Raw genomic sequence first — 144,179 nt, 5'->3', positions numbered from 1 at the left:
GGTAAGGTTGCGGACCTTATCTTGCCATCGCAGAGGAAGCAGAGGATGAAACATCTTCGGGAGGCCTTGCAGAAAGGTCTGTGCAACGCGTTCCCAGAGACTGGGAGGTTACAAACTCCTGTTTCTGGACAACGTGTTGCTGAGGCTTCGGTCAGTCAAAGAAGGAGCGGTGGAGAAGGTGGCCGTCTGACCGATGCGTTCAGACAATTTTTTGGTCCGCAGCCCCAAGGTATGATCGGTTCCAGCAACCATCGCCAGCGTCTGTTTTACATGGTGCAGGAATACCTAGGGGCAAGATCAGACTTGGACACCTTTCCCACCGAAAATCCTCTGGGTTACTGGGTCTTGAGGATGGATCACTGGCCAGAGCTTGCACAGTATGCAATTGAGCTACTGGCCTGTCCTGCATCCAGCGTTCTTTCGGAACGCACATTCAGTGCTGCTGGAGGCGTGGTAACCGATCACAGGGTGCGTCTGTCCACCGACTCGGTCGATCGGCTGACCTTCATAAAAATGAATGAGTCTTGGATCACCACCAGCTACCAAGCACCTGATGCTGATGTAACCGAATAATTTTTTTGGAAATCTCAGATCCCTTCAAAGACTGCCTATGCTGATGCTGAGTGACTATCCCTGAGTAATTATCCTCTTCCTCCTCAATCATCACGCTGATAGCTTGTAAGAACATTTTTGGTTCTGGGCGCCACCACCAGTGCCTAAGGCACAATTTTTCAGCCCCTGTTTAACAGGGGCGTGTAATTACAATTTTTGATGTAATACTTTGCAGCAGGGCTCGTTCCTGCATTCCAACTAGAGTGTCTGTGAGGGGTTGCAGTGTTGTGGCACCAGCACCAGTGCCTAAGGCCCAATTTTTCTGCCCCTGTCTAACAGGGGCGTGTAATTACAATTTTTGATGCAATACTTTGCAGCAGGGCTCGTTCCTGCGTTCCAACTAGAGTGTCTGTGAGGGGTTGCAGTGTTGTGGCACCAGCACCAGTGCCTAAGGCCCAATTTTTCTGCCCCTGTCTAACAGGGGCGTGTAATTACAATTTTTGATGCAATACTTTGCAGCAGGGCTCGTTCCTGCGTTCCAACTAGAGTGTCTGTGAGGGGTTGCAGTGTTGTGGCACCAGCACCAGTGCCTAAGGCCCAATTTTTCTGCCCCTGTCTAACAGGGGCGTGTAATTACAATTTTTGAAGCAATACTTTGCAGCAGGGCTCGTTCCTGCGTTCCAACTAGAGTGTCTGTGAGGGGTTGCAGTGTTGTGGCACCAGCACCAGTGCCTAAGGCCTAATTTTTCAGCTCCTGTTCAACAGGGGCATGTAATTACAATTCTTGATCTAATATTTCACAGCAGGGCCCTGTGAGGGCTTACAGTGTTGTGGCCACAGCAACACCTAAGGCCCAAATTTCTGCTGAGTATATAGGGCAGGACCCTACTTTCAAACATCTAACTTACAAACGACTCCTACTTGCAAACGGAAGGAGACAACAGGAAGTGAGATGAAATCTACCCCTAGGAAGGGAAATTCTCTCCTGTAAGAGTTAATATGGGAAAACAATTTCTCCTTTCCACTGATGCTTTCCAATCCTTGTTCCACAAAAAAACCCAAATTTTCAAAAAACATTTTTCATTGGGACAAAAAAGTGAGGTGAAATCTTCTGAAGAGGAGGAAAGACAGCAAAACAAATGTCACAGGGGTGATAACCCTTCCCTATGTTTTCCAAAAAGCTTAGAAAAGATTTTTTGGCTGGAGCTAAACACGTTAAAAATGTTCAAAATTACAAACAGATTCTACTTAACAACAAACCTACAGTCCCTGTCTTGTTTGCACCGCCTGTATACTGCTGTTCAGAGTATATAGGGCCTGGTGGCCCCACACCTTTCCTTATTTTAATTTGGGTGCGGGGTTCCCCTTAATATCCATACAAGACCCAAAGGGCCTGGTAATGGACTGGGGGGTACCCATGCCGTTTGTCTCACTGATTTTCATCCATATTGCCATGACCCGACATGACATTAAACCCGCAAGCAGTTTTAAATTAGATTTTTTCCTTTAAAAATGACATTTGGTGCAGGGACTGTTCTAAACATGGGAAACACGCGTCACTTTACAGGCATACTATAGACACCCCCCAGGTACGATATTTAAAGGAATATTTCACTTTTTTTTTTTTTTTACTTTAAGCATCATTAAAATCACTGCTCCCGAAAAAACGGCCGTTTTTAAAAAATTTTTTTGCATTGATACATGTCCCCTGGGGTAGGACCCGGGTCCCCAAACCCTTTTTAGGACAATACCATGCAAATTAGCCTTTAAAATGAGCACTTTTGATTTCGAACGTTCGAGTCCCATAGACGTCAATGGGGTTCTAACGTTCGTGCGAACTTTCGGTCCGTTCGCGGGTTCTGGTGCGAACCGAACCGGGGGGTGTTCGGCTCATCCCTACATACGAGTTACAAGTTCAGACCTTGAATTTAAATAATTCTTATAGAATGGGCAGCCTTGTATGTATACAGTTTGTGGGACAACATGTTTTCTGCAGTGTCAGTAATTTATCTTCATAGTTCCTGGTTATTTACTGTATATATGAATCAGGTTTTTGTCATTCAATGACCTATATTTATAGACACATATTTGCCCTGAAGTTGTCTAGTTTCATACATCACTTTTTATTGTTTGGTGTCTTGACAGCTGTCTAAATTTAACTACCATTATTTACCATCATTTACAATAATATATACAAATCACCTATATTATTCACATTCTATTCCTTGCTAATTTGTTACAGGTGCAGTTAATTAAAACTGCTTTTACATTAATGTGTCTAGTGCTGTAGAACATATACATTACAGTTAGTTAAACTGCTATTGTTATTTTATTTTAACCAGTTGATGACCCCCTAGGGCAGTGATGGCGAACCTTGGCACCCCAGATGTTTTGGAACTACGTTTCCCATGATGCTCTTGCACTCTCCAGTGTGGGTGAGCTTAATGGGAAATGTAGTTCTAAAACATCTGGAGTGCCAAGGTTCGCCATTACTGCCTTAGGGCATTTGGTGCATGCTCTAAACAAGTAGCTTGGGTGTACACCATACACCATAATCATGCACACTGTATGCACTTGATGGTTTTTTTCTCCTACAGGAGTTTAGCAGAAGCAAAAAATGCAGTAAAAAGCCACATTTTCCATGGACGTTAATGCATATTCACAGATCTGGCATTAATACATTCTATTGGCGAGTGGCTTCCCCGCTGACAGCAGAATGTAAACAAAACAGCCCAAATTAGCTGGTTGTTAAAGGAGTAAACCCTAATGGTTTTTCACCTTAATGCATTCTATGCATTAAGGTGAAAAACCTTCTGCTCTGCAGCTGCCCCCCAGAGCCCCTGTTTTTCTTACTTGAACCCAATCATTCCAGCGACAGGGATGAGCACAGCAGCTCCAGCCACTGTTCTCATTGGATAGATTGATAGCAGCAGGAGCCATGGACTCCCACTGCTGTCAAATCCAGTGACACAGGAGGCGGGAGGTGGGTAAGAGTCCTGCTGTCTGTGTCAATGAACGCAGCAGCAGGACTAGGGAGCACGCCTGCACGACTGCTCCCATGGAAAGCGACTCTCCGTGGGGGCACTCAATGAAGAGGAGGAGCTAGAAAAGGAGAATCGGGGCCGCTCTGTGCAAAACCCTTGCACACAGCAGGTAAGTATAACATGTTTGTTATTTTTTTTAAAAAAAGAAAACAAACCTTTACAAATCACTTTAAGAAGCGGGCGGCCAACTCGTCCTTAAAAACGATGACTCACCTGCTGTCAGCGGGGTTCTCCACTGACAGCAGAATGTAAATAAAAGAGCTGGATCCTGCCCCCCCCCCCCCCAATATTTTGTGGCTAACCCTGGAGCAGTAGCTTCTTTAACCACTTGTCTACCAGGAAAACTATTACATTTTTTGCAAACGTGTAAAGATCAGCTTTTTTCACTAGAAATTACTGCAAAGCAGAGATCCCGGAGAATGAAATGTTGGTAGTTGCAATTTTTTTTTATATAGCATGATATTTGTGCAGTTATTTATCAAGCACATTTTCAGGAAAAAATACATTAATATGAATTTTAGTGCAAACAACATTTTTTTGGGTAAAATATAATAGATGGGGTTGCATCAAGTACTGCAAATAGATACATGTCACGTCTTAAAATTGCACACACCTGTGGAACCACAAAAAACGATGGTACCCACAATTCTCCATAGGTGATTCTTGAAAAGCCTTTACAGGACATCAGTTTAGAGTTAACCATGAATTATGTCCCCTAGAATTATTGCTTTAACTCCAACATATGCAATTATACCTTATATGTGTGGTGCAATTGTGCAATTGATGTTTACATACATGTGCTCGCCCTACACTGCGCTTTTTATATAGGGTGGGTGTAGGGTTGACAGGGGTGCTTAATTTTTTTATTATTTTTATTTATTGTTTAGATTTTTTTAAATTTATTGTACTCACAAGGTGGATAGAAACCTCCAATGTGATAGCATGGGCAGGGGACAGGTACTCTTTAGGGAGACATTGGGGGTCTTTGAGACCCTCCAATGCAACTACATTGTATTTCAGCACAGATTGTGCTGGAATAGCTGCATCTTTGGCTTCACTAGCTGAGGAATGACAGCTATAAGTGAAGTGAAGTAATACATACTCTTAGAGCTTGTTCACACCATTAAAACTTAGTCCGGGTGCCAGGGGCGTAAATAGAATCTTCAGGGTCCCAGTGCAAGAAACCATGATGGGCCCCCCTGACCCCCCCCTCTCCATCCATCCGACCCCCAGGCTTTCAATTTTGGGAGGGTGTCCATGGATATCCTCCCAGAACTCTGCCTCCCATATGCCCCCTGGGACATGCATCTAGCGCAATCATGGCGGCCCTTTACCATGTGATTAGCTAGTTACATGTAAACAGAGTTGCTGGGTATAGGCAGCCCTTTCCTCCCATGCTGTGTCTGTGTAAGGAAAGGAGAGGCGTTACCTGCCATGAATGTCAGTAAATTGTTTACACTGATAATCAGTGCTGCATTTCAGTGCTGCCTATCGGTGCTCATCAATGCCGCCTATCAGTGATCATCAGTACCGCCTATCAGTGCTCATCAATACTGCCTATCAGTGCTGCATTTCAGTGCCCTCTATCAGTGCCCATCCATTCTGCCTATCAGTACCAGCTATCAGTGCCCATCAATGATGCCTACCAGTGCCTACCAGTGCCCAGTGCCGCCTATAAGTGCCCATCAATGCCGCCTATCAGCGTCCATCAGTGCCACCTATGGATGCTGCACAAAGAAGGTTTCTTTCTACTCTTCTACTTGGTGATAGTAAATGTAAAGTGTAAATTTACCCCAGTATAAATACATCTGTTCTGTGAGGCCCTCAGAGGTTTGTTAGAGAACCTTAGTGAACAAACAGCATCATGAAGGCTAAGGAACACACCAGAGAAGTCAGGGATAAAGTTGTGGAGAAGTTTAAAGCAGGGTTAGATTATAAAAAAATATTGCAAGCTTTAAACATCTCACGGAGCACTGTTCAATCCATCATCCCAAAATGGAAAGAGTATGGCACAACTGCAAACCTACCAAGACACGGCCGTCCACCTAAACTGACAGGCTGGGCAAGGAGAGCATTAATCAAATAAGCAGCCAAGAGGCCCATGGTAACTCTGGAGCTGCAGAGATCCACAGCTCAGGTGGGAGAATCTGTCCACAGGACAACTATTAGTCGTGCAATACACAAATCTAGCCTTTATGAAAGTCTGGCAAGAAGAAAGCCATTGCTGAAAGAAAGCCATAAGAAGTACCGTTTGCAGTTTGCGAGAAGCCATTTGGGGGACACAGCAAGTGTGGAAGAAGATGCTCTTTTCAGATGAGGTCAAAATGGAACTTTTTGGCCTAAAAGCAAAACGCTATGTGTGATAGAAAACGAACACTGCATATCATCCTGAACACACCATCCCCACCGTGAAACATGGCGGTGGCAGCATTATGTTGTGGAGATGCTTTTCTTCAGAAGGGACAGGGAAGCTGGTCAGAGTTGATGGGAAGATGGATGGAGCCAAATACAGGGCAATTTTAGAAGTAAACGTGTTAAAATCTGAAAAACACTTGAGACAGGGGTGGAGGTTCACCTTCAAGTAGGACAACGACCCTAAACATACATTCAGAGCTACAATGGAATGGTTTAGATGAAATCATATTCATGTGTTAGAATGGCCCAGTCAAAGTTCAGACCTAAATCCAATTGAGAATCTGTGGCAAGACTTGAAAATTGCTGTTCACAGATGCTCTCCTTCCAATCTGACAGAGCTTGAGCTATTTTGCAAAGAAGAATGGGCAAAAATGTCACTCTCTAGATGTGCAAAGCTGGTAGAGTCATACCCAAAAAGACTTGCAGCTGTAATTTCAGCAAAAGGTGGTTCTACAAAATATTGACCTGATTTGTAAAAAAAAATGAAAACCATTTATCATATTCCTTCTACTTCACAATTATGTGCCACCTTGTGTTGGTCTATCACATAAAATCCCAATAAAATACATTTACATTTTTGGTTGCAACATGACAATTCCAGGGGGTATGAATACCTTTTCAAGGTACCGTAGTTGTAGTTAAAGAGGAGCTCCAGGGGCGTGGCCAAGATGGCGCTGTGAGCGGCAGCTTCTTCTGAGAGCTCCGCTTTTCTACATCCAAATCCGGATCCATCACTACTAAAATACCCTGGAAACAACACCGGGCTGCTCAGGGGGCTGTGGAGATCTTCCGACTGCTGCGGGGAGACGAAGATTTCCACCCCGGGCCGCGATCGGCATTCCTCAGCCTACCTCGGCCGACTAGGCCGCAGCCGCGGCCTTTCCTGACGGGCCCGGCCGTGAGCCGGAGGACCCTAGGCGCGGTCGGCCATACAGTCCGAGTTTCCCAGATCGTCAAGAGCCGCAGACGGAGGCCAGAACATTAGGCCAAGCTGAAATACAGGCCGATCCCGGACCAATCTCTCCTCCACCGAGATACTAGGCCGCAGCCGCGGCCTTTCCTGACGGCCTGCGGACTTTGGACCGGCCTGGAGTGGACAGGGAGCCCTAGCCCTGGGACAGGGAGGCCTGAGTGGATGGGTGAGTGTCTTCTGGGAGGGCCTGAGGCTTCCCCCACCCTAGACACCCTGAGTGAGACAGGCTGGGGACAGACTGTAAACCCCTGTAGACCCCTGGAAGCCTGGAGACAGCTCTTGTGATCAGTGGGCCGCAGCTAGGGGATCTGTTTTGAGGGACACCTGCTATACTGCACCGTTTGACTATCCCTGTACCCCAACTGTTAGACTACCGCAGATACATACTGATTATTGCACAGAGCAAGAACCCGGGCAGCTGAATGAGGCGCAGGAACTCTAGCGCAAAGTATAGTAAAGGGGGCAAAAAACTGACCTTTCCGCCACAGTCGGATTCCCCTCCCTGTCCAGCAGCTCATTCCACCCGCAGCACCCATAGAGCCTCACAGACGAGCCTCATGGAGTCGGACGACTCCCGACCCCCCTGGCTGGCGGACGTAATGGCGGCCATCGCCACTTGCCAATCAATGCTCACAACAAAAATTGAGGCTGTTCAGTTGGATATGGGACTAATCAGCCAAGATATAGACAAACTCGGGTCGCGAGCCACTGAGTCGGAGCAAAGACTGAGCACCACTGAAGACACTATGGCGGAGCATGGAGTAGCTCTACGCACACTTCAAACCAAAGTAAAGGCCCTAGAATACAGAGACGAAGACGCGGAGAACAGAAATCGGCGCAACAACCTCCGTATTATTGGCTTACCAGAGGGGGCGGAGGGGAACAATCCTACCTCCTTTATAGAGGGTATGTTGCGTGACCTTCTACCCGAGGCCCGTTGGACCCCCCATTACACGGTTGAGAGGGCACACTGCATCCCGCCTAAGCCAGGGCCTCCTGGATCCCCTCCCCGAACCCTCATTCTCCGTCTCCTCAACTTCAGAGACAGAGACGAAGTCCTCCGCGCCTCCAGAAATTTTGGTGACCTCAGATACCAAAATTCTAAGTTGATGATCTTCCCTGACTATTCGGTGGAGACCCAGAAGCTCAGGAAATCTTTCAATCAAGTCAAGGCGGCATTGAGATCACGCAGCATTCGCTACAGTGTACTCTTCCCAAGACGGCGAGACAACTCGATTCTTTAGTACACCAAGAGAGGCCTCTACCTGGCTGGACTCGTTACCACAGATCCGTTGATTAGCTAACCGGTATGTGCCGCTTGACCTCCTTTCATTGCTTACTTACGGTGACCGGGGCTCAGGTCTGAGTTTCCACAAGAATTAACCCATGGATGCCTAGTTCTTTTGCTCTTATTATGCCCAGTTTAAACCCATGGTGTGTGCGGACTTGATGGGGTAACTAATTATCCCTATCAGAAACATCTAAGTTTGTGCCCCTGCCGGAGGATATGGGCAGGAGACTGTTGAAATATGAAGCTCCTTTGTTCTTACTTGCTCCCTTTCGCGGAGCACTGGGGCTCATGCTATGTGTCCTCCTTTTGATGGATCGACTTTACTGTGGGGATGCAACATGGTTTACTTTTCTCTGGTTGACTCTTACATCCTCACAGCCTGTTATATTACAACAGCGGAGATCTTACACTTGGAAAGCTGCTGCAACTGCTGCTTGCCCCCCCGTAGGAATCTAGGGGGGTGGGGCTCGCCTCTTCCACGGACCCCCTGTTGCAGCCGGTGAGCTGAATCGGTTTGGGATTGAAACCCGCCTCAATTTGGAGGGGTTGGGTGGGGAGGGGGGTGGGGTAAGTTCCCCTTACGGGACCAGCTCAATTTATTGTAGATATTGGGCTCTTATGTTTGTTTTTAGTTTGGTTTTGTTTTTGTTCTATATTTGCACTAAAATAATTGATTTATCAGCATTGCATTGTTTCCAGGTGTGTCCATTTTGGGTTCGGGGGTCCAATTCAGGAGCCGTGACCCATACTGATCCTAAGATTCTTATCATCTCTAGTAACCATGTCCTCCCTTAATATCATTTCCTGGAACACCAGGGGATTGAACTCCCCGGTTAAGCGCTCCCTGGTGCTCCAATTCATTAAAGATTATAACCCACATATATGTGTGCTCCAGGAAACGCACCTAATTGGAAGTAGGGTTCTGGCCCTTAAAAAACCATGGGTGGGCTACCACTACCACTCCACACACTCCAGTTTCTCCAGGGGTGTTACTATCCTGATACTGAAGTCCCTTCCTTTCCGGCTCTTGGATTTGGCCCTGGACCCTGATGGACGGTATGTTATTATTCATGCTAAAATTTACTCTCTAACGTGGACCATTGTGGGCTTATATCTGCCCCCGCCAGCTTCCTTGTTGGTGCTCAATCAGATCACCAGCAAAATGGCCGACTTTGCATCTGACAATAATATCATACTGGGCGACTTTAATTTGGTCCCTGACCCGGTTCTTGACAGATTGACGACTGCGGGACATCATTGCTCTGAGTTGGCTGAGTGGATGGATACCTATGGCCTGACAGATGTTTGGAGGTGGAGACACTCCCAGGCCAGGGCGTTTACATGCCATTCGGCCTCTCATAGAACCTTTTCCTGTATAGACCTAGTCTTTGCTGGGAGCCCGGTCCTCCCACGCGTCACAGACATACAAATATTGCCTAGGGGAATTTCCGATCACGCACCCTTGCTGCTGTCATTGGACCTCTCCCTGGGCTCAGTAGAAAGATATGGAGGCTCTCTAGATTCTGTATTTCAGACACTGCTGTGGACTCCCAATTCAGAACTGAATTGATTGACTTTTGGGTGGTTAACGTAGGCTCAGCTGACCCCACAGTTGTGTGGGATGCCTTTAAGGCCACGACGAGGGGACATTACCAGACCATCATTGCCAGAGTTCGCAAGGAGCGTAAGGCGGACTTGATAAAGGCTGAGAAAGAGGCGAGTAGTGCTGAGGTTCTTTTTGTTCGTACCCGAGACCCTATACACTATTCACAGTTACAACTTATGACGAAGGAGGTTATTCGTCTCCGTACCTCTCTTACCCAGAAGAAAATGCTGGCTCAATCCCAACGGATCTTTGAGCAGGGAGAGCGGTCAGGCCGTTTGTTGGCCTGGCTCTCTATCCAGGCACTTAAATCAATGCAAGCAGGGAAAACTCCGGGACCCGATGGCATCCCTGTGGAGTTTTACAAACAATATGCTATAGAACTAGTTGATAAACTTCAGGGCCTCTTCTCTGCATCAACGCACCTCGAGAAACTCCCGGACACAATGAGTGACGCGAATTATAGTGGTGATCCCCAAGCCAGGGAAAGATCCCACATTATGCTCCTCATATCGCTCCATATCCCTTCTGAATGTGGATGCAAAAGTACTGGCAAAAGTTTTGGCCAATAGGCTTAATTTGGTTATTACTGCCCTGATCCACAGGAACCAAACAGGCTTCATGCCCGGAAGAGGCACTGGCATCAATATCAGACGCCTTTATACACACATAGACAGGTCAGACGAGAAGACTAAAGGAACGGTGGCCTCACTCGACGCGGAGAAGGCTTTTGACTCCGTCGAGTGGGGCTACCTATGGGAGGTGCTCTCACGATTTGGGTTTGGCCCGGGTTTCACGAACTGGCTCCGTATGCTATACCATAGTCCTTCAGCTAGAATTCGTACTGCCTATCAGGGAAGTTCCAATTATCTCGGGGTACGAGACAGGGTTGTCCCCTCTCCCCGGGCTTATTTGCCTTGGCAATGGAGCCCCTGGCTACATTGGTGAGGGTGGATCCTGGTGTAAGGGGTCTCCAGGTAGGTTTAATCGAGGAAAAGATATCGCTGTATGCGGACGACGCTCTGCTTTATTTGGCGGACGCGTCGTCCTCTTTACAGACTGCACTGGAACTAATTAATCGATTCGGCGGGTACTCAGGGATTCGCATCAATTGGGACAAGTCGGTTCTTTTCCCGCTCCATCCCTCAACCCCTAGGGTGCCACATCTGCAGCTCAAATGGGTAGATGACTTCAAATACCTAGGGATTAAAATTAGTGGTAAAGTACAGGACTATTTGGAAAACAATCTGCAACCACTCATGACACATCTAACGGCTAGGTGTGCTGCATGGCGTTTCCTTCTATTGACCCCCGTCGACAGAGTTAATCTGCTAAAAATTATCTACCTTCCCAAATATCTATATTTCTTCCGCAATACCCCCATTCACATCCCCAAGGCTTTTTTCCGGAGGTTGTAGAGTCTGCTGATACACTTTGTCTGGGCGGGGAGGCAGCCTAGAGTGGCCAAACAGATCCTCTATCTCCCACTTTCGGGGGGTGGATTGGCACTGCCAAACTTTCAAATTTACTATTGGGCGGCTGTCCTGGTCACGATTCGGTGGTGGTTCTCCCAGCCCTCATAGAACCCAGCGGTCACTCTGGAAGCAGCCATTCTGGGATCCTTCGCTGCCCTGAGCAATCTCCCGTTTCGTGGACTTAGGGCCAGTTCGTCCATGACAACTCTAATACGAACCACCGTGAGGGTCTGGCAGGAGGCTAGGAAGAAATACGCAAAAACTAATCACATTTCACCACACATGCCCCTTTGGGGTAACCCTATGCTTCCTCACTTTTATAGTATACCGGACCCCTCTCTGTGGGCAAGGAAGGGAATCCTTACCTTAAAACACATAGTTCAGGACGGTAGGCTTATGACTTTTCAGGCTTTGAGGCAGTCATTTGCTATCCCGTCCTCCTTTCAATTCAGGTACTGGCAGCTGAAGCACGCCTTTGAAGCCCAGTTCCCTGCCCCCCTCACTTTGGAACCTGACTCCATTGAAAGAGTCCTGATTTCCAGTGTGATGGGGAAACCTCTCTCAACACTATATCTATACCTTACAGTGGAGTATGACACCAAATTGACTAAAACCTGGGAAAAGTGGAGGATGGATATTCCTTCTTTGGACGAGGAAGAGTGGAAGGAGTGTTTGATTTCCTACATTCCTTCCATGATCGCTGCAAAAGATAGATTCGTACAATTTAAGTTCCTACACAGAGCGTATTTCACCCCACAGAGATTGGCCCGCATTTACCATCAAAGAGATCCCAACTGCCAAAGATGCAGGCAGGAGGTGGGCACCTTCTGGCACATGGTCTGGTCCTGTCCCAAACTCCGACCCTTCTGGACTGAAGAGGCCTCCACACTGGGCAATGTCACGGGTTTAAATGTACCGGTTGATCCTCAAATATTATTACTCAGCCATTTGGAAGATGTTGAGGGAGATAGGTATAGTAAATTGTGTCTTACCTTCTTATTATATTATGCTAGACGTGAAATTTTACGTAGACCAGAAACTGGTAGAGCCTCCTACTCTGGCCTCATGGAAAAGGTCGGTTAACTTGGTACTCCCTCTATACAGAATGACATATGAAAGTAGCAATGCCCAGGGAAATTTGATAAAATCTAGTCCTCTTGGGTAGATGCTTCCGGGGACCCTGAACCCCCTACCCCTTAATTATGACGCAAAACACCTTGGAGCACATTTTCTATCCCATGTTTATTCTCCTTCTGTCCTGGTCCCCCCCCTCATCCCCTTCTGTCCCCTCCCCTCTCCTCTCCCCCCCCCCACTCCTTCCCGACCCCCCCCCACGCCCATGTTTAATCAAATACTGATTACTTACACAATGTTACCTAAGATTTTATAATACTTTAATGCATTAAGCTATGCTGTTGGGTGATACTTCTCACATCTGCACAGTTGGAATGTTTGATAAATAGTGGCTACCGGATGATGGTAGAGATCTTATTGTTCTTATTATTTTTTTACTGAATGCACTAATTCAATTTGTATTGTAATGCTGATTTGTTCAATAAAAAAGTTTCTGTTAAAAAAAAAAAAAGGAGCTCCAGCCCCCCCACCAAAAAAATTAAAAGTCAGCAGCTACAAATACTGTAGCTGCTGACTTTTAATATTAGGACATTCACCTGTCCAGGGATCCTGCGATGTCGGCACCCCAGCCAATTTTTCAATCGGCTCTTGGGTGCTGCCGCCACCATTCGCTGTGAGGGAAACCAGCAGTTTCCTACTGCACATGCTCACTGCTTGTTGAATGGCCCCATGGTGGGGGAAGGAGGAGGCAGGCCGAACTTCTGAGGGACCTTGCAGCAGCAAGGTCTCCCAAAAATGGGGATGGGTATCTGTCTAAAACAGGTACCCGCTCCCCCCTCCCTCCCGAAAGGTGCCAAATGTGGCAGCGAAGGGAAGGGGGGAGCAAACAAGTGAAGCTTCCCCTTTTGGGTGAAGCTCTGCTTTCAATTCTGGCCATTTCTAGTGCTAACAGGCAAACTACAGTAAAAAAAAAGGCAAGACAGCAGGGCACTGTAATGAGAAACATGTAGCCACATGCAGAAATACATACCAATGAAAAATTAAACAAATAGTATACAGCAGGAAGAGAGTCTTTAGTGCCGGTTCACACTGGGGCAACCTGTCAGGCGACATGGCCGCCTGACAAGTCGCGCTCCATGCAGTGCAATGGAACCGTTCTAATGGAAACGACTCGAGTTGCTCCGACTTAGAAAAAGGTATCTGTACTACTTGGGGGTGATTTCGGAGTGGCTTGTATTGACTTCTATTAAAGAAGTCATTTGCAAACCGCGCTGAGGTTGCGCTGTGTGGGGCATCTTCAGAGTCGGACAACTTTGAAGCCTCCCCAGTGTGAACCGGCACTTAATGAGCTGTTAATGTCAGAATGGAAAAAACACGAATCCTTTAAATAACATGCATAGGCGAAACCTTAAAAGCCCTATGTGGTATTACGAAACAGCATGACTCTGATGGACATTTTCAGCAACAGCCAACACTATCAGCACATACAGTGTTTAACTGTTGAATCATTTTTTGTATTTACAATTAGCTTGGCTAACATACAGCAGCATCCCAATCTGATTTATTTCAGTTTTTAAAAAAAAGCTTCTTTTTTTCCCCAAGTAGTTTTAGTAGTGACAACTTCTTGAAATAAATGGTAATACACCTGCTTTGAGTGGTGGATGAAAATTGGCAAGTAGTTCACTGTGACTGTTCCTGTTCTCACTGATGCAAAACTCTTCTTCCACTGGCCAATTTCTCTCAAGTTCTCATTAAAAATTCACAATGGTTACAGGATCAGGCAGAACTTTCTGTCCCCCCGGGCAAAATGTCCAGGTAATGGAACACTGGGGCTGGAAGGAAAGGAATTAAAGTTGAGTATCAGACAAAATTTTTTTTTTTTTAATTTCGATAGAACAGGATTAGAAGGCTTGTAAGATTGATATTGCTATCTGCGCCTCATTATATAGATTTCCCCTTACTCCATGTTTTGACAACAGCTGCTTCCAGAAAAGCAAATGAGGTGGATCCTACCCAATCAGAATGCAGACAAAAAACACAACCAGAAAACAAACAGATACATTGGAAAAAAGGGTTAGCTGGAGTCAGCGGCATAACTATAGCCAAAGAAGCTTAAATGGCTGTTAGGATACTTGGAAATGTCCCCACTAAGGAGGTTTTAAGGTAAATTCTGTGACGATAACACAGATCTTATACTGTATGTAGCGGTACCCCCATGAGGGCTGCTGATTGACTCTATATCCCACTGACTACCCCGATCCTCTCTTACCTCTGACACCTTGGGTTCCATTCTGCAATGTGACGTTAGCAATGAGAAACTCACACAATATCAATGAACCACTCAGAAAAGTTTACTGAGATAAGAAATAGAACACAATAAAGGACATGAATAACACAAGTTATGATTGACAACTGTTATTACTTAATGCACATATACAGAACTTATAACCTTTTAATCACTTTAAGGAGTATATGTGAACAGGTGCACAGAGAGATAAGTACTTAATATCCTCAAAACATATATTAAATACCTTCCCAATGAGGCATCAACGCACAGACCAAAATGCAGTATATAATCTTTACATTCAAGAACACAGTGTAAAGCTTAACATATACTCATGGGCTCCACCTAGGCTATAATTCAGAGTTCAACTTATGAGTAGAGCAGCAATACTAGTAAAAGAAGAAGATGGTGAAAGTTCCTTTAACTCCAGATATATTCAGCTAGCCTGGTGTTTAAACTGCAGTATGTTGTTGTAATTTGTAATCCACAAAAACAAAGGGAAAGAAATGACTGTAGAACAAAAGATGTGCTGAAGATGACTTAACTGAAGAATTATCACCACTTGTAGATTCCTCTGTACATGTCAGTGCAATACAGTACTGACAATACAGCGCAGTGGAAAAAAGACAAGACTCCAAAGTTCAGCTGTATGATGCCTGTAAAGAAGTAGATTCACCTCCATGGAACTACAAGTCTCACCAGCAGTCTGTAGAAAGAACTCACTCAGCAATACTGCACTCTCTACTGGAATGGGCAGGTGCCCTCTCACCACAATAGACCCCAATGGCTGTGAAGCTCTGTCCGGAATCCCCTCCTGGTGTCTACGTCTGGTGAAAATGGCGCAGCCGTGCAGTGCTGCAACTCCTGATGGACTGAAGTGCAGGAGCTTCCAGTTGCTCTGAAGCGCAGGCCGGTCCGCTTGCTAGGATAGCAGGCTGTCCTCCAAGATCCCCCAGAGGCGGGCGATCTGGCTCTCCGCTGTATAGCTCTGCAGTGCTCACTCCTGGTCACACACAGACCTCCTGCTGGCAGGTGTTGAATGGCATCCAGAGAGGCTGAAAGCAGGATGCGCCTGTCGTTTTATCACTCCTCCCAGCAGGCAGTGCTGCGCGCTTTGCATTGTCTGTCCTGTAGTTCAGGGCTGATCCAGCTAACAGAGTCACTTCCTCCTCCAAACTACATCTCCCACAATACTTTGCTGCATTCCTTCTCAAGGAGTAAGGGAATAACCCTAACAGAGTCCAGCAGCCACTAGAGCAGGGGTCTCAAACTGGCGGCCCTCTAGCTGCTGCAAAACTACAAGTCCCATGAGGCATTGCAAGGCTGACAGTGACAAGCATGACTCCCACAGGCAGAGGCCTGATGGGACTTGTAGTTTTGCAACAGCTGGAGGGCCGCCAGTTTGAGACCTCTGCACTAGAGGGAGCCAAACTCATTTGCAAACAACTATAAACTGTTCAACAATAATGACTATAGTAGCAAACCCTTGGCTACACACTCCCCCCACTTAAACTCTTTGGTCCCCAAAGACACGAAGAGAACCCACTTCAGCTTGCTAAGAACAACATTGGGGCATTTTGAGGAACGATAAGATCCTTGGGCCAATTCTTCCAGAAAGACCCAAGGTGATTTATCGAGGAGTACCTTCATTTAAATATAAGATCGCTCCAACTATCATCAATCCCTCGACTAGGCCAACATTTTTTCATAATTGGATTGGGTATTGTCCCTGTAACAAATGTTCTGTTTGCCAATATAATACCTGTGGGCGAAAATCTACTAAGGAATTTAGATCTGCGGTGACCAATCATGTTTACCCAATCAAACAATTTTGCACATGCGACCAATGTTGTTTATTTACTGACTTGTCCAGGTGGCAAGCAGTATGTTGGCTGAACCATACGGTCATTCACAGCTAGGGTAACTGAACATATTAATAAAATTAAGTTTGGGAGTATCAAGCATACAGTCCCCCGACATTATAGACAATATCATGCTTGTGATCCTACAGGGATTCAGTTCTTGATTATAGATAGATACATTGCCCCGTGGAGGGGTGGAGCCAATACCAGAGGAGTATCCAGATTGGAAACTTTCTAGATATACGAATTACAGACCCACCACCCACAAGGGATGAATGTAGAGTGGGATATTAACTCTTTCATAAATAGATCATAATAATACAATTTTTTATAAATTCATATGTGATCTCTAATATAAGGAACGATTTTATTGATTTTCATCGACTTTTTTGATTTTTTATTGTTTTTTTTATCATTTTTAGTTTATACCGTATTATAATCCAGTCTATCGTCATAGTGTAGACATATTGATATATGTGTTACTTTTATAGACCTGTGTTATTTTTACTTAAACTAAGTTTATATATTCAGTTTATTTTAAAACTGAAGTAATTATTAAGTTTGTTACTGATGACCCTAATTTTGAGTTGACGCTTTACATTATGCATATTTAGTTGAATAACATTTGGTGCCACTGTGCTGGCCTTTATTGGCCGTCATAGTGTGACGTTTGGTCCTCAATTCCGTTGCTGGTAAAGAAGGGGGTGATACGCCTCATCCATGTGGTGACGCGGAACGTAAGCGGAAGTGACGTCATCTGGCCATACCTCTATAGCGAGGCTTGGCTTTCATTCCCACAACCATACGCCGTCTGGAGATTGACGCACAGATGGAAGTGACGTTACCAAGCCTCGTTTTTATAACGAGGCTTGGAAGGTGAAATTTTTGGTTGTGTACTGCCCATTGTGATTGCGACTTGGATTATGACCACAGTAGATGTGGTACAAGTTTATATGTGGCATCTCCTTAATATGCAAGCACCATTTACATAATATCTATGGTTTATAGCTAGTAGAATTGTCCCGATGGGTTCGCTTCCGGTTTCAGACAGGAAGTGATGTCACACTGGGTTGTCTTCTGGCTGGTCATTCAATTTGGGGTCACCAGATTTATTTAAGCGATGCAAAAGTAGAGGGGTCCATACTCTAGATGATGACTGGTTAGTCGAAACGCATCGGTTGGACCTACCTACAAGCATCGCTCATGTACCTGTACTTATGACAAGCCTGTCTATGATTATCTAATTGTGAGTGTTTACTTTTAACATTTATTAAATACTACTTTTAAACGGTATCACGCTATGCAAGCTTTTTTTATTACATTATGCATGTTACGTGGTACCGAGCCTCTGCCTTCCACATGAAGTCATGGTTTATCCCCTATGCCTTCTATTGATGTTTTGACCATTGATGTTGATCAATCACCTTGGATCTGGGAGCAGCTGGCAGAGTTGAAGAGGTCAGGAGTCATTCAGGAGTCTTGGAGTCCCTATGCATCCCCCCATTGTGGTAGTAGGGAAGAAAAATGGGTCGTTACGCATGTGTATCGACTACAGGACCTTGAATCGGTGCACCATCCTGGACCAGTACACGACACCCCTTATCGAAGATGCTTTACAGTGCCTTACTGGAGCCAAGTGCTTGACTTGAAAAGTGGGTATTATCAGATTCCCATGCACCTGGAAGATCAGGAGAAGACGGCATTCATATGCCCGTTAGGATTCTACGAGTTCAGTCAGATGCCTCAGGGCCTGTCAGGGGCTCCTACAACCTTCCAACATTTGATGGAAACGACAGTAGGAGACATGAATCTCGTAGAGATACTGGTGTATTTGGATGACAACACTGGAAGAGCACGAAACTCGACTAGAAAATGTTTTCTCCCACCTCCACGAGGAAGGACTGAAGTTGTCACTGGAAAAATGCCAGTTCTACAGAACCTCTGTCACCTATTTGGGCCATGTTGTCTCTGCAGGAGGAGTCGCCACAGATCCACAAAAGCTGGGGCTGTCATCACCTAGCCCAGACCAAGAAATGTAACTGAGTTGAGATCTTTCCTGGGATTCTGCTCCTATTATCGATGATTTGTGGCCAACTTCGCCAAGATTGCTTGGCCCCTTAATGAGCTGTTGCAAGTGGTCACGGGAGAAGGAGAAGATGGAGTCAGAGCCAAGAAGAGTGGTGCTCGCAAAAAAGGAGAGTCCGTAGCAAAGCCAATGGACCTCTCCATGTGAGCCAAGTGACCTCTCCATTTTGGCAGTTGAAGAAGAGTCTTACAGAGGCCCCAGTTTTGGCCTACGCTGACCCTGGCCTGCCCTATGAGTTGCATGTGGACGCTAGTAGAGAAGGATTGCGAGGAGTACTGTATCAGGAACAAAATGGAGGATTGAGACCTGTGGCCTATGTGAGTAAGAGCCTTACCCCATCAGAGAAGAATTACCTCATCCACAAATTGGACTGTGGTGGCTACGTTGAGAGACTATTGTATGGAGCCGAGTTCATTGTCAAGACTGACAACAATCCCTTAACTTACATCTTGACCTCAGCAAAACTGGATGCCACGGGACACAGGTGGTTAGCAACTTTGGCAGGGTTCTGGTTCAGTCTGAAGTATCGGCCCGGAGTTGGGAACCAAGATGCGGATGCCTTGTCCCGCAGGCCTCATAGGAAGGAGGAAGGTCCAGAGAGATGGACTTATGTAACTGAAGGAGTGCGAGTCTTGTGTCAGGGCCTGGACCAGAATATGAAAGGAGGAGTGGCTGCTGAATACATTGAGGTCCACCCCTCTGGAATACCAAGACGAGGTCTCACCACAATAGACCCCAATGGCTGTGAGGCTCCGTCCAGAATCCCCTCCTGGTGTCTCCATCTGGTGAAAATGGCACCACCGCACCGTGCTGCAACTCCTGATGGACTGAAGCACAGGAGCTTCCAGTTGCTCTGAAGCGCAGACCGGTCCGCTTGCTAGGATAGTAGGCTGTCCTCCAAAATCCCTTAGAGGCGGGCGATCTGGCTCTCCGCTGTATAGGCCGCAGTCTCTCACTCCTGGTCACACACAGACCTCCTGCTGGCAGGTGTTGAATGGCGTCCAGAGAGGCTGAAAGCAGGCCGCGCCTGTCCTTTTATCACTCCTCCCAGCAGGCAGTGCTGCACGCTTTGCATTGTCTGTCCTGTAGTCCAGGGCTGATCCAGCTAACAGAATCACTTCCTCCTCCAAACTACATCTCCCACAATACTTTGCTGCATTCCTTCTCAAGGAGTAAGGGAATAATCCTAACAGAGTCCAGCAGCCACTAGAGAGAGCCAAACTCATTTGCAAACAACAATAAACTTCAACAATAATGACTATAGTAGCAAACCCCTGGCTACATGTATAATTAAGAGTTGGAGAGGTTGCAGTTGATGACAGTTTTTGTCCACAGTGAATAAAGGACCAAGAATTGTAGAGCACATAAAACACGCCTGCATGACTTAAAGAGAGTCCATCAGTTTATTCGGTCTGTAATGTGCTAATCCTGCAGCTCCTCACAACGATCCGGGAAGATCAGGAGCTTCTGTTCTGCTTGACCCTAACGAAGTCTCCGGCCTAGAAGAGCTTGTGGGTGGGCTTTTTAAAAAAAAAGCACCAATTTATTTTTTTAAACCCTGCAAGGTAAAGGTATATAATGTGCTAGTATGCATTGCATACTAGCACTTTATGAAATACTTACCTTAGAACGAAGCCCTCCATCGCCGTGCTGTCACTGCTGACAGTCGTTTCCATCTTCACCAAGTCTTCCTTCCGGGTCCGTCTGATTGGCCGTGCAACGATTACATCACTCCCGCACATGCGCACAGGAGCCACGGACCATGGCTCGGAGCTCTGAAGGGACTTCGCGGGTATACCGTTCCTTCAGAGCGCATGTGCCGGTGACATCACTGCCTGCATACAGTGTGAATATCTCCTAAACCATGTAGGTTTAGTAGATATTTACTGTACCTACAGATAAGCCTTATTATAGGCTTACCTGTAGGTACACCTTATTATAGGCTTACCTGTAGGTACAAGTGCCAAAAAAGGGTTTACTTCCACTTTAATCCGCCCAATGGGTACACTGCAAAGCACACTCACTAATGTCTGTACTCACAGGTGGAGACCACGTTCATGTGAAATCAGCATTAAGGCGGCACAGGTTAGAAGCAAGCATGTTCTCCATTGCACAATTGACTCCTTATGTACAACGCACAGCCCAGTAAATCACACTTTAACTGTACATCAACTACTTCCACTTGATGCAGCAGGGGATACCGCAGAGCCTGTTTTCCGCTCCTCCAGCACAACCACCAGGTCACCTCATTGCCGATGACCACTTGAGACTTCTCACTGGTATAAAGCAATGAAATCTGCACATGCTTGTGAGCTTCTGTATACCTGAGGATCCTATTCTTTTTCTCTCGTGACCTCCAGGCTAAATACACAGGGGCTCTGTGCCGTTACATTGGTCCCATGTATGGGGCACCGATCGCTAGGGAGGGGCTTAAGCTCAGAAACCCCTCCCTCTCCATCATTCCTGCTAAGTCACACTGTTCTTCCGCCAGATGGCAGCTATAGACCCAACACTTCTCTGGTTATGGCGATGTAGCCTATTACTTTTCAAACGTTACCACTTGTTATCCCTTGTTAGTGTCCTCTCCTGACCTCCTCTTCATCTCCTGTTACAAGCCCTTTTCTTTTGTATGCCTTGCATGCATCCTTTTCTAAAGAACTTCAGACCAATCACTTTTGAAACTTGTAGAACATTTACTGAAGAATTCTTGCATATACAGACTTAATGTAAAACAGTCTTTCCCAGCTCTTTATACACAGTTCTAACACATCCTAGCTCAGGCTGCCCAGTTCGCACCTTCCCTTACAAGCCCATAGTTGTCTTCAGTATCCTGACTGGGTACCCACCAAAGTAGAGCTACATGTGGCTGCAGTACTCCTTGTACTTTCCAATCCAAGACCCAAGGACCCTGCTAGGTTGCCTCCCCTTGTATTTATTACCCACCACAAGGGGGCAGAGCCATGAACACCTGGGAGTTCATGGCCCTAACCCCTTCCTAACTTCTGGGCAGCCTGCTAGCACACAGACATGTTACACATCTTTAACCCATATCAAACCATATTACAACAAACAGTGAAGGTATCTCATACCCAAGTAGGCTCTGAGGAAGAGGGGATCTCCCTTTGAAACACGTCGGTCATCTGGAAGATCCTCTGGCTTGCTGGGAACAGTCTTGGTGACCTGGTTGCTTTGTGTTTACTATGGACCCTGATATGCTTTTATCATTTTTTGTTTGTGAGTGTACTTCTTTTCACTCATTATTAAAGATACCATTTGGGTGGTGCACCCTCTTTTCTTTGTTTTACAGTATACCCCATTAGGCACCTGCCTACAAGCTGAAGTCAGATTTATACCTACTACATTAATTGTATGCTATGTTGAGATTGTATGATTTCTCTGTAAATGTATTCTATTAATTATTTTTGGACTTTTCTGGATGGGTTAACAGCTTTTTTTTTTTTTTTTTTTTTTTTTTATGTGAGACTTGTTATTTATTTAGATTGTATTTTATTATTACATTTTAAGGCTTTTTCATTTTAGAGCAGGAAAAGTTGAAATTCTCATTTGCTTTCCCTTCTCCCCATCTATGATTATTTTTTTTGCTTCCAGAGCTTCTGATCATTCCAGCCAGTACTGTAATGACTCTCCATGCCCATAAGTCTTCCTGGGCTGTAAAAGAAAAATCTTAGAATGTCTTCTTAGCTAAAAACAGATAAGACCGCTGTGGTTTGTAATTCTGCAAAAAACACATAATATAATAAACGTGTTTGTATTAAGGTTGAAGAGTATCTACTGTGTATGTGTGTGTATATAAGTGACAATAAACTCTTGAAGTATGTATTCTTAACTCAAAACTCCCAAAAGTTCCTTCCATTGCCATCAGCCTCCATACGATCTCGTGTTAAAGGGCAGCAAAATTCATTCTCCATAGTCCCGCTGTATGTAGCCATCCTCCCTTGCTCCCTCTTGAGATTGACTTGGGATCATGGGATTTGCAGTGTGCATAGAGCTCGTTCCAAACAAACAGAAGTAAGGGGGAAAGGAATTGGTTCAGGAGCTTATAGAGGATGTTAGCCGGCAAAAAAACACAGTAAGAAATTATCTAATGAAAAAACAGGGCCATTAAAGGGCCATTAAAGGGGGTTGTAAACCCTTGTGTTTTTTCACCTTAATGCATCCTAAAAAACACCTGGCAGTGACCTGCCCCCCCCCCCCCCCCCCCGCTTTACTTACTTGAGCCCTGGAATTTCTCACGGTGGAGACGTGCTCTACCTCTGACCGGGGTTCTCGGCTCTTGATTGGATAGATTGATAGCAGCGCAGCCATTGGCTCCCGCTGCTGATAAACCAAATCCAATGATGTGGGCTCCGGGGACCGGGCTGAGTCCATCTTCTATGGATGCCGAGGGACCCCAGAAGTCGAGGATCAAGGCCACTCTGTGCAAAACAAACTGCACAGTGGAGGTAAGTATGACATGTTTTTTATTTATTTATTTTTTTTAAACTCAAAGCTTTACAATCACTTTAAATTGTGACTTAATTGTGTGTATAGATTATTTTTTTGGCGAATAAGTATATTGTGTAGTGTTACTTTAGGTAATAATTTAAAATATAATCATGATTTTTATCATTATAAATGAAAGATATGATCTTGCTTGCTGGAGTGCTTGAAGTAGTGGGTGGTCTTAGATTAACAATCTTCAAAAAAAAGATCTGTTAATGCTAAAAAGGCTAGCAAGCTACTTAGGACAAAGCAGTCATTTGGTGACTTCAGGATAAAAGTTAATTTTCAACACTGCTGCCCCTTTTTCCCGGCACCCTCTATCCACAGCACTTTTGCCAAGTAGTCTACCGACTATGATTACAGTTCTCTAGCTACCTGCTCTTAATTTAGACATACTTTATAAGCTAAACAACACTATTGTTCCAATTAAAGCAGTATTATAGTGATAATAAAAGGCAAAATAAAAAAAAATAACAAACATGTCATACTCACCTGCTCTGTGTAGGCACAGAGTAGACCTGATCCTCCTCTTCCCGTGTCCCCCGCCTGACAAGTGCACCCACAGCAAGTAGCTTGCAATGAGGGCACCCGAACAGTCATGCTCCTGAGCCGCTGTTCTGTGTCTCCATTCAGACATGGAGCTGTGGCTTAGTCCTGCCCCCTCTCTCTCCTCATTGGCTCACCGGCTGTGATCAGCCAATGAGGAGGGAGAATCCCTGGGGAGCTGGTGCTCTTGTGCACATTGCTGGATCGGTAGGGAGCTCAGGTAAGGATTCGGTGGGCTGGGGGGACTGCTGCACACAGAAATCCTTATACCTTCATGCATAGAAGAAAACCTTTAGCCTTTACAATCACTTTAAACCCCAAACCAAAAATCTTATATATTGCAGCTTACCAATCATTAGATGTGGTGGCTGCATTCATTTCATTTCTTTTTTAGGCTTTTATCCCTCTGTTCTCACCTGGTGATCTGACCAGTAACACACCTCCTGTGCCCCCACTCTGAATGAAGGAGCACATTTGGACAGCAGCATTGTAAGTCGGGGGGGAGGGTAATGTTACATGTGCTAACAAATTTAGAAACACTAAGCCAAACTCCAACTCACACTTTATAATCAGTTACAGCAACAGTTTTTTTTTCATTTGGGATGAAGGTTTCACATGGAATAATTAGCAGCTGGTCATTAAAGCACCCCTGTCAGTGGTAAATGGTTTGCCTCAACCATCTAACTGCTGCATTTCCAGTACAGCTTGTTCTTACTGGCTGGATCACCAGGTAAAAATAAAGGAAAGAAAGCCTAAAAAGGAAAACAAATGCAGACACCACATCTGAGAATTGGTAAGCTGCTGGATATAAAATGTTTGCTTGTGGGTTTAATGCCGCTTTAACACTGCCAAGTGCCACAGAGAGACAAGCTCCTGGCCGACCCCTCATCATACTGCACCCATGTGCCTCAGCCCTATATTACTATCCCTTTATGCGACAAGCACGCCAAAGTAGCTCCTGCACCTTTCTTGGCAGTGAGCAATGCATGTTTTAGTGTTTTTTATGTATTTTGTTGAGTGACAAATCGCACAACTGTTGCCTGCGTTTAGGGTGCCATTAAGAAATAATGCGCTATATTAATATTTTAAAAAATTGTGAAAAAATATATTTTGTTTAATTAAGAAATAATGGCACCACAAGCATGATGCACGTTTTGGTGTGTTGCATACATTCCCAGAATGCGAAGGTATTATTAAATTAAAGTAAGATAAATTTACAGAAAAAAATAGCACAGCTATTTATTATTAGAATTTAAATAATAAACAGCTGCTTCCCGCCCTGCCTATAGACAAAGGATGGCCAGGCCTGGATGGACATCATACTGGACACAGCTGATGAAAGATCAGTGTATCAGCCTGCTGCCGATACTATGTGTTCGCTGTGACCAATCACAGCAGAACACGTGACAATTGTACACAATGGATGGCTTCCATTCATGCCATTTATTCTGTACATTTGTGTTGCTCACTGTGATTGGTCACATTGATCAGATGGTACAGACAGGGCCAATTACAGCCCATCCGTACCATGTGATTAGCTGATTAGCCAATCACAGCTAATTACAATAGTTAACACGGAAATGTTTCTTGTAACAGTAAAATTTAATCATGAAATTCAAGCATGTAAAAAAAAAAAAAAAAATCATGATCTCCCTCCATAGTAGTACAGTGTTGCAGTAGTAACACTGTCTTGCTCTGGTCACAGTATGTAAAAAAAAATTGTAAAAAAGAAAAAAATGTAATAAAAAGGAAAAATATATTTATTATTATTATTTTTTTTTACATGCTGTCACGACATTATCTCTGATCACTGCCACATGAGTAATATTATGAAGCTGTATCGTGCTATATTAATATTTTAAAAAATTGTGAAAAAATATATTTTGTTTAATTTCTTCATTTTCCACAAAATTGTGACAAAAAATGACAACTTAAAATAAATTGCCATGCCTCTTACTAAATACCTTGGACTATCTACTTTTCAAACAGGGGTTATGTTGGGGTTATGTGTACTGTCCTGGCATTTTCGGGCCTCAAGAAATTAGATAGGCTGTCAGTACATCAGGATTGATCGATTTTCATATATATATATATATATATATATATATATATATATACACACACACACACACACACACACACACACACACCATAGTTTGTGGACTCTATAACTTTCCTACAGACCACATATTATACACTTAAAGTGGGGTTCCACCCAAAAAACAAAAATACCTGTAAAAATTCTAAAAAAAAAACAAAAAAAAATTTGGATATATATTTTTTTTCACTTACCTCTAAATGCCTGTTGCTAGGTGGTCCCTCGTAGTCTGCCTGTTCCTTTGCCTGGGCTGGTGACATCACTTCCCCCCAGGCACAGGAAGGGCTCCGCTCTGCTCCCTCCCTCCTGTCAATCATCTGGGACCCAATACAGGTCCCAGGTGATTGAGCAGCCAATCACGGCGCGCCGCGCCGCTCGCGCATGCGCAGTGGGTGCCAGGCTGTGAAGCCACAGCCCGGCGCCCACAGTTGAAATGCCGGTGCCGACGAGCGGAGGGGGGGGATGAGCGGGGCTTCGATCCCCCGCATCGCTGGACCCAGGGACAGGTAAGTGTCCAATTAAAAGTCAGCAGCTGCAGTATTTGTAGCTGCTGACTTTTAATTTTTTTTTTGACGGCCCCCCTGGGTGGAACTCCTCTTTAATTTCACCAAAGAAATGCAGAAGTATACATTTTGGCCTAAGGTTATGAAGAAAGATTACTTATTTGCAAAATAACATGTTTTTATTTTCAAATTTTTTGTTTTTTTATTTAGCAAAGGAAAAAAAACCCAGTGGTGATCAATTACCATCAAAAGAAAGCTGTATTTGTCTGAAAAGGCTTCTGAAGCCAATTGCCCTGGCCCAACTATCAAGATTTTAGCCTAGGTTCACATTGGAGCGATTTGTCATGCGATTTGAGAGATCAAATTGCATGACAAGTCGCAGCCTATTGGAGGCAATGACACTGCTCCAATTGGTGTCACAGCGTTTTTGCAGCGCCGCACTGATTTGCAAAAGTAGTTCCTGCACTACTTTTGCCGATTTCAGGTGCAACTTTAAAGGGGTTGTAAAGGTAAAAATTTTTTCACCTTAATGCATTCTATGCATTAAGGTGAAAAAACTTTTGACAGTACCGCCGCCCCCAGCCCCCCCGTTTTACTTACCTGACGCCTCGAATCTTCGCTGCTCGTCCTCGTCATCTTCATTGCAGCTCAGCCTGGTCGCTGATTGGCTGCAGTGGATGGATTGAAAGCAGCGCAGCCATTGGCTCGCGCTGCTATCAATCACATCCGATGACGCGGCGCGCCGGGGGGCGGGGCCGAGTGATACAGCGAGCGGCTATAGCCGCCGGCTGTATCACGGGAGCGCGCCCGCAAGCACTCACCACCATGCGAGGGAGCTCGCATTAAGGTGGTAAATGCTTGCGGGGAGGAGCTGAAACAGCCGCCGAGGGACCCCAGAAGACCAGGTTCGGGGCCACTCTGTGCAGAACGAGCTGCACACTGAAGGTAAGTATAACATGTTTGTTATTTTAAAAAAAAAAAAAAAATACCTTTACAACCCCTTTAATAGACATCTGTGCATGAAGCCACACAGATGTCTATCAAGTAGCGCTTGAAATCACACTGACCTTGCTACTTTAAAGTCGCGTGACGTGGGCGCGATTTCAAAGTAGCATCAATGTGAACCAGGGCTTACACAATGAGGTGAGCAGCCACCTGCACCATCTACCTTTATATGGTTTCACAAGGTGGATTTTTTACCACAAAGGGTGATACCAGGATACAAAGCGAAGGAGGAGCACCTGTTGTATACATTCTCACACATATTGAAGATTCTTTATGGGACTTGTATTCACTTCCACTTTGCTTGAATAATGACCTCATCGGGATTATTTGCACATAGATTGCTTGGCATGATTTGCACATTGGACATTGTTTGGACATTTCACGTATTATCAATTATTTTATAAAGCATGCGGTGTATTGCACATTAATCTTTGACTTATTGCACTTTTATCTTTGTATGTATATATGATTTGAGGAATTTAATAAATTAAATAGTTCTTAGAGAACTTTATAGAAACTAGATTAAATGTAACATGTAAATTTACTTTTTAGCTTTATATCTACATGGAATATTATTTACTTACTAATAATAGAGGTTTTATTCAGATTTGGTGCACAATTGATGATTGCAGTAGGAAACATGAGATCACTTTATGTTTGCAAGTACAGTGCCTTGAAAAAGTATTCATACCTCTTGAAATTTTCCACATTTTGTCATCTTACGACCAAAAACGTAAATGCATTTTATTGGATTTTTCTTTGATAGACTAACACAAAGTGGCACATAAATGTGAAGTGGAAGGAAAATGATAAATGGTTTTCCAAATCTGAAAAGTGAGGCGTGCATTTGTATTCAGCCCCCTTTACTCCGATACCCCTAACTAAAATCTAGTGGAACCAATTGCCTTCAGAAGTCACCTAATTATTAAATAGGCTTGTGCAATTTATTTCGTAACGAATTGAAATTCGGCCAAATTTTGCATCTTTCGGACATTCGGATGCATCCGAATAAAAAAATAACAAATTTCAACGAATACAAAAGAAATTATAGCGGATATAACTAATGAATTCGACATGATTTTTTAATTCGTTAAAGGTCTAATGAAACGTAAGGTCAACTCAAAGTAAATCTTACAGTCCAATCAGCTGATTAATTTTGTGCTGGAGGTTGGATTACTGGCAAAGTGCATTCCTGAGAACTGAGTGAGAAGGGTGTTGTATTGTATTTGAGCAGAGAAGAGATATTGTCATTGTGTGTGTTAAAAGATTCAATAAACAAACGACTTTCCAAACTATGAATCATTATCACAAATATATATATACATACATAAATATCGAATTTCAACTAATACAAACGAAATTATAGCGCATATAACGAATGAATTCGACATGATTTGAGATTCAGTATAACGAATATCGACACTCTACGAATAATAACGAATTATCCGAAAGCGTATTAACGTAACATAACGAATATAACAGAACGAAATTATGTATTTTGCGAATGACAACGAACCGAAACTGAACACATTTTTCCGTTGTGCACAAGTCTAATATAGTCCACCCGTGTGTAATTTAATCTCAGTAAAAATACAGCTGTGCTGTGAGCCCTCAGAGGTTTGTTAGAGAACCTTAGTGAACAAACAGCATCACGAAGGCCAAGGAACACACCAGACAGGTCAGGGATAAAGTTGTGGAGAAGTTTAAAGCAGGGTTAGGGTATAAAGAATTATCCCAAGCTTTGAACATCTCACGGAGCACAGTTCAATCCATCATCCGAAAATGGAAAGAGTATGGCACAACTGCAAACCTACAAAGACATGGCTGTCCACCTAAACTGACAGGCCAGCAAGGAGAGCATTAATTAAAGAAGCGGCCAAGAGGCCCATGGTAACTCTGGAGGAGCTGCAATGATCCTCAGTTCAGGTGGGAGAACCTGTTCACAGGACAACTATTAGTCATGCAAGCCACAAATCTGGCCTTTATAGAAGTGTGGCAAGAAGAAAGCCATTGTTGAAAGAAAACCATAAGAAGTTCCATTTGCAGTTCGCGAGAAGCCATGTAGGGGACACAGCAAACATCTGGAAGAAGGTGCTCTGGTCAGATGAGACCAAAATTTAACTTTTTGGCCTAAAGCTAAACGCTATGTGTGGCGGAAAACTAACACTGCACATCACTCTGAACACACCATCCCCACCGTGAAACATGGTGGTGGCAGCATCATGTTGTGTGTGGAATGCTTTTCTTCAGTAGGGACAGGGAAGCTGGTCAGAGTTGATGGGAAGATTGATGGAGCCAAATACAGGGCAACCTTAAAAGAAAACCTGTTAGTCTGCAAAAGACTTGAGACTGAGGCAGAGGTTCACCTTCCAGCAGGACAACGACCCTAAACATAAAGCCAGAGCTACAATGTAATAGTTTGGATCAAAGCATATTAATTTGTTAGAATGGCCCAGTCAAAGTCCAGACCTAAATCCAATTGAGAATTTGTGGCAAGACTTAGAAATTGCTGTTCACAGACACTCTCCATCCAATCTGACAGAGCTTGAGCTAGTTTGCAAAGAAGAAAGGGCAAAAATGTCAATTTCTTGATGTGCAAAGCTGGTAGAGACATACCCAAAAGACTTGCAGCTGTAATTGCAGCGAAAGGTGGTTCTACAAATATTGGCCCAGGGGGGCTGAATACAAATGCACGCCACGCTTTCACATATTTATTTGTAAAAAATGTTGAAAATCATTTATTAGTTTCCTTCCACTTCACAATTATGTGCCACTTTGTGTTGGTCTATCACTTAAAATCCCATTAAAATAGCATTTATGTTTTTGGTTGTAACATGACACAATGTGGATAATATCAAGGGGCATGAATACTTTTTCAAGGCAAGGTACAGATACTCCTCTTTGACCGGCTTACCTGTTTAACGACCGCTCGGACTTACGACCAGCTCTCCGGACCCACACAGGATGACTGCTCGGACTTACGAACAGCTCTTCTGACCCGCGCCCGCTCGGACTTACGACCAGCTCTCCCGATCTTCCGACCCGCACACAGGACGCCATGTCATGATTCTGTATCAGCCTTATTCTCACTCCCGGCCTGCTGATTTACAGGTATGTACTGTACTGTACTTGGTTCTCCTAAATGCCCCTTCCAGCGTTCTTTATACTGTACTGTTTTATGTCTTTACTGTATACAGTACTGTACTGTTTTATGTCTTTATACTGTACTGTTTTATGTCTTTATGAACAGTACTGTAATGTAATGTGTGCTTGTACTGTACAGGTATTGCCTACACCATGTCAGAAAAAAGAAAAAGCATGCTTGCACCTGCAGAAAGTGTTCAGAAAAAAAGAAAAGCTATTGATCTTGATATAAAAAAAATACGATCATTAAGGAATATGAGGCTGGCAAGAAAGCTAAAGAAATAGCAAGTGAATTGGAACTTGCACATGCTACCATTTCAACAATCCTAAAGGATAAGGATAGAGTGAAAGAGGCAGTAAAAGCATCGACAGGCTATCAAGCCATAATAACTAGGCAGCGGAAAAGCCTCATTCATGAAATAGAGAAATTGCTGGCAGTATTTGATTGACTACCAAATAGAAAAAAGAATGAGTCTTTTATTGATTCAAACCAAAGCACGCAGTATTTTTGAGAATTTGAAAGTGCACAAAGGAGAAGAATCGACTGAAACATTTACAGCAAGCCATGGATGGTTTCTAAGGTTTCGTGGAAGATTCAACCTCCATAATCGAAGTATCAGTGGGGAAGCTGCAAGTGCAGATGTGGAAGCAGCTGAAAAATTTGTGGTTAAATTTGATAAAATCATCGAAAAAGGCTACTGTCAAGAGCAGATATTTAATGTGAATGAAACTGGACTTTTTTGGAAAAAAATGCCCGAAAGGTCCTACATACACAAAGAGGATAAAACAATGCCCGGTTTCAAGGCTTTTAAAGACACGGTCACGTTGATGTTGGGAGGAAAATGTTGTTGGGTTCAAGTTAAAGCCTCTCCTCATCTATCGTTCACAGAACCCATCTGCATTGAAGCAGGTTAATAAGCACGCACTGCCTGTTTATTATTGTGCAAATAACAAAGCATGGATGACACAAGCTTTATTTGATGACTGGTTCATCAACTGTTTCATACCCTAGGTCGAGCGTTATTGCCAGCAAAAGGGTGTTCCCTTTAAAATGATCCTGCTTAATAATGCCCCAGGCCACCCCCAGCATCTTGATGACCTACATCCAGACGTAAAAGTAGTGTATCTGCCTAAAAACACAACTGCTATCCTACAACCCATGGATCAGGGTGCAATAGCAACATTTAAGGCCTACTATTTGCACAACACCTTTTCCAAAGCTGTAGCAGCAACTGAAAATGATGAAGTTACCCTTTGTGACTTTTGGAAAGCTTACAACATTTTACACTGCATAAAAAACATTGCATCAGCTTGGGAGTGAGTAACAGAAAAGTGTATGCAGGGTGTACAGTATGTAAAAAATGCTTAAAGCATTTTGTGAACAATAGCGAAGAGATTTTTGATTTATAACTTCAACATCTGTTTCATCAAAGTGTGCAACTTGCTAACATGCTTGACTTATGCCGCGTACACACGACTGGACTTTCCGGCAATTCCTATAGAAAAAAACGTTCGCCTGTATGCTAGTCCGACGGACTGAAAACGACGCAATGGCAGCTATTGTCTACTGACTATTGAACTTCCTTTTCTAGTCCAGTCGTACGTCATCATGTTCGAAACGATCGGACTTTGGTGGGATCGTGTGTAGGCAAGTCTGTTTCGTCGGAACTCCGTCGAAAAGTTCTTTGGAGTTCAGTCCGATAAGTAGTCCGCTCGTGTGTACGCGGCATTAGAGGTTGAAGTGACCGATATTAAAGAATTAGTGGAATTTATTGAGGAAGAACTAAGTAATAAAGATTTAATAGAGTTGGAAGCACAGCAGCACTTAGAACAGGAAGAGGAAGAAAAGGAGGAAACAATGGAAGAATTACAAAAGAAGTTCACAGTCAGGGGGTTAGCTGGCGTGTTCTCAAATGTGAATGCAGCTTTATTACAATTAGAGAGTATGGACCCAAATGTTGAAAGGTTCTCTGAAGTGGAACGGCAGATAAAGAAACTTATGCAATGTTATCTTGAAATTTGTGATGAAAAAAAGAAAATTACAAAGCAGAGCACCTTTACAGAATTCTTCTTGCAAGCTACCCCTACCAGTTCTATAATTTCCTAGTCATCTTCTCCCTCATCTGCAACTTCTGATGACCCTGCTGGTAACTGCAGTGATGACACTGTCGACCCTGCTGGTAACTCCAATGATGACACTGATGGCCCTGCTGGTAAATCCAATGATGACACTGATGACCCTGCTGGTAACTCCAATGATGACACTGGTGACCCTGCTGGTAACTCCAATGATGATACTGATGACCCTGCTGGAAAATTCCATTTCAGTTTTAATAATGAGAGTGAGAAGAATGTAGGTGTGGCGCTGTTCTGGCTGAGTGGGTAATTGATGGTAAGCCCACTTTGATAAGATCAATTAACAGTGGATTATGAATGAGTCTGAATGGTGTTACAGCCTCTGGTGGCTGTTTAGCAATGTGGTCTCTGTAAACAGAAAACATAATTCATTGTGTTACTAATATTCCATATGTGAATTATCCCTGTGAATATGCTAATATTCAGTTTTGTAGTGGGATTGTGTATAAACATATGCCCAATGTGACATGCAGTGCATAAATGAATCTGATAAAATGTGAATTATGAATGTGTTTGAATGGTGTTGCAGCCTCTGGTAGCTGTTTAGTGAAGTGGTTTCAGTGACCAGAAAATTAATTCTTTATATTTCTAGTATTTCAATACGAATTGTCCCTGTGGATATACTAATATTCAATTCTAGTTATATGTAAAAAAAAATGACCAATATAACATACAGTACATAAGTTAATCTGGTAAAAGTGCATATGCAAAAAAGTGCTTAGTGAAAAGAAATATGCTTATTAGCAACAATAGGCTAGTTTACAAAGTGACTTGTGCTAAAACAAAACAAATAACCAGTCCTTGTTGAGAAAACAATATTATAATAAAAACAAATATTCTTGTTCAAATACTGGCTTGGTGATGATGCTTCATAAACGTGCTCCTAATGTGCATACACTCACCGGATAGCCTCACCCCTACAGGGGTATTGCGCGATCACAGTATTTGCCACTGTGTAGCAACTTGTGGCAGCTCTGGTTCATGTCTTTAATGTTGTTTATTGATTGTAAACATGTGGAAGAGAAGGGATGCTCATAGCGTAAAACCGTTTTAAAAGTTTTATTTTATATATAAGCAGAGTTGCTACTCACTAGGGATGAGCCGAACACCCCCCTGTTCAGTTCGCACCAGAACATGAGAACAGGAAAAAAGTTCGTTCGAACACGCGAACACCGTTAAAGTCTATGGGACACGAACATGAATAATCAAAGTGCTAATTTTAAAGGCTAATATGCAAGTTACTGTCATAAAAAGTGTTTGGGGACCTGGGTCCTGCCCCAGGGGACATGGATCAATGCAAAAAAAAGTTTTAAAAACGGCCGTTTTTTCAGGAGCAGTGATTTTAATAATGCTTAAAGTCAAACAATAAAAGTGTAATATCCCTTTAAATTTCGTACCTGGGGGGTGTCTATAGTATGCCTGTAAAGGGGCGCATGTTTCCTGTGTTTTGAGTCTGACAGCAAAATGACATTTTGAAGGAAAAAACTCATTTAAAACTACCCGCGGCTATTGCATTGCCGACAATACACATAGAAGTTCATTGATAAAAACGGCATGGCAATTCCCCAAAGGGGAACCCCGAACCAAAATTTAAAAAAAAAATGACGTGGGAGTCCCCCTAAATTCCATACCAGGCCCTTCAGGTCTGGTATGGATATTAAGGGGAACCCCGGCCAAAATTTAAAAAAAAAAATGACGTGGGGTTCCCCCTAAATTCCATACCAGACCCTTCAGGTCTGGTATGGATTTTAAGGGGAACCCTGCGCCAAAAAAAAAAAAAAAAAACGGCGTGGGGTCCCCCCAAAAATCCATACCAGACCCTTATCCGAGCACGCAACCTGGCAGGCCGCAGGAAAAGAGGGGGGGACGAGAGTGCGGCCCCCCCTCCTGAACCGTACCAGGCCACATGCCCTCAACATTGGGAGGGTGCTTTGGGGTAGCCCCCCAAAACACCTTGTCCCCATGTTGATGAGGACAAGGGCCTCATCCCCACAACCCTGGCCGGTGGTTGTGGGGGTCTGCGGGCGGGGGGCTTATCGGAATCTGGATACCCCCTTTAACAAGGGGACCCCCAGATCCCGGCCCCCCCCCTGTGTGAAATGGTAAGGGGGTACAAAAGTACCCCTACCATTTCACTAAAAAACTGTCAAAAATGTTAAAAATGACAAGAGACAGTTTTTGACAATTCCTTTATTTAAATACTTCTTCTTTCTTCTATCTTCCTTCATCTTCTGGTTCTTCTGGTTCTTCTGGCTCTTCTGGTTCTTCCTCCGGCATTCTCGTCCAGCATCTCCTCCGCGGCGTCTTCTATCTTCTTCTCCTCGGGCCGCTCCGCACCCATGGCATGGGGGGGAGGCTCCCGCTCTTCTCTTCATCTTCTTCATCTTCTTCTCTTCTTCTTTTCTTCTCTTCTTCTCTTCTTCATTTTCTTCTCTGGGCCGCTCCGCACCCATGCTGGCATGGAGGGAGGCTCCCGCTGTGTGACGGCGCTCCTCGTCTGACAGTTCTTAAATAACGGGGGGCGGGGCCACCCGGTGACGCACGGGACATGACGGGACTTCCCTGTGGCATTCCCCGTGATGTCACAGGGAAGTCCCGTCAAGTCACCGTGCGCCAGAGGGGGGCGGGGTCACCGGGTGGCCCCGCCCCCCGTTATTTAAGAACTGTCAGACGAGGAGCGCCGTCACACAGCGGGAGCCTCCCTCCATGCCAGCATGGGTGCGGAGCGGCCCGGAGAAGAAAATGAAGAAGAGAAGAAGAGAAGAAAAGAAGAAGAGAAGAAGATGAAGAAGATGAAGAGAAGAGCGGGAGCCTCCCCCCCATGCCATGGGTGCGGAGCGGCCCGAGGAGAAGAAGATAGAAGACGCCGCGGAGGAGATGCTGGACGAGAACGCCGGAGGAAGAACCAGAAGAGCCAGAAGAACCAGAAGAACCAGAAGATGAAGGAAGATAGAAGAAAGAAGAAGTATTTAAATAAAGGAATTGTCAAAAACTGTCTCTTGTCATTTTTAACATTTTTGACAGTTTTTTAGTGAAATGGTAGGGGTACTTTTGTACCCCCTTACCATTTCACACAGGGGGGGGGGCCGGGATCTGGGGGTCCCCTTGTTAAAGGGGGCTTCCAGATTCCGATAAGCCCCCCGCCCGCAGACCCCCACAACCACCGACCAGGGTTGTGGGGATGAGGCCCTTGTCCTCATCAACATGGGGACAAGGTGTTTTGGGGGGCTACCCCAAAGCACCCTCCCAATGTTGAGGGCATGTGGCCTGGTACGGTTCAGGAGGGGGGGGCCGCACTCTCGTCCCCCCCTCTTTTCCTGCGGCCTGCCAGGTTGCGTGCTCGGATAAGGGTCTGGTATGGATTTTTGGGGGGACTCCACGCCGTTTTTTTTTTTTTTTTTGGCGCGGGGTTCCCCTTAAAATCCATACCAGACCTGAAGGGTCTGGTATGGAATTTAGGGGGAACCCCACGTCATTTTTTTTTTAATTTTGGCCGGGGTTCCCCTTAATATCCATACCAGACCTGAAGGGCCTGGTATGGAATTTAGGGGGACTCCCACGTCATTTTTTTTTTTAAATTTTGGTTCGGGGTTCCCCTTTGGGGAATTGCCATGCCGTTTTTATCAATGAACTTCTATGTGTATTGTCGGCAATGCAATAGCCGCGGGTAGTTTTAAATGAGTTTTTTCCTTCAAAATGTCATTTTGCTGTCAGACTGTTCTAAACACAGGAAACATGCGCCCCTTTACAGGCATACTATAGACACCCCCCAGGTACGAAATTTAAAGGGATATTACACTTTTATTGTTTGACTTTAAGCATTATTAAAATCACTGCTCCTGAAAAAACGGCCATTTTTAAAACTTTTTTTTGCATTGATCCATGTCCCCTGGGGCAGGACCTGGGTCCCCAAACACTTTTTATGACAATAACTTGCATATTAGCCTTTAAAATTAGCACTTTTGATTTCTCCCATAGACTTTTAAAGGGTGTTCCGCGGCATTCGAATTTGCCGCGAACACCCCAAATTGTTCGCTGTTCGGCGAACTTGCGAACAGCCAATGTTCGAGTCGAACATGAGTTCGACTCAAACTCGAAGCTCATCCCTACTACTCACATTTTTATAGTTAGTATAAGCATGAAGGAATCAAAGATCAAATGTAAAAGCCATCAGAAATATCCTGTGTTCGTCTGGTTGGAGGTGACGCAAGGTGTTCGTAAGCCACGCCCTACGCGTTTCGTCATTGGACGTCAACAGGAGCAGTTTTAATAATGACACTGATGACCCTGAAGCACTATCACCTTTGAAGGATTTGATGACTAAAACGTTACTGTAAATGTCTACGGTATATGTTTACTTTTTGGCCACTGTATATCATTGTATGCTGACTGTACAGTATTTTTGTTTATATTTTTGTGTTCTGTACTTCTGCAAATTAAAACAACATTATTTGCATTGGAGTTTTGTGTTTAGACTTTTTTTTTTAGAATACAGTAAGTTTGGAATGCTTAAAATATTGATTACTTGTGGCTCCTCGTTTAACAACCTGGTCGCTGGAACGGAACCCATTCATTAAGTGAGGAGTACAGTACCTTGCAAAAGTATTCACCCCCTTTGGCTTTTTACCTATTTTGTTACATTACAGCCTTTAGTTCAATGTTTTTTTAATCTGAATTATATGTGATGGATCAGAACACAATATCTAATGCCGTGTACACACGGCTAGACTTTTCAACCAAACTTGTCCGACGGAACGAATCCGGACAATTCGACCGTGTGTGGGCTTCATCGGACCTGCAGCAGACCTTTTCTGTCAAAAATGTGACAGACTTTAGATTTAGAACATGTTTCAAATCTTTCCGACGGACTTGAGTCCGGTCAAAAACTCAGTTCTTCTGTATGCTAGTCCAACGGACAAAAAACAATGCTAGGGCAGCTGTTGGCTACTGGCTATGAACTTCCTTATTCTAGTCCGGTCGTACGTCATCACGGACGAATCCATTGGACTTTGGTGTGATTGTGTGTAGACAAGTCCGATTTGACGGAGGTCAGTCGAAAAGTCCGTCGAAAGTCCGTTGAAAAGTCTGACGTGATTCAGTCTGTCGAAAGTCCTGTCGTGCGTACACAGCATAAGTTGGTGAAGGAAAATTAGAAAAATATATACATAAAACTATTTTTCAGAAATAAAAAACTGATAATTGGCATGTGCGTATGTATTCACCCCCTTTGTTAAGAAGCCCATAAAAAGCTCTGATGTAACCAATTACCTTCAGAAGTCACATAATTAGTGAAATGATGTCCACCTGTGTGAAATCTAATGCCGCGTACACACGAGCGGACTTTTCGACGGACTAGGTCCGACGGTCTTTCCGACAGACTTTGTAGCGTAGGTCCGCCAGACTTACTAACGGACGGACTTGGACACACACGATCACTCCAAAAGTCCGATGGTTTTGAACGCGGTGATGTACAGCACGTACGACGGGACTAGAAAGAGGAAGTTCAAGCCCCATTACGCCACCCTTTGGGCTCCTTCTGCTAATCTCGTGTTTACCGTGTGTTAGTAGAAGTTTGGTTAGAGACAATTCGCGCTTTTCAGACTTCAGCTTATTTCGATTGTTTTCTGCGGTTCAGTTTGTGCTTGTGAGGTTTGTATCTGGTTTTCACTGCGTGTTGGTCAGTTCGTAACCTGTATAGCAGGCCATACTGGTCCGCAGGTTCCTGATCTTCAGGTCGCTCTTCATAGGCCTTGCTGTTCTTCAGTGCGTTCGTTTAGGTTTGTTTGACCAGCCGACCATTTTGAAGCCATGGTGCGTGGATGTACTCGTTCTCGAGTTTGTGCTGCGTGGGGGCTTGGTGTTGGGGTTCATACTTTGACCCCAGCCCAGTCCATGAACAGGGCGAGGAGGAGTTCATGGACAAAGAATTGGCTGCACCAGCATGACCAATTCTCGCACATGCCCTTGCTCTGTGAGATCCGTGAGAATAATCCTGAGGATTTCAGGAATTATCTCAGGATGACAGACTCCATTTTTCAACGTCTGCTGGCTATGCTGACCCCTTATATCAGCAGGCAGGATACCTGCATGAGGCAAGCCATCACTGCGGAGCAGAGGCTAGTTACCACGTTACATTACTTGGCGACTGGGAGAAACCTTCAGGACCTTAAGTTCTCGACAGGCATCTCCCCCCAGGCTCTGGGGATCATTATCCCAGAGACCTGTTCTGCCATAATTCAGGTCCTGCAGTAGGACTATATGAAGGTAAGTTTTATCCTTTAACATTACATGATATGTCTTTAATGTTTGCTAATGTATTGTATTAATTTCATTATTACCTAATTACCATGCTTGGAATATGCTGTGAATGTCCCCTTTATCTTCATGCATGCATGTTTTTTTTGGTAAATCATTTTTTGCCCTACATGCATAACCTCCCCACCATGCAATCCTGGGCCCATATACACCTATAGCCTAGTCCCTTTAACAATGTATATTGTCAGCTCCATTGTACTGCTTTAGCCTCCCCCACTCCCTCAAATGTCTCCAAATGTCATGTGTGGTCTTCTACTAAATTAGAACCCTCCCCCACCCCCCCACATACAAATTGATCAATGGGCCATCAGAGGGGGTGAGTAATCTTATAAGTGGGCCTTATATTTAAGATTTTTTGAAATAATACTTTAAAAAAATGTTATACTGCTGTTGTACAAGAATGTTTTTATGTAATCTGCTAGCAAAGTCATGTTTAAAAGTACTTATATATTTTTTTCTTGTTTGACTCCACAGTTTCCTTCCACGCCACAGGAATGGCAGAATGCGGCCTCCCAGTTCGCTGACAGTTGGGACTTTCCCAACTGTGTAGGGGCGATCGATGGGAAGCATGTTCGTATTGTGCCACCACCCCATTCGGGGTCTTACTACTTTAATTATAAGGGGTTTATTAGTGTAGTATTGATGCTGGTGGTATCGGCACAATTGGATTTTATGTTCGTGAATGTGGGGAAGAACGGCCGGATGGAGGGTGGAGGAGTCTTCGCACAGACCGAGTTGTGCCAGCATCTCCAGACTGGTGGGCTGGGATTGCCACCTGATCCAGAGAACGTTGAGGGACTCCCCTCTGTATTCATCGCAGATGAAGCCTTTGCTCTTGGCGAGCACCTGATGAGGCCGTTCCCCCAAAGGTCCCTTACCACGGAGAGGAGGGTGTTTAACTACCGGCTGGCCAGAGTGAGAAGAGTTGTGGAGAATGCCTTTGGGATTATGGCCAGCCGGTTTAGTTTGTTCCTCTTGGCCATCAATATGGCAGACTATAAAATCAATTATCTCATCATGTCTTGTTGCATTCTACATAATTTTTTAAGAAGACGTTCACCAACATATCTAACTTCTGTTGGGCCTGAGGCTGGACTTAGTGCCGAATCTGCACTCACAGGCCTGGATACTGGCCATACTGGCTTGGCCCCCCAAACCACCCGTCAAGTGCGGGACAGATATGTCAATTATTTTAATGGTAGGGGGGCCATTGCAATGCCAGAACATATTTAAAATTTAAACTAATAAAAAAATTTTTTTTGGATCAAATCTCTTGTTTTTATTCTTGTTTGATTTTATTTTTGGCTGTCTCCTAGTGCACTTGTAGTGGCAAGTGCATTTCCCTTTAGTCAATAAGGCCCTTTGTCACTGTAAACACAAAAAAAAAAAATGACAAAACTGGTATTGAGTATTGAAAGAAGAAGCCACACACATTGTTGTAGTAAAAACATTTTACTGTGCGCACATTCAAAGGTGCATTTTTTTAAAACGTCATTTAAATTTTTATTATTTTTATCATTTTTTTAGTTTTTTTATCAATCTAATTTTTTTTTTGTTGTTTTATGCATATTTTCTTAAAAATATTTGTTTATACAACTTTGTTTTTTACAACAGGGTTTTTTCACACATAATAAAAAAACACAACTCTGGAACTTACAAAGTTCAATATGTCCAAAAATGTGCTGGTGATGTCACCCATGTAAAAGCAAAATTTAGAAGATGCACACAAATTGTGAGTCCAAATGGGTAATGTCAACATGTGCTATCTCCCATCATGGGGGATCAATGGACGTGTTTTCTGGGTGCAATCCCTTCCTCTCACAAACTAACATTATGAGGAAGGGGTTGCAAACACAAAACGCGTACATTGAGATCCCTGATGGCATGTTGACACACTGTGTGCATCTGCTAAATTTGGCTTTTACTATTTAACAACTTGAAAAACATAAAAAAGATAAAATGTTAAACTGAAATGAAGAACATGATTGATGTTTTAGGCAAAAAGTGATTATATACTCCCCAAAACATCAATCATGTTCTTCATTTCCTGTTGCATGCTGTCCAGCCGATTTCTCATGCTGTCAATTTGTTTGCGAATTGCATCAGTTTGGCCATTCCAGACCATTATCTGCCCAATGAGTCTTTGTGCACTGTCTGTGCTAAATGGCTCAGCCGCTTGGCCTTCCACAGCCAGAACATCACCTAAAATTTGAGGAGAAAAATGTATTTAGAAATATGCACGCCTAAATAGATTACCTTAAGCTGGGGTGTCAGACACTCACTTGGTGGGGTGCAAATCTCGCCCACTTCCTCCACCTCTCCTTCCTCCAGATCCTCAGGTGGGTGTGGTGGGGTAATTACTGATTCAGGCTGGTGAGTTTGTGTGGTCCTGGGATCCTCTGACTGTTGTCTGAGTCTTTTCTCCCCTATGAGAATGAAACAAAAGGTATACTTAACACAGTGCTATTTCACTCCAGAAATAGGAATATGAAACCTTGCTTTGAAGTGGTGGACAATTGTCTTTTTTGTAAAAAAAAAAATATTTTAAGACATGATTCAAATTCCCTTTTAACAAAACTGCAATACTTAACATTTTTGTCCAAGTTTCACAGATGGAGACACCTCAAGTATCCCCTGGAGCCCCTGTGTGGCTTACCCTCAAAAATGTTCTCTGGTGTTACACAGTACACTAGTGCTCCTGAGTCCAAATGTGGAAACAGCTGCTGTGACCTGTCCTTACATTACACTGAATCATTTTTTATTAAGCATTCTAGTTTCAAACACATCTACACAACAATATCCTAAACTTCTTTTAATACGACAAATTATCAAGACCTAAATGAATGTAGAACACTGTACCGTCGTATTTCTTGCCAAATGAACGACATTTTATTATAATCATATGTAGTTTCAAAAGAACGATCTTTACGAACGATGCTGTATAAACGAAAAGCATATGTAATCAGCATGCAAGTTAAGTATCTCAATAGGAACACACGACAAGTACTTACTTTTTTTAAGCACCTTCTTGATTCGGCAATATTGTTCTGGCTCCCTAGTTTTTAGGTCAGACCAGCGCTTCCTCAGTTGTTCCTTAGCCCATTTAATTCCAAATTTTTGCTCAATAGTGGTGACAACTGAGGACATTATTTTGTCCTTCCGCATATTGGGTCTGGTGTATGGTCTTTTTTGCCATCATAGTCCTCCCATCTCAATATGGCCACCATCTCTTCAAAGGCCATGTTGGTGGCCTTATATCTCCTCCTGGATCTGGATGTTTGTGGCTCCGGGCTTTCTTCCGCGGTAGTTCCTGATAATCTCTCCACCATCTTTATCTATATTTTCCCACTGCGCAACGAAGAGTGAAGGGGCGTGGAAAAATCGTCCTAAAGAACGTCAGGGGTGGGCAACACAGGCGGAGCATGACACATGCGCAGTGTATATAAAGCTAGTACGCTGGCCTACGTATGTCCGAACAGAAGTAGCGAGCATCATAAACGAAGGTAAGATTTAAACGTGGGTGTGTGTTTTGTGTATGTGTTTGGTGTGTGTGTGTGTGCACCCTATATTCTGATAAAAATAATACTGGGAGTTTGGACTGACATTACGGTTTTTATCTTGTGTCTTGTCTTTCAGAAAAAAATGAATCCCTTTAGGGAGGAGGATTTTTTGAGTAATTTTATTGACCTCTATCAAGAGAACCGAAACCTGTGGGAGGTCAAGCACCACTTGTATTTCAATAAGCAAGCAAGGCAGGCAACATTGGGGAGACTTCTGGAGTTTGTAAAGACTCGAGTCCCCCAGACAGACATTAAGTTAGTGGAAAATAAAATTGGGATCTTGCGGAATATGTACAGGCGGGAACACAAGAAGATACAGGATTCCCTCAAATCAGGAGCAGCAGCAGACAAGGTTTATGTCCCGAAGCTGTGGTACTACCCCAAACTGAGATTTCTGGATGACCAGACAGAAGCAACGCAATCGCTTTTGACACTTCCCTCCACCCCAGCTGAGGCGTCCCATGAAGAAGAGGGCCCTTTCATTCTTGATGAAGTGGATGCGCCCAGCTGCAGCCAGGTATACTTTTTTTTGGTAATTTTGGATTGTCTAAATATTAATTATGTAAACTAAATGATCAATGATTTAATCACAATTATTATTATGCATACATATCACTAGACAGTAGTGGCCAAAAATGTTGTTCAAAGATTGGTGAACAGCTAGAATAATGTTGGGGTCAAAATGATAGCCTTTTCTATTTGTTTAAAATTATATTTGCAAGTCATGAGCTGAAAATTGTGTGTGATTGAGGAAGCAAAAATTACAACTATGTCCCTTTTTTTTATACACAGGATGAGCTCAGCCAGGAGGAGGCTGTGCCCAGTGGTAGAGAGGAGGAGGCCTTGCCCAGTGGTAGAGAGGAGGAGGCCATGCCCAGCTGCAGGCAGGAGGTGGCTGGGCCCAGTAGAAGCCTCACCGAATGCCAGGTGCCTCCCCTCCGCCTTACCACCAATAGGCCCAGGAAGATGACCCGAACAGAGGACGAATCACTTGCCCTCATTCAGGAAGCCAGCCAAATTCTGAGTAACCCCCCCCCAATGCTGAAGAGGCCTATGGTACTTATTTGGCCACCAGGTTGATGGAACTTAAAAAGGGGCAACGCCTCCTCTGTGAGGGGATTTTTATGAGGCCCTTCAGAAGGGGTTGAGGGGCCAGCTTACTCAAACCAGCCATATTTCTGATGAAGCCCCTCCTCCTCCTGCCACAAGTACACCACCAGAGGCACAGCCTCCACGGAAGGCTCCACGGAAGAGTCGAAAGTGATTGCCTAGCTTCAGTCTGGTCTTACAGAAGACGCAGATTGTGCTCCCTATTATATGAACTCTGCAAAATCCCAATTTTGATTTCCACCGACTTGATGTATGCCCTGGGGGACACAAGGCTTCACAAATTCCAAAAGTGTCTCCAGTGTTGCCTTCCTCATTTATGTTTTTCCCAGAATAAATGGCTATTTTATTTACCTAAAATTATTTACTATGTGTTTTTATTCAAAAAGGACATTTTGTTTGTGAGTAGGCAGGTACATGTCAAAAAGACTATGGTGGTTATTTACAAAAGGCAAAATCATTTCGCAATTCAAGTGCAAACTATAAGTGCAAAGTGCGCTTTAAATTGCGCTGCAAGTGCACTTGTCGGAAGTGCAGTTGCTGTAAATCTGAGGGGAAGGTCTGAAATGAGGGGAAGCTCTGCTGATTTTATCATCCAATCATGTGCAAGCTAAAATGAATTTTTTTGGTTTCCTTGCATGTGCCCCTCGGATCCACAGCGACTGCACTTCCAAGTGCTCTTTCAGTGCAATTTCAAGTGCACTTTTCACTTGTAGTGCTAAATTAATTTGCCTTTTGAAAATAACCCCCCTATGTCAAATTAACAAGGGACACCAACCTCATTAATGTTCCTAAACAATACAAGATAATAATGTTATTGTGGTAACTTGAAACTCCTAAAAAAAATTACACATTTAAATCAATAGATTTTTTATAATTTTTCACAAATTGTAAAATATATATTGTTGAAATATAAAAGTAAAAAAGATGAGTCAAATAAATAATTTTCTACATTATTTATGGAGATCTGGCTTTTAAAAACTATAATATGAGTCATGACATGAGGATAAATAATGAAGAAAGTAGTTTGTGAGAACTCTGTGTGAATATAAGCAGCAAACAACTTCATTCTTCTCGCATTATAAAGAAGAAAAGAATGCCCTGTATTAAAAGATCACAGAATTAGCAGCGTGAGGAATGTGCTAGCTTCAATACGAAGGCTAGTTTTACCAGACCGAGCGCTTCTTGTACTTGCTTCAGAGCATGCGTCAGTTTTGGTCCGTTGGACTAGCACACAGACGAACGGTTTGTACGCTAGAAAACCGAATCCATCGGATAGATTTGAAACATGTTTCATTTCTAGGTCCGTCAGACTTTTGGGAAAAAAAGTCAGCTGGAGCCCACACACGATCGAATTATCCGATGGAGTCCGGTCCGTCGGACCAAGTCTGCCGGAAAGTCCGCTCGTGTGTACGCGGCATGAGTGTCACGTGATCTGACATTACATATACACACCTTTTTGAAATACCCCAGAGGCTGCAACACCTAAGCAAGAGGCACCACTAACCAAACACTGCCATGAAGACCAAGGAACTCTCCAAACAAGTAAGGGACAATGTTGTTGAGAAGTACAAGTCAGGGTTAGGTTATAAAAAAATATCCAAATCTTTGATGATCCCCAGGAGCACCATCAAATCTATCATAACCAATTGGAAAAAACATGGCACAACAGCAAACCTGCCAAGAGACAGCTGCACACCAAAACTCACGGACCGGGCAAGGAGGGCATTAATCAGAGAGGCAGTACAGAGACCTAAGGTAACCCTGGAGGAGCTGCAGAGTTCCACAGCAGAGACTGGAGTATCTATACATAGGACGACAATAAGCCGTATGCTCCATAGAGTTGGGCTTTATGGCAGAGTGGCCAGAAGAAAGCCATTACTTTCAGCAAAAAACAAAATGGCACATTTTGAGTTTGCGAAAAGGCATGTGGGAGACTCCCAAAATGTATGGAGGAAGGTGCTCTGATCTGATGAGACTAAAATTGAACTTTTTGGGCATCAAAGAAAACGCTATGTCTGGCGCAAACCCAACACATCACATTATCCCCACAGTGAAACATGGTGGTGGCATCCTGCTGTGGGGATGTTTTCCAGCAGTCGGGACTGGCAAACTGGTCAGAGTTGAGGGAAAGATGGCTGGTGCTAAATACAGGGATATTCTTGAGCAAAACCTGTACCACTCTGTGTGTGATTTGAGGATAGGACGGAGGTTCACCTTCCAGCAGGACAATGACCCCAAACACAATGCTAAAGCAACCCTTGAGTGGTTTAAGAGGAAACATGTAAATGTGTTGGGATGGCTTAGTCAAAGCCCAGACCTCAATTCAATAGAAAATCTGTGGTCAAACTTAAAGATTGCTGTTCATAAGCGCAATCGCAAACCATCCAACTTGAAGGAGCTGGAGCAGTTTTGCAAGGAGGAAATGGGCAAAAATCCCAGTGGTAAGATGTGGCAAGCTCATAGAGACTTATCCAAAGCGACTTGGAGCTGTGATAGCTGCAAAAGGTGGCTCTACAAAATATTAACTTTAGGGAGTGAATAGCTATGCACATTGATTTTTTCTGTTATTTTGTCCTATTTGTTGTTTGCTTCACAATAAAAAAAAAAACATCTTCAAAGTTATGGACATGTTCTGTAAATGAAATGATGCAAATCCTCAAACAATCCATGTTAACTCCAGGTTGTGAGGCAACAAAACACGAAAAATGCAAAGGGGGTGAATACTTTTGCAAGGCACTGTACCTGTATATTCATCATTTACCCCTATTAGCAAAGCGCCACGCCATTTAATACATTTTCATTATCTTTGGTTTTGAGTTTATTACAACAATAACACTCATATTGCAAAGTCACTGTGTTTATCAATACATAAATTCTTCTCATATTGGATTTTCATGCACACTTAACTCTGTTTCAGAACTGTATAATGCCTAAAGAAGGGATCCCGTAAAACTTGCAATATAGCCAAACTCTAAACTTTCTGCATGCCAACGTTTATAAAACTTTTTTACACCTGTGTTTAAATGACTAAGTGTACAGCTAATGTAATATGATGGGTTCCTGAGAAAATATTTTGCATGGTTGATTTTATTAACTGACTGACAGTCCTTACCTCCCTTCCCCCTTGGGGAAAAATCCACCAAGACAAACACAAAGGACACCCCAGGCACCTTTTCTGTTCTTGAGGTAAGCTAGGTGTCAGTATTTGTTATCAAAACATTGCTACCTTTAGTACAGATGACTAACTCAGTGCTTAATGTGCAAAAATATTTTATTAGAATTCTACAGGTGTTGACACTGACCCACCCGTCCTTAGTACCCTACATTTAAATACAATCATTTGTTTTAGGAGCAATTATGTGCTTTAAACAGAGAAAAAAGTCGTATCTGTCATATTTTGACAATCTTCACATTTGTTTCTTTTTATAAAAGAAAGCTGCAAACATACAATAGGAAAAGCAAACAAAGTAAAATCTGCAAAATGGAAACTAAAAATACAACATAAAGGTTTGTTGTTTTAGTGGCTTATTAGCCCTATCCATAGAAAATTGTTCAAGAGGCATTCCTCAGTGCTGTCGCAAACATATTTCTCTTTTCTTTGTGTTAAAATAACAAGCATTCATTCTCATTTTTACCTTTATCATACAAACAATAATTGTTCCTTTATTACATTGTGAGGTAAAAAAGCTAATTTTAAAAAAAGAAGACCTTTTCTCTAAATCTTCTTGTAATATATGTTTTAATGTACAATGCATTGTCATAGCTACACCTAATATGGTACCTGATATTGTCCATTTTTTCAATAATACATTCATACTGTAGCAACTTGTTTAGGTGTGTTAGAAACGTCCAGGCTAGGCTATTTTGTTCTTGTTTGTTAGTACAGAGAGAATTGGTAAAAGCTAGGTGGTAAAGCTTGCCATGGTTTTATTTAATCTATATGAAAGTGATATAACAGGGCTGGTGGGTACAGTATGTCTTTTTGCTGATGACACAGAGGCATGCAATTGTGTTGAATACCCTGGAGATGTCTGCAACATGGAACATGATTTGGAATTTCTGGAAAATCGGTCAAAGCAGTGGAAACCGCAGTTCAAAGTTTCTAAATGTAAAATAATCTACCTAGAGAAAAATAATCCCTTAATAGAGTACAATATTGGTGGGGAAAGTGTTGGCCACCACTACAGAGAAAAAAGATTTGAGAGTAGTTATTTCAGACAGTGGCGTAGCGTGGGGGGTTCGAGGGGGGCCGTGGCACCAGGCGCAACATTTTGGGGGGTGCAATTCAAAGCCAGTGTGTGTCACTGTCCTAATTCCGATATACTGTGTCCCCGTGCTCCGGCCGCCATGTTTAATCTCAGGCAGAACGGCCGGGGCCCTGTGATTGGGCGAATGGGGTCATGTGCAGTGGCAGGGCTGGCCTGTCTGTGATGTCGGGTGGCACTTGCGCAAAGGTTGCTCCTGGAGTGCCGCCTCCGCCGCTGTCTTTTCCTCCTCCTCTTCTCCTCCGGATCTCCAATCATTAAGCATTGTGGCAGCGCAGATCGATCATGGATGAAAGACAAAACACAGGTGAGACTCCCTCGTCAGAGACGAGTCATGTTGCTGGCCTGGGGGGAGTGCACATGGTCTGGGGATAGGAAGCAGCCAGCCAGAGAGAGAGTACAACAAGCAGTTAGAGTCATGCTGTGTATTGGTGTACCTATAGGAATACTATAGGTAGAGTGGGTAGTGTAGTGGGTAGTGGTCAGTGTGGTGTAGTGGGTAGTGCAGTGGTCAGTGTAGTGGACAGTATAGTGGGTAGTGCGGTATAGTAGTCAGTGCAGTGTAGTGTAGTGGACAGGTAGGTAAGCGTAGTGGTCAATGTAGGAATCAAGTATGTCAGTGTTAGTGGTCAGTATAGGAAACAGGTAGGTTAGTTTAGTGGTCAGGTAGTATGGTGTAGTGGTCACTATGGTGTAGTGGTCAGTGCAGTGAGTAGTGTAGTGGGTAGTGGTCAGTGCAGGGCGGTAGTGGTCAGTGTAGTGTAGTGGTCAGTCTAGTGTAGTGGTCAGTCTAGTGTAGTGGTCAGTACAGTGTAGTGGATAGTGGTCAGTGTAGTGGTCAGTGCAGTGTAGTTGTCAGTGTGGTGTAGTTGTCAGTGTGGTGTAATGTAGTGTAGTGGTCAGTGTAGTGTAGTGGTCAGTGTGTAGTGTAGTAGTCAGTGCAGTGTAGTGGGTGGTGGTCAGTGTAGTGTAGTGGTCAGTGTAGTGTAGTGGGTAGTGCAGTGTAGTGTATAGTGTAGTGTAGTGGACAGGTAGGTAAGCATAGTGGTCAGTGTAGGATTTAGGTAGGTTAGTTTAGTGGTCAGTGTAGTGTGCAGTGTAGTGGGTAGTGCAGTGTAGTAAATAGTGGTCAGTGCAGGGTAGTAGTCAGTGTAGATAGGAGCCAATTAACCTACCAGCATGTCTCTGGAGTGTAGGAGGAAATCGGAAGAACATTCAAATTCCAGGCAGGTAGTGCCATGGTTGGGATTTGAACCAACAACCCTAGTGCTGCTAGGCGGAAGTGCTAAACACTTAGCCACTGTGCTGCCCAACCCAACATATATAATATGGGTCACAGGAGTGCAGAACAAGGTGCACTCCTGCAGTGGTGTTGCGGACCGCAGGCGGGTGACACCCGCCAGAGGGGTGACACCATCAAGTAGGAAGTGATATCCGATCGTGATGGTGTAATCCCCCCCATCCATGACAGGGCACAGATCAGTGCTATGACACTGACCGCATCATTTACAGGGGCCGGTTTGTGGGTGTGCACCGTGACCGTGCGCTGCTGGCCAAAAACTAGCCTGCCCAGCACCCTGCAGGGCACTCTGGGTGGCTAGATAGGAGAGAGTCTGATGCTCTAGCCGGCCCAGTGTCTACTGCTCTGTCCTGCTCCTGCTGTCACTCTGCTCATAGTTCTTTAAAAGTTTAAAGAGTAACTCCACTTTTGTTGAGAAAAAACATGCCCCTCTGGGTAATCTGAGTATATTGCAAGGATTTTAACAAACTTTGTTGCAGATTCGTACCTTTTGTTATTCTGAAGAAATACCTGTGTTTTTGTCTGTGTCCATGTGGTAAGGTAATCTAATGCAAGTGGTTTCTCAATGAGCTGCTGCACCTGCAGGGCCTCTATCCTTTTGATGTGATTTCTTATTGGGAGTTTCTCACTAGAAATGACATTTTTGTTGCAGGGGATGCCTGAAATATGACTTGTATCTTAGTGTAGACTTCTGGAAAAATCAGTGAGCCAATCACACAAGCAGTTTCGGTGTGGGGGTGGGGGGTGGGGTGTTGTGGAATCTCATATTAGCCAATGTATTTCATATTATATATATTGATTTGCATATATTTTATTGATAAATATTATTATTATTATTATTATTCATATTATTATATAGTAGTGGTTTTATCAATATTATTATTCAATAAGTAAAGCAACAATTATTAATCTTTTAATAATGTATACTGTGTTTTCCATAGATTTAGAAAGTCTTCATTTATAAGTGTTGAACTTTAAATGACCTCTGCTTTATGACAAGTACTTGTAAACAGGTGTTCTCGAAAATGTATTAAGATAGTCTACTGGATGAAAGTTCATTAGAATAGATTCAAGTTATGTAGAATGGTCTCAGACAGATAAGAAAACAGGTGGTTAAAATAATTAGGTGGAATACAGGAAAGTTATGTACAGAACATTAATTAAGTTTGACAGGGTCAAACAAAGGTCTGCTTGTGCCCTCATTAAAACTGTTAAAATACATGCATATAGTGAAACATATAAAACATCTGGTGGGGTTATTGAAAGTTAATTGTCTCAAAGTTGTAAATCTGCAAATCCTTAAAGCTAGTTAAATCTTATCAAGATAAGGAGAGTTTGATAACACAGCTGGGTGCCAGACTGTCTCTATACAGGTGTTTTTAATTGGACAAAAACAGTTATAAATCACTTTAATGAACATATAGGAATTTTGGGAATAATTAAGTTTGTCTGGTTGTAGAACAGGTGTCAGATTTATGGTTGGTTACTTTGATGTAGATCTTAGCGACCAATCATAGGTAAGAAAGATAGTTGAGATAAGACTTGTGAAATGGTATATAAATGCAAGCTCTGCAATTGTTAGACAGACAAGTCAGATAGGAGCTCATAAGGCTGAACTCTATGTATGCTGCCCTATTGCACGGGTCATAGAGGTCAGAACCAATGGGCAAGTATCTGTCCTAACTTGTCCCCTCGGACAAGTCAGATAGGAGCTCATAAGGCTGAACTCTATGTATGCTGCCCTATTGCACGGGTCATAGAGGTCAGAACCAATGGGCAAGTATCTGTCCTAACTTGTCCCCTCGGACAAGTCAGATAGGAGCTCATAAGGCTGAACTCTGTGTATGCTGCCCTATTGCACGGGTCATAGAGGTCAGAACCAATGGGCAAGTATCTGTCCTAACTTGTCTCCTCGTACGAGTCAGAGAAGACTTCTTAACTTGTTCCGGAGTGTGGTCTCAGGTGAATTTCCCTCACAAACTTGGTTGAGCTGGAACCCAGAACTCTGTGAGGAGACCAGACCACCGGCCAATTGGCTGGTCCCTATCAGGTGAGAGGTTCCCAAGAATTGGCAGTAAAGACCCATTCTGGTTCAAGGTAAGAACAATTCACAATTGTATCAATTGGGGTAGAGGATAAGAATATTTATATCTAATATGCTTGCATTGTAAGAAACTGTATAAATTAGACCTGTATATTGTAATATTTTGAACATAAACCTGTATGTTATCAGCTGTTAATAAACCTGCATTGCTTAAGTTCTGCCTGGTTCGATACTTTACTATTCTACTTCATTTGGTGGCCCGTACGGGGACAGCATAACCTCAACTCCGATCTTGCCTAACTCCATGCTGGTAGGGCACTGAGCTCAACACAATATTGCGCAATATATCAGGTTAGCAGACACCTATTATTAGTTCTGCATTGTGTTGTGCCGTGTTTTGCTAGCGCTAGGAGGGGCAGGTGGTTGTTGTTGGGGTATCGCTGTCCACCAGGCAGATCTTTGTGATAACAGGTTGGGTTTTCTCAACTGTGGGTGCTTTAAGGTTCATTGTACAGGCTGAGATACCCTGGGTGGAAACATTTGTAAAATTTTGTATTTTATTTTAATTTTTTTTTTTTTTGTTTTTTTTTGTTTTTGTTTTTTATTTTATTTTATATTTTATTTATTTATTTTATTATTTTTGAAGGGGGACCCCTGTAGAGGATTAAGTTACTTTCTATATAAACCTATATTTAACATGCATGTTGGTTCCCTGGACTGCAAAAATTAGTCAGGAAGAGGTTTTGGGGATTTAGGACCCCTGGAGAACCTATGTTAACATGCATGTTGGTTCCCTGGACTGCAAAAATTAGTCAGGAAGAGGTTTTGGGGATTTAGGACCCCTGGAGAACCTATGTTAACATGCATGTTGGTTCCCTGGACTGCGAATTTAAGTCTGGATGAGGTTTTGGGGACTTAAAGACCCCTGGAGAACTTGCGTAACATGCATGTTGTTTCCCTTGACTGCAAAATTTTGTCTGGATGAGGTTTTGGGGACTTAAAGACCCCTGGAGAACTTGCGTAACATGCATGTTGTTTCCCTTGACTGCAAAATTTTGTCTGGATGAGGTTTTGGGGATTTAAAGACCCCTGGAGAACCTATGTTTACATGCATGTTGGTTGCCTAGACCATAAAATTCAGTCCTGAAAAGGTTCAGGATAATTAAAACCCCTGCAAGATCTATTTTATTATTATTTATTTATTTTTATTTTTTTTATTATTTTCTTTTATTTTTTTATTTTATTCATTTATTATTAATATATATTTTTTATATATATATATTCTTGGAGGTAAGTAATGTCAGACCTTTCTTGGTGGGAAAAGGCTCAGCATATTGTAAAGGGTGTAATTGTTCCATACACTAGAGAAGACGCCTGTGCAGAATTGTGGTTTTCTAGGACAGTGATCCTTGGGTTGGAAATAGTGTGTCAAATCCTTCCTCATAGAATTAAGGACATCCTGGCCAGGATTGAATACGGATATCCAAGAGATTATCTGTTAACTGCATTAAATTTTGAATCGTCCTTGTTAGATAATATATTTCCATTAAAAATCAACTTACTTGAAAAGCAGCCTGAAGGGAGACGGTTACCTAATCTATGGGCAACAATAGACGCTGTGAGGGAGGAAGTCATTAATGTTCATACTCTAATGTTTGAGGGAATTGCACACAAATATAGTACCATTACACGCCTAATTGTTAAGATTGACTTTGATGATGCAATGATTTTTGCTTTACAGGTAGATCTTGAGGACGGTCTCGTTTCTAACTAATAATCACATGAAAACGTTTGTATTTGTATATATATCATGTTTGATTGTAATGCATTTATATATGTACTAACTGGGCTAAGATCAGGTTGAGACATTCCTGATCACCGTGGCAAGCAGGGCTTGGCGGGATACTTGTCTTATAGTAGCGTTTCTGTAAAGAGACGTGGGGCCTTTCCCCACGGTGCCATTGGGCTTCACTCTGAGCACTGCTGCTTACTAACAATTTTGTGAATACTAATCATTTTGTATATATAGAGTCAGGATTGTTGTTTGTAAGTATGGATACTCCATTAGATAAAGTTATTAAGCAATACCCAGATAGAAAACAGGATATAATCAAATATGATGAGAAGTGGCAGGAGCAGACTAAGGGGTTAACCCTAGCCTGGCCAATAGGGGGAACTTTTAATCCAAATACACTTAGTGGGCTCCACACATGGATAGAAACTGTAAAAAAGGGCAAATACAGAAAACATCATTCAAGGATACTTAACCTCTGGCACACTGTAGCCCATCAGGCAGCACAGGATGTGCGAGTGTGCAGCCTAACAGACAAGGGTATGGCAAATGCTTGTAATCCTCCCCCTTATGAGACCCCCAAGGGATTATACCCTGAAATAGAGGTGCCCACTGTGGCTTTAGGATACAAAGCTCCGCAAGTTTTAGCGTCTTCCCACCAGCCCTTGCAGGGCCCCTCAGCCCCTATAGCAAATCAGCCTCAACCAATAGTTTGTAGTACCCCTAAATCCTCTTCTATAAATAGAGTTACTTTTGATTCTACATTGACAGAGGGTACTAGAGACAATGGAGGTAATGGGGAAAATAGTGATGTTTGGGTAGATGCTTCAGCCCTGATAAAACTACGGGATGTCAAGGCTGATTTGCACGGAGTCGTCCAACGACTTATTGGCATTCATCTGGGTGACAAGGAAGGAGGGGGAGAGATAAGTGAGATTGAGGACAGTAAAGTGAAACAGCCGAAGAGTAGCACAAGGAAAGGAGAATCAAGGGGACAGGGAGAAGTGAGTTATAAGGAATATGGAGAAACAAAGGTGACAATAGATGAGACAGGATATCCAGACACCAATACCATGTGCCCTGTTTTTGCAACTCCAAATAACAATGAAATAAGAAATTTTCAGGATTCAGGGAATAGTCAACTAAAGATGACCCCAAATGAAAAGATGGCAGTAAAGTATGGTTGGTACTATGTAAATCCCTTCAGTGCCAATCTAAGTAGTTGGACTGAAAAAGTTGTAGCTGATCCATGGCCAAAAGAGGGATCATTTCTCACATTTTACATGAATTTAGCAAGAGAAATGATCAGGGGAAAAGGAGGTGACCCAAATTGGGATTATAAATACATGGGTGATTGTTTGATAAAATGGGAATCTATTGAGGAAAAGACAGCCTTACAACAGCCATTAGTCTGGGCTCCAGGAGGACTAGGTGGGGTAAACTTGAGGTATGTGCCCTGGTCCCATATGGATCAGGAAAATCTCATAAAAGCGCTGCCCTCATTGACTGGAGGTGCAAGTGAATGGATTAGAAAGCTGGAGGAAATAACAACTGGGCAATCCATAACAATAGGGGATATAAAAGCATTATTGGGAAGGTCAATTGGAGCAAAGACCAATGAAGTTTTTGTAGGAGCAGGACTGCCTGAAATTACCCTACAGGTAGATGTACACGATGGGGTACATTTAAATCCTTACAGACAGTTAATTTGGGATTCTATGCGTAGGATTTACCCCGATAGAAGGGATATAGCCAATCTTACTGCAATTCACATGAAAGAAGGGCAAGACCCATTAGACTACATTACTGAAATGCAGAAAAAATGGAGAGCGGAAGTAGGACAAGACTGGAATGAGACAGGGGAATCCCATGCTCTATTTTATTATACAATGAAAAAGGGATTACCTGCAGACATACAGAAAAAACTGGATGAGGTGGTAGGAATGGAACAGAAACCTTGGATGGAAATCCAAGCACATATTATACATTACTTTAGACAACTGGAAAGGAGTGAAAGAGATAGGAAGGAACAGAAAACTCGTAATGAGGCAAAACTGGTGCACCAGCAAGTATACCAGGGAAAACCGCATGTAGTAGAGGCTGCTGTTGTTACAAATGTAAGAGATAATCATGACAGCCAAAGATATGTGCCATATAGGATCCCTTGGAGGAACCAGAGAAATTCACCTGATAGGATGTCTACTAAAAGAATAGGTCAGTGTTGGAACTGTGGGAAGTTGGGACATACTGCTAGGATGTGTAGGGCCCCCATGTGGGGTCCCTACCCCGATGTAGTTGGAGAATACAGACCCCACAGACAAGACCCATACCTTAAACAAGATTGAGGGTGCCCAAGAGAAACCTATATGTTGCCAGTAAAGACCATAACCAATGCCCCCAAAGAAGAGCCCATAGTGCATGTCAATGTGGGGGGAAATACCATCCAGTTTCTGGTTGATACTGGGGCAACTTTTTCATGCATAGGTAAGGATGGTCAGTCTTTGCCTCTGTCAGGAAAACATATTACTACCCAAGGTTTCTCTGGGTTAATTCAGAATGTACCCCTTACCAAACCAATTGACATCACTGTGGGCTCATTAACAGTTACTGAACCTCTGTTGTATTCATCTACTTCTCCCGTTAACTTGCTAGGAAGGGATTTGCTGTCCAAATTTAACTTTACCATTTCATGCACCCCTGGAGGTCTTATATGTGAAACCCCTGGCATTGACCCAAGTGCACTAAAAGCGTATTTACAGAATTATGTAGGTGCGCAAAGGTACACACTAATTGATAACAATTTGATTTATCAGATTGTTGATATGTGGACCAAATCTAATGACTGGGTGGAGTTATTTTTTAAAACTGAGGGACATCCCCCACATAATGTTATATTCCAACCCGTGGACGAACTAGTATCTGGTCTTGACCCTAATGACCATGCTGTATTTACAGTAACTGCTATATATTTGACCCTGCAGGACTGTAGGGCTGTAGCAGAAGATTGTATAGGAAATGAATGGGAAGCTATAGTGTGGCTTTTTGGAGACAATAAGATTTCTACTAGGAGAGCACTGAGCTTATTATTAGATACCAGTAAACACCAAACACATCCCCATACCTTACTTGTTAGTGCAAATAGGAACATATCTGTTGTTAGTATCAAGTTAAGGTTCCCCATTACTGTACAGTTATTTACACACAATGTCATGCCTCAGACTGTATTGAATGACATACCTGAGGATATTGCCTCAAAAATACCTGACTCATTATGGACAAAAGACAAGGATGATGTGGGTCTTCTGACTTCAGTAGGCCCAGTTAGAATACAGCTAAAGCCTAATTGTCAGCTGCCTAGGATTAGGCAGTACCCAATGTCCGCAGAAGCTTATCATGGAATAGGACATACAATTCGAAGGCTAGAAAAACAGGGAGTAATTTATAAGACATCTAGTCCCTGTAACACCCCAATACTCCCAATTAAAAAGGGTAAAACGGGGGAATGGCGTATGGTCCAAGATCTTAGACCCATTAATCAGATTGTACAAGCTGAATTCCCTGTCGTACCTAATCCAGCTACGATTCTGTCCAATATTCCACCTACTGCAACACATTTTACTGTAATTGATCTAAGTGCAGCATTTTTCAGTATACCGTTGCATGAAGAATCGCAATATTTATTTGCTTTTTCTTATGGAAAATCGCAATATACCTATAGTAGATTACCCCAGGGATATTGCGAAAGCCCGAGTGTGTTCAATAGAATCATAGCGCAAGATTTGGCTAATTTACCTCTTAAAAGCACTCTCATTCAGTATGTAGATGATTTGCTTTTATGTTCAGATTCAGAGCAAGATTGTCAAGAAGACACACTGCTCTTGCTTAAAACTCTAGCAAGTAATGGCCATAAAGTTAATAGATCAAAGTTGCAGTATTGTCAAAAACAAGTCACATACCTTGGACAGACTATTGGTCACAATCTTAAGTCCATTACAGAAGACAGGGTGCTTGTAATCATGAATTACCCTCAGCCACAAACAGTTAGGCAGCTCCAAAAGTTTTTGGGGATGACAAATTATTGTAGATCATGGATCTGTGACTATGCACTTCTTACTAAGCCCTTGATTAACTTAATGAAAAATAAAAAGCAAGATGAAAGTATTGAGTGGACTGGCCCTACCACTGGGATGTTTTGCTCTCTCAAGGCAGCCATTATGCAGGCTCCTGCGTTGGGTATTCCAGATTATACTAAAATGTTTTTTAAAATCTTTTCACAGGCCTCAAATGGATACATGTCCGCTGTGCTTGCTCAAAAAACCTCTATGGGCCATAAGCCCTTAGGTTATTACAGTGCAAAACAGGATTATGTTGTGGGTGGCTTATTTCCATGTGAACAGGCCCTTGTTGCTGCTGCCTTTGCTGTTGAAAAGTCCTCTTCCATCACTTTGGGGCATCCTGTTACTCTGTATGCTGAACATTCCTTGTATGCAGTGTTTGAAAAAGCTAAATCTTGTCTCACTCCTCAAAGACGTTCTGGATACGAAGTTATCCTATCCAACGCCAATTTGCGCATGGTGAGGTGTTCTGTTGTTAACCCTGCCACTTTTCTTGCCCAGGAGTTTGATGACAGAGCACCTCATGATTGCGCTGTATACTCCCCTACTCACCAAGATAATTTGAATATCTCTGAAGATCCTTTGTCTGCCGGCATTATTGTCTTTGTAGATGGTTCTTCTAGTATTGATCAAAGCACAGGGTTACGGCATACAGGTGCAGCAGTAGTGGCACTTCAACATGATTCTTTTGTTGTTGTTTCTCAATGGGCACTACCTTACAACTTTTCTGCTCAGGCTGCTGAATTAATTGCTGTTATTGTTGCTCTATCTGAATTTCAAAATTCACCTCTAACTATCTATTCTGACTCTGCCTATGTTTGCTCTACTATTCATGTTAACGCTTCTGTCTGGGAGCGCAGGGGGTTTGTTAAAAGTGATGGTTCCCCTGTACAACATAAACACTTGCTTCAGCAACTTCTTACTGCAGTTACATTACCCTCCCAACTTGCAGTTGTTAAGTGCGCGGCACATACAGGGGGAAATTATGTTATTAGCCGAGGGAATCACATGGCTGATGTAGCAGCCAAGGAGGCAGCTTATATGGTGACACCGTACCCAGCATACATTATGAACATGTCACCTAAATCAGTAGAATCTACATCAGAATCTTCAAAAGCTGAAAATGTTCTAAGTCTTTTAGAATGTCAGACAAATGCACCAGTGGCTGAAAAAGAGTTATGGAAATCTAGGGGTTGTATACTTTGCCCTGCCACAGGATTGTGGAGACAAGCGGGGTCAGGAAAAGTGGTGCTTCCTCAAGCATTACTTTCTGTAATGCTGACAGAATTACACTTACCAACTCATGAGTCAAAAAACTCACTTATGGCACAGCTCAGCACAGAATGGTATGTCCCTAATTTAGCAGAGCAAGTCACTTACTTTTTACACAACTGTGCCATCTGTCAAACATATACACCAAGTCCCACGCAAAAGGTGGTTATGTCTACCATTCCAAGACCTCAAGGTCCCTTTATACATCTTCACATGGACTTTATTGATATGACGGAACGATGCCAAAGATATAGGTACATTTTAGTGATAGTCTGCCCCTTTTCAAAATGGATAGAGGCCTTTCCATGTGTACATGCAGATGCAAAAACAACAGCTAAATGTCTAATCCGAGAGGTGTTTCCCAGGTTTGGGATTTGCATAGCTCTCAGATCAGACAATGGAAGTCATTTCTCTAATGAAATTATTGCTCATATCTGTACTATGCTTGGCATAAGACAGAACCTGGTGAGTGTTTATCATCCACAATCAAATGGATTGGTTGAAAGGATGAATGGACTGTTGAAAACAAAATTAGCTAAAATCTGCAGGACCACAGGAAAGACTTGGGTAGACTGTCTACCACTGGCATTGTTTAGTCTTAGAAATACAAGAGCTAGAGAACATCATTTAACACCACATGAAATTGTGACAGGCAGAATTATGCCCACTCCTCTGCTGTTAAAAAGGCAGAATACAGATGCAGAGACCCAGTGTAGCATCCTGGGAGATGAAATGTCAGTATATTTAAAAGAGTTAACCAAAGCTGTGCAGTTTCTTTCCAAACAGATTCCAGTTTCAGAAACAATATCTCATCCAGGAGGAGGCAATCCAAAAGAAATATCAGTGATTCCTGGAGACTACGTGTATATTAAAGTGCATAAGAAAAAGTGGAAAGATCCAAAATTTGAGGGTCCATTTGAAGTAATTTTTTCAACTCCAACAGCAGTTAAAGTCCGGGGGAGATCAGTATGGTATCATTTGAGCCAATGCAAGTTGAAACAAAAAGACTGACTGTTCCAAGGGAAAAAGATTTTTTTTGACTGTATCTATACTAAGAAATCCTCAACACCTTCGCATGTTAATCTCTGTGTCAGGAATTGTATTTGCTGTACCTGCTCTTATATGTAATATCTTATGGAACACATTAAGCAGCTGAGAAACAAATTGAAAAATTGTTGTAATCAGGTTAATGCTTCATTTACTTGTAGTTAAAAGAAAAGTGCAAGTGGAATACATACAAGAGACTGTTGCAGACAAAGACACTGGAAGTATTTCAGTAATGGACAATGCTAATTAATTATATGTGATACTTTGTATGTAGAGACTTACTGTTGTCTTGTTTGTTATATATGTTATAAGTATTAATATTGTGAACACCTTAAAGTGGAACTTTGGTCAGAAAATTGATTCCTGCTGGATCACTTGAGGCTGACCCCTTTTGCAGGTGTAGCTATGAAACACAGTAAAAAACATAAGTGCCTATACTGTTTAAAATCCACTGTTCCACCCTGCTCTACACAGGCTCAGTTGTGCTCTATTTTTGCACTGATTAAAATCTAGAGGCCAGTCTGCTGACAGCCTGAAATTCTACTGCTGCTCAAAGGTTCTGGGTTTCAGTAAAATGGTAGCATAATAATTAATGTGGAATGCATTTTTCTTGCTAATGAACCTTATTTTATCACATTTTTGTGAGTAGAGTTCCACTTTGAGTAAATGTTCAATCATTATAAACAAATAGTTTTATCATTTTTTGCTTAAAAAAAAAAAAAGTGGAGAGGTGTAACGTAATGAGTATGACATTATCGCTAAAGACTGTATGCTATTGATGCTTTATAAGATATGTTATCATATTTGTCTTGATATTGTTTTATAATTCATGTTTTAAGACATAGGAGAGGTAGGCTACTGACTTAGACAGTATAGCAGTGACTGACAGAAGAGACCCATGCTGACTGTTATTGAATAATATTCTGCAGTATAGTATGTGCAGAAATGGACAAAAAGTGAAATGGCTTTGGGTTTAGCAAACATTGTGGGAAGACTAAAAAAATTAAAACTAATGAAATATCTGGACTGACTTTATTGACAGTATGACATGACCAGGGTAATAGTGACTGATAGGTGGAGTCAAGGTTAGGAAATGATAAGAATTTTACAATTATTGTATGGGAAATAGTATAGGTTGGGAAATGTAAAAGAATAGTCTATATAAAATACTTCGTAGTGAAAACATGTACTTCAAGGGATTTATACTAACAAATATTATTAATATTGTAAGAGTATTGTATTATGATAAAACTATATAGATATATTTATATTATTTTAGCGGATGTTGTAGAAGTAAAAGGAAGCCACTAAATTAAGTTATTAGATAAGATGAGAGTGGAGGAGCCATTGCTTTGTAGGTTGCCCTGAAATGTTTGCCAGAGACCTATTGTATCCTGACACTGACTTTATTTTTATTTTTTATAACTATATTTTTGAAGTGTATTTTATATCCAGACAAATATCGGGTGATCGCAGAAGACATGATGCAACTTGTTACAAATGTTAAATTGCTACAAAGGAAGGATTTCATGCAATAAAGAAGGAACTGAAACATCTGAGACTTGTACCTTTGCAGAACAGGTATGCACTGAACTTGTGTCTTACAGCATCCAAAGCAGCTTGTGCTATGATACTGGACCAGCAAATGATGATGAAGGAGATCTCTCCAGACACATCAAGCACTTGGCTAAGCTGAAAAGACCTATGCAGGAAAAGGCAGAGCCTTATGGGACTGAGTCTGCTGAATGCTCCTTGGGACCACATACTTGGCTTTCATTCACTAGCTGAACGGATTGTTCCTCTTCCCTGTTATCCTTGATGTGATGTTGCTGAGTAAATATTGCCTGTTGCAAGAAGTTTGTGGCAAGAATGATCACAATGCCACTGAGACTGACAACTATGTTTTCCGTGCCACATATGGAAAAGGACTTTGCAGCTACAGAAGAAGATGCAGTGTTTTTGATTGGACTGATTTATTTTTATTTTTTTGGACAATTTATGTGATCAGTGTTGGGTGCATGGGGTCTCTGAGGAGCATGGTGGGTGATCTGTACTGTAATTGCTGTGAGGCTTATGCCTCAACAGGGGGGAAATGTTGTGGAATCTCATATTAGCCAATGTATTTCATATTATATATATTGATTTGCATATATTTTATTGATAAATATTATTATTATTATTATTCATATTATTATATAGTAGTGGTTTTATCAATATTATTATTCAATAAGTAAAGCAACAATTATTAATCTTTTAATAATGTATACTGTGTTTTCCATAGATTTAGAAAGTCTTCATTTATAAGTGTTGAACTTTAAATGACCTCTGCTTTATGACAAGTACTTGTAAACAGGTGTTCTCGAAAATGTATTAAGATAGTCTACTGGATGAAAGTTCATTAGAATAGATTCAAGTTATGTAGAATGGTCTCAGTCAGATAAGAAAACAGGTGGTTAAAATAATTAGGTGGAATACAGGAAAGTTATGTACAGAACATTAATTAAGTTTGACAGGGTCAAACAAAGGTCTGCTTGTGCCCTCATTAAAACTGTTAAAATACATGCATATAGTGAAACATATAAAACATCTGGTGGGGTTATTGAAAGTTAATTGTCTCAAAGTTGTAAATCTGCAAATCCTTAAAGCTAGTTAAATCTTATCAAGATAAGGAGAGTTTGATAACACAGCTGGGTGCCAGACTGTCTCTATACAGGTGTTTTTAATTGGACAAAAACAGTTATAAATCACTTTAATGAACATATAGGAATTTTGGGAATAATTAAGTTTGTCTGGTTGTAGAACAGGTGTCAGATTTATGGTTGGTTACTTTGATGTAGATCTTAGCGACCAATCATAGGTAAGAAAGATAGTTGAGATAAGACTTGTGAAATTGTATATAAATGCAAGCTCTGCAATTGTTAGACAGACAAGTCAGATAGGAGCTCATAAGGCTGAACTCTATGTATGCTGCCCTATTGCACGGGTCATAGAGGTCAGAACCAATGGGCAAGTATCTGTCCTAACTTGTCCCCTCGGACAAGTCAGATAGGAGCTCATAAGGCTGAACTCTATGTATGCTGCCCTATTGCACGGGTCATAGAGGTCAGAACCAATGGGCAAGTATCTGTCCTAACTTGTCCCCTCGGACAAGTCAGATAGGAGCTCATAAGGCTGAACTCTGTGTATGCTGCCCTATTGCACGGGTCATAGAGGTCAGAACCAATGGGCAAGTATCTGTCCTAACTTGTCTCCTCGTACGAGTCAGAGAAGACTTCTTAACTTGTTCCGGAGTGTGGTCTCAGGTGAATTTCCCTCACAAACTTGGTTGAGCTGGAACCCAGAACTCTGTGAGGAGACCAGACCACCGGCCAATTGGCTGGTCCCTATCAGGTGAGAGGTTCCCAAGAATTGGCAGTAAAGACCCATTCTGGTTCAAGGTAAGAACAATTCACAATTGTATCAATTGGGGTAGAGGATAAGAATATTTATATCTAATATGCTTGCATTGTAAGAAACTGTATAAATTAGACCTGTATATTGTAATATTTTGAACATAAACCTGTATGTTATCAGCTGTTAATAAACCTGCATTGCTTAAGTTCTGCCTGGTTCGATACTTTACTATTCTACTTCAGGGGTCTGGGGCTTCTGTACACAATCTGCCATATTGGATTGCATTGCATTTTACAGAAAATTACAGCTCGGTAGATTGAACAGGAAGGGTCATTTTTAATAACATTCAATTACATAATGACTTGAGTCGCAATGGTATATACTATATTATTATTTTCTTATTTGCAATTTTTTTCCCACAAACGTGGAGTTACCCTTTAAAGTTTAGTTCTACTAAATGTATGGTAATGGAACAGAGATGGTAATGGAACAGAGATGGTAATGTTGCGCTTTATTTTACTCCTATGTCTGTAACCCATTTACATGTTTTTTTTTCTTCCTGTGAATGTGTACATCTGGCAATAAAAAACCTTTAAAAAAAAAAGTTTGAGTTCTATTATTTTCATATAATATTGTTATTGAAATTTGCTAGTTGCTTGATAGTTGTTAAGGGCACTACTATAGCCATTATATGCAGTGTTATATGGGAAAAACATTATTGGGGGGGGGGGGTGACACCATGTTTTACTGCTCCGGGTGACACCAACCCTAGTGAAGCCACTGCTCATTTGCTCATACATCAGCTGGCAATCTCTACAATATAGTGTTTCTTGCGGGCCACACATGGCATCACCGGAGAAGCACCAGAAGACTCCTTGAAACAGATACAGCTCCTGGCTCATCAGCACAGAACCCCTCTATTAACAAAGTTTGTCATTCACATTATCTCTCTGATGAAGGAGCCTCAGTGTGTACCTTACCTCAATCCCATCCGGCTCCTCCCTCACCATTCACAGACAGAAGGGGCCTAGCAGATTACTCAGATACTATGCCTGGGACAAAACTGGTTACAATACCAAATTCTCTCTCTACCAAGCAGGACTTGGGCACTATGTCGATAAGTTGGAACTATCCTTAAAGAGGGAGATACAGGCCCTTTGCACATAAGAAAGGAGGGGGAAAAAGGGGCGCCAAGCGACCAATAGTATAGCACAGTTTATTAGGGAGAAGTGAAGCAAAAGTGTGACGCTAGTGATGTCTGTATTGCACAAAGACGTGACCAGAATGGAAGTCTGGAGGCAAATTGTGCTATAAAAGCTTGATATAAAACTCAGAATTTATGGTGTATGGATTACTGTAAAAAGCAAATAAAGTGAGAAATATATGAAAAAATATGTGTTAGGCCCGTGAGCAACCATAGGCGTGATCTAAAAACGCATGTGATCGCATAAAAAATAAATGTATATTTCAACACATAATTGGTTGTGTGTATCACCAAATAAGGTGAATATGGTGCCAACTGTATTACTAATACCCAAAACACAAAGAAAGAGTGGAATATCAGTAAAAAGTGATATAGGTACAAGGCTGTACATAAACTAAAATGTAAAAGAATGGCTAAATATCACACATGAGAGTAGTCATAAAATGTGACTGCAGCCATTATATCATATTGGGGTCACCTATAGTGATATATAAACACTTATAGTGGCTAAGAAGATGCACAACCTTAAGACGTGAGATAAAAAATAAATGCATATATGTAAATATGAAATGGTGATGCTAAACGCATGTAAATAAGTGTTATCTCACAAAAAACTAACATGGTGTGTAAACAAAACTGAAACACAATAGAGTATATGAAATACTGCAACTACAACAAAAATAAAAAATTAGTAACACCCCTGCAGGGGAAAATATGAATGTGCATAGATGTATGCCAAACGCTCATGTGAATGGCTTTAATGCATTCTACGTACTGTATGTATGTATTAGGGAGATATATAAAAAAAATCTATAAAAGTTTCCACTCACAAGATAACAAATGGGGCTCTGGGAATGATCCCACATGGGATCTAGTAAACAGTCCTCGCCGCAGCGGCAGCTCAGATGGGGGAGTGCAGGAGGATGCTGCCAGCACGAGCTGGTGGAGTAACCAATCGGAACGCATTTCAGAGGCTAGTCACGCCTCCTTCCTCAGCCCATGATTCAGCACCAAACGGAGAGAGCTTTTTATGTTTTTGCTGACAACTAAAGTGGAGTTCCGCCTGCAAAAAAATGTAAAAGTCAACAGCTACAAATACTGCAGCTGCTGACTTTTAAAATAAGGACACTTACCTGTCCAGGGTGCCCATGATGTCCTCACCCGAAGCCGACCTGCCCCTCGATTCCAGGTGAGGGCGCCGGCATCTTCAGTAAGGGACTCAGGAAGTGAAGCCTTGCGACTTCACAGCCTGTTTCCTACATGCGCGAGTCTCGCTGTGCTAAAACCTTAAAGGAGCAGAGGCAAAGTGCTCCAGAGACACCTGTATACATTTATAGAAGCATCTATGTGTATACCAAATTTGTTATAGAAAAAATCTAAATTGGAAAAAAAAAATCGAAAAATAAAGAATGCGAAAAACAAAAAAGTGTAAAAAATAAAAAAAATAAGAATATTTTTTTTTAAAGGAAAAGAAAATGGAAACTGATGAATAACAGAGAGATAAAAAAGTGACAAATTAAAAGGGTAAATAAAAAATGAAAATATAGATAAAGCAAAAATAGAAACAAAAGATGGAAACAAAAATTATTTGCACATAAGAAAACACAATTTAAAACACAAATAACCAAACTTAAGCAAGCATAGCTTCCAACTGTCCCTGATTTGGAACAAAGTCCCTTTGTTCCTCTTTCCTCCGCATTTGTCTCTCATTTTGGTCTGATCTATATAGTTGTATATAAAATGCACTTTTTATCTTTCAGAAAGAGCTTTCCATTGCTAAACATTTTTATTCAATTTCTAAATTGCTTTTGTACATTTTGAAAACAAGTATAAAAAAATAGTAGTGTTAAAAAAGCACTTGTGGGTTTTCAGAACTATTGGGGTTAAAAAGAATAAATTTCTAAGGCCTCTGCATCATATATTTTTCATATACATTTTATAAACAACTCAGAAGCCATCTTGTTTAAAAAAAAAATTCTAAGGAGGTTAACTTAAGTTCATTGTCTTTGAAACTAAGAAACTCATAAGAAGGTTTTAAATGTCTTCTTTTAAGTTCTCTTAGATCGTAAATTAAAGTGGTTATAAACCCTCGTGTTCTTTCATCTTAATGCATCCTATGGTTAAATTACCAAGTTTGTATATGGTTAACAAAACTGTCCATATACTGTAAAAGAGGTTTAAGCTTGGAGGTCTGTTTTGAGAAGGAATCACGTGTTAAAGTCAACACCTAGTTTGTTTTAATAAGTCTACAGAGCCACGGAAAGCTATTTACTAAGTGTTACTAATGGCGCGTACACACGAGCGGACTTTACGGCAGACTTTGCTCGGCGGACTTTTCGCCGGACTTTGTCGGCTCCTTGCGCCGGACTTAAAGGGGGACGGACTTGGCCACACACGATCACTGCAAAAGTCCGCTGGTTTGGAATGCGGTGACGTATAGCACGTACGACGGGGCTATAAAAAGGAAGTTCAAGCCCCACTACGGTACCCTTTGGGCTCCTTCTGCTAATCTCGTGTTTATCTCGTGTTAGTAGAAGTTTGGTTAGAGACGAATCGCGCTTTTCACACTTCAGCTTATTTCGATCGTTTTCTGCGGTTCAGTTTGTGCTTGTGAGGTTTGTATCTGCTTTTCAGTGCGTGTTGGTCAGTTCGTAACCTGCCTTGCAGGCCGTTCTGGTCCGCTCGTTCCTGATTTTCAGGTCGTTCTTCATTGGCCTTGCTGTTCTTCAGTGCGTTTGTTATAAGTTTGTTTGTTTGACCAGCCGACCGTTTTGAAGCCATGTCGCGTGGACGTACTCGTTCTCGAGTTCGTGTTGCGTGGGGACTTGGTGTTGGGGTTAATACTTTGACCCGAGTCCAGTCCATGAACAGGGCGAGGAGGAGTTCATGGATGAAGAATTGGTTGCGCCAGCGTGACCAATTCTCGCACATGCCTTTGCTCCGTGAGATCCGTGAGAATAATCCTGAGGATTTCAGGAATTTTCTCAGGATGACGGACCCCGTTTTTGAGCGTCTGCTGGCTATGCTGACCCCCTATATCAGCAGGCAGGATACCTGCATGAGGCAAGCCATCAGTGCGGAGCAGAGGCTAGTTGCCACGTTATGTTACTTGGCGACTGGGAGAAGTCTTCAGGACTTGAAGTTCTCGGCAGGCATCTCCCCCCAGGCTCTGGGGATAATAATCCCAGAGACCTGTTCTGCCATCATTCAGGTCCTGCAGAAGGACTATATGAAGGTAAGTTTTATCCTTTAACATGACATGATATGTATAAAATGTTTGCTAATGTATTGTATAAATGTCCTCCTTACCTAATTGCCATGCTTTCAATATGCTGTGAATGTCCCCTTTATCTTCATGCATGCCTGTTTTTGGACATTAATCATTTATTGCCCTACATGCATATTTACCTTCAATAACCTCCCCACCATGCAATCCTGGGTCCATTTATATCTCTAGCCTATAGTCCCTTGAACAATGTGTATTGTCTGCTCCATTGTCTTGTTTGACCCTCCCCCACCCCTCAAATGTTTACAACAGTCAGGTGTGTTTGTTAACCTAATTAGAACCCCTCCCCCACCCCACAAATGTTTAAAACAGTCAGGTGTGTTTGTTAACCTAATTAGAACCCCTCCCCCACCCCACAAATGTTTAAAACAGTCAGGTGTGTTTTTGACCCTAATTAGAACCCCTCCCCCCACATTCAAATGGATCAATGGGCCATCAGAGGGGGTGATTAATCTTATAAGTGGGCCTTATGTTTTTTACAATTTAAATTACACACACACATTAATAATGTTTGACTGCTGTTGTTCACTAATGTTTTTGTGTAATCTGATATACAAGTTATGTTTAAAAGTCCTTATCTTAATGTTTGTTTTTTTTTTCACTCCAGAGTTTCCTTCCAGTACACAGGAATTGCAGACTGTGGCCTCCCAGTTCGCTGACCGTTGGGACTTTCCCAACTGTGTCGGGGCGATTGACGGGAAGCATGTCCGCATTGTGCCACCACCGCATTCGGGGTCTTATTTCTACAACTATAAGGGGTTCCATAGTGTAGTTTTGATGGCGGTGGTCTCGGCACATTTGGACTTTCTGTTTGTGGATGTGGGGAAGAACGGCTGGATGTCTGATGGATGAGCCTTTGCACAGACCGAGCTGTGCCAGCGTCTCCAGACTGGTGGCCTGGGATTGCCACCTGATGACCAGAATGTTGATGGACTCCCCTCAGTTTTTATCGCTGATGAAGCGTTTGCTCTCGGTGAGCACTTGATGAGGCCGTTCCACAAAGGACACTCACCCCTGAGAGGAGGGTATTTAATTACCGGCTGGCCAGAGCAAGAAGAGTTGTGGAGAATGCCTTTGGGATTCTGGCCAGTCGGTTCCGTTTGTTCCTTTCAGCAATAAATCTGGCGGACTATAAACTAAATTACATCATACTTGCTTGCTGCATACTACATAACTTTTTACGGAGACATTCTGCGACATATATTTCTTCTGTTGGGCCTGAGTCTGGACTGGAACAAGATCCAACAATGACAGGCCTAGAAACAGTGTTTTGAAAAACATACCAAAACATTAAAGAACTTACAAAGCTCAACATTTAAAGAACGGTGCATGTGATGTCACCCTTGGAAATCGTTAATTCTGAATATGCTCAAAATTGAGCATTACAAAAGGGTCAAGTCAACATGTGCTATCTCCCATCATGGGTGAGCAATGTACGTGTTTTGTGTGTGCAATCCCTTTTTGTTCCTATCACCACAGAATCATTTTGAGGATGAAGGGGTTGCAAACACAAAACAAGTACATTGATAACCCATGATGGAAGATAGCACATGATGACACACCGGGTGCATCATAATCAAAATTTGGGGATCCCAAAAAATATTAAAAACAATTTTCTAGAAGAAACAAACTTCACAAGGAAATGAAGAACATGATTGTTGTTTTTAGGAAAGAAGTTATTATATTCTGCCCAAAACATCAATCATGTTCTTCATTTCCTGTTGCATGGAGTCCAGGCGAAGTTGCATGCTGTGAATTTGGTCACGCATTTTATCTATTTGGCCATTCCACAACATTATCTGGCCAACCAGTCTTTGGGCACTGTCTGTGCTGAATGGCTCTGTCGCTTGGCCTTCCACAGCCAGAAACTCACCTAAAATGAGTGAATAAAAACAAGGGTTACAATATGCACGCCAAAATACATTACCTTAAGCTGGGGTGTCAGTCACTCACTTGGTGGGCTTGAAACCTCGCACGCTTCCTCCACCTCTCCCTCCTCCAGGTCGTCGGGTGGGCATGGTCTTGGGCTGGGGCTTGGGGTATCTTCTGCCTCAGGCTGGTGACTTGGGGGGGTGCTGGGATCCTTGGACTGTTGTCTGAGTCTTTTCTCCCCTATGATAATTGAACAAAAGGTATAGTTAAAACACAGTGATATTTTAGATCTTATCAAATAATATGAAACTTTGGTTAGGAGTTGTGGCCAATTGCCTTTTTTTGTCCTGAAAAATTTAGAAGACAGGATGAACATTCCCTCTGAACAACAATTATAAACAATGCACATTTTCAGGCAAGTTTCACAGATGCAGACACCTCAATGATCTCCTATGTGTATTACCCCTCTAAAATTAATTTATGGTCACATAGTACACTATAGTGCTCGTGAGTCCAGATGTGTAAACAGCTGCTGTGTCCTGTCCTTACATTACACTGAATCATTTTTGAAGAAGCATTATATTTTCCAACACATCTACACCACATCAACAAATTGTGGGAATTCGACAAATTATCAAGACATAAATGTATGTCCAACCCTGTACCATCGTATTTGGTGAAAAAATAACATAATTTTCTAAAGTATCATATGTATTTTACAAAGAACGGTCTTTACGAACGTAAAAAAATATGGATCAGCATGCAAGTTAATTATCTCAATAGGAAAACACAACAAGTACTTACTTTTTTTAAGCAGCTTCTTTATTCGCCAATATTGTTCTGGCTCCCGACTTTTGGTGTCAGACCACCGCTTCCTCAATTGTTCTTTCGATTGTTTAGTGCCAAATTTAGCTTCTAGAGCGGTGACAACTGAGGACATTATTTTGTCCTTACGCATATTCAGTCGTGTGTACGGTCCTTTTTTGCCATCGTAGTCCTCCCTTCTCAATATGGACACCATCTCCACCATCTCTTCAGAAGCCATGTTGGTGGCCTTATATCTCCTCTGGGATGTGGATGGTTGTAGCTCCGGGCTTTCCTCCGCGCTACTTCCACTGATTCTCTCCGCCATCTTTATCTATCTACTCCCACTGCGCAACAAAGAGTGAAGGGGCGGGGACAAATCGTACTAAAGAACGTCAGGGGTGGGCGATGCAGGCGGAGCGTGACACATGCGCAGTGTATATAAAGCTATTACGATGGCCTACGTATGTCCGTGCGGAAGTAGCGAGCATCAGAAACGAAGGTAAGATTAAAGTGGGGGTGTGTGTGTTTGGTGTGTGTGTGTGCGATGTATGTGTCCCCTAGATTCCAAACCAAAATAATCCTGTGATTTGTGACTGGCATTAGTTTGGATCTTGTGTCTTGTCTTTCAGAAACAATGAATCCCTTTAAAGAGGAAGAATTTTTGTCCCAATTTATTGAGCTATATCAGGAAAAGAAAAACCTCTGGGAGGTCAAACACCCACTATATTACAATAGAGATGTAAGAAAGGCAACACTGGGCACACTTTTAGAATTTGTGAAGACTCAAGTCCCCCAGGCAGACCTCAAGTTTGTGGACAAGAAAATTGGTATCTTGCGAAACATGTACAAGCGGGAACACAATAAAATCCAGGAGTCGCTCAGATCCGGTGCAGCAGCTGACCAAGTATATGTACCCAAGTTGTGGTACTACCACAAAATGAGATTCCTGGATGACCAGACCGAAGCCAGGCAATCACTTTCGACCCTTCCCCCCACCCTTCCCTCCAGCCTTCCCTCCACTCTTCCCTCCAGCCTTCCATCCACCTCCACCCCAGCTGAGGAGTCCCAGGAAGAACTGGGCCTTTTCATCATTGATGAAGTTGATGCACCCAGCTTCAGCCAGGTATCCTTTTTTGTGGAATTTGTGATTGTGTAAATGTTATTAATGATGTTAACGTGTTAATTTTTTAAGTGCTTCCTAAAAAATGACTTCAGCACAAATATTAATATGTAGACATATCACTAGACAGTAGTGGCCAAAAATATACTTCTGCATAGGTGTGCGCAGCCTCTTACATTAGGGTGTGCACCCCAAAGCTCAAATACATATGCATGTGTATATGTACTGATGGTGTCAGTAGGGCAGTGGACAGTGTAATTTTGTTAATTTTCTTTTCCCAAAAATTTTTGGCTTGTGTAACATTTTTGGGGGGGATAAAATATCAGTGGTCTAAACAGGGGGGAATATGCAGCACACAAGGCAATTAGGTTGTGCCCAGGCACACCTGGCACACCCTGTGCGCACGCCTATGTACTTCAGATATAGTTGATCACCTGAAATAATGGTGGTGTCAAATAGATAGCCTTTACTATTTTTTGAAAATTATATTTGCAAGTCATGAGCTGAAAATTGTGTGTGATTGCATAACACAAAATTACAACTATGTCCCTTTTTTTGACACAGGATGACCTCAGCCAGGAGGAGGCCTTGCCCAGTGGGAGAGAGGAGGAGGCTGTGGCTGGGCCAAGTCGAAGCCGCACGGAGTGTCAGGTGCCTTCACTCCGCATTCTCCACAAAAGGCCCAGGAGAATGACACAAACTGAGCAGGAATCCCTAGCCGTCATACGGGAAGCAAGCCAAATCCTGAGCACACCACCCAATGCAGAGGAGGCGTATGGCACCTATATAGCCAGCAGATTGCTGGAGCTGGAAAAGGGCCAACGCCCCCTCTGTGAGGGTTTGATTTTTCAGGCATATCAGAAGGGCTTGAGAGGGGAGCTTACTGCTACCACGTATCTGGCAGATGAAGCCACTCCTCCTCCTCCTCCTGCCCCAAGTACACCACCAGAGGCACAACCTCCGAGGAAGGCTGCAGAGAAGCGTGGAGGGAAGGCTGCAGAGAAGCATGCAGGGAAGGCTCCACGGAAGAGTCGAAAGTGATTGCCTGGTTTCTGTCTGGTCTGACTGTGCTCCCTGTGCTCCCTAGTCGCAAGATACCAATTTTCTTGTCCTAAAACTTGATGTGTGTCCTGGGGGACGAAAGGCTTCACAGATTCTAAAAGTGTCTCCAGTGTTGCCTTCCTAATTTTTTTTTGACCAAAATAAATGGATTTTTTTGTTACCTTACATTATTGACTATGTGTTTTGATTCAAAAACGCCATTTTGTTTGGGAGTAGGCAGGTACAGGTCAAAAAGACTATAGGGTTGATTTAAGAAAAGCAAATAGACTGTGCACTTTGCAGAGGGCAGTTGCCCTCTGCAAGTGCAATTGCTCCAGAGCTTAGGAAATAAGGTAAGGCTTGACTTTGCAAAGAGTACCCAATCCTGTGCAAGGAAAATTCTAAAAACAGCATTTTTGCTTGCACATGATTGGATGATGGAAGTCAGCAGAGCTTCTGCTCATTTACTAAGCTCTGGAGCAACTGCTCTTGCAGAGGGAAACTGCACTTTGCAAAGTGCACAGTCTTTTTCCCTTTAGTAAATCAACCCCTATGTGTGTTTTTGCCAAAAGGCTAAATCATTTCTAAAATCAACTGAAAAGTACTAGTGAAAAGTTCACTTTAGAAATTGCACAGCAAGTGCACTTGTTGGAAGTGCAGTCGTTGTAAATCTGAGGGGAAGAGCTGAAATGAAATGAAGCTCTGCTGATTTTATCATACAATCATGTGCAATAAAAAGTTTTTGGTTTTTTTTGGGGTTCCTTGCATGTGCCCCTCGGATCCACAGCGAAGGCACTTCAAAATGCTCTTTCTGTGCAATTCCAAGTAGAATTTGCACTTGTAGTGAAAAATGAATTTGCCTTTGGAAAATACACCCCCCTATGTCTAAATAACAAGGGACAACAACCTCATTAAGGTTCATTAAAACAACACAAAATATTAAGGTTATTGTGGTAAATTGAAAATCCACACAAAAAAAAAAAAAAAAAATGTTGGTATAATTTAGCACACATTGTAAAATAGATAAGTGTTGAAATCAATAAAAATAATAAAGATGAGTCCAAAATCTAATTTAAAAGTTTTTATTTATGGAGATCTGGCTTTTTACAAATATCATATTAGTCATGGCATGAGGATAAATCATGAAGAAAGTAGTTTGTGAGAACTCTGTGTGAATATAAAGCAGAAAAACAACTTCATTCCTCTCGCATTATAAATAAAAAAAAAAGCGCTGTATTAAAAGATCACAGAAGAGGAATGTGCTAGCTTCAATACGAAGGCTAGTTTTACCAGACCGAGCGCTTCCGTCTTGTAATTGCTTCAGAGCATGCGTCAGTTTGAGTTCGTCAGACTAGCACACAGACAACCGGTTTGTCCGCTAGAAAGAAGAGTCCGTCGGATAGATTTAAAACTTGTTTCAAATCTAAGTCCGTCCAACTTTGGTGCAAACAAAGTCTGCTGGAGCCCACACACGATCGAATTGTCCGACGAAATCCAGTACGCCGGACCAAGTCTGCCGTAAAGTCCGCTCGTGTGTACGCGGCATAAGTGTGAGTTTAATAAGACATAAAGTGTTGAAATATTACATGTTGTAACAAGAGCTTGTGGTAAAATTTATTATCATCTGTATCACCCATATATTTGATATTTGAAAGTATACATTTTCTTTTTGTATATCACCAATTATATCTGATATTATTTTACACTGGATTTTTAGTGAATAAATTGTAATAGTGAGAGATTCCTTGTCACTGTGAAAAGGGATGGAAAATGGACACAGAGTTTGCATGTCAGGTGACTGCAAGGCTACAGAGCATTTTGAGAGGAGAAATCTACTCTGGCAGCTTTCTTTGGATTTTACTATCTCTAGATGTGGCTCTGTAGTTTGGAGATTTCTCAGAGTCTTGGGTGGAACGGGATCTCTAACCCTGTGTCCCGGTCTTATGGATAGCCAGTTGGTTGTGCACACAGCCCATATAACGAGGGGCTGGTGAGAGCAGAGAGTGGAGGAAGGTGATGCTGAACCCAGTGAAGTGGGAGTATGTCCAGTGGGGAGATCCGCAGTACAGATGGACATAGACTTGCTGCAGCGTGCTACCCAGAGCAGTGGGGAGGAGCAGCGTAAAGCCCAACTAGCTGCAGGGCTAGATACTGGAAAGGACATGGGGACTCTGCACGTGCCTGCTATAATCCAGCAGATGGCTGGGAAAATTGAGCTAGGGGTGACCAAAACAGTGCTGGTGCTATGTTCCCTAGTTACAGGTGCTGCAGGGTTGCCCAGGGAAACTTCCAAGGAGCTTGCAGTGATGGAGCAGAGAGTTTCCCAGGTCAGCTATGGAGCTGCCCAAATAGGTAAGAGTGCCCCTTTACAGAGAGTGGGTGCTGTGAAGAGTCACTCAGAGGTTATGGTGGCTCATAGACAGCCCACAAAAACGGCAGTTGTGTCTACATGCAATGAGAATGCTAATGATCGTGCTGACAAAAGTGTTACTATTGGTAAAGGTGATGTGGATTGTAATGACTTTGAAACATGTATTTCTTGTAATGTCATATCTGAGAGTGGGGTGGGTAATGTGTTCACTACCAATGATGAGAGTAGATCTCACGTGACACGCAGAGGCACAGGATTGTCCATGGAGGTCTCAGGGGGTCTCCATTGAGCCAGAGTCTGTCCAGGATGGCTCTGGTCCTACTCTGGTGGAAAAAGGTTGGACTGAGTCACACAGTGAGACTGTGTGGGCGCAGCCCCACAACCCTAAGTGTAACCCAGTTGGCAAGGGGTTAATTCAGCCTGCAAAAGCTGAGAGTGCAAAGCTGGAGGTGTCTGTAGCGCCACCAGAGCAAGGGGGTCAAAATAGGGTATTGCACCTTGCCTTGGTTGAGGATGCAATCTCTCAGGTTGATGTGAGAAAAAAAATATTGTCACAATGTGAGGTAGATAGAAGTGACAAGTGTGCTGTTTTGGCTAGCAGATCCCAGGTTCCTGTGGGGCCTTCTAGAGCAGATGATGCAGCACTGTGGAGCACCGGTGATGGAACCACAAGGGACTGGGATGATTGGTGTGAGGAAGCACTTGCGGCACTAGGCCAAGTGACAAGGAATTACGAAACAATGATGTGTAACAAAGGTGTGGACAGAACACCTAATATGCCCAATAGAGGGATCACAGAATGGCCGGTGCTCAAGGGTATGCTAGCCCCTACAAAGACTGATGCCTTCCAGTCTGAAGGAATGGTTTTGGGTGCAGGCATGGCAGATGGGTTGTCCACAGCCCAGCAACTAAGTAATAGCAAGTGTCAAGGTGACGATGTGACTATTGTTGACCTGCAGAGACTCATTGTTGAGTTGGAGGGGAAGAGGAGTCGTGGCTGACAGTGCTCCAGGGGAGCAACAGGCAGTGATGGTGGGTACCTCCAAAGAGGAGGAGGTCTCTTCCAAGGTCTCAACCTTTCAGACTACAGTGGATGAGCCCCTCCATGTCTCAGAGGAGGGAAAGGTCCCTAAAGAGGTCATAAATTTAGACATGGAATGTATAGAAATAACTGAAACTTTACTTGAAATGCTGGAGTTGGCAAAAACACACTTACTGTACACTTGGGTGTCTCCATCATGGTCGGACCAGGTGGTGCTGCGTAGTAGCAATGGGTGGAGCCAGGTGGTACAGGCGGTGCTGGAAAACCTTGCCCAAGAGTGGAATTGGTGGGCCAATGTTTATTAACCATTTGGCACAGGATTTCCCGATTCCCGGTGAGGGTACTTCCAGTTGTTGATTGGTATGGAAGTCGCTCAGGGGAACTGTTGGAGATATCAGAGGTCTCTCCGCCTGGTGCAGTGACTGAGTACATCTTTGCTGGTGCGGTCCGAGGTGCGGCTGAGCAGTGGTCAGTAGAGGGCGCAGATACTGTCACACCTGCTAGACCTCATGGAAAGGAAGGGCCCAAAATGGACATGGCAGTAATGGAGATGCTTTCTGTCACTGGCCAAGAGGTACAGGTTAAGGTACCCGGAGACACTGTGGGAGAAAGTGCTAAAGGTATTGCTGTAGCAATGTAATGTGTACACCAGTTGGCATTATCGCAGTAAAGAATTATTTTTGCTTGGGTCAGTGTCATTTGTTAGGACAGCCGCCCATGGAGCGTTGGACAGCAGGTGAGGTGGAGCTTGGTGATAGTTCCATGGAGCATAGTCATTTGCCTGTGTGTGGTCCTTCCTCAGGACGGTCCTAACAAACTCTGAAAAAAAGCACTGATGGCATCGGAAGTTGGGATCCCAAAATTGGTGATCTGCTAATGATTGGTGCTGTTAATAATGACGTGGTTGCCGTGGATAACCAGAGAAAGGTATTAGGACCTATAGTGAAGGTTAAAGCTGATGTCAGTGAGTTGAAAGGAAGGATCAGGGAAAGCAGAGTTTCCCCAAGAAAAATGAATCAGCCCAGGGACCCAAAAGGAAGAGGAAGAAGGCTGAGTATAAGGAAATGTAGGACCCTGTTAAGATCCAGGGTGGGACTTACCTGGAAGTGCACCCGAAAAAAAGGTTGGGCCTACGTGACTGACAGCTAGCACAGAGGTGTCCCAACCATGACGGGTGCTGGTGTTCCTCCCTCCGGATCGAAACAAAGGGGGGGATATGTAATAGTGAGAGTCCCTGTCACTGTAAAAAGGGATGGAAAATGGACACAGAGTTTGCATGTCAGGTGACTGCAAGGCTGCAGAGCAATTATTTTGAGAGGAGAAATCTACTCTGGCAGCTTTCTCTGAATTTTACTATCTTTAGATGGGGATCTGTAGTTTGGAGATTCCTCAGAGTCTTGGGTGGGACGGAATCTCCAACCCTGTGTCCAGGTCTTATGGATAGCCAGCTGGTTGTGTGCCCAGGTGCACACAGCCCATATAATGAGGGGCTGGTGAGAGCAGAGAGTGGAGGAAGGTGGAGTGTGAGCAGCTTGCTGCTGCTGCTGTATCAAGACCTGTGTCTGAAAAGCTGTCTGCCCTGTGTGAGACTACATCCCTGGTAAGGGGGGACTTCGTGTCTGAAGGATTGGGAAGGTTGGGATGGCTACAAGGGCCTGTGAGACCAGAGAAGGGTCTGGGAGGCTGGAAGAGCCGAGGCGACTAGTAAGTCCAAGGGGGACTGAAGGAAGTCTTGAAGTCTGGGGTACAGTAAGCAAGCCCAGGGGTCTGGAGAATCCTGTTGAGGCCAGGAGTAGGCTGGTTCAGCAAGGAACTACAAGGCAAAGTAAGCCTAGGAGCCAGAAGACTTGGCATTTTCGGTTGTATGAATTTACTGGAGAAGAACCCCTGTGTGGGAAATCCTGTGTATAAACTTTTATTTTGTTCCTGTTAATAAAAATGGGCTGCCATGCCCTCTAACCTGATAACTGACTGCTGTGGACTCACTGCGTGAAGATGTTTCTACCACTGAGCTAAACACCCCAATTTCACAAAATATATGTATTTTATCACATTGATATATTCATTCTTGTCTTCAACTAGCATGGATAAACGAACTTGAATTAATTGGTTGCATTTTGGTAATCTCCTAAACCACAGATTTTGCATAATTCCATAAATATAATACTGTTTTAATATTTCAGTATAAACATCTGACAGGGTTTAACTACTTTTTTTACAATATAGTTCTCCTTTAAGTGGGCGTGGCAGGGGTTGTGTCCTATGCCTACATACTTTTGCTAATTGGTGTCCTTCCTTCCCATGTCAAAAAAGTTGGGAGTTATGTTACAGCGTCACCATAAAGATCAAAGGCATTCTACAAAAGTTCACAAGCGAAGGCTTCTGTCCTAAAGTGACAAAAATCCTGGATATATACTCTAGACAAACCTGAGACAGAAAAGATAAGACCTTGACAAGGTTCATAAAACTCTTGGTCCACTTCAGCTTGTAGGTGGGGTGCAGCATGGTGCGGTGGCAATAACAAATACAATCCAAATGCAATGAAAGAACTTGTATTGAAATAATTTCACCCACAGATCCAGTAGAGTACAAACAGCAGATTTCAGCCGAGTTGACAGCACCTATTAGGAGGGGCAGGATGCAGCCTGGCCTTCTCGTGCCCAAGCAGAAATATCTCCAAAGAAGTTGTGAACCCTACGCTGGCAGTTAGGGTGTTAGATAGGCTCTGCCTGACCCAAAATGGCTGCTAAAGTCACAAGGGGTGGCAGAATCCATCTGGATAGCTTCCCCAATGACAGGAAACCATAGAGAAGCCATGTTCCTTTTAACTTTCTCTTCAACTGCAATGCCTCTGCGGAAGATCACCACCTGCTATGGAGAAGATAGACTGCACCTGCCTAAATGCCTCTTCTCTTTAACGGATACTGTCCTCAACATAACAAAAACTTGGAAGCAACAATAACTTGATGATAAAAGCACAAACAGCAGACAGAATATTGAACTATTTCAAACAACATAGAATATTTGCAGGGAGCTGTCCGGGGTTAGACCACAGAGGGTGCTGGCAATATTGATTCTCTGTAGAGTCACTTGACAAAGGTTCGACTGCAGACAGTGACTCAAGGGCCTCAGGCGGCAGGGGACCGCACTTGTCTTCTATTTTCTCTTCGCCTGAGCCTATGGTTGAATCCTCAGATAAGTCAGTACAGTCCGTGGTATTGAACAGGGTGAAGGGACATTCCGGACTCCTGATTCCAAAATCGTCAATATCACGTACCTGGTAGCAGAGCCGAAAATAATGAGGAAGGCCTCTCTTACACCTCTGACTCTGGGCCCCTGGTAGTGTGAATAAAAGGCGCAGGAGTGCAGAGTTGCATAAGTGTCTAAGTCTTGCCAGCAGAAAAGCAGGTGTCCACACCAGGCAGAAGTCTTCAGTGAAGCAGACGGGCTGGTAGACAGCTGGTGGGGTACAGACTGAAGCAGACTGGTACTAGTGACAGCGGGCAGGCGAAGCATATTCTGGTAGCCGACTGTAAATCAGTAGACACAGCAGGATGGTAGGTAAGTAACGGTGACCGCAGGAAGAATATAGAGTCAGGCAGGCCAGGCCATACACTGGCAGAACGAATCAGGTACAGAGGCACAGGCAAGACGTTGGTCAGTGTACAAGTTGGGTCAGGAGCCGATAAGTGAAACAGAAACAAATGGAGCAGGCAGAAGCGGTGGTCAAGTTCAAGTCAAGGTTGGCACATATTCTGACTCCGATTGTTGTGAAGCGATTTATCCCTTGTGAGACCTCTATGCCTGGCCTGTATAAGATATGATCACTGAGGACAATCCTCATCAGATAGCTTAAACTCACCAAATACCGATTGAATCCACAGAGGTGCTTTTATTCTGAACATCAGGTTACAGCAGATGATAGGATACAAACAGATGAATAGGTTGTGGTATTTAAAATATCAAAAGATGATATTGTCTGTAGCTTATTATGCAGAATACATGTGCCCTGCTACCTGCGGCCTGTTAGTTGCATCCATGACACAGGAAGTACAATCTCAGGAAGAAGAGTGGAGCATTACTGTCAGAGACTATACTCACCGAGGCCGAGATGCCGAGAGCGGCTCGCCCTTACGACCACGCGCACCCGACCCCTGGAGGTGATACAGGGAGTTGGGGGCACGCGGAGGCACGGGCTTCCGGTGGTGACTGGATCTCTGAAGGAAGTCCGTGTGGCCGCTGGGTACTGGAGAGGCTGCAAAACAAGTGGTTAAATGGACCAGGGTATCAGCTCGGGCAAGTCCGTTATTCAGGCAGGGACCAGGGGTCTCAGACAGGTAGAGAGAGAGTAAACGTGGAACAAGCAGGGATCCGGGGTATCAGGCAGGCAAGAATAGTCCGTTATAAACAAGCAGAGGTCTGGGGTATCAGGCAGGCAAAAGAGTAGTCCGTTTATACAAGCAGAGGTCCGGGGTATCAAGCAGGCAAAAGAGTAGTCCGTTTATACAAGCAGTGGTCTGGGGTATCAGGCAGGCAAAGGGTAGTCCGTATACAAGCAGAGGTCCGGGTATCAGGCAAGCAAGGAGTAGTCCGTTAATACAGGCAGGGGTCAGTATTGGTAACACTCTGGAAACAGGAAAATGACAGGCACAGGGAACAGGGTACAGCTGACGACAAACCAGCAACCCGACTGGGTGCTGGAGCCGTCAGAAGTAGCCCTGCGGCGAGCGCGTCACCGTGACGCGCCGCCGTGCACCCGCACGGTCACGGCGCGCACACGGGGACCGCCGTGCACCCGCGCGCGCCGCACCATTGGGCCGCGAACGGGTGTACGGCGCAGCGTGAGTCCTCCGCGCATGCGCCGTGGAGCCCGGCGGACGGAGGCGGCTTGTGCCTCCTGACAATTACATACAAAAAGGAAGTGTGTCATAACATAAGGCAAAAAGAACATAAGAAAATAAGTGCATTACCACAAAAGGTCACTAGTTGGCAACATGTGAACTAAATATAAACGTCCATAGAAAATGGTTAGAAAAGCAACCTATATAAATTCTATGCCCCGTTGGGGCAGCACACTCCCCGCCTGGCATGGTAAATGTCACTATATGCAACAGAACTGTAGTTATGCAACTGCAAATAACAAACAGTGCAATTTGCTAGATGTCTTAAAGACCTGAAAGACATAAAAAGAACATGCATATAATGCAATAACAATAACTTAATTTAAGGCTTCAAGTTATGTCAACTAAAGTTCAAGATACTTTCTTCTTGAAGTCACAGGTAGGTTCCAGCAGCGTAGGCAAACAAGTTCATTCTCCAAAGGGCAAGAGCAGAATAAGTTCCATGATAGGTCCGATGAAAGTCTTTACAGTCCCTTGTCTTGAAACCTTCACCTCCACCTTACGTACCTTACAGTCATCACTGGGAACGCTCTTTTTAATAAGTCTCATGGGCCATTCAATTCTTTCGACTTGCTGGTCCTTAAGCAGAAAGAGATCTCCAACTTGTATGTTAGGGTTCACCTGTTGCCATTTCCTGCATTCTTGCAGAGTAGAAAGATACTCCATCTTCCAATGATTCCAGAAGCAGTTGGCGAGGTGTTGTACTCGTTTCCACTGGTCATAGTACAGATTTCCTGCTTTAAAGTTTCCAGGTGGAACAGAAACAGACCCAAGCTTCTGGGTAAGGAGAGTAGCTGGGGTAAGGATAGTTGGGGTCTCTGGATCCTTGGACACTGGAACAAGTGGTCTTGAATTTATTATGGCAGATGCCTCTGCCAGGAAGGTGGTTAAAATATCATGGGTAAGTCTTGTAGAGTTAAAGTCCATAAGAGTCCAATATTTTACGTGTGATGCCTATCATTCTCTCCCAGCCACCCATGTGGGAAAAATGAGGAGGATTGAAAATCCATGTACAGCCCTTTTCAGCTAAAAAGTCTTGGATTGGCCTAGAGTTGAGCTGTAACTCTCGACAGGCTCCAACGAAATTAGTTCCACAGTCAGATCTTAGTGTCTTGACTGGTCCTCTGATGGCTAGGAATCGTCTTAAAGCATTGATGAAACTTGGGGCATCCACAGATTCTGTTACTTCAATGTGTACTGCACGCACACTCTTGCAAGTGAACAGCACTGCCTATCGTTTGCTATTCGCTTGGCCACGTTGAGTTCTGCGGGCTGTTACCATCCATGGCCCAAAGACATCCAGAACAACATGAGTGAAAGGTGGGTCAGTACTTAACCTGTCAGCTGGAAAATCTGACATTTGCTGTTGCTGATCTTTCCCTCTCAGTTTGCGGCACTGAACACAGCTGTGCAGTGTAGCTGTGATCTGTTTTTTTGCTCATATAATCCAAAGGCCTGCAGCTCTTATGGCACCCTCTGTGAAGTGTCTACCTTGGTGCTTAACCCCTTAATGGTAGTGTCGTATGAGCAAAGTGGTGATGTGATGGCAAGCAGGTATAATGAAAGGATTCTGTTCTTGCTCACTCAACTCAGCCTTGTTTAAACGTCCACCAACCCTTAACATACCATCATTGTCAATGAATGGATTCAGGTTGGCAATTGGACTGTTTTTGCAATGTCCCTCTTGTCACGGATACATTTAATTTTTGAGCAAAAGACACTCTGTTGTACACTGTGTATTATGATCAATTCACCTTCAGCAATGTGTTTTGCAGAAAGAAGCTTTTGGCACACGTGCCAACCTTGACAGTGAGCATCTGATGGCTTTGTGTGGAAGCAATCTGCAATATGAGCTAACCTTGCGGTGGTGCGTACAAGCCTTTTCCACTTGGAGAAACGTTCAAAGCATTGACAGCCCGAGACAAGTCTTTGTTCAGTTCTGGTGACAAGGGTTTTAACTGCAGGACGAATCTTTGTCAGGTTCTAGAAGACTGAAGACCTCGGCTGTGGTTTCTTCTGGATGATCCAGCAGGAATTCAGGACCTTTTAACCAAGAAGAATTTGCAAAAACACTTGCAGACACTGGCCTGGTGGCATGATCTGCAGGGTTAATTTCAGATGGACGGTTGCTGACATAGACATAGACATGTTTAGTCTGGTTGTATATGTAGCCCAGAAAAACTTTGCTGCCTGTGTAGAATCTGACATCATCTATCTGAAAGTCTAGCTCATTATGAAATCTGCTATTTCTACAGCTAGCACAGTCCCACAAAGTTCCAGCCTGGGAATCGTGTGTTCGGACTTAGGTGCTAACTTAGCTTTCCCAAACAGAAACCCTATGTGGGCTTGATTAGAAGAATCTCTTACCTTAATTTAAGCAACAACTGCTATGGCCTCAGTAGATGCATCTGAGAAGATGTGAAGCTCTTTCCTCTGACTTGTGGCAAGGAAGGCAGAAGTGTAGCAGCATGGTATATGGATTCCATCTAAGGCATGTAGAGATTGTTTCCAGAATTCCCACTTTGAAAGCTGGTCTATCGATAGTGGAGTTGGTTCGGCATGATCATTGTCAAAGATCCTTTTCATAAAGGCGATGCATCCAATGAATGATCCTTCATTTCAGGCCTGTTCTTTAGTGTTCGTTGAAGTGAGTTGAATCTGGATAGAGACTGTTCACGATTAGTTGGGAGTTTAACCCTTGCAGCACCAAGAGGTGATGGTGCAACCCAGCTGTTAGACTCATCCTGGAAGAATTCTTTGTCCATTATTTTGATGAACTCTCTGTCTTCGACTGACAAGGCTATTTTGTTGTCATCGCTTGTAGTACAAAACACTGTGGTATCTAGGTTGTCATCACAAAGGTTAGGAATGACATCAGGTACTTGGATGTTGTCAAGAGGCTTCTCTTTTACTTCATAATGGTGAGAGCACTGTCTGAAGTGGGATGCATGTCCGTTTCCTAACGTGTAAGTTTTGAAGGAGTGGATCTCGGATGAAGTACGCATTCTATCCAAGCATACATCGCCCACGATTACCCAGATCAAGTTTTTGTGCTTAAGGGGCATCATCGGGTCCATTGCACTGCTTGCATACTTTGTGTACTCTGAGAATGTCTCTTCCTAGCAAGATCAAGATTTAAGCATGCATACCCATTGCAGGAATTTCATTAACAAGGTGCCTCAAGTGAGGGTGGCGATATGTAGCCTTTGGAGTAGGAATTTCTTCTCTTCCGTCTGGTATCTGGTCACACTTGACTAATGTTGGTAGGGGTATGCCCTCTCCCTTATTGATATGAGAGACCATGAACCCACCGGCTCTTCTACCGAAGGTCTCTTCACGACCAGAACAGGTTCTGAGAGTATACGGTGATGCATGTCCCACTATACCAAAGATCTCAAAGAATTTAGGCTTAACCAGGGATCTGTTGCTCTGTTCATCTATTATGGCATACATCCTAGTAGCTTCCTCAGGTTGACCTTTTGGGTATATCTTGATTGGCATATCTTAGCAGAGCATTTGTAATCTAATAACAGAGGGGGAATGGAGCGCTGACAGGTGCTGCTGGTAGGTAGATATAGGGCAGTAGCGTGGGGGATAAGATATGTCCAGGGGGTAATAAACAGTTAAAAACAGTTAAAGATGGTTAAAGCTTCTATGATGAGCGGCAGGTGGCTTGTCAGAGTATAAGGGACTCTGTGGTATGATAAAGCAAACAGAAAAGCAGCGCTGCTCTAAGTGTAGTAAGTAGTTAAAAGATAACACTTTATTAGTACAAATTGTACACTCACATTTGTGAGCTCACACTCACATTATGCGTGCTCTTTCCTCAGATGCCTGAGGAAGGAGCACGCATGCTCCGAACGCGAGCGATACGGCCACGCCCCCCACCCTCCGCCATCTGACGTCATCTTCCTAGGAACTTGCTGACGCGCTGTCTGCAGGAACCCCAAGCCATCGAATGCTACGGACTCCACCGCAAGTGGCCGAGGCTGGCCCCGCCACAGCCCAGCTGGTTCGTGATGTGACTCTGCGTTGCCCAGGAGAACCTACCTATGCCTATTTCTTATTACACAAATGTGAGTGTACAATTTTTACTAATAAAGTGTTATCTTTTAACTACTTACTACCCTTAGAGCAGTGCTGCTTTTCTTTTTGCTTTATCATTTGTGATCTAAGCCTTCTCCACAGACTTCTGTGCATGAAGAAGAAACATTAGCTGTGGCAGGAGCATGACCTTGTTGCTCCCCGCCATGACTTGAGACAGGGCTGGAGGTAGGAGGCTGCTGTGGATTGTCTGAGGGTGGGCCTGGATGCATAGCTGTAACATGTCTGTCGCTGCTGCATTCTGTGCACTTACAACTTACAGTCTTTAGCAAAATGTCCATAACAAGCACAGCACCTGTAGCATATTCCAAGTTTCTGAAGAATCTCCATGCGCTCTTGTAGCGTCTTTGCCCTAAGCCCGCAACATTTCTTTAGGGGGTGAGGCTTCTTGTGACTAAGGAACTGACATTTAGGGTCTTTATCTCTATCACCCGAATCACTCTGAGCAGGAGAGGATACGGGTAGTGAGATGTCTTTTAACAGATATTTCTCTATTAAAGTCTCTACATTTAGCTGCTATGTTACCATACCTTGATAAGAATGATGATGAAGCAGGCAAGTTGGATTCACTGAAGCTGAAGCTAGGATCATTTCTCATCCAGGCTTGATCACTGATGATCAAATATGCGAATTGAGGAAAAGATAAGTTATAGTCTCTTTTGTACCTTGAGCCCTGTTGTGCCCATTTCTCTTGCAGGCCATATGGCAGTTTAGACACCACTGGATTGACACCATGAGCAGTGTGCAGGAAGCTTAGTCCAGGTAGACGTGGGTCTGTCTTTGCCAGCTCCATGAGAATATCACTCAGATCTTGGAGCTTGCGATAATCTTTGTTCCCCTTTGTTTTGGGAAGTTTTGCAGTCTCTTGAATAGAGCGCTTTCTAGGGCTTCAGAGCTGCAGTAGGCTGAAATCTTGGAGCTGAGAGGTCTCTGTGTTGAGAGTAAGAACAGTGTTAGTAAGATGTACAGGAGATAACTCTGTATCATTGCAAACATTATGCTTTAGTACATATTCACTGGTGCGTTCAACTGGGTCTTGCAGTTCCGCTGGGATGGACCAGTCTGAGTTAGCACTTTCTCCTAGCGCTTGTTCGAGGACTCTCAGCCTTGCTAGGGCAGCTGCTTCCTCCCTTTCCATTTGCAGAATCTTTAATTGGGAATCTGCCTTTGCTTGTTGAGCTTCCATCTTTGCCTTTTGTGTCTTTAATTGGGAATCTGCCTCTGCTTGTTGAACTGCTATCTCAGTTTCCTTTCTGGCAAATTAACTTCGCACTTTATTTGCTTCCAGACTTGCACAGGCCTCTATTAGCTTGTCGCTTAGTGTTGAACTTCTGGAGCGAGAGGATCTAGAAGAGCGTGCAGTGTTCTTGGTTGATTTGGATGTGTGAGGTCTGTTCTCCTGCAGTTGAGCAATGAGGAGTTCTGCCTTACACTGGGCATTTTGCACTAAGAGATCCCTTTTTTGGTTTAGTCCATCAGCCCTGGTCAGTTCTGCTAAAGAGTCCTCTATATTACAGTCCTGCAAGAAAGCTGTGTATTTTGCAAACAGCTACTGGTAGTGTTCGTATGCGGCAGATAAACTATCTATGGAGTCTCTTAGTTCAGCTGGTTGATCATTAAAGTGTGACAAAACTGACATACAGTGTGAAGTTCTGTCCCATAAGTCTGACAGATTGCTGGATAACTCATCTCTAGTGGTTGCATTGTTTTCTCTGAGTTCTTGCGTAGGTTTTATTGTATGTTTGGGTCTTACACTCTGTTCGGCAATATCTGCAGAATATGCTCCCTGTACATCTGCGGGTTCAGAGGCATGATGAATCTGCGTTGGTTCAGCCACAAAAGGGTGCTCAGAGTCTTGTCTAGACATTTTTCACGTTTTTGCAAGAAATGGTACTGTCTCTTTAAGAAGACGAACAGCAGCTTAGACAGGTGGGGTAACGCAGCTCAATGTAGAGAAACAGTTTTTAACATTCACATGAGGTGCAGTAAATTCGTGCGACCATGTGCTTCACAAGATGGCCAATGGCACTGAGCTTGATTGCAGATCAGGCGCACACATATACACAGCAGGCTGTGGGAATTCTATACATCTTTTGACTATTCTGACTCCGATTGTTGTGAAGCGATTTATCCCTATGAGACCTCTATGCCTGGCCTGTATAAGATATAATCACTGAGAACAATCCTCATCAGATAGCTTGAACTCACCAAATACGATTCCATCCACAGAGGTGCTTTTATATTGAAAATCAGGTTACAGCAGATGACAGGATACAAACAGATGATATTGTCTGTAGATTACTATGCAGAATACATGTGCCCTGCTACATGTGGCCTGTTAGTTGCATCCATGACACAGGAAGTACAATCTCAGGAAGAAGGGTGGAGCATTACATACAAAGGAAGTGTGCCATAACATAAGGGAAAAAGAACATAAGGAAACAAGTGCATTACCACAAAAGGTCACTAGATGGCAGCATGTGAACTAAATATAAACGTCCATAGAAAATGGTTAGAAAAGCAATCTATATCAATTCTATGCCCCGTAGGGGCGGCACAGCGCAGATGCAGTTTAGTGAGTAGTCCGGACAAGCCGGGTTAGCAACTGGTGTCAGAATACAGGAACACAGGGTCTCAGGATAAACAGGAGGCTGAAGACAAAGCAGCACTGATCCTGAGCACTGGCACGGTTTAAATAGCCCATTTGGTGCCAACATCTGTCACGAGCATGCCAATGCCCACATGTATATGAACACCATTGTGCGTGTGCATATGCATGTGTGAAATGGCATGAGCCTAATTCCTATGTCCATTAGAAGCAGCATGGATTAGCCTGTGAGGATGCACAGAAGTCTGCCCAGAGGAGCCATCTTGTCTACGGCATGCCCTTCCTGACGGTGAAGCTTGGGGCTAGGAGAGGCCAAGGGGCAGCAGGAAACAGTCAGTTGGGGCTTTACACACTGGGGAAAGATCCACAGCATCAAGTGCCTCCTGGTCATCGGCAGGTTTCCTGGAGCCCCACCCAGCATACAAGGTCTCAGCATATTCCAATGTAGTGGCTTCTTTACGGGGTCAGACCTCTCCGAGACCAGATCATAGACAGGGGTAGGTGGGAAAGGCTGCCCCACCACCCAATACGAGGTGAGCTCCCACTTGGGCTCCAGCTTGCTTCCTCAAGTATGCTTGGTATTCTTTACCAACACCTGGTACCAATGTTTGTCATGTTCGTCATCATTGAGGTAAACTAACACAGTCTTGAAATTTAAGTCTCCAAGACATCTGTCCATTAGGTGCTGGAAGGTGCTGGGGGAATTACTGAGGCCGAAGGGCATGCGATTAAATTCAAATAGTCCCAAGGGTGTGATGAAGGCCATTAAGGATTTCTTGGCCCGAGAAAGCGGGTAGGTATCCCGGTGGGTGCATGGATTGAGCTTATGGTAGTCCACACAGAACCATAGACTGCCATTCTCCTTTCACACCAGGACATCAGGAGCAGCCCAAGGACTGTGGCTTTCCTTGATCATTCCACTCTGGAGCATGTTGCGGAGTAACTCCTTAACCTCTTGGTACAGTGCTGGGGGAATGTGATGGTACAACAGCCAGATGGGCGATGCGTCCCCGTGTGTATGGGGTTTTTGATGCCTTTGGTGAACCCGTAGTCCTCTGGACTGGTGGCACACACCAGCAGGTGTTTTTCCAGCAGCTGATAAAGCAGTCTTTGTTGGGGTAGAGAACAGTTTTTGAAGGGGATAGCCAGCTGCTCTAGTAGTGACTGTATTGGTTCTTATCCCAGGAGGTCATAGCTGCCTTTAGAGGGGCACAGATCGTTTCCACCCAAGGTTGGGCCTGATGACAAACAGTGGTGAGGCACCGCGTAGAGATCAGACAAGTTGGTGTGTCTTGCTCCGGTTGCTTCTTAGTTGCCCTGCGCTGGGCCTTGTAGGCCTGGAGCACTCAGAGCCACACAGCTTGCAGGCCACAACCAGACAGCTCAAATGTTCATATTTGGCCAACAGGTGGTGTATGTCAGGTCTTTCAAGACATTCATGCCTTGAACTGAAAGGCACAGCTTGACTGGGTTGACTGGGCCGCAGGTCACCACTACCCCTACCAGCTCCACCACCTAGTCTTCAGTTTTTCCTTTAGTATATGGTCTGAGTCCATGATCCCGCGCACATCCCTCTTCTCCAGGTGCCTCTAGAGGTTATACATGGTTACCACATAATGCTTGAGGTTTTTGTCCTCCGGATGTTTCCTTAAGAGGAACCTTCATCGCAGCTCCAGAACCATGCCCTCTAAGTGTGACATAAACTGTTCTAAAGTAGCTTGATCGTCCTCTGGCAGCACCATCGCCATGTGGCGGGCATCATCCTCCAGTCTCTCTTCCAACTCTGCCAAGGGGATGTTAGAGCCATTGAACGTCGGTATAAGGCCAATCCTAGCGCAGTTATGATGTAAACCAATCCTCCTTCCACACCCGCTACAAGAGACATATCCTGCCGACTGCTGCCAAGTGTAGGTGGGGTGCAGAGTGGTGCAACGGTAATAACACTCACAGTCCAAGTGCGATGAAAGAACTTGTACTGAAATAATGCAAAGACAGTTCACAATAAATACGGTAGGAAGATGACCCAACTGGTAGAACTCACAGGTCCAGCAGCATGCAGAGAGCAGATTTTAGCCGAGTTGACAGCGCCTGTTAGGAGGGGCAGAATGCGGCCTGGCCATCTCATGCTCAAGCAGGAAGATGTCCAAACGAAGTTGCAAGGCCTACACTTTTCCTCCCCATAAGGAACCTATCCCTGAAGCTAGTTCTTTCCCTACCAGGTAGGGTATATGTCCCTACTCTACCCACTCGCAAAATGCACGCCAAACCTGGGAACCAAAGCCTTAAATAGAACCCAAGATGGCTGCTAGAGTAAGACATCGCAGCAGCACCCAACTGGATAGCTTCCTCAGTGACCCAGGAAACCACAGAGGAACCATGTTCCTCTTGACTTTCTCTCCAACAGCAATGCCACTGCAGAAGAGCGCCACCTGCAGTGGAGAAAGTAGCCTACAGCTGCCTACAAGCTGGAAGCAGACTGCTCCAGAAATGTACTATGTTTACTATGTAAATTTTCTCTACTTAAAAAGTGGAGATTCTCCACAATGTATGGGAGAGAGGGGGCCTTAAGGCTGAGGAAACTATTGTAAATGTAGCCAGGTACTGGGCTACAGTAATATAGAGATGGAGAAAATTCCCTTTATTCCTCTCTCCCTCTATTGAGATATGATGTTATGCTGTGCCATCCTCCTCCAGCCAGCAGGGGGAGAGCTAAAGCCAATAAAGCCCATAGACCTCTTTGCTGAGCGCTGAGAATCCTGGGAGTGGTAATTTGAGACAGAATCCATATAATGAGATGAATAGACTCCTTACAATACAAATCTCAATATGCACTGTGTACTAGGAGGAGTGGATAGAGGATTTTTATTAAACTGCCAGGGAAAGTTCTTTCTTTTGGCGCAAAGGAGAGAGGGAAAGCAGAGCACCTCTATCCAAGTATTCACCTGCCATCGGGGATGCAAGCCTGAGACTGAGGATACCCAGGGGCAGTGCAACATTGCCCACATAGATCCTGCACCACTGCTGCAGATAGGCTGGAGCATTCCCTGACCTTCTGCTTCTCACCACTGATCAGCAGAGGCTTTCGGGGAGAGACTGAGAGGGCCCCCTTCTACAGCAAGCGTCCACAGCAGCATCCTAGGAAATGGTGAGAGGGATTTTTGCCCATTATTGACACTGCTAGCAGAGACTGAGCCACTGAGCGCAGAACACCAAGTGTACCCAATCCATACTGCACCCTATACCGCATTATACTGAACCATTACCGTATCTGAACCACATCTACCTTGCACTTGTGTTGAGAATATACCGCACCTATACTGCTAAGGAAGCAGCAGTTACCTTACCAACCACTGACATTACTCATCCCTCTCACTTACAGGAAACAAAGGAAAAGGGAAAGCACTTGTCAAGACTGTGTCTGTGTTTATTTGCTTTTCTCTTTTTTTGTATGAACGAGTAGAAGCTGTCATTTTGCTAGCAATTCAAACAGACTTTGTAAATGTCAGTTTTGATAGTATACATTGCACAGATGTGTCACTTCACAGGCAAGGTCAGGGCATCCCTTAGGCATGTTATTTAAAGGTGTTTTGGCATTTTTACTGTTTAACGTTCGGCTCAGTACTACTCATGATCCACTTGCCTAATACAGGGAGAACCTTTATACTAATATTATAGAATCAAGCAACAGCGACATTATGCAAATTATGCAAAAGGAAGATCTTACCTTATCCATGGATATATTTCATAAATAGGGATAGGCACCACCCTTACCAACTGCCAATTGGCATATAGGAATACTCACTCATCGAGAATTAGATGATATAAAAAAAAAAAAAAAAAAGTGTGGTCAAACTGAAGGAAACCCCATCTCCTTTCCCTCCCCTCCTCCACAATTTCCCCTTTCTCACTAAATACCCCAATTACAATTATTCTTCCTTTCACTTTGCAAAACAAATCTATCAACCCCGACCCTATGCCCACTAACTAACCCTGTCTCAGATTCCTACTCTCCATGGGAAGCACACCCCACTCCCCTTATATGAAAATTAAAATGAGGCACTAGAGGATGGGAGAGGGCAGACACCAAACTCTAATTCACAGACAACACATGGATGTTGGATGATACTTTATTATACCATACAGCCACTTGTGTTTTTATGTCGGTGTACATTTACCTTTCCTGCTGTATACTTCATTTATAAAATGTAGTGTCAACATTGCCAGTATAAGAAATGTAGTTCTGTATTTGCCTGCTTCTGCCATTTTTTAAATAAAAAAATACTTCATAGTGCCTGCAGCTAGCTACAGAGGTCCCCAAAGCAGCAATATTTTTTGGAGGGGGGCGGCAAACAATGCACCCACAGCCACCCCCGCCCCAAGTCGGACGGTCCCCAGCCCTGCACTTACCCAATCTAGGTCACAGGCAGCACTTCCTGTGGGTGGCAGATTCCCCTGCGTCTCCTCTTCCTCCTAGGAGGCCTATAGGATTGCTTCTCCTCTCAGCCAATCGGGTGATGGGTCTCAGGACCCACATCCTGATTGGCCGGGAGGAGAATCAGGAAGAGAATAGTGAATATTAATTTCAGGGCCTCAGGCTCTAATCATGTGCTTAAAGAAAAAAAAAAATACCCCATTGGAAAACCCCCATTGGAATTGTAGATTATGGGCTGGGTGCATGGATTAGGCTATGAGTAAGCACTTTGTGTAAGTGTGAAACGCGTCAGCTGTTGTGCTGTACCACTCCAGTGGTATCTTATGTACCCTATGATCCTGTTTCACGAATAAAAGAAGAATTTAATCTATTTATCCCGGTGTGCGGCTGACAAGATCCTTTCAGCCTTCCACATCCATACTAGCAATTGCCAGCACCTGGGGCTCTCTCCTTTCTCCTGGAGGACGAGGAATTCTAGTTTGGATCATCCTGAGCGCTGGTAACCATTTCTGCATGGATTAGGGGGGCAGGGTCCCTGCGCCCTGTATGTACAGACTGCCACTGCCCCAAAAGCTTGTTTTAAAGTTTATTCACTTCTTGTAGAGAGATATCACCACTCCAAGCCTGTATAAAAATCCCTCACCTCTGGAACTCTGGGTCTTGACCAGTGGTGGCCCATCCATGCAACCGGCCCCTAATCTACATGCAGGGCGCCGGATGCATGGATTCAAATAGTTTTTTTTTTTTTTTTTGAAGCACGTGATTGGAGCCTGAGCTTCAAAAAATAATTAAATTGGCTTCAAAAAAGGGTGGGCTCAGGGCGCAGAGCACTGCGCTTTGAGTCCACCCAGTTGTGTGACAATATCGGATTAATATTCAATATTGTCTTCCTGATTCTCCTCCTGGCCAATCAGGAAGGGGGTCCTAAGACTCGATTGGCCAGGGAGTCTCAGGACCCACTTCCCTTTTTGGCCGGGAGGTGAAGCATTGCAGTCCTAGCCCTCTACCTACCTCTGCTGGAAGAGGGGGTTCTCCGCGATCTGCCTCCACAGCTCATTCTTCATCCCCCAGAAGTCTCCATCCAGGAACCTGAACAGGGAAGTAGGTGTATCCCAGTGTGATCGGCGGCCTCTCTGTCCATGGCGGTGAAGGAAGGAGGTGAGATTGAGACCAGACTCTTCTCTGGGAAAGCTGCCTCCTCTGCACTGCTTTCAGATCTGTTCGGCCCCGGCTCTTCCTTCCCCACTGCTTCCTAAGGTAAGGAAGACTCCCGTCTACCGCGCGGGGGGGGGTTTGTTAGTTATCGAATGCCGCCTTCCTGCTGTCTCATGCGGGGGGGGGGGGTCAGTCAAAATATTGAGCACCAGCTGCCATTGGTCTTGACCAAAGGGAGCCTAACCATGCTACACAAATCCAGCAGGAAGTTGCACACAAATAAAGTCAGATCACAGCACATGGAAGCCCCATCCAATTTGGGCTTGATCACGCACACACTCTTGGCTACCTCCCAACTTTTTGAGATGGGAATGAGGGACACCTAGCAGCAAAAGTATGCAAGCATAGGACACACCCCTTGTCACACCCCCTTAAAGGAGAATTGTACAAAAAAACAAGATTGGTTAAACCCACAAGTGCTTTTTTTACCACTTCTATTCCTTTATATTGGCTTTTGAAATTTACAAATGCAGCAATTTAGAAATCAGATGAAAGGTTTAGCACTGGAAAACACTTTTTGATAGATAAAAAGTGCATTTTATATACATCTATATAGATCAGACCAAAATGAGGGACAAATGAGGAGGAATGAGGGACAGAGGGACATTGCTCGAAATCAGGGACAATCCCTCGAAATCAGGGACAGTTGGGAGCTATGCTTTTGTATTGTGTGAAATATTAGGAAGGGACTGCTTGTTAAAAATATGTAAATATCTGCATGCTCACAGCCTGGCCACAGTTTTACTTATAAATGGGAGTAAACCTAAAGAAAAAAAATAAAAACACACTGACAGGTAGGATTTTTATGACAGAAAAGACCCCAGTGGTCTCTTCTGCATTAAGCACTTCTACCTGTTTGTCCACATTTGTGTACACTGATCCACGCATGTGTGCTCGCGCAGAAGTGATGTCATGCAACCCAGCCATTCAAGTAGCTGAAGAGTCTGAACCTGGAAGGAAGACCAGGAGAATATGGAAGCACCCATGACAGCCAAGGGAGCTGACACTGCAGCATTAGAGGTGATCGCTTCCTAGGTAAGTCTGCCATAATGTGCTAATATGCTGTGCATATTTAGATATTATGCATAAAGCTCCCAGGGGCCTGTTTTTTATTTTTTATTTTATGCAGAAGTTTAATTCCACTTTAGTTGTACTAACATATGCACTCTAGTATCACACAATGGTGTAAATAAAAGCATATTGGAAAGGACAACTCTGGCATTGTCTATGGGTATACAGTAGAGATGGAGGAAAAACATTAAACCAATCTCCTGAAAATGACATTACTATATCAGATGTCATATCATGAAGCTTATATTGTTCAAAAGACAAAAACTGACATCAAAAACAGTATCACAACAATGTTAGGCGACTGTGCAAAACAACCTACATCTACTTGCTGCAACTGTACCACTATGCCTACTGGCAGCAATAGAAATAGTAAGCACAAGCACAGCAACATTGATTGCCTCTACAATAATATGTACAATCACACCACCTACATAGGATTTCAAGAAACAGGGGTTATACAGGATAGGGAAACTACTAAGTTTCAGTACTGCACAACAATGGAAAGGACATGAAGTTATAAAACATATGAACACTCAACAGCCAACTGGCGGTTTCTATCACATCTTCCAATTATGTCTGCTAGTACAAGGGGAAGTGACCTGAGGTGGGTGGAGGTGTAGTTGAGTCAACACCCTGTGAGGGGCACCCAGGTGAATACCACCTCCTTCTAAGACTCCACTCCTTAGTAAACCTAGTCGCTCCATTTCGTCCAGTTCTTGAAATCAAAGTCAGAGTTTAGAAAAGTCAAACAAAAAACAAAAAAACAATAGAAGTGTTGTTCCTTTGTTTTATTTGGAATGTTAGGGCCTATTAAATCTTGTTTGTTTCCATTCAGCAAATTTCATGCATTTTGTTGGCTGAAAATGCATTATAAGCAGAAATAAAAAAATGTCCTATGCGACTCACTTATATGTGCTACAACATAATGTAAAGATAAACTATATTGGCTTATTAGCACCTACATATACTGTATGCATTAACACTTGCACTGCAATGCACACAGAACAGTGTGAATCTAGCTTTATACCTACATATGTGCGTTAATACTCGCACTGCAATGCACATAGAACAGTGTGAATCTAGCCTTATCTTTTCTGTGATATATGTTTAGCTTCCGAATATTCTATACAAAATATATTATATGGCATTATTGTTTTTATTGTGAATTGTTCACAATAAGAAGCAGCAGTGCTGAATCACCAATATGTACTGTTCTACGGGCTGTTTAATGGAATTCAGTCTTGAAAAGAGGTTGAAAATACGTGCTTTCACGCTTTAGCCAAGCTACAAATTACACATGCTAAAGAGAAATGTAAAAAAAATGTTAAAGCCTGTAGACGGACCGTCCAGCACACAGCTTGGGTGCTTCTGTCAGTATACAGCTTCCTCCAGTATGGAACCAGGAATGATACTGAATATTGTACCAAAGGATTAGACTACACTAGCTTAGGTGCAAACTGGTACTCTCCCTATTAAAAATTGACACAGAATATGCAGCACACAAGATCAGGTAGAGCCTGATCACATTACCCTAAGAATGCAAACTGCAAACAGGCATATTTTTTTTTAATTAAATCAGAGAAAGTTTTATTGTGTCATACAGGGTATATTACATGTTGCATAACAAAAGCAAAACAAAAATAAGGAAACTTAATCAATTCAAAGATCCAACAGGTTATGCTAAATGTAAATCAGTGCTGTAAATTCATGACACAACATATAGTACAGCGAAATATCTTGAAAAGAAAAGAAAAAGAATCTATGCCAAGTGGGTAAGGTTCCACCGTCCCACTCTACACAGCAAAACTGAGGGCCAACAGAAACCAAAAGCGCTCATATTCTACCTGCTCATGTAAGAATTCCCCTTCTATTATCATACCGAGGTTAAGTGTACCTGATAAGGGAGAGCCATACCAGACTCTGGGGGTTATTTACTAAAGGAAAATCCACTTTGCACTGCAAATGCACTTGAAAGTGCAGTGAAAGTGCACTTGGAAGTAAAGTCGCTGTAGATCCGAGGGGGACATGCAAGGAAAATAAAAAACAGCATTTTAACTTGCACATAATTGGATGATAAAATCAGCAGAGCTTCCACAAATGTCAGATCTTCCCCTCAGATTTAGAGCAACTGCACTTCCAAGTGAACTTTCCGTGCACTTTCAAGTGCACTTGTAGTGCAAAGTGGATTTGCCTTTCGTAAATAACCCCCTCTGTGTCTATGCACTTTCAACAAGTTCGAGTCAGCTTACGTTTGACCATTATATTTCATACCTGTAGCAGCCGATGTAAAATCAGTTGTGGAGGTGCTAGTCCTGGAGTTTGGAGTCCTGGAAACTCCAGCCAAGCTTGCCATATGGAATAAAATTTGCGAGATGCATTTCTATGCTGATAGGTTAGGTGCTCTCTGACAAGGATATAGTTAACCTGTTCCACCCATTGTTTTTTCGTGGGAGCACGAGAGGAGAGACAGAATCTGGCCACCAACTTTCTGGCAAGATATAATAATCTGATCACTGCTATATAGGAAGGTGAGGGATACATTTCTTCATCAATAACCCCTAATACACAAACCATGGGGTTCAAAAGGGACCCTAACCTGGTAAACTGTGGAGGTAGCTTCAGTTATTTCGGCCCAGTATCGGTGTAGTTTGGGGCAGCGCCAGATTCGATGGATTAGAGATCCCTCCCCTCTATTGCATTTAGGGCAAAGAGGGGAGTCCCTCCTTCCCCAGCGATGCAACTGAATAGCAGTACAGTAGGACCTATGTCTTAATTGGAGACATTTGTAGAGTTGATGTCTGGGTAGATTAAATTCTGTTTGAATGTCCGCGAAGGATTTCAATAAATTTTTATTATATAATTGGGGGATATTACAAATACCAGAAACTCTCCATAATTGGAAACCTTCTAGATTGCATATCTCTCCCAGATTAGGGTTATGCCATAACGGAGTTTCTGCAAAGAATCCCGACACCCTCAGACTGTTCTTAACAGTAGTCCAGAGTTTTTTTTAGGAGGATGAAAGTTGGTGCTGTTTGTGGCAGGTGAGGCAGACCTACCTCCAAACCCGCCAAAACGGAGGTAATGCTCGTTCCAGTCCGCAGTAGGCCATCGATCGGGTCAGACTCACCTGGTGATCCTAGACCACTCAGGTGTTGTAGCTGAGATGCATAAAAACAAAGCTTAGGATTAGGTACTGCTGCTCCTCCCCGATCTTTGCCATACTGCAGTGTGGAAAGGCTGATCCTAGCTACTTGCTTTTTCCATATCAGAGATCTGAACAAGGTATCTATACGCATGAACCATCTACGAGGTATCTATTGAGGGGAATTGTGCATAATGTATAACAGTTGGGGGCCCCAGACTATTTTAATTAAGTTTATCCTTCCTATTACCGTCAGTGGCAATTTACACCAAGTGTTACAAGTCATTTGGAATCTTTTGCATAGGGGTAGTAGGTTTTTCTCCAGATAGGTCAGCGGATTAGCAGAAACCAAGTATTTAAATGAGGAGACAACTTTGTGGGACTCTGCACCAATTGGCAACGCAATCAGTGGACCATCCAAAGGCGGAAGAACCGATTTGCTCCAATTGATGAAGAATCCCGACAAAAACCGAAGTGTTGAATCTCCGCCATTGCATTGGTGAGGGACGTGCCCGCATCCCCCAAATACAGGAGGGTGTCATCCATGTAAAGGGAGATCTTCTCGGTACCCGAGGATTCTGTTAAATCCTGCAATAGTCGAGGACAACCGCATGGCAGCCACCAGCGGCTCCAAGATTAACGCAAATAACAGGGGTGACAATGGGCACCCCTGTCTCTTGCCCCTAAAAAGAGGAAATGGGTCAGAGAGATCTCCATTCACACGTATCCTAGCCATAGAGGCCACATACAACAGCCTCACCCAGGCAATAAAGGTATCACCCAGTCCGAAGCGTTTCAGCACCTCCCACAGGTAAGGCCATTCGACGCTGTCGAAGGCCTTAGCTGCATCTAATGATAGAATTACTCTTTGGCCTGGATTATCGACAGGTAGCTGGAGGTTAAAAAACAGTCGTCTGATATTAAGGGCCGTGGACCTAGTAGGTATAAACCCAGATTGACTTTTATGAACAATTTTGTGGATAACTTTGGCCAGTCTAGTAACCAGAACCCTGGCTAGCAGTTTCACATCTGTTGTTAACAGTGAAATGGGCCTATAGGAATCTGGGGAGTGAGCCTCCTTACCTGGTTTTAGCAGTAAAATAATTATTGCTTCATTGATAGATTGTGGCAAGCATTCCTTTTCTAAAGCATCTAGGAATATCTCCCTCAACTGGGGCATCAGCGTCTCAGAGTAAAGTTTGTATACCTCCGTCGGCAAGCCATCCACTCCAGGAGACTTGCCTGGAGAGGAAAGTGCTAGTGGTTCTAGCATCTCGACAATCGCAAGAGGGGGGCATTCAGTTGCTCCACATCAGACGCCGAGAGCTTTGGGATGTGACTCTTGTCAAGAAAGGACCTTATTTCCTCCAGCTTTGGTGAAACTTTAGAGGAGTACACATCAGCATAGAAATCTCGAAAAGATGATAGCACGTCAGCGTGAGAGGTGACCAGGTTACCCCGTGGACTGGTAATAGCCTCTATATAGGAGGATCCCCTTTGTGATCGTATCATCAGGGCTCGCATATGTCCTGTACTTTCACCTTCTTCAAAATACCTCTGTTGAAGAAAGAACCTTTTATTTTCAGCTTTCATCAAAACCATATGCTTTGCGATATGTTCCTTCCAAGCCCCTTTGGCCTATTCAGAGGGGGAGTGGACAGACATAGACTCTGCCCTCTCAACTTCCCGAAGCACGGATCTTTCCCAGGACCCTGTCTTGTCCTTAATGGCAGAGATTGTTTTAATAAATTGAACTCTTAAAAAAGCCTTTAGCGTATCCCAGAAAATGACAGGGCTAGCCGTTGGCTTATTAATGCGTATGAATGTGGATAGGTTATGATGTATGGGGTCAGGGTTAGGGAATAGCGACAGCCAAAACGGGTTAAATTTCCAACAGACCCGCTTGGCCACCCCTGACATTAGAACGTTGATACATAGTGGAGAGTGGTCGGAGACCGTTCTAGCAGCGTAATGTGCTGATGAAACCAATGGAAACATTGCCTCGTTACCTAGGCCAAGGTCGATCCTGGAAAGTCCCCCGTGTGAGGGTGAGTGGCATGGGTAACACTTGACCTGCGGGTGCTGTAGCCTCCAAACATCCCGTAAACCCAGCTCCGACAGAAGCCGAGCAAAGGAAGTCTGGCCCCCTCCCGAGGTATGTGGTTGGGCTTGATTAGAATATTTGTCAAGGTCTACTTCAAGATAATTATTGAAATCACCTACGAGTGCAGGTATAGGGGTGCAACTTATCAAACAAAAAGAACTGTACTGTCCACAAGGGACTTGCAACTTGGGGGCTAAGTTCAGTAGCCTGCATTGGGGAGCCAACAGGCAGCAGGCCGTGTGGTGTTGTCAACGGCCTTATTAGTTCTGGTGTGACTTGTGTAGATAGTCCTCCGCCTTTCCAGGATCATTATACGCAAATTAAACAGTATGTCTTTAGAAACAGTGTGGTTCAGTGTATGGAGTGTAGATCACAGCAATCAGATTGCTCTCCGGCGTCTGCTAATCCTCTCGCATGCAGGGCTGGACTGGGACAAAAATTTGGCCCTGGACTTCACCCAGACTGGCCCACTTTGACAGGTCTCTCCCATGCCGGCTTGCCACCCAAGCCCCCCCCCCCCCACTAGCTATTAGCCGTTTTACATTATTTCTCTTATAGGCAGTATCAGTGTGGAAGCTAGACATTATTTCACCTGGGGCAAAGAATCAGTTTGGCGCCCCCCCTCCGATGGAACAAGATTAGGCAGGAAAGTGAGGCCGCCCTCCTTCCAGATCGTATGATGAGCTTCTAAGTGTTGACTCCTGAGCATCATGTCTGTATTCAGGCGCGCTGCATAACTAGCCAGGGAGAGGAGGTGAGCACTGCGGGGGGGGGGACAGAGGACTGGAGGGAGGCAGCGGTCCACTGTCACTGAAATCGGCCCACTGAGCCATCGGCCCACCGGGAAACTCCCTGTAGTCCCAATGGCCAGTACATGCCTGCTCGCATGGAGTGCTCTTCTCTATCCAGCCATTGCATCACCAATGTGGGCTTGTCAAAGAAGTGTACTTCATCTCTGGCTACCACCCGCAGGTGGGCAGGATAAAGCATGGCGTACTGTATCTCCAGGGAGCGAAGCCTTTTTTTGACCTTGTTAAACTGGGCCCGCTGTTTTTGTACCTCTGCTGAAAAATCTGGGAACAGTGATATCTTCGAATTATCCATTACTAAAGCATCTCCCAGGGATTTTGCCTTGGACAGAATAGCATTCCGATCTTTATAGTTGAGCAATTTAAACAAAAAAGCTCTAGGAGGATTGTCTGGAGAAAGGGGCCTGGTGGGATGCGATGTCCACTGCAAACATTGCTGAAAATGTCTCTTTCACAAAATTGCTCTGCAGCCATTGCTCTATAAAATGCACTGGGTTTTTCCCCTCTATCTTTTCAGGTATACCTATGGACCTTATATTGTTTCTGCGGAGTCTATTTTACAAATCTTCAAGTCTCGCGGCATGTTTGGCCACTAGCAATTGCTGAGCGTGCGATTCTCTCTGCATGGTAGCCCATTCGTCTTCTATTATACTAATGTGCCCTTGAATGGCTGAGGTTCGATCCCTTAATTTTTGCATGTCCTGGCGCAAGAAGGACATTTCAGCTTTCACCCCTTTAACCTCTGATGCTAGTGCTGTGATGGACAAGTTACAGGATGTAACCTCAGAGAATATATCTCACAGTGTGGGTTCAGGTCCAGCTGAGCTGTGAGATGTAGTAGCATGTGGGGTCTGACTCACATAATTTGTACTCACAGCGTCCCATGGTAGTAATGGCGTCGTCGGATCCTCCAGTGGCACTGTGTCATCAGCATCTGTCTGTGATCTGTTGTGATCATCCGGCACGTCTCCAGGCAGGTCTGATGTGTCCCGGGAGCCTGAAGGGGAGAACAGCTTCTGTGCTGCCTTACTATATTTGTCTTTTGCAGACTTGTGCGCTGGGTCGCCATCTTGGGCCGCATGGTCTGGAGCGAGGCAAGATGTGGAGCCATGTCTGGACATCTTCCCTGCGGGTGTAAGGAGCTGCAACTGCCGGGGTAAAGGTACGGTAATCACCGGAGGGCTATATAGCTCCAAAAGCTGCTGTCTCCGGGCGTTGAGCAGGATACTTGCACAGTGTCTTGGTGGAGCTCACAAGTCGCGTGTCCTGCTACATCCGTTGCCAAGCCACGCCCCCAAACAGGCGATACATAGCTAAGGAACAGCGAACATAAATATACACAGTACGCCAATTAAACAATTAGTCACCTAGACAAGCCTAAGTGCCCAGACCGGCCGGAAACAAGCCCACTACCCTGGATACACAAAGTACATTACACATCATAAAGATAAGCACATAAACATCCCACAATGGTTCGATAACAAGGTAAAGTGGACACAATAATAACCACATCTCCAAGAGATAAGCAGACAGACAGAAACAATAGGTGACCCAATAAACAATGGGAATTCACACCTAGGAGTTAAACAATGGGGCAAAGACACTTAACACATAACACCTTAACCACTTCAGCCCCAGAAGATTTGGCTGCTCAATGACCAGGCCATTTTTTGCGATACGGCACTGCGTCGCTTTAACTGACAATTGCGCGGTTGTGCAACGTTGTACCTAAACAAAACTGACGTCCTTTTTTTCCCACAAATAGAGCTTTCTTTTGGTGTTATTTGATCACCTCTGCAGTTTTTATTTTTTGTGCTATAAACACAAGAAAAGTGTCAATTTTGAAAAAAACATATCTTTTAAGTGCTATAATAAATATCCCAATTTTTTTTTTTTTTTAAATGTATCCTCAGTATAGGCCGATATATATTCTTCTACATATTTTTGGTAAACAAAATTGCAATAAGCGTATATTGATTGGTTTGCACAAAAGTTATAGCGTCTACAAAATAGGGGATAGATTTATGAAATTTTTATTATTATTATTATTATTTTTTTACTAGTAATGGTGGTGCTCTGTTATTTTTATAGGGACTGCGATATTGCGGCGGACAAATTGGACACTTTTGACACATTTTTGGGACCATTGACAATTATACAGTGATCAGTGCTATAAAAATGCACTGATTACTGTATAAATGTCACCGGCAGGGAAAGGGTTAACACTGGGGGTTAACTGTGTTCCCTAGGTGTGTTCTAACTGTAGGGGGGATGGGACTGACTACGGGAGGAGAGAGATCGGTGTTCATAGTTAGTATGAACACACGATCTGTCTCCACTCCCCTGAGAGAACCGGGATTTGTGTGTTACTTTACACACACAGATCCCGGTTCTCGCTCTGTCACGAGCGATTGCGGGTGCCCAGCGGTTATTGCGCCCGCTGGGCACTCGCATCGGCTCCGGGCACACACTGCGGGCCTCCTACAGCATCTTAAAGGGCAGACATACAGCTACAAGGGCTCGCCCAGGGGAGCCATTCTACCACAGTATAACTGCGGCGGCCTGTCAGGAACCGGTTAAACAGATTATAGCAATAGACCCCAGCATCAGGTTGTTATGAGCTGATTATATTAACATCCACTATGAGTCTCACAGTCTAAAGCAGTAATTACTCGACCCTGAATTCCCAGAGTTTCAGGTACACATGGACCGGAATCCGAAGCAAGACCCCAAGGGTCCCCCGGGCACACACCTCCCAAGAATAGAGCCCCCCTCAAAAGCCAGGGACCATAGTCAGTAGGCAGGAGGCTACCCTGCAGTCCCCTCCAAAAGCCACTGTCCTGGTTGGGTCTGTCACTAAGCCAAATTCTTATTCTCATTTATTTCATCAGCTTTTTGTACAGCCTTAAGCTAGGTTCACACATATGCGGGTTGGGGAATGCCTGTTAATAACATACATTCCCCCATCTGTGGGTGCCATTAGTTCTTAATTAGAAATTTTCCTGAGAAACATTCGAAAGATAAGAAATATAAAATTTTTTTTGATGTGCTGTGTTAATCAGAACACATACTGTATAAAAATATACTGTATAAAGCATACAGTGGGATTCTCTCAAATTGAACTAAAAAACATGCAAATACGCCTTAAAGTGTTTGATAAACAATCTCTACAAGCATATGCCAATTTGCTGTAACAAGATTGAAGAAAAAAAAAATTAGGCAAACAGGTAAATCCCTATAATTAAGAATTTACAGAGTCCTGTATATTATGCTCATTGTGGAAGAAGATATCTAAAAGCTTTTTGAACTCACAGCTTCATGAAGAAGTACTGTAAATCCACATTTTCACTGAGCCAACAATTACACCCCTTTTTCAGTTTAAGCTTAAACCTCTTTTTGACCAATATAATTTATGTTTTTTTTTCAGGGACCTTAGCATAATTTACAATTTGTAGAATCAGCTTTGTAATTTTTATACATCATGGTCATATCTTCCCTAAGTGCTTCTTGCTTAAGGTCCTTTTCGCATGGGGCGAATCCGCTCAGCGGAGTCCCCAAGCTCAGTAGGAGATGATCGCTCTATTGATCTCCGCTGAGCCGGCGGATAAAAGGTCCGTCTCTGCTCACTGAGTGGGGAGGTACCTGTCAGAGCCCCGCTGATCTCTATGGGGAGATTGGATGAAAATGGACAGCATGTCCGTTTTCATCAGATCTCATCCAATCCGATAAGACAGATGGCAGAGGTATGGCCATACGTCTGTCTTGAGCGGATCGGATGGCAGATGGATGTCAGCAGACACAGCTACGCTGACATCCGCCTTCCCATAGAAATCAATGGATGGCCCGCTCGGATCCACCTGAAAAACGGACAGGCAGATCCGAGCAGGCTTATCGTGTGAAAGGGGCCAAATACATAGTGGATAAATGTAATCTTTGCAATAGCATCTCAAAACTGAGGTTTAAACCCCCTTATTAATTTTGTAGCCCTTCTCTGAACTCTTTCTAGTTCACAGGCATCCTTTGTGTGAATTGGTGACCAAAACTGCACTGCATATTCAAGATGAGGCCACAACAGTATTTTATAAAAATGGGCAGAATTATTTATCTCTGAAATATATGCCCTTTTTAATACAGGAGAGTGTTATTTTAGCTTTGTTAGCTGAAGATTATCGTTGCATGCTGTTTAGCCTGTGATCTACCACGACCCCCAAATCCTTTTCCATCACAAATTAAACCAGATGAGCCCCTCCACAAGTGTATGTTGCATTTTTACCTGTCATGCCGTGTACACACGACCGGACTTTTCGACCGAACTGGTCCGATGGAACAAATCCGTCGGACAATTCGATCGTGTGTGGGCTTCATCGGACCTTTTCTGTTGAAAAATCTGTCGGACTTTAAAAATAGAACATTTTTCAAATCTTTCCAACGGACTCGAGTCCGATCGAAAAATCCTTTATTAAATATATGGTATAAAAAAGTATGAATCATGTAACATGTAACATAGGGAATGCATACACGTATCTCCTTCCTCAGGGGTATTAGCAAGAGAAATTACTATTCTAGAAAAAAATATATTAAAGAGAATAGGATAAGCATGACATCACACATATATATATATATATATATATATATATATATATAATAATCCACAAACAGTTTTCACATTTTACACTTACGTATTTGTAATGAGTTGCTGAATTAGCATTCCATACTATTCTGGTTAAAAACAACAGAGATTCAGGACAGGTATGCCAGGTAGGTTCTCGGCTCCAAAGGCTCTTGGTGTAATTATTTTAAAGGACGTTTTACATCCATGCCCAATCACAGAAAGATGTTCAAAAAATGTAATAATAATAAGAGGGAGAGACAAAAAAAGAGACTCTCACCCCCCCCCCCACAAAAAAAACCACATGAGCAGTGTATGATCTGAGGATTCACTGGGGCCAATTGGCAGGTCCTGAAAAAAATAAAACAAGGTGCTATGTTTTTTCTCTTATTGTGAATAAAGTGAGTTCTTTTGAAAAAAGTAAATGGGTATTAGTCTTATGGAAAGACGTTCATTTTTTAAATACCTGAGGGTAGCCGTTGAGGAGTCATCAGGCAAATGATAATTATAATGTATAAGTAGCTGATCGTAGCTAGAAAATATAATAGTAAATTATTGATTAGTTAAATTACTTAGATCCCTGATTCTTAATGTATGTAATGAGAGAAACATTATATTTATTTTATTGTAAATTATTAGTTGGATGTATTGGTTTGATTAAAACAAATAAATTATTAATTTATAATATATTAATTGAAAGAAATAGTAGTAGGGATTAGTAAGGAGTAGGGCAATGACTGGGAGTCTCTCGTGGAGGGGTACTTAAAAGAATTTGGAGATAAGGAACATATAGACTCAGAAATGTCCTCTCTTTTCTCCAGACTCTCAAAAATTCTGGAGAAAAAAATCAATGCTGTTTTGGCACATTAGATCTTTCCGAGACTATATAAAGGAGGGCATCAATCCACTCGAATTGCGAGTCCAGATCTTCCCTACTTTGAATGGTCTGGATTCGGAATTCAAAGAGAAATGGGAAAAAGTGCTACAAACCAGTTCACAAGGCCTAATTGAAATCCCAATAGATGAATACAACAAAAGATCTAGTATCTTGGAAATAGACATTATTGGTCTCTGTGGCAAGTTACAGCAACTTAAAACCCAGAGACCCATTACAAATAAGGAGGACAGACTAAAAACGCACTTGGAGGCATTTAACAGAGATATACTCACAAAGAAAGGACAGAAATTTACTCGAGATAGAAATGCATTTAATGATGGTAAGGCCTACAATAGGACCCAAAATAGGTATAATCAGAACAAAGGTAATCCAAATCAGGGATATCAACCCACTTCTTCACAACAAGTATCTAACCATACACCCAATTCTTCTCAATTCCCCTCCCAGTCCCCCACAAACCCAAAACAGGGCAAAACACTAAATGCCAATATCGTGGCGACCCCACTGAGGGGCAACAAGCCAAGAAATTGACCTTGGATATCCCTAAAAAAATCGCCTCACGCTGCTACACCTGCACATGGTTCAATCCCAATGCTTCAGACCACACAGGTCAACACTCACACTTTGATAAACGACAATCTTTCTGCACAACTGGTTAAAATGAGAGAATCTGTCTCTCAATCTAACACCCTCACAATTGATTCATTTGACACAATTTCCAATGATCTGTCTTTTTTAGAACGGATCCTTGCAGGTGCTCAACCTACACAGCCCAATCTCAATACGTACACACAAGTAGCACTCTAGTTGCTAAAGCACACATTAATGAACACAATGAGATTGATTTTAATATAATCAATCTCTCTTCATACAATCTATCCAATGATGAAATAGCTGTCCTTAAGAAGGGTTTAAATTTCTGCCCAAACCAAGATGTGGATAAATTTGAAATATATAAAGACCTCCAACTTTTCGTCTGAAAATTAATTCTAAAAAAATTTATCAAAAGCAAGGATTGCCCGCAGACTGTACCCCACAGGAAAGTCAAGCAATGGATCAGCTGGTTTCTTTCCTCGAGGAGAGTGACCCAGCTGATCTCATTGACAGAATTGACCTCTCCCAAATTTCAAAATCAGTTGAAACACTAGGCGATACCCCCACAATAAGTAGATCTATACTAAAGAAAAAAAATCGGACTTTTGTCCAGCGCCCAGTACTCATCTGAATGCAGCAGCATTCCTTAAATTGGTGAATAATGAGTTGGAAAAGCTAAAAATCTATACAAAAATCCCTACAAACCTAACTGAGAAAAAAACTCTGGCACTAAAACAACTATCCAACAATGACCAAATCACCATAAAGGCTGCGGATAAAGGCGGAAATATTGTTCTTGATAATGAAAAATATGTCAACGTATGCAATAAAATATTGAGAAACTGAGTGGTATCGCCGGATTCCGGCTGATATTATAAAGAGATACAATAGGGAATTCTATATGCTAATACAGGGGTCGTCAACTACCGGGCTGTGGCCTTTCTGCAGCCGGGCCGCGGGAGCCAGCGGGCGGCATGAAAGAGTCGGGGTGGCCGGCATAAGAGAGCTGGGCGGGCGGCATGAGACAGCCAAACGGTGGGCATATGAGAGCTGGGTGGATGGAAGAAGCGAGCGGGCGGGCAAGCAGAGATTACATCATCTCTCTCCGCTGCCCGCATCACCAGTCATCCGCCCTCACAGCCGGTGTTCTGTCAGCCTTAATGTCGGAGGTGCGGTGGGGAACAGAGAGATTACATCATCTCTTACCGCCTGCCCTGCATCACCGCTCTCCTGTTTTCATCCTTAACCCACCACTGCACAGAGGCCTGCCTCTGTGCTAAATGGACTAGTGCTGCCACCAATGCAGTGGTGGCAGGCAGCGTGGCAAATAACATTATACATCTGGTGACAGGCAACGTGGCAAGTGACATTCCACATCTGGTGACAGGCAGCATGGCAGGTAAAGTGGCAAGTGACAATCCACATCTTGTGGCAGGCAGCGTGGTAAGTGACATTCTGCATCTGGTGACAGGCAACGTGGCAGGTGACGTGGCAAGTGACAATCCACATCTTGTGGCAAGTGACATTCCGCATCTGGTGATAGGCAACGTGGCAGGTGACATGGCAAGTGACATTCCGCATCTGGTGGCAGGCCACGTGGCAAGTGTCACAATCTGCATCTGGTGACAGGCAACGTGGCAAGTGACATTCCATATCTGGTGGCATGTGACAGTGGCATGTGACAGTGGCACACGTGACACACTGACACACTCAGGGCACTGATTCTGCATTATGGTGAGTTGAACTATTTAATTTATTACTACAGTGTAATAATAGAAATAATGCGCTTCAATCATCCTGACCCCATATCAAGCATGGTGTCGTGATGATTTGCCCCACATGCAACCCCCCATCCCCCCGGTCCTGGGCACAATTTTTTCCACACAGACGGTCCCCAGAGCCAAAAAGGTTGGGGACCGCTGTGCTAATAGATACCTCCTATTCTAACCATACAATAACAAAACAACTGTGTATGTATTGAAGAAGATTCCACAAAATACTTTTGTGCATTATAGCAAAACTAAACTGATCTTTTTAACAAAATCTACAAATGTTTTCTTTTTTTTTCTTTCAAAATACCTTAATTTGAATTTTGGTCGGTGTGTTGTTGTCCATGTCCTATCTGTCTCGTCCATATGTTTGTACATGTTCCTATTTACATTATGCTTGTTCTGTTGATTGGAGAAAAATTGTTTATGGGCATTGAGTGTATGAGACTGCAACAAGTGCAGCAGGGGCAGCCCCCTTGGACTTTTAAGGAAGAAATAGGAGTAATGAAGTAGGTAAAAGGCAGCAGAGTGCCACTTTTATTGAGTACACAGTATGTAATAAATTTTATAGACATGAACAGTAACATTAAAATATAGAAGGTATACCAATGAACCCGTTAAAACATATATACATATATCAAACCCAAAGCTAAAAAATCCAGGCACTGCCGGAGTCAAGCTGAGGCCAGTCCATGAAGATTTGTAGAATACATCCCGACATGTTTCAGAAATGTATTGGTATATATTTTTTCCTTCATCAGGAATTGGGTAGCAAATACCTGCATAAGACCCCCGTTCACTGGGATATTGATGTGTATATATGCATAGGCTATAACAGGCACCAGGGTTCACCCTCCCTATCCTTTACCCCTCCTTCCCCCTTTTTTATTTTATTTTTTATTTGTTGGCATGGCATCCTATGAAGGAGATCAATAGACTAACTTTATGTCCAAACTACACAATGATTTTGAGCAAAAAGAATCCCTCAAATCTGAACTAGCATCAGTTTTTTCCAATCTAAGTCAAACTTTGAAGAAAAAATCCCTATGGTATTGGCACATTAAATCATTTGAGGACTATATCACTAAGAACCTGAACCCTTTTGGGCTCAGAGTCCAGATTTTTCCTTCATTTGATAACATCGACCCTGTATTCAAAATTACTGGAAATTTGAAATTATGCTCTAAAACAATGATGTCATTACTAATTTATGAATACCGCAAACGCATGACTGATTTAGATGGCAAATTGGAGAAATTACAAAACCAAATGATACCTCTACAGACACATACGCTCTTTACTGAATTTGAAGAAAAATTAAAAGGTCACCTAGAACAATTTAATAGAGGTATTTTGAGCAAAAAGGATAAAAAGTTTCAACGTGATAAGAGGGCCTTTGAGGACGGAAAAGCCTATTGCCGCGTACACACGATCGGACATTCCGACAACGAAATCCTGTGATTTCTTTCTGACGGATGTTGGCTGAAACTTGTCTTGCATACACACGGTCGCCCAAATGTTGTCGGAAATTCTGATCGTCAGGAACGCGCTGACGTACAACACATACGATGGCACTATAAAGAGGAAGTTCAATAGCCAGCCTTTTGGCTCCTTCTGCTAATCTCGTGTTAGTAGAAGTTTGGTGAGAGACGATTCGCGCTTTTCAGCCTCGTGCTTTTCAGATTGTTACTGCTCCTCAGTTTGTGCTTGTGGGTTCGATTCTGGTTTTCAGTGCGTGTAGTCAGTTCGCATCTGGTTTTCAGTGCGAATTTTTATATTATGCATTTGATTTTCAGTGCGTTCTTGTCCGCTCGTTTCTGATTTTTAACTTGCTCTTCTCAGGCCTTTCTGATATTCAGTGCGTTCTGTTAGTTCGTTCTGCCCAGCCAACCGTTTTGAAGCCATGCTGCGGGTACGTACTCAACGTAGAGCTCGTTCTGTGCAGGGGCTTGATGTTGGAGTTCTTGCTTTGACCCAAGTCCAGTCGATGAACAGGGGAGGAGGAGTTCATGGACAAAGAATTGGTTGCTGCAGCGTGACCAATTCTCGCACATGCCTTTCATGCGGGAGATCCGTGAGAATAATCCTGATGATTTCAGAAATTATCTCCGGATGACGGACCCCGTTTTTCACCATCTGTTGGCGCTGCTGTCCCCTTATATTACAAGGTAGGACACCTGCATGCAGCAAGTCATCACTCCCGAACAGAGGCTAGTCGCCACGTTGCAGTACTTGGCGACAGGGAGAAGTCTGCAGGACATCAAGTTCTCGACAGGCATCTCCCCCCCAGGCTTTGGGGATCATTATTCCAGAGACCTGTTCTGCCATTCAAGTCCTGAAGAAGGACTATATTAAGGTAAGATTTCTCCTTTAACATCACATTATATGTATTTAATGTTTGCTAATGTATTGTATTTCTTTCATCATTCCCTAATTACCATGATTGTAATATAATGTGAATGTTCTCTTTGTCCTCATGCATGCTGGAAGTTTTTCAAGCTCCTTTTTTGTCCTTCATGCATATTTGCCTTCATTAACCTCCCCAGCATGCTATCCTGGGCCCATACACACCTAGCCTAGTCACTTAACAATGTATTTTGTCAGCTCCATAGCAGTGCTTTACCTTAAAAACACCCCCTATAATGTGTACAAATGTTATTTGTGTCTTTAAATTCAGGCAGAGTGCAAGAGGCTTTTTTTTGGGGTCCCAAAATTATTTGGAACCCTCCCTCCCCCCAACCACTAAGTCAACCGATACCAATCTGCTGACTTTGCCAAACCCATACACACTATACATACCTCTTTTGTGGTCAGATTTCTGTATGAATTCACCAAAGCATGTGGTGAAAGGGCCTGCCTGAATACTTTCAAATGGTACTGTTTAAAGCTTTGTTCTCCTATTATCTTGATAGGTAATTGCAGAATGTAAAAATGTGCTTCAATTTGGACAGTGTGTATTTATATTTTTGTATTATGACACTTCTTACCTGTCCAGTGGGCTGACAATTGTGTAAAGTAAGGAGGGGCTGGCCAAAGTAACACACATTATTCACGCTTTAATCTCTAAATGAAGTGGAGAGGGTTACCTGTCCAAAACATACCCCCCCCCCCCCTAAAATTTTTACAATGGCCCATCAGAGGGGGTGAGGAATCTGATAAGTGGACCTTAGATTTTTTTTTTTAAATACTCCTTCAAATAAATGTTAAACTGATGTTGGCCAAGAATGTTTGTGTCTAATCTGCTTGCAATGTTATGTGCAAAAGTGAAATTTTGTTTTTCTTGTTTCACTCCACAGTTTCCTTCAACACCACAGGAATGGCAGACTGTGGCTTCCCAATTTGCCCAGAGGTGGGACTTTACCAAATGCGGAGGGGCAATTGATGGGAAACATGTCCACATAGTCCTACCCCCCAACTCGGGGTCATACTATTACAACTATAAGAGAGGTTAAATAGTATTGTGATGTTGGCGGTGGTGTCAGCGATATATGAGTTTCTCTATGTGGAGGTGGGGAAGAATGGCTGGATGTCGGATGGTGGAGTCATCGCCCAGACTGAGTTCTACTACATACACACCTTGTTTTGATGTTAATGTATGTAATGCATTAATGCTAAAAATATTCATCATTTTCAGCACCATGAATTCATTTTTTGGAGTGACGAATATGGCCTGATTGTTGCAAATTATAAAGCACTGTGGGTGTTATTTACTAAAGGAAAATCCACTTTGCACTACAAGTGCACTGCAAAAGTGCACTTGAAACTGCACTAAAAGTGCACTTGTAGTGCAAAGTGTATTTTCCTTTAGTAAATAACCCCCCATTGTCACTATAAACTCCAACTTACTCCAAAAACTGCTATTGAGCTTTGAAAGAAGCCACACATTATTGAGTATAAAAATTTTTACTCTGTGCACATTCACATGTGCGTTTAGAAAGGGGGTTTTCGTACAAACCAACATATTTGTATACAACATTTTTTTGTTTAGACATTAGAAATATCCTTTTTTGTGGTAAACAGGCATGTTTTTAAAACCATAAAACAATACACAACTCAGGAACTTACAAAGTTCAACTATGATAAATTGAAGGCAATATCAGACATTAGTATATCCAAACTGTGTTGATATTGCCTTTATCAGATGGGGTGATGTCACCCCTGTGAAAGCCAAATTTTGAAGATGCACACAAATTGAGAGTCAAAATGGGGATTTCCCTCCTGATCCCATGGCTAAGGTCAACATGTGCTAGCTCCCATCATGGGGGATCAATGGAAGTGTTTTGGGGGTACAACCCCTTCCTCTCAGCTACTTGAGTTGTGAGGAAGGGGTTGCACCTACAAAACGCATACATTGATATCCCCTGATGGCAGATAGTACATGTTGACACATTGTGTACATCTTCAAAATTTGGCTTTCAACATTTTTTGAAAAATTAAGAAAAATAAAAACAATTAGTAAAATTAAGTGTGTTTTATATTCTGAAAAATAAAAACAATTAGTAAAATTTAGGTGTGTTTTATATTCTGCCTAAAACATCAATGATGTTTTTGAGTCTTTTTTCCACATCATTGATGTCTTCCTTGATCTTCTGTAAATCCCTTTTGCACACCATGATCTCCCCGATGAGGATGTGTGCACTTGCACTTGTGAAATGTGTTTCTTCTTCCACAAAATCCACATCACCTAAAAAAAACACACCATGTATTATAAATTTGCAGGAATACATCTATTACCTGAAGCTGTTGTCTCAGACACTCACTTGTTGTGGTCACTATTTTGCCCACATAAACCTCTCCTTCCTCCACATCCTCAGGTTGTGGTAGGCTGAGTTCCCCTTCTTTAGGAGATTGTGTGTCCCTGGTGTCCTCTGATGCCCTGAGTCTTTTCTCCCCTATGTGAATAAAAAAAGGTATACTATGTGTTGAACTGGATCTCTGCAATTTATACCATGCCGTCAGCTAGAGTCAGGGTTAATGGCGTAACATCGAATGCCTTCACAATTACGAACGGTACATGCCAGGGATGCCCACTTTCACCCCTACTCTTTGTGCTCTCATTAGAACCCTTCTTGTGCCACGTAAGACTAAACCCGGACATAACTGGGATATCCATCAACCAATCCCAACATAAAGTCTCCGCTTATGCAGATGATTTGATGTTTTCATTATCAAACCCGATACTCTCACTCCCAAACTTATTAAAAGAATTTACCATTTATGGCGCACTCTCCCACCTGAAAATTAACTTTGCAAAATCGGAGGAGATGGGGGTGGGGATTCCACCCGCACAACTTGCACATCTCCAATCCAGCTTCTAGCTGAAATGGACGAATAAAGCCCTAAAATATTTAGGTACATATATCCCTCCAACATTTTCCCAATTATATGAACTCAACTTCCCTCCATTGTTAGCAAAAATCAAAACATTACTGACCAACTGGCAAACTGGTCTTCATTCCTGGCTAGGCCGATGCAATATTTTGAAGATGTCCATACTACCAAAAATTCTATATCTAATGCAGGCCCTTCCCATACACATCCCCTCTATCTTTTTTAGGCGGGTACAATCAACCTTTACAGACTTTGTTTGGGCAAAGAAAAGACCCAGACTCTCTAACAAATTACTTGTACTCCCCAAAAAATACGGGGGTCTTGCACTACCAAACATCCGTGCATATTATCACGCAGTACACTTAGGAAGGCTCATAGACTGGTGTTGCCACCAAGAGACCAAGATGTGGACTCATATAGAACAATCCCACACCATTATTCCGCTGCGGGGCACTCCATGGTGTTATCAGGGCATACCAACAGATCTCAGACGTCCCCCGCTGATAGGTAACACGGCACGAATATGTTCACTAAACTAATTTCCCAGACGACTCTCACATCCCAAAATTCACCTCTATATCCCGTAATAGGCAATCCTTTGTTCAAACCGGGATTGGAAGATGGAATCTTCCGGAAACTAGGGGAGGTGGGACTACACCTAGCATCCCACTATAGCAATGGGGGACGTTGGAGAACACATAGAGAACTCTCCGACCCCAGCGGCTTATTCCGACTAGACTTTATACGAACACTCCAGTTGCGGCACTTTCTCAACTCTATTTCGCCCCCACCCGCGGAAAACAACTGAATTCCTACGACCCTGGAGGTACTCCTTACAGAGACGGGAGCTTTACCACACATGTTATCGTTGGCCTACAATCTCATAAGTACTCCCCCCACAGACTTTGTACCCCCGGGACTGTTGAAATGGGAAATAGAATTAGACTGTAGGTTTAACACTATAAAGAGACAATGTATTCTTGGATTCACGCACAAATCATCTATTTGCGCCAAGATCCAAGAAACAAACTACAAAATACTTTCCCGATGGTATAGAACCCCAGCATTACTGCATAAATTTTTCCCTACGACATCGGATATGTGCTGGCATTGTCAGAGGGAAAAGGGAACTCTCTTGCACATCTTCTGGACTTGTCCCAAATTGGCACACTTCTGGAAAGTGGTACGAGAAACAGTACAAAATTTTACTGACAGGACAATAACCGATGACCCTGCATTCTTTTTGTTGCACGCTACAGACACCCCCGACACAATTTACAAGAAGTCGGTGATACGCCACCTACTGGATGCAGTTAAGGCTTGCATTCCGCTTTGTTGGAAATCTCCCCTCCCGCCGACTATTGATATGTGGCTGGAGAAAGTGGAAGAAATAAGAAAAATGGAAGACCTCATCCTGACGGCACAACACAGAGAAGAAACTTTCTCTAGGACCTGGTAATTATGGACCATGTTCATATACTCGTCTGCGGGCCAAGCACTGAGAAGGACTGACGATGTCCCATGACCGCAAAATCCACAACACACTACCGATACCTCCCCGACTGAAATGTCAGCCCCCTGACAAACTCAGAACACATGACGCTCCATGTTCGTGGGTTTCAAACCCTTATACCTTTAATCCCTTATATCTCTCCCCTATCGAATCCCCCTTTCCCACCTTCTTTTCTCTGCTATTATCTTATTCTTCCCTACATACTTCTTCTTAATTCTTTTAGTAAAGAAAAGAGGACCAAACCCGTGGACAATAATACTCCATAAAACCATCTGAGTAAAAAAGAGTGCATATCCTTTAAGACAGCGGTTCCTACCACATTATATTCGGTATTGATAAAAGGTTTAATGGAAATGTGTAACCGCAATACACGATGTATGTCTTTTCTTGTCACTCTGTACTAATATGTGATAAATGTGGTACTATGTAACTTGTTGGTCCATGTGGGCCGGGTTCTGCATATAAATAAACAATTTAAAAAAAAAAAAAAAAAAAAGGGTATACTTAGCACACAGATATTTGAGGGCAGAATTAGAATATGAAACATTGCTTGGAAGTGTCATACAATTGTCTGTTTTGGCAGAGTTCCAGGCTGAATACATGATTTTTTCCCTTTCTTAAAGCTGGAATACTTAACTTTTTTGGTAAAGTATCACACATGTAGAGAGACTAGTATCCACTGGAGCACCTGTGTGGGACACCCTAAAAAGTTTGTTCTGGTGCCCCACACTAGTGCTCTTGCGTCCAGATGTGTAAACAGCTGCTGAGTGTCCTCTCCTTTCACTGAATCAAGTTTGCATTTCATTCTAGTTACAAACTAATCTAGACAACAATGTCATAACCTCCTTTGAATACAAAGAGACATGACCAAATGTAGTTAACCTGCATCTGCCAAAAACATTGTATTAGTGAGCGAACAAACTATGTTTACTATGAACGATTACTGTGACCTTGAACCTGAAAGTTGCCATTTTAAACTGTACAACAGTAAAGAAAAGCACATGGAGCAGCACTAAAATAATAATAATATGAACACACGACAAAAGACTTACTTTTTAGAAGCAGTTTCCTGGTCCTTCTGTACTGATCGTGCTCTCTCAATTTCAGGTCTGACCAGCGTTTCCTCAATTGATCCTTGGATTGTCGTACCCCAAAATTCCTGTGCAGACTTTTCACAACGTTAGCCATGATCTTGGCTTTTCTCACATTTGGGTTTGGGTAAGGTCCATGCTTCCCATCATAGTCGGCCCTCTTCAAGATGTCCACCATCTCTACAAAGGACATATTTGAGGCCTTAAATCTCCTCCGGGATCGGGACTCCGGCCTTTCGTCGTTGCTGCTGCTGCTGCTGTCTACATACACTTGTTCTCTCTCCGCCATGTGCTCTCCCACTGCGCCGAAAGAGAAGGGGCGGGGAATATACTAGATAGAAGGTCAGGGCTGGGCGGAGTTTCACGCATGCGCAGTGTATAAAAAGCGGAACATGCGTGCGTCGTACGTACGATCTGTGAACGGAGGAAGGAGTAATCATTCTAACAAAGGTACAATTTTAACTTGGGGTATCAGTGGCCTATACTGCTTAGAGATTGAGGCCTATATTGGGACATGATTAGGAGAGTTTAGCCTGACATTAGGGTTTGTCTTGTGTTGTGTCTTGCAGATAAAATGGATCAATTCAACGATCATGATTTCCTCCCCCAGTTCATTGATGTGTACAGAGAGCTGCCCTGTCTGTGGCAGACAAAACACCCCTTTTATACAAATCGACTAAAGAGGAAGGCAGCACTGGATAAATTGCTGTAATTTGTGAAGCCGCAGATCCCCACGGCAGACATCAACTATTTGAAGTGCAAAATTGGTGGCGCACTTATAATAGGGAGCACAAGAAGGTCCAGGATTCCATGAAATCAGGAGCAGCAGCAGATGACATTTATGTACCAGGCTGTGGTACTATGACAGACTCCGATTTCTGTCGGACCAGACTGAAATCAGGCCATCGATCTCAACCCTTCCTTCCACTCTTTCTTCCACCCCAGCTGAAGCTTCCGACATCCAACCTGGGCCTTCCACCCAGGAAGAAGATGTGGAGGAGCCCAGCTTGAGTCAGGTATAGCACTGTTCAACATATTTCTCAAAATTGTGTCTGATTGATGAACAATAAACTAAAACTATGTCCCTTTTTCATACACAGGCAAGGAAAGTGGCAGCCAGGAGGTGGCAGGGGAAGGTGGCAGCCAGGAGATGGCGGGGGAAAGTGGCAGCCAGGAGGTGGCGGGGGTAAGTGGCAGCCAGGAGGTGGCCGGGCCAAGTAGCCTGACCGAATCCCAGGTCCCTCCCCTCCACCATCAAGAAAAAAGGCCCAGGAAGGGGAGGAGCATGGAGGAGTCAGCACTTGGGTTAATTCGGCAGGCTTCTGTGGCCCTCAGAACCCCCCCAGTCTTCTTGAGGCTTATGCCTGCATGGCTGCCAACAAAATGCAGGAAATGGGCCAACGCCTCTTTTGTGAGGAAGTGATACGTTTGGCCCTAAATAAGGGTTTGAGGGGCAAACTCACAAGCAAAACCCACCTGTGTGATTTGGACCATCCTCCTCCTCCTCCACCTCCTGCCACAACTCCAACACCAGAGCCACAGCCTGGAAGCAAGTGTGGAAGGAAGACAAGAAAGTGATGGCCTGGGTTCAGTCTGGTCTGGCAAAAGACGCAGGCTGTTGTATGACCACAGCCTGGGGACATATATGTCATCTGCTGCTGTTCGTGATCTCTCTGAGTCCTGGACCAGATTGTGCTCCCTATTAAATGGACTCCTCAGGCTACCAATTTTGCATGTCAAATAGTTGATGTGTGCGCTGGGGTACAAAGGCTTCGTTAATTTCACCAGTTTATCCAGCGTTGCCTTCCTCTATTTTGTTATGACCCCTTAATAAATGTATATTTTTTTGCACAAATCATTGGTTATGTGTTTGAATTAAAAAAGGACAATTTGTTTGTGAGTAGGCAGGTACATTTCAAAAATACAATGTCAAATTAACAAGGGACACCAACACCAACCAACCTCCTTGAGGTTAAAAAATACAAGATCATAATGATGTTGTGGTAACTTGACACACAAAACGCCAAAAAATATTATGGAGATCACTAGGAAAAAAAAAACCAGAAGAAATTCTAAACATTATTATGGATATATGATGAAAAAAATAACAAATATTATTCAGGAGATCACGAGAAATAATAAAGAAATCAGTTTGTCAGAACTGTGTGAATATCAGCAGCAAAACAACTTCATAATTGTAGCATTATAAAGAAGAAGAGAATGCGCTGCATTGAAAGATTAAAAACTTTACAGCGTGACGAATGTGCTATCTCCATTGCGAACGCTAATTTTACCAGACCGAGCGCTTCCGTCTCATACTTGATTCAGAGCATGCGTGGAATTTTGTCCGTCGCAATTGTCTACACACACTCGGAGTTTACGAGAACGGATTTTGTTGTCGGAAAATTTGAGAACCAGCTCTCAAATTTTTGTTGTCGGAAATTCTGACAAAAAATGTCCGAAGGAGCCTACACATGGTAGGATTTTCCAACAAGCTCCTATCGAACATTTGTAGTTGGAATGTCCGATCATGTGTACGCAGCATTTAAATGGCAGTTAAATCAAACCAATAATTTCCCTAAAGCATTAAGTAGAAATAGACGCACAAATGTTCACGAATGATCTGTTTTCTTTATTACCAAAAAAGTAATCTTAGATTGCTTCTGTCAGTTGTTCCTATTTTCAGAGCCTTGAAAAAGTATTCATACCCCTTGAAATTTTCCACATTTTGTCACGTTACAACCAACAATGTAAATGTATTTTATTGGGATTTTATGTGATAGACCAACACAAAGTGGCACATAATTGTGAAGTGGAAGGAAAATTATCAATGTTTTTCCAAATGTTTTACAAATAAATATCTGAAAAGTGTGGCATGCATTTGTATTCAGTCCCCCCTGAGTCATTACTTTGTAGAACCACCTTTCGCTACAATTACAGCTGCAAGTCTTTTTGGGTAGGTCTCATGAATAAATTTGCAAAGATTTCAAACTTCTTTCACGTTGTCATTATGGGGTATTGTTTGTAGAATATTGAGGAAAAGAATCAATTTAATCCATTTTGGAATAAGGCTGTAACATAACAAAATATTGAAACAGTGAACCACTGTGAATGTTTTCCAGATGCACTGTAAGTGTCATTAAACCATTCAGTGCTTCACAACACTTCACCTCCATCTCCGATAACTCACCAGAATGCCATGATCCCTTTATGGTAAAAAGTGGGTCTAATAATCACCTTTTATCTTTTTGGGATATATTTCACCAGCAGTTTCCACCATTTCTGCTGTTAAGGCTCATATCATATATACATCACAGGGAAATAACGTTTTTGGTTTTTTTGCACTAATAAAAATTGGCGTTATATTGTTTACATGAAAAAAGGCACGTAATCACTGAATATTTAGATTGGGTATTGTTTTATTTATTTTTTTGTAATTTTATTTGGTCCCTGTATATGTACGTAAGATCTTAGACTGTTTGACTTTGTTGTTAAAGCCATTTTTTTTGGTAAGTAATCAACATGGGCGGCAAATATGCCCCAACTCTGGCAAAATAACATTTTTTAGGGAGGTATATTGATTACATCTTTTTCATGTGGAAAGGTGACCTGGGTTCATTACAGAATTTTTGTGATTAGTCGTATGACAACCAATTAGTTTGCAATTGAACAAAATCCATTAAAAATTTTCTTGATTTGTTGACTTTTTATTAAGGATGCAAAATTTGTACAAAAACACACTTTAATGCCCCGTACACACGGTCGGATTGTTAGATCGGAGCGTGTTGTCGGACATTCCGACCGTGTGTGGGCTCCATCGGACATTTTCCATGGGATTTTCCGACACACAAAGTTTGAGAGCAGGCTATAAAATTTTCCAACAACAAAATCCGATCGCATCAATTCCGACCATGTGTGGCCAGTTCCGACGCACAACGTGCCACGCATGCTCAGAAGAAATTCTGAGACGGAACAGCTCGGTCTGGTAAAATTAGCGTTCGGAATGGATACAGCACTTTCGTCACGCTGCAATGTTTTAAATAGTTTAATACAGCGCACTCTCTTCTTCTTTATAATGTGAGAAGAATGAAGTAGTTTTGCTGCTCATATTCACACAGACTTCTCATAAACTTCTTTCTTTATTCTTTATCGGGATTCCCTCAATATATTTTGATTTGTCACATCTGACCAAATTTATTTTTGGTTCTTTTAAATTTAATTTTTTTTTTCAAAGCTGTTTTTGTATTTTTTTTGGGTTTGTATTTTTTTCAAGGCTGTGTTTTTTTTGTTTTTTTGGGTTTGTATTTTTTTCAAGGCTGTGTTTTTAATGTTGTTTTTTTGTTTTACTACATAATATTTTTGTGTGTGTTTTGTGTGTCAAGTTACCACAACACCATTGATATCTTGTATTATTTAATCTCATTGTATTTTTGAAATGTATCTGCCTCCTCACAAACAAACTGTCCTTTTTGAAGCAAAACACACATAGGCAAGTATAATTTAAACAAAAAATCCTTTATTAAGGGCTCAGAACCAAACAAAGAGGGAGGCAACACTGGAGAAACAGCTGAAATTGGCGAAGCCTTGGACCCCTAGGGCAGACATCAATTATTTTCCAGCAAAATTGGTGGCCTGAGGAGTCCTTATCTAAGGGAGTGCAGTCTGGTCCGGAAGTCCCAGAGATCCGGAAAGCAGCAGATGACATGTATGTTCCCAGGCTGTGGTACTACAAGAGGCTGCATATCTTGCCAGACCAGACTGAACCCAGGGCCATCACTCTCTGGTCTTCCTTAGACGCTTCCTTCCATGCTGTGGCTCTGGTGTTGGAGATGTGGCAGGAGGAGGAGTAGGACCTGGAGGAGGAGGTTGAGGAGTAGGACCTGGAGGAGGAGGAGGACCATGTGTGAGCTCACAAATGTGGGTAGCACATGTTATTTGGCCCCTCAACCCCTTATTGAGAGCTTCCAAAATTAGGAACTCACACAGGAGTCATTGGCCCTACTCCATCTGCATCATTTTGCATGCAGTTATGCCAGCAAAGTCCTCCTCCACAGTGTGGGGGGGTTCTCAGGGCCTCAGTAGCCTTCCAAAAGAGGCCTATGGCAGCCTCCTCCAGGTTACTCCTCTTCCTGCCACTTTGTCTTTGAAGGTGTAGGGGAGGGACCTGGATATCAGGCAGCCTGCTTGGCCCGGCCACCTCCTGGCTGAGACTTCCCTGTGTATGAAAAAGGGACATGGTTTTAGTTTTTGCTTCATCAATCACAATCATAAATTAGTACTCCTAACTAACATCTAGTAAACATCATTGATTGGACAACCATAACTTTTTAGAGGAATGCTATACCTGGCTCAATCTGGACACCTCCACATGTTGCTGCCTGGAAGGCCCAGGTTGGACGTCAGAAGCCTCAGCCGGGGGGGAAGGAAGCGTGGAAGGAAGAGTGGAGAGTGATGACCCGGGTTCAGTCTGACCTGCCAGAAAATGCAGCCTGTCATAGTACCACAGCCTGGGGACATAGATGTCATCTGCAGCTCCGAATCTCTGGGAATCCTGGACCTTCTTGCGCTCCCTTAGATATGTGCTCCTCAGGTCACCAATTAGAACCTTCAAATAGGTGATGTCTGCCGTGGGGATCAGCTGCTTCACAAATTCCAATAAATTCTCCAGCGCTGCCTTCCTCTTTGTTTGGTTCTTATATTCAGGGTGGTTTATCTGCCATAGACAAGGCAGCTCCCTGAACATATCAATGAAGATTGGCATAAAGTCCTTATCTTTAAAGATATCCATTTTCACTGCAAGACACAACACAAGACAAACCCTAATATCAGCCTAAAGTCTTCTAAACTTGTGCAAATACAGGCCTTAGTCTAGAAGCAGTATAGGCCCAATGTTAAATCTTACCTTCGCTATCACGATCGGCGCCTCCGTTACTCCTTCCTCCGCTCACAGATCGTATGTACTACGCATGCGTGTTATGCTTTCTAGACACTGCGCATGCCTGAAACTCCGCCCGCCCCTGACGTTCTTTCTAGTTTAATCCCCACCCCTTCTCGTTCGTTGCAGTGTTGAAGAGCACATGGAGGAGACAGAGCAGGTGTCTGATAATTACACCAACGAGGAGGAGGAGGAGGAAAGCCCGGAGGCAGAAACGCCCCGATTCAGAAGGAGATGATATAAGGCCTCAAATATGTCCTTTGGGGAGATGTTGGAGATGGTCGACATAATGAAAAGGGCCGACTATGATGGGAAGTATGGACCTTGCCCCAACCCCAATGTCAGAAAGGCCAAGATAATGGCGAAAGTGGTCAAGAGTCTGCACCGGAATTTCGGGGTACGGCGATCCAAGGATCAGCTCAGGAAGTGGTGGTCGGACCTGAAATTAAGGGAGCATGAGCAGTACAGAAAGATCCGGCGAGTGCTGCAAAAAAAGTAAGTAGTTGTGCTGTGTTCCGATTCTTTTTATGTTTATTACGTTCGTGCTGCTCCATGTGCTTTTCTTAACTGTTATCCATTTCTAAATGTCAACTTTCATGTTCATGGGCACATTATTCGTTTGTATCAAACATTGCCCAGAAAACACCATTGTTTTGGGCATATGCATTTGCCCACATTTTTTAGGGCCCACTTGTCTGAAACTAATTTGGTTGTGTAGATGGGTTTGTTACTAGAATGAAATGCAAAATAGATTTTGTGTAAGGAGATGACACTCAGCAGCTGTTTTCACATCTGTACGCTGGAGCACTAGTGTGGGACACCAGAACACCCTTTTTATTAGGGGGTCCCACACAGGTGCTCCAGTGTATACTATAGGGGTGTCTCCATCTGTGAAGCTTGTACAAGACAGGTAAAGTATTCAAGCTTGACAAAGGACAATAAAAAGGCAACATCTTGGAACTCTGCCAAAACAGACAATTGTACCCCACTTCCAAACAAGGTTTCCTATTCCTATTTCTGCCATCAAATATCTGTGTGCTAAGTATACCTATTTTTTTTAACATAGGGGATAAAAGACTCAGAGGACACCCCTCATCCGAGGAGACCAGAGACCCCCCACCTCTGGAAGAAGGGGGAATCCACCCAAGACAAGCAGAGCAGGAGGAGGAAGACGTGGTTGAAATTGGCACCACAACAGGTGAGTGTCTGCGACCACAGGCGCAGGTAAGAGATGGATGCCACAATATTTATAATACATGTTGTTTTTTGGTTTCTATCTTTGTAGGTGATCGTGATGTTGTGGATCCAGATCCTTTCACCTTGGAAAGTGCACAGATCCTGATCGGGGAGATCATGGTGTGAAATAGGGACTTGGAAAACATCCAGAAAAACATCAATGATGTTCAGCAAAAAATGAAGAACATCATTGATGTTTTAGAGAGAGTTTAAGACCCCTCAAAATCACTTTGGTTTTTGATGTGCTAAAAAGAATTTACATTTTTTTGATAATTTTTAGGAAAGCCAAATTTTGAAGAGGCACACAGTGTGTCAACATGTGCTATCTGCCATCACGGGAGATCAATGGACGCGTTTTGGGGGTGCAACATCTTCCTCAATAATAAAGTAGCTGTGAGGAAGGGGTTGCACCCCCAAAACACGTCCCTTGATCCCCCGTGATGGCAGGTAGCACATGTTGACATTCTGAAATTTGTGTGCATCTTCAAAATTTGGCTTTTCCTGGGGTGACTTCACCCCATCTGAACGCAATATCAAACACAGTTTGTAAATACTCATGTCTGATATTGCCTTCAATTTCTACCAAATGTGAACTTTGTAAGTTCAAGATTTGTGTTTTTCTTGTTGGTTTTAAACATGCCTGTTTTATCTTAAATGGACATTTCTACTTTTTCTAATGTGACCCCAAAAATTGTTATACAACAAACATGTTGGTTTGTTTTAAAAAACCTTTTCTAAATGCACATGTGATTGTGCTGGTATTAAAAAGATTTATAATCAAGAATGTGTGAATTATTGTCTCAATGCCCCAACACTTTTGTGGTGATCTAATTTGTGTTTTAGTAAATAACACCCAACAGTGCTTTGTAAGGTTACACAATCACCCCATTTTCAGGACTCACCACATTTCTGTCAGGGTCAGCTAAAACAAACACAAGCAGTAAATGTCACCAAAAATTTGACTTTTTTTATTTTAAAAAGGTTTTACACATTGTCTGGCATATTGATAGCCCCCCTACCCACAAAGAATTCAAGGTATCTTAGCCGGACATCACGGGCATTCAGGGGGGGCAAGCCAGGACGGCCACTTTCAAGCGCCATCAGGGTTGGTTCATTTGGAATTGCAGCCTCAGGCCCAACTGAACCAGCATAGTTGGCAGAATGTTTCTGTAAAAAGTTGTGTAGAACACAGCACGCCAGGATAATGTGATTCAGTTTGTACTTCGCCATATGTATGGGTGTAAGAAATAGGCAGAACCGGCTGGCCATGATTCCAAACGTGTTCTCCACCACTCTTCTGGCTCTGGCCAGCCGGTAATTAAAAACCCTCTGGTCCGGGGAGAGGGTCCTCATCAAGAATGGCCGCATAAGATGGTCCCCCAGCACAAATGCTTCATCCGCAATGAAGACGAATGGGAGTCCTTCCACATTGTCTTCTGGAGGTGGCAAATCCAAACTGCTATTCTGGAGAGGCCTGTAGAACTCCGTCTGGGCGATGACTCCACCATCGGACATCCGGCCATTCCTCTCTACGTCCACATACAGAAATTCATAAGCAGCCGACACCACCGCCAACATCACAATACTATTGAACCCCTTATAATTATAATAGTACAACACCGAGTTGGGTGGTGGGACGATGTGAATGTGTTTCCCATCAATTGCCCCCCCGCAGTTAGGAAAGTCCCACCGCTGGGCAAAGTGGGAGGCCACAGTCTGCCATTCCTGTGGCGTGGAAGGAAACTGTGGAGTAAAACAAAAGAAAAAATTAGTTTTTTTGCACATAAACATGGAAAGCAGATTAGACACAAACATTCTTGGCCAACATCAAGATACCATTTATTTATGGGAATTTTTAAAGACCAAAGTATAAGGTACACCTATCAGATTCCCCCTCCTCCCCCTCTGATGGGCCATTTCTAACATTATAGGGGGGGGAAACTCTTGGACAGGTAACCCTCTCCACTTCATTGAGAGATGAATGCCTAAATAATGGGTATTACTTTGAACAGCCCCTCCTTAGTTACACTATTGACAGCCCACTGGACAGGTAGGAAGTGTCATAATACAAAGATAGAAATATACATTGAACACATTTTAGCACATTTTTACATTCTGCTATTACCTATCAAGATAATAATAGTATACAAAAACTTTAAACAGTACCATTTAAAAGTATACAGGCAGGCCCTTGCACTGCATGCTTTGGGGAATTCATCCATAAATCTGAGCACAGAAGAGATGGGTATAGTGTGTATGGGTTTGGCAAAGTTGGCAGATAGATGATTGAGGATAGAGAATTGGTATCAGCTGACTTAGCAGTTGGGGGGAGGGAGGGTTCCAAATGATTTAGGGATCCCCAAAAAAAGCCTCTGGCACTCTGCCTGAATTTGAAGCACCAATCACATTTCAAAACATTTTAGGGGTGTTTGGGGTAAAGCACTACTATGGAGCTGATAAAATACATTGTTAAGTGCCTACATGAGGTGAATATAGGGCAAGGAGAACATGCTGGGGAGGTAAGTGAAGGGAAATATGTATGAAGGACAAAAAAAAAAAATACATAAAAATCCAGCATGCATGAGGACAAAGGGGACATTCACAGCATATTACAATCATGGTAATTAGGGAATGAGGAAAGAAATACAATATATTATCAAACATTCAATACAATAAAATGTGATATTAAAGGATAAATCTTACCTTAATATACTCCTTCTGCAGGACCTGGATGATGGCAGAACAGGTCTCTGGGATGATGATACCCAGAGCCTGGAGGGAGATGCCTGTCGAGAACTTCAAGTCCTGCAGCCTTCTCCCTGTCGCCAAGTACCGCAGGGTGGCGACGAGCCTCTGCTCAGGAGTAGGGATGAGCTTCGTGTTCGAGTCGAACCCATGTTCGACTCGAACATCGGCTGTTCGATCGTTCGCCGAATTGCGAACGTTATGGGCCGTTCGCGCTAAATTCGTGTGGCGCGTCACGGCCCATAATTCACTGCGGCATCGCAGTGCATTGCTGGCTGATGATTGGCCAAGCATGCACTATGACCCGCATGCTTGGCCAATCACAGCGCCGTCAGTAGAGAGAGCTGTAATTGGCCAAAGCCAGGGTGGCTTTGGCCAATTATGGCTCAGGGGATTTAGTACACACCCCACACTATATAAGGCCGCCTGCACGGCGGCCCTGTGTAGTGTGTGTTCCGGTGTGCTGAGAGATAGAGAGAGAGAGAGACAGTGTCATTTGATTTGAGTTAGATAGATTAGGCAGAACAGTCAGTCAGTTAGCTGCACTTACAGTGTATTGTGTATATATATGCATCCCAGGTGTTGCATATATATATATACACTGTATTCAGTTTAGCTAGATCCGTTCCTGTTATCTTCTATCTAGACTATTTACATTTAATGCAGTGCGTCCTGCTCACAGTGTTCAGCTAGATCCGTTCCTGCTATTTACATTTAGTGCAGTGCGTCCTGCTCACAGTGTTCAGCTAGATCCGTTCCTGTTATCTTCTAGACTATTTACATTTAGTGCAGTGCGTCCTGCTCACAGTGTTCAGCTAGATCCGTTCCTGCTATTTACATTTAGTGCAGTGCGTCCTGCTCACAGTGTTCAGCTAGATCCGTTCCTGTTATTTACATTTAGTGCAGTGCGTCCTGCTCACAGTGTTCAGCTAGATCCGTTCCTGCTATTTACATTTAGTGCAGTGCGTCCTGCTCACAGTGTTCAGCTAGATCCGTTCCTGCTATTTACATTTAGTGCAGTGCGTCCTGCTCACAGTGTTCAGCTAGATCCGTTCCTGCTATTTACATTTAGTGCAGTGCGTCCTGCTCACAGTGTTCAGCTAGATCCGTTCCTGTTATCTTCTAGACTATTTACATTTAGTGCAGTGCGTCCTGCTCACAGTGTTCAGCTAGATCCGTTCCTGTTATCTTCTAGACTATTTACATTTAGTGCAGTGCGTCCTGCTCACAGTGTTCAGCTAGATCCGTTCCTGTTATCTTCTAGACTATTTACATTTAGTGCAGTGCGTCCTGCTCACAGTGTTCAGCTAGATCCGTTCCTGTTAAATTCCTACTGACAGGCAGGCTTGTCTGGTTACAGTATATAAAGCTACCTGAAGAAAATTACAGGTGTTCTATTTGATCCTATTAGTACCACGGTCAGGCAGCTAGACTATTTACATTTAGTACAGTGCGTCCTGCTCACAGTGTTCAGCTAGATCCGTTCCTGTTATCTTCCTACTGACAGGCAGGCTTGTCTGGTTACAGTATATAAAGCTACCTGAAGAAAATTACAGGTGTTCTATTTGATCCTATTAGTACCACGGTCAGGCAGCTAGACTATTTACATTTAGTACAGTGCGTCCTGCTCACAGTGTACAGCTAGATCCGTTCCTGTTATCTTCCTACTGACAGGCAGGCTTGTCTGGTTACAGTATATAAAGCTACCTGAAGAAAATTACAGGTGTTCTATTTGATCCTATTAGTACCACGGTCAGGCAGCTAGACTATTTACATTTAGTACAGTGCGTCCTGCTCACAGTGTTCAGCTAGATCCGTTCCTGTTATCTTCCTACTGACAGGCAGGCTTGTCTGGTTACAGTATATAAAGCTACCTGAAGAAAATTACAGGTGTTCTATCCCAGCTTAGTGCAGCTACAGGCCATTAGTATGTCTGGAAGGCCAAGAAGGAGAGGCAGACAGTCACAAGCCAATAAGAGAGGGCAAGCAGGCTCTGTGTCTAGTGCTGGTCGTGGAGACGGTGCATCCTCATCAGCACGTGGCCATGGGACACGCTTGGCCTTTTTTTCGGCAGCTGGCCGTGTTGAGCCGCAACATGCGGAAGACTTGGTCGAGTGGATGACCAAGCCGTCCTCATCCTCCTCATCCTCTCTCACCCATGCCCAGGGTGCTTTGTCTGGCAAAGCAGCGGCCTCTTCCCTCAGCTCAATGTCATCAGTGACTCCTTCCCTAGCTCCACCATGTCCTCATGAGGATTCCCTCGAACTGTTTGACCACAGTGTTGGGTACATGCTCCAGGAGGATGCCCAGCGTTTGGAAGGCTCTGATGACGATACTGAGCTCGATGAAGGCAGTAACATGAGCACGGACAGAGGGGGTGCCCAAGAAGGACAGCAATCTGGCAGTCATGCTCCCCCTGCTGCAGCATACTGCCAGGTTTGCTCCAGTGATGAGGAGGGAGGGGATGATGAGGTCACTGACTCAACGTGGGTGCCTGATAGGAGAGAGGAGGAGGAGGAGGCGGCGGCACATCACCAACGAGGCAGGATGCCCTCCAGGGGCCAGCCTAAGGGCAGCACATTGACTGCATCACACCCCAAAGCTCCACATGTGCAGGGCGCTGCAGTCTCTGCGCGTTATTCAAAAAGTTCTTTGGTGTGGGCCTTTTTTGAGACGAGTGCATCAGATCGCACCGCTGCTATTTGCAACATATGTCTCAAGCGTATCTCGCGTGGCCAAAACATCTCCCGCTTGGGTACCACATGCTTGACCAGACATATGTTGACTTGCCATGCAGTTCGTTGGAAAGCGTATCTAAAAGACCCACACCAAAGAACAAAGAGGATCTCTCCTTGCTCCTCATCAGCTGAGATTTCCAACCCCACTAGACCTTCAGTCCTCTCTGAGACCTGCAGTGAGAGGAATGAAGGTGTAGAATTAGGTGTGTCACAGCCAAGTACTTGTGGGCAATCTGCTTTTGGTACACCGACGTCAGATTGTACCAGGCAAATTTCCCTGCCCCAGCTGCTGCACCGCCGAAAGAAGTTTGCTCCCAGCCATCCACATGCCCAGCGGTTGAATGCTAGCTTGGCAAAATTGCTAGCACTTCAACTGCTGCCTTTTCAGTTGGTAGACTCTGCCCCCTTCCGTGAGTTTGTGGAATGTGCGGTTCCTCAGTGGCAGGTACCCAAACGCCACTTTTTCTCACGGAAGGCGATTCCGGCTCTCTACCGGCATGTGGAAGGCAATGTCCATGCCTCGCTGGACAGGGCGGTCAGCGGTAAGGTGCATATTACCGCTGACTCATGGTCCAGCAGGCATGGACAGGGACGTTACCTAAGTTTCACGGCGCATTGGGTGACTCTGCTGGCAGCTGGGAAGGATGCAGGACAAGGTGCAGTAGTGTTGGAGGTTGTTCCGCCACCACGCCTCCAAAATGCTGATTGTGACACACCTCTCTCCTCCACCCCCTCCTCTTCTTCTTCCTCCATGGCCTCTTCCTCGGAACCAGCGGTGCTCCGTAGGCGTTCAAGGGGCTACGCAAGTACGCAGGCCAAAAGATGCCATGCGGTGCTTGAGCTGGTGTGCTTGGGGGACAGGAGCCACACTGGGGCAGAGGTTCTGTCAGCTCTGCAGGGGCAGGTTCAGAGGTGGTTGACGCCACGCCAACTTAAGGCAGGAATGGTGGTTTGCGACAATGGCACCAACCTCCTCTCTGCCCTCCGACAGGGACAAATGACCCATGTGCCCTGTTTGGCTCACGTCCTTAACTTGGTGGTGCAGCGGTTCTTGGGCAGGTACCCGGGCTTACAGGATGTCCTGAGGCAGGCCAGGAAAGTCTGTGTGCATTTCCGCCGGTCATTTAATGCCAGTGCTCGGCTGACGGACCTCCAAAAGGAGTTTAACCTGCCCAAGAACCGCCTAATCTGTGACATGCCCACCAGGTGGAACTCAACGTTGGCCATGCTGCAGCGGCTGCACACGCAGCAGAGGGCCATCAATGAGTACCTGTGCGACTATGGCACCAGGACAGGGTCAGGGGAGCTTGGTTTTTTTTCCCCACGCCAGTGGGCCATGATCAGGGATGCATGCACTGTCCTGTCACCATTCGAGGAGGCCACGAGGATGGTGAGCAGTGACAGTGCATGCATCAGTGACACTGTCCCCCTTGTCCACCTGTTGGAGCACACGCTGCGTGGAATAATGGACAGGGCACTTGAGGCAGAACAGAGGCAGGAAGAGGAGGACTTCCTTAGCTCTCAAGGCCCCCTTTATCCAGACAGTGTTCCTGCGTGCCCGCCGATCACACGGGAAGAGGACGAGGAGGAAGAGGAGGAGGAGGAAGATTGTGTCAGTATGGAGGTGGAGCCTGGCACTCAGCATCAGCAGCAGTCTTTAAGGGATCAGTCCCAAGAAACACATGGACTTGTACGTGGCTGGGAGGAGGTGGCTGCGGACCATGTCGTTCTTAGTGACCCAGAGGACTCCGGACCGAATGCCTCAGCAAACCTACGCTGCATGGCCTCCCTGATCCTGCAAAGCCTGCGTAAGGATCCTCGTATTCGTGGTATCAAGGAGAAGGACCAATACTGGCTGGCAACCCTCCTTGATCCACGTTACAAGGGTAAGGTTGCGGACCTTATCTTGCCATCGCAGAGGGAGCAGAGGATGAAACATCTTCGGGAGGCCTTGCAGAAAGGTCTGTGCAACGCGTTCCCAGAGACTGGGAGGTTACAAACTCCTGTTTCTGGACAACGTGTTGCTGAGGCTTCGGTCAGTCAAAGAAGGAGCGGTGGAGAAGGTGGCCGTCTGACCGATGCGTTCAGACAATTTTTTGGTCCGCAGCCCCAAGGTATGATCGGTTCCAGCAACCATCGCCAGCGTCTGTTTTACATGGTGCAGGAATACCTAGGGGCAAGATCAGACTTGGACACCTTTCCCACCGAAAATCCTCTGGGTTACTGGGTCTTGAGGATGGATCACTGGCCAGAGCTTGCACAGTATGCAATTGAGCTACTGGCCTGTCCTGCATCCAGCGTTCTTTCGGAACGCACATTCAGTGCTGCTGGAGGCGTGGTAACCGATCACAGGGTGCGTCTGTCCACCGACTCGGTCGATCGGCTGACCTTCATAAAAATGAATGAGTCTTGGATCACCACCAGCTACCAAGCACCTGATGCTGATGTAAACGAATAATTTTTTTTGAAATCTCAGATCCCTTCAAAGACTGCCTATGCTGATGCTGAGTGACTATCCCTGAGTAATTATCCTCTTCCTCCTCAATCATCACGCTGATAGCTTGTAAGAACATTTTTGGTTCTGGGCGCCACCACCAGTGCCTAAGGCACAATTTTTCAGCCCCTGTTTAACAGGGGCGTGTAATTACAATTTTTGATGTAATACTTTGCAGCAGGGCTCGTTCCTGCATTCCAACTAGAGTGTCTGTGAGGGGTTGCAGTGTTGTGGCACCAGCACCAGTGCCTAAGGCACAATTTTTCTGCCCCTGTCTAACAGGGGCGTGTAATTACAATTTTTGATGCAATACTTTGCAGCAGGGCTCGTTCCTGCGTTCCAACTAGAGTGTCTGTGAGGGGTTGCAGTGTTGTGGCACCAGCACCAGTGCCTAAGGCCCAATTTTTCTGCCCCTGTCTAACAGGGGCGTGTAATTACAATTTTTGATGCAATACTTTGCAGCAGGGCTCGTTCCTGCGTTCCAACTAGAGTGTCTGTGAGGGGTTGCAGTGTTGTGGCACCAGCACCAGTGCTTAAGGCCCAATTTTTCTGCCCCTGTCTAACAGGGGCGTGTAATTACAATTTTTGAAGCAATACTTTGCAGCAGGGCTCGTTCCTGCGTTCCAACTAGAGTGTCTGTGAGGGGTTGCAGTGTTGTGGCACCAGCACCAGTGCCTAAGGCCTAATTTTTCAGCTCCTGTTCAACAGGGGCATGTAATTACAATTCTTGATCTAATATTTCACAGCAGGGCCCTGTGAGGGCTTACAGTGTTGTGGCCACAGCAACACCTAAGGCCCAAATTTCTGCTGAGTATATAGGGCAGGACCCTACTTTCAAACATCTAACTTACAAACGACTCCTACTTGCAAACGGAAGGAGACAACAGGAAGTGAGATGAAATCTACCCCTAGGAAGGGAAATTCTCTCCTGTAAGAGTTAATATGGGAAAACAATTTCTCCTTTCCACTGATGCTTTCCAATCCTTGTTCCACAAAAAAACCCAAATTTTCAAAAAACATTTTTCATTGGGACAAAAAAGTGAGGTGAAATCTTCTGAAGAGGAGGAAAGACAGCAAAACAAATGTCACAGGGGTGATAACCCTTCCCTATGTTTTCCAAAAAGCTTAGAAAAGATTTTTTGGCTGGAGCTAAACACGTTAAAAATGTTCAAAATTACAAACAGATTCTACTTAACAACAAACCTACAGTCCCTGTCTTGTTTGCACCGCCTGTATACTGCTGTTCAGAGTATATAGGGCCTGGTGGCCCCACACCTTTCCTTATTTTAATTTGGGTGCGGGGTTCCCCTTAATATCCATACAAGACCCAAAGGGCCTGGTAATGGACTGGGGGGTACCCATGCCGTTTGTCTCACTGATTTTCATCCATATTGCCATGACCCGACATGACATTAAACCCGCAAGCAGTTTTAAATGAGATTTTTTCCTTTAAAAATGACATTTGGTGCAGGGACTGTTCTAAACATGGGAAACACGCGTCACTTTACAGGCATACTATAGACACCCCCCAGGTACGATATTTAAAGGAATATTTCACTTTTTTTTTTTTACTTTAAGCATCATTAAAATCACTGCTCCCGAAAAAACGGCCGTTTTTAAAAATTTTTTTTGCATTGATACATGTCCCCTGGGGTAGGACCCGGGTCCCCAAACCCTTTTTAGGACAATACCATGCAAATTAGCCTTTAAAATGAGCACTTTTGATTTCGAACGTTCGAGTCCCATAGACGTCAATGGGGTTCTAACGTTCGTGCGAACTTTCGGTCCGTTCGCGGGTTCTGGTGCGAACCGAACCGGGGGGTGTTCGGCTCATCCCTACTCAGGAGTGATGGCTTGCCTCATGCAGGTATCCTGCCTGCTGATATAGGGGGTCAGCAAAGACAACAAATGGTGAAATACGGGGTCCATCATCCGGAGAAAGTTCCTGAAATCATCAGGATTATTCTCACGGATCTCACGGAGCAAAGGCATATGACAGAACTGGTCACGCTGGAGCAACCAATTCTTGGTCCATGAACTCCTCCGCACCCTGTTCATGGACTGGGCTTGTGTCAAGGTCAGGACCCCAACACCAAGCCCCCGCACAGCACGAACTCTACGAGGAGTACGTATACGCAACATGGCTAGAAAACGGTTGACTGCTCAGAACGGAGTAACAGAACGCACTGAAGAACAGCAAGGCCTGTGAAGAGCGACCTGAAAAACAGTAAGGAGCGGACAAGATCGCACTGAATAGTACAATACGAACTGACTGCATGCACTGAAGAGCAGATACAAACCCACAAGCACAAACTGAACAGCAGAAAACAATTTGAAAACCACGAGTCTGAAAAAGCGTGAATCGTCTCTCACCAAACTTTTACTAACACGAGATTAGCAAAAGGAGCCCAAAGGGTGCTGCGCTTGGTTCTGAAATGGCCTTTTCTAGTCTCGTCGTACGTGGTGTACGTCACCGCGTTCTTAGCGAGCGGAAATTCCGACAACTTTGTGTGACCGTGTGTACACAAAACAAGTTTGTGCCAACATCCATCTGAAAAAATCCATGGATTTTGTTGTCGGAATGTCCGATCAATGTCCAACCGTGTGTACGGGGCATTTCAGACAGAAATTCCACATGGGCAATTTACACATATCGGGGGAAACTGTAACTTCCCTAATAATTATTTTGTTCAAAGTGAAGCTCCTAAAAAAATATTTTTTGGAAAACTGATTTATTAAAAGTTTGCTCCATGAAGAAATGAGTAGGGTAGCGGAAATAGATAAGGAGGATTTAATAGTGTACAAAACAATTGAGCAAATAGGATTAATGAATCACAAAAGTGTGTTGTGGTGCTTGACTTCAATACGTAAAACAAGGAAACTGAGAGTATTATGTCTAAGTACTGGCCCATATTACTGAAAGATAAGACTTGGGTCCATTGTTCCCCAAAAGACCCTGTATTATACAGTAAATAGAAGGGTACCGTATTTGAAAAACATCTTAGCCCCTAATGTAGTTGACCCAACTTCTAATAGGTGTACAGATTTTAATGTGAAAGGTTTTTTCAGATATGGTCGGGGTGTGGCATGTAAGAATTGTCACGCACCAAGGAAGACCACTGAGCTAAGTTCTAATGCTAACAGAAAAAGGTTTATACAAGTTTATTTCTTGTAATAGCACTTTTGTTATTTACCTCATAGATTACCCTTGTGGGCTACTGTAAGAGAACTGCTGTGACACGTCGGGCGCACAGCCTGGTGGAGTGCCCCTTTAACCTTGGCTGATCTACCCAGCATCATCGCAGTTCCTGACCTGATGTTCTGCCTGAATCACCGAGTCTACAACTCCTGCCACAAGCTCTACAATCAACACCTACAGGCACTTGTGTTCCTCCTGTTCCTTGGCACCATCTGTTCCACTCTCAGTGGTGCCTGGGCTGCAGATATTAGAGAGGCCAACCTCGTCATTTCAGTCTCCTACCAGGTACGTGACAGCTACACTGTATTGGTAGAATCAAGAGAATGTTTGCGATACGTATGATATGAGCGAACATAGTAAAAATTAGAAAAGGATTGAAGATACATAGTTTGTCATTACATTGCAGGTATGGGATTGACACAATTAAAAGACACAGGGAAGTTCCAATTTGGTAAGGGAAATCTTGGAAAAAGAAAAAAAGTGGGTTTATGTCACGGATACTCTTAACTCTAATGGGCTTAATGTTCAGATGAACCTCAGTGCTTTAAAAATAATAATTAGAGAATACTAACAGAGCATGTAATGAATAGTATGGTTGATTTTATCTAAGTTTCTATTGCAACCTATCCTTAATTGAATGTACGACAGGATTACAGGTCATTTTTAGTGATATTTAGAGATGTTGCTGCCATCTAGTGTCATTTTCAAATACCAGTAATTGATACATATAATAGGTGTGTCGCCACACTGTATTTTTTTTATTTTTTATAAAGATTGTTACCTTTTTTAACCACTTGCCTACTGGGCACTTTTACCCCTTTTCTGCCCAGGCCAATTTTCAGCTTTCAGTGCTGACATTCAAAGTGTGACACTTGCACAGTCATGCAACGCTGTACCCATATGAAATTTTTATCATTTTTTTCACAAAAATCAAGCTTTCTTTTAGTGGTATTTAATTGCCACTGGGTTTTTAATTTTTTGCTAAACAAAAAAAGACCGAAAATTTAGAAAATAAAAACAAAACTTTTTTTATAGTTTGTTATAAAATTTTGCAAAAGGTAATTTTTCTCCTTCACTGATGGGCGCTGATAAGCTGCACTAATGGCCACTGATTAGGTGGCGCTGATGAGGTGGCACAGGTGGGCACTGATCAGAAGGCACTGATGAGGCTGCACTGATAGGTGGCACTGATGGGCACTAATTGGCAGCACTGATGGGCATGGATAGATGGCACTGGTGGGCACTGACTAGCAGTACTGATGGGCACTGATTAGCAACACTGGTGGGCACTGAGGGGACCATTGTCCCTGTAACAGAAGCCAGTTAACTGCTTTTTTCTTTTTTTCTCACACTGTCAGCGTGAGGGGAAAAAAAAGGCAATAACTGGCTTCTGTTTACTTCCGTGATCAGCTGTCATTGGCTGACAGCTGATCTCATGGTAAAGGGCCACTATGATTGACTGATAATAAGCATGGTGGAGCTCAGCTATGAGGAAAGATTAGCTGAACTGAATTTATTCTCTTTTGAGAAGAGGAGATTAAGGGGCAATATGATTACCATATATAAATACATACAGTGGTCCACAACATGGTTATTCACATTTAGGTCATTAGGGCGGGGGGATGCTCTCGACCTCTTTCCACATATGGAAAGGCTTCTATACAGTTATGCCCCATACACACGATCGGATCTTCTGACAACAAACCCTGGATTTTTGTCCAAAGGATGTTGGCTCAAACTTGTCTTGCATACACATGGTCATACAAATGTTGGCCAAAAATTCCGAAAGTGACAACGCGGTGACGTGCAACGTATGACGGGACTATAAAAAGGAAGTTCAATAGCCAGTGCGCCACCCTTTGGGTGCCTTCTGCTAATCTCGTGTTTATCTCATGTTAGTAGAAGTTTGGTGAGAGGCGATTCACGCTTTTCATCCTTGTGCTTTTCAGTTTGTTTCTGCTTGTCAGTTTGTGCTTGTGGGTTTGTATGTGTTCTTCAGTGCGTGTTGTCAGTTCGTTCCTGTCTTTCAGTGCGTTCTATTTATAGTTCGTGTCTGTTTTTCAGTGCATTCTTGTCTGCTCGTTTCTAATTTTCAGCTCGTTCTTCTCAGGTCCTTTTTGATTTTCAGTGCGTACTGTTAGTATGTTCTGACCAGCCGACAGTTTTCTGTTGTTGGCCTTGGTGTTGGAGTTCTTGCTTTGACCTAAGTCCAGTCCATGAACAGGGGGAGGAGTTGTTCATGGACCAAAAATTGGTTGCTCCAGCGTGACCAATTCTCTCACATGCCTTTGCTGCGGGAGATCCGGGAGAATAATCCTGATTATTTCAGGAATTATCTCCGGATGACGGACCCCGTTTTTCACCGTCTGTTGGCTTTGCTTACCCCTTATATTACGAAGCAGGACACCTGCATGCGGCAAGCCATCACTCCTGAGCAAAGGCTCATTGCCACCTTGTGGTACTTGGCGACTGGGAGAAGTCTCCAGGATATTAAGTTCACGACTGGGATCTCCCCCCAGGCTCTGGGAATCATTATTCCAGAGACCAGTTCTGCCATAATTCAGGTCCTGCAGAAGGACTTTATTAAGGTAAGTTTTATCCTTTAACATCACATTCTATGTATATAATGTTTGCTAATGTATTGTATTTATTTCATCATTCCATAACTACCATGATTGTAATATGCTGTGAATGTCCTCTTTGTCCTCATGCATGCTGTAGGCTTTTAATGCTCCTTTTTTGTCTTTTATGCATATTTGCCTTCACTAACCTTCCCAGCATTCTATCCTGGGCCCATAAACACCTAGCCTAGTCACTTAACAATGTATTTTGTCAGCTCCATAGTAGTGCTTTACCCTAAACACCCCTAAAATGTGTCCAAATGTTATTTTTGTCCTTATATTCAGGCAGAGTGCAAGAGGCTTTTTTTGGGGGGCCAAAACTCATTTTGAAGCCTCCCTCCCCCCCAACAGCTAAGTCAACCAATAACAATACTCTATGTGCTGACTTTGCCAAACCCATATACAATATACCTACCTCTTTTGTGTTCATATTTATGGATGAATTCACCAAAGCATGTAGTGCAAGGGCGAGCCTGAATACTTTCAAATGGTACTGTTTCAAGTTTTGTTCTCCTATTATCTTTCTACGTAATTGCAGAATGTAAAACTGTGCTTCAATTTGGACAGTGTGTTTTCATATTTTTGGATTATAACACTTCTTGCCTGTCCAGTGGGCTGCCAATAGTGTAAGTAAGGAGGGGTTGGCCAAAGTTATACACATTATTTATGCATTTGTGTCAGGAAAGGCTAGCCAGTACTCAAGATGGTGGCCGAAGAAGATGACCTGTGACCTCAGCCCCTGTCAGAACACCTCCATATGCGCGCATTGTCAAGAAGGGCATGCCAGCACTCAAGATGAGAATCCAAGACAGTCTGTTTCTTCAAGCTGAATGCCAGTGCGCCAGCGCGCACCTTTGAGCGTGCTGAAACGCACCCTGTGACGGTTTTTGGCGTCCAACAGACTATTTAAACTCAGCCAGTGCCCAGACCCGGTGCTGTCTGTTCTACAGCATCCCTGTGTGTTCCTGTTTGCCTGTATCTGATGCCTGTACATGTTATTTGACTCGGCTTGCCTCAGACGCTCCTGTTTGCTGCCTGCATCTGACCCGGCTTGTTTGACCTCTGCACCTGCCTGCTCCCTCGACTACTTTGCTGCCAGCCCATCACTGACCCGGCCTGTATCCCGACTACGCTTTTGCCTCCGCACCTGCTCCTGACGTGCCCGCCAGTGTATGACCCGGCCTGCCTGTACCTGCCTTCTCTACTATCTGGAGAATCCCGCTGAACTACCGTTCCACCCGCAGCTGCTTCCAGTCCCACGGTCTGCAACCCATCAGGCACTGGTGCGACTCTGCACTCCCGAGCCTCCTGTCTGCTCTATCGGGGGGCCTCAAGTCAGAGGTGTATGAGAGGCTGTCCTCTGAATATCAGGCTCTATTGTCAGGTACGTGACAATTCGGCTCTCAATGAAGTGGAGAGGGTTACCTGTCCAAAATATCTCCCCCCACCATAAAATTTTTACAGTGGGCCAACAGAGGGGGTGAGGAATCTGTCTGATAAGTGGACCTTATACTTTTGTCTTTAAATACTCATTTCAATAAAATGTTATACTTATATTGGCCAAGAATGTTTGTGTCTAATCTGCTTGCAATGTTATGTGCAAAAGTACTATTTTTTTTTCTTGTTTGACTCCACAGTTTCCTTCCAACCCACAGGAATGGCAAACTGTGGCTTCCCAATTTGCCCAGCAGTGAGACTTTCCCAACTGCGGTGGGGCAATAGATGGGAAACACGTCCACATCGTCTCAACCCCCCAACTCGGGGTCGTACTATTATAACTATAAGGGGTATAGTAGTATTGTGTTGTTGGCGGTGGTGTCGGCGACTTATGAATTCCTCTATGTGGACGTGGAGAAGAATGGCCGGATGTCGGATGGTGGAGTCATCGCCCAGACGGAATTCTACAGACGGCTCCAGAATGGCAGCTTGGGCTTGCCACCTCCAGAAGACAATGTGGCGGGCCTCCCATTCTTGTCAGTAGCAGATTAAGCATTTGCGCTGGGGGACCATCTTATGCGGCCATTCCCTATGAGGACCCTCAGCCCAGACCAGAGGGTTTTTAATTACCGGCTGGCCAGTGCCAGAGGAGTGGTTGAAAATGCCTTTGGCATAATGGCCAGCTGGTTCAGCCTATTCCTTACTGCAATAAATATGGCAGAAAATAAACTAAACTACATTATTCTTTGCTGCTGCATTTTGCAAAATTAAAAAAAAATTCAGCCAACTTAGTGGCCTCAGTTGCCACTGAGGCCGGCTCACCGGACCAAAACATGATGGCACTTGAACCTGGTCGTCCTGGCTTGCCCCCCCCCAAAGCGCCCGCGAAGTATGGCAAAGCTATCTGGAGTACTTTGTGGGTAGGGGGGCAATTGCTATGCCACAAAATGTTTAAAACATCTTGAAAATAAATTTGTTGCTAAAAACTGAACTCATATTTCATGTGATTTACTGCTTGTGTTTCTTTTAAATGTCTCCTAGGTTCTCCAATGGCCTTTTATTTTTGGCCATTTTCTTTAATAGTGCAAACGTAACTTATTTGATACATGAGGTGACAATCTCTTCTTCAGCTATTATGTTGTGCTATGGGTCTGCTACACACACACAATGTTTTTGTTGTCAATGTATGTAATGCATTAATGATAAAAATAATCATCCTTTTCAACTCCATGAATTAGTTGCTTGGAGTCCCTAAAATGGCCTGATTGGGGCAAATTTTAGAGCACTGTGGGGGTTATTTACTAAAGGAAAATCCACTTTGCACTACAAGTGCACTGCAAGTGTCATTGTCACTAACTATAACAACTTATCTAAAAAATGGTATTGTGCATTTAAAGAAGAAGCCACACATTGTTGAGTATAAAACATTTTACTGCAAGCACATTCACATGTGCATTATAAAAGGGGTTTTAAACAAACCAACATCTTTGGTGTATAACATGTATGTTTGACAGTAGATATAGCCTTTTTGTGGCTAAACAGGCATGTTTAAAAACATAACATCCACATCACCAACTCAGGAACTTACAAAGTTCAACTTTGATGAAGTGAAGGCCATATGAGACATTAGTATGTCTAAACTGTGTTGATTTTGCCTTAATCAAATGGAGTGATCTCACCCCTCTAAAAGCCAAATTTTGAAGATGCACGCAAATTGGGACTCAAAATGTGGATTTCCATCATGAGCCTATGCCTAAAATGTGTGTCTTTTCACTATCTGCCATCATGGGATATCAATCTATTCGTTTTGTGGGTGCAACCCCTTCCTCTCAACTAAAGTAGATGAGAGGAAGGGGTTGCACTCCCGAAACAAGTACATTGATCCCCCATGATGTGAGCTAGCACATGTTGACACATTGTGTGCATCTTTAAAGATTGGCTTTCAAATTGCTTTAAAAAAATTTTAACAAACAATAATGACAACATTTATTTTTTTATTTTTAGATTTTGGCTAAAACATCAATGATGTTGGTCAGTCTTTTTTTAAAGCGGGGTTCCGCCCAAATTTTGAACATTATCTCTATGCATTCTCTTCCTTGCCTAGATGCTGACATGCTGTGTAAAAAAATTTAAATCGCTGTAATTACCTTTTTTTTTCTAATCTTCTTAGCACTTCCTGGTTTTCCTCCCATGGGAGTAGGCGTGTTTCTAGCCTCTCCCAGACCTCCCACAGTCCCCTGGGAGCTAGTCTCAGGCTTCCCAGCATGCATTGTGCAACAGCGTCATCACAACATCTCAGTGAATGCTGGCAGCACAGCATTCACTGCATCCAAGAAATACATGCTTGTGGGCTTCAAATGCCCACAATGAAGATGGAAACCGCCTTCAGTGAATTTTAAAGTTATTCTTTACCACGAAATCGGACACAGGCGGACTTATTACACAGAACATGTGAGTAGATAATCATGAGAAGAAAAGTTTGTGAATGAACGCCAAAAAAAAAAAACGATAGATAGGTGGACCCCCACTTTAATATCATTGATGTTTTCCTTGACCTTCTCTAAATCCCGATTGTACACCATTATTTCGCTGATGAGGATTTGTGCACTTGCACTGTTGAAGTGAGTTTCTTCTTGTCATATTAGTGGTTGAACGAACGATGTTTACTATGAACGATTACTGTGCCCACGAACCTCAAACTTGCCATTTTAAACTGTACAACAGTAAAGCAAAACACATGGAGCAGCACTAAAGTACTACTACTAATAATAATAATAGGAACACACGAAAATACTTACTTTTTTGCAGCACTTTCCTGATCCTTCTATACTGATCCTGCTTCCTCAATTTCAGGTCTGACCAGCGTTTCCTCAATTGCTCCTTGGATCGTCGTACCTCAAAATTCCTGTGCAGACTTCTCACAACTTTAGTCGTGATCTTGGCCTTTCTCACATTTGGGTTGCTGTACAGTCCATTAACTAAATAAAAAGTGTAGCGCTATGATGATGAAACAGATGTAGGGTGTAGGACAGAAGGAAGCCTGTTTACATTTGAAGAAACCAATAACTTCATCTAATCCAAAACCTATATGTGCTAGATAGTGCCGTGAATATGGATATAACGTCCAATATCATCACTCGTGTAAATAAAAAGATGCTCTATCTCGCTAGGAAGAGCAGAAAACATCAAAAAAAAACTGAATGTATAAAAAGGTTAATATTGATTACAACATCCAAACTTATCAGTGATAAAGAAAATATATAGTGTCAGAAGTGTCCATAATGTAAATGGATGAAACTCCCAAATAAACAATGGATTTTTGTCCAAAGGATGTTGGCTCAAACTTGTCTTGCATACACATGGTCATACAAATGTTGGCCAAAAATTCCGAAAGTGACAACGCGGTGACGTGCAACGTATGACGGGACTATAAAAAGGAAGTTCAATAGCCAGTGCGCCACCCTTTGGGTGCCTTCTGCTAATCTCGTGTTTATCTCATGTTAGTAGAAGTTTGGTGAGAGGCGATTCACGCTTTTCATCCTTGTGCTTTTCAGTTTGTTTCTGCTTGTCAGTTTGTGCTTGTGGGTTTGTATGTGTTCTTCAGTGCGTGTTGTCAGTTCGTTCCTGTCTTTCAGTGCGTTCTATTTATAGTTCGTGTCTGTTTTTCAGTGCATTCTTGTCTGCTCGTTTCTAATTTTCAGCTCGTTCTTCTCAGGTCCTTTTTGATTTTCAGTGCGTACTGTTAGTATGTTCTGACCAGCCGACAGTTTTCTGTTGTTGGCCTTGGTGTTGGAGTTCTTGCTTTGACCTAAGTCCAGTCCATGAACAGGGGGAGGAGTTGTTCATGGACCAAAAATTGGTTGCTCCAGCGTGACCAATTCTCTCACATGCCTTTGCTGCGGGAGATCCGGGAGAATAATCCTGATTATTTCAGGAATTATCTCCGGATGACGGACCCCGTTTTTCACCGTCTGTTGGCTTTGCTTACCCCTTATATTACGAAGCAGGACACCTGCATGCGGCAAGCCATCACTCCTGAGCAAAGGCTCATTGCCACCTTGTGGTACTTGGCGACTGGGAGAAGTCTCCAGGATATTAAGTTCACGACTGGGATCTCCCCCCAGGCTCTGGGAATCATTATTCCAGAGACCAGTTCTGCCATAATTCAGGTCCTGCAGAAGGACTTTATTAAGGTAAGTTTTATCCTTTAACATCACATTCTATGTATATAATGTTTGCTAATGTATTGTATTTATTTCATCATTCCATAACTACCATGATTGTAATATGCTGTGAATGTCCTCTTTGTCCTCATGCATGCTGTAGGCTTTTAATGCTCCTTTTTTGTCTTTTATGCATATTTGCCTTCACTAACCTTCCCAGCATTCTATCCTGGGCCCATAAACACCTAGCCTAGTCACTTAACAATGTATTTTGTCAGCTCCATAGTAGTGCTTTACCCTAAACACCCCTAAAATGTGTCCAAATGTTATTTTTGTCCTTATATTCAGGCAGAGTGCAAGAGGCTTTTTTTGGGGGGCCAAAACTCATTTTGAAGCCTCCCTCCCCCCCAACAGCTAAGTCAACCAATAACAATACTCTATGTGCTGACTTTGCCAAACCCATATACAATATACCTACCTCTTTTGTGTTCATATTTATGGATGAATTCACCAAAGCATGTAGTGCAAGGGCGAGCCTGAATACTTTCAAATGGTACTGTTTCAAGTTTTGTTCTCCTATTATCTTTCTACGTAATTGCAGAATGTAAAACTGTGCTTCAATTTGGACAGTGTGTTTTCATATTTTTGGATTATAACACTTCTTGCCTGTCCAGTGGGCTGCCAATAGTGTAAGTAAGGAGGGGTTGGCCAAAGTTATACACATTATTTATGCATTTGTGTCAGGAAAGGCTAGCCAGTACTCAAGATGGTGGCCGAAGAAGATGACCTGTGACCTCAGCCCCTGTCAGAACACCTCCATATGCGCGCATTGTCAAGAAGGGCATGCCAGCACTCAAGATGAGAATCCAAGACAGTCTGTTTCTTCAAGCTGAATGCCAGTGCGCCAGCGCGCACCTTTGAGCGTGCTGAAACGCACCCTGTGACGGTTTTTGGCGTCCAACAGACTATTTAAACTCAGCCAGTGCCCAGACCCGGTGCTGTCTGTTCTACAGCATCCCTGTGTGTTCCTGTTTGCCTGTATCTGATGCCTGTACATGTTATTTGACTCGGCTTGCCTCAGACGCTCCTGTTTGCTGCCTGCATCTGACCCGGCTTGTTTGACCTCTGCACCTGCCTGCTCCCTCGACTACTTTGCTGCCAGCCCATCACTGACCCGGCCTGTATCCCGACTACGCTTTTGCCTCCGCACCTGCTCCTGACGTGCCCGCCAGTGTATGACCCGGCCTGCCTGTACCTGCCTTCTCTACTATCTGGAGAATCCCGCTGAACTACCGTTCCACCCGCAGCTGCTTCCAGTCCCACGGTCTGCAACCCATCAGGCACTGGTGCGACTCTGCACTCCCGAGCCTCCTGTCTGCTCTATCGGGGGGCCTCAAGTCAGAGGTGTATGAGAGGCTGTCCTCTGAATATCAGGCTCTATTGTCAGGTACGTGACAATTCGGCTCTCAATGAAGTGGAGAGGGTTACCTGTCCAAAATATCTCCCCCCACCATAAAATTTTTACAGTGGGCCAACAGAGGGGGTGAGGAATCTGTCTGATAAGTGGACCTTATACTTTTGTCTTTAAATACTCATTTCAATAAAATGTTATACTTATATTGGCCAAGAATGTTTGTGTCTAATCTGCTTGCAATGTTATGTGCAAAAGTACTATTTTTTTTTCTTGTTTGACTCCACAGTTTCCTTCCAACCCACAGGAATGGCAAACTGTGGCTTCCCAATTTGCCCAGCAGTGAGACTTTCCCAACTGCGGTGGGGCAATAGATGGGAAACACGTCCACATCGTCTCAACCCCCCAACTCGGGGTCGTACTATTATAACTATAAGGGGTATAGTAGTATTGTGT

This window comes from Aquarana catesbeiana, linkage group LG02 (genome assembly GCF_042186555.1).
Source record: "Aquarana catesbeiana isolate 2022-GZ linkage group LG02, ASM4218655v1, whole genome shotgun sequence".
NCBI lineage: Eukaryota > Metazoa > Chordata > Amphibia > Anura > Ranidae > Aquarana > Aquarana catesbeiana.
Note: the sequence above shows the minus strand (reverse complement) of the source record.